Raw genomic sequence first — 127,918 nt, 5'->3', positions numbered from 1 at the left:
AAAGGAAGTTGTATTCTCAAGTTCAGAATGATTCAGTTGTCCTGTTAGGATTAAGGGGAATACATTTGGAGAAAGGATTTTTTTTTTTTTTTTTGGTGGGAGGGCAGACAGTCATCACCTCAAGCACTTATCGTTTCTTTGCATTAGGAACATTCCAATTCTACTCTTTATTTTGAAATATACAATAAATTATTGTTAACTATAGTCACCCTATTGTGCTACCAAACACTAGATCTTATTCCTTCTAATTGTATTTTTATACCCATTAACCACCCCTTCTTTGTCCCACCTCCCCACTACCCTTCCCAGGCTCTGGTAACCATCTTTCCACTATCTCCATAAATCCAATTTTTCTTTCTTAGCCTCCACATATGAATGAGAACATGAAATATTTATCTTTCGGTGCCTGGTTTATTTCAATTAACATGTCCTCTAGTTACATCTGTGTTGTCACATCAGAATTTTATTTTTATGGCTGAATAATATTCCATTCTGTATATGTACCACATTTTCTTTATTCATCTGTTGATGGATGCGTAGGTTGAGTCCATATCTTGGCTTTTATAAATCATGCTGCAATAAACATGGGAGTACACACATCTCTTGGATACACTGATTCCCTTTCTTTTGGACATACACTCAGCAGTGGGATTGCTGGATCATATGGTAGTTCTTTTAGCTTTTTTTTTTTTTACTAACTTCCAAATTGTTCTCCATAGTGGTTGTACTAACTTACATTCCCACCAAGTGTATGAGAGTTCCCCTTTCTCCACATCCTCACCAGCAATGGTTATTGCCTTTTGATAAAAGCAATTTTAATCGGGAAAGGATTCTACTGTGTCTGAGTGATGGCTTCAGGATTCTGTCATCTGAACTAATTGACCACATTCTTATTCCTTAAATTCCATCCCTAAAATGTGCCTTTGCCAAGACAACCCATCCATTATGTAAGCTGTAGCTTATGAAGCACTTTTCAGGTATGAAATGTCTATGAAAAGGATTTTCTTCTGTCTTCACTTGTCAATAAAACTTTGGCAAAAGTCATTCTCCACAGAAAGTTCAAAGGTTAGTTTAGAAAAATATTGTTAGTAGGATGTAGAGGAAGCTAGTGAGAACTATAGTTTCTCCTCCTTTAAGAAGTCATTAGCTTTTATACAGAATGCTTAAAAGCTCTGTTAATCAAAAAAGAATATTTGTCCCAATAGAAGTTGACTAACTTTGGGACAAATAATTGAGCAAGTTCAAAAAATTCAGCTTTTAGACTTCACTACTTCACACCTTGATGTGCAGAAGACGGAATAGCAGATGTTGTCCATTTGGGGGAAGAAGTGTGTAAAGGGGCATCTATGTGTTTATAATAGCATTACTTTTAAAAGTACAAAAACTAAAAGAATTTAAATTTCACCCCAAAAACTTTACAATTTAATCTCTATATAATCTATTAGGGTTAGATGCTGTTAACTTTTTTTTTTTTTAAGAGATAGGGTCTTGCTCTGTTGCCCAGGCTGGGATGCAGTGGCACCATCATAGCTCAATGTAACATTAAACTTCTGGGTTCAAGCAATCCTCCCATCTCAGCCTCCCAAAGTGCTGGGATCACAGGCATGAACCACCATGTACAGCCTAAATACTGTTAATTTCAAATGACTTACTTCCTAGTCAGCAAATACTACATTTGGCTAATTTAAGACTTGACTTAGCTAACAAAAAAAGCATGTGGCCAAAATCTTTTGGTACATACTCCATATTCGTGCCCCTGACAGTGACTGTAGCATGCAGTGTTAATGCTGACATTCAGAAGTACCTTGATGGCTCTCCTACTGGAGAGCAACTTGCTTTGTAAAGCGAGTCAGTTACACCAATGGAAGAGACTCTAGTACCTACACGATCAGGGAAAACAACACTCAAAGCCACAGAAAAACAACCCTATTTGTATTTTTAAAGCAGTCTACCAACCCACTGGGTCCTGTGCTTCCAATCAGACTAGTGTGATATTGGAAACATTATTGACTGTCACAGCAAAAGTCCATCTTAGAAGTTAATAGGTATTTTTAATTAAAAAAGCTAAACTAAACTAGACTGCTGCTCATTGATCACAGCAAAGCTTACTGGAATTTCTTTTCATTCTGTCATCTTTTGCAGAGAGAGGAGTATGTGAGGGGCAATATACTATCTAGATCATTTGAGAGGGAGAGGCATATTTAATAGCTCACTTCCTATTATTCTAACATCCTGATTTCATCAATAGGGACTGAATCACATTAAGCAAAAATGATATTCTTGATTCCTGATCGTTCTTAGAAGACTTTTGTTTATAAACACTTCTTTTAACATTGATTTCATAAACAGTGTAATTTCCCAGGTGGCTGAAAGAGGTGCTGTGGATATCAAAAAAGAGTGTGGATGTCCAGTACAACTGCAGGCACTCCCCCAACCTTTCTATCTAAGGGTGACACACCATTTTTCCCTGTGTTAAGATGGATGGCCTGAAAAATAGAAGCCTGCTTACAACAATGGGGAAAGCATCTGTAATTAGAAAACTCCTCAAAAATATACAACTTAAATTCCCCATATTATAAGATCCCAAGGGAAAAACAGGCTAAATATGGTTGCATCATTCAAATGGCAGTGTATGTACAATAATGTCCAAGTACAGATACTTAGTATCAGGTAATGACATTAGGTACTGATGGAAGCCTTTCAGATTCCAATAATTAAATCTTGTTTCGTGCTCCGAAGTGACACAGAAAGCTTAATTTTCTTCAGAAAGTAAGAAATGAGGAGAAATCTACATATAACAGACTGAGCTGTCATCACTTTTTACTAAAAATGGCGACCGGAACTACAGCAAATATCTTAGAAAATCAAGAAACAAGCTTTTAAAAACTAAGAGAATTGCCCACTTGGCCATAAATCAAAAGATTAACATATGAAATACAGTATATAATGGTAGTGCTCTAACTTCAGAGGGGCTCAAGAAATCACCTAGATGCTTGTTAAAATGCAGATTCCTGATCTGACTTCCAAAGACTGATTCTGTAAGCCTGAAGTAGCACCTGGACATATATCTTAATAATACAGACCAAGGATCTGGAAACAAGCACTCTGAAGATATTTTAATTAATGGGAGCTCAGCACACGAAATCATTAGCGTAAGTTAGACATTGTTACTATTCTCCTGTTAAATAACTTGTAACAATGGTTACCTACATTTGAGGAAAATGAGAACACTTTCAGAAACTATGTGACCTGCCTCCAAAAACATTCAGGTACATCCACAAGACTTTGCATACAGTGAGGTTCCTGGATCCTCTGAAAACCCCACGTAAAGACGCCCAAGTTAAAATGATGTTCTCCTGGTACATATCTGCACGTAACTCAGTTGAAGCTGTAGGTTCTTCAATAAAACATTTAGGGTTACTTTATACAAACTGTCTTTAATAATGGGCATGCTTATGTGAATTTCACATAAGAATTCTTCGGCATCTATAAAATTTCTTGGCAATGTCAAGTTTATAAGAATCACTCATTATCTGTCCCAAAAGGCTGTTTTCTTACTGCTCAAAAAAAAAAATTAGTCTCTAATCACTAAGACTAAAGTTCCTTATAAACAGATGAAGAATCTTAGACCCATGAAATTATTAAAATGGGGAGGTTCTTAAATGCAAAAGTTCCCATAGGTTCATGCCAGAATTGAAAATACATATGCTTTTCAACTTATATTGAAGTTATGTTCCGATAAACACATCATAAATTGAAGACATCATTAATCAAAAATGCTTTTAATACATCTAACTTACCAAACAGAGTTTAGCCTACCCTACCTTAAACGTGCTCAGAACACTACATTAGTTTACATTTGGGCAAAATCATCTAACACAAAGCCTATTTTATAATAAAGTGTTAAATATCTCATGTGATTTATAGAATATTGTAGTAAAAGTGAAAAATGGCTGTATGGGTACTCAAAGTATGGTTTCCATTCAGTGCACTGCTTTAAAGCCATCATAAATTTAGTTGAAAGTTTGTAAGTCAAATCATCATGTTACATTGTCTGTACTTTTAAGTTAATGTTAGAAACTGAATTTTAACAACTTTACCACATAATATAGCACATAATATTTTACATGTTATAAGGATGTGGACAGAGCATCTTATGAAAACAAATAAACCTTTAAAAAACACTAGTAAATTTACCTGAACTGTGTATTTTAGCAATCTTAATAGCACATAGTATTTGCTAACTGGACTCTGTGGACTGATTTAAGACTTCTTCTGGAACTATACTATCACTTCCATATCAAAAATATGCCAGATAGAAATGCAGTTTAGTAAAAATTGTTTTAACAAGTAATTTTGCAATAAAACTTGACAGAAGTTCAACTTACTAAATGTATTGATAAAAAAAAAAATCTGAAGTGGGTATCACATTATGCAGTAGGAAAAAACTCCCAAAAAGTCACTGTCCAGGAAGAACAAGGAGGACATCAAGATGTTCTAAGCAATTTCCTGAATAGCAGGAAATGAAAGGCTGGAGATGCTGGATTTTTGATCAGTTTATGTTCTTTTTCTGAATAGGCTTACTCATTATTAACTGATGAAAGATAACACACATAATATTAAAAACTAAAATCTAATGGTTCTACTGTCGTGATTGTCAGTTAATGCTCAACCAGGAAAAAAGTTCATTTTGTTCCCTAACTTTCTTGGGGGAAAAAAGTCAATCTCTAGGACCATTTTAGAACTGCACAACTTTTTTCTTTATACTATTAGCATCAGTTGTAATAAGCTGCTTTACTGAGTCAAATAACTATCTTTCAAGGCAACACTGTGCCCATTTCCATGCTAATGAAAATTTTTTTTCAGTTATAAAAGGGATGTTTTTCATTTCCATAACTTATTCAGATTATTATTTTAATCATATAAAAATAAGAGATGAATTGAGGTCCATCTTGGATGTTTTTTCTTCTATTAAAGAATTAGCTGGGCACAGTGGCTCACACCTGTAATCTCAGCACTTTGGGAGGCTGAGGCGAGTGGATCACTTGAGGTCAAGAGGTCGAGACTAGCCTGGCCAACATGGTGAAACCATCTCTACTCAAAATACAAAAATTAGTCAGGCGCGATGGCACAAGCCTGTAGTCCCAGCTCCTTGGGAGGCTGAGACAGGAGAATCGCTTGAACCCAGAAGGGGGAGGCTGCAGTGAGCCGGGACTGCGCAACTGCACTCCAGCCTGGGCAACAGAGCAAGACTCTTTCTCAAGAAAAAAAATTTTAAAAAAGCAGACTATTTCTAAGTATAATTTAACTAAAAACACTACTTCAACTTCAGATTTATTTTAATGATATATACAGGAGTTAACAACTTACAATTAAAACAAAATCAGTTATGTTAATTCCACATAACTTAAAATCATGCAATACTGCATGGTAAAAACAACAGCTTTGTTCATATACAAAAATTATTATTTTGAAACTCATGAGAGCATCTAGAAATTTTTCAAATAAACTTTTTGCAAAGAGTATTTTATAAAAATTTAAACACCAATCAGTTAATGCATTATTAGGAAAGATAATAAACGTTATTAGTAAAGTGAGGTTACAAGCAATTAATTTTAAAATTACACCAGGTACAGGGTTGAACATAATCTCATGAAATAAATGTTTAAGAAAATAGTTTTGAAAAAGATCTCATACTGAAAGCCATGTTAAATTTTGATAAGCCAGGTTATAATAAATCAATAATCGCTTATTCAGTTAATGAAAATATGCCTAACCTTTTTTATACTCATAAATAAGTACTCATATATAATCTTTATATACAAGTGAAGAAAAGTTCAATGTAAAAAATACACTGCCAACCCACTTATTACGGTTGAAATAATTATTTATCTACACATCAGACTGCATTGATGAAAATGTCCAATTTAAATCACATTTGACCAGCATAAATATTTAAGCTGAGTATTGTCGTAAACAATAGAGAAAAAAATCCTTTTATTTTTATTTTTTATTTCATTACTGGGTAACAATCTACTTCTCAGCTTAGAATGCTATAGAAAGCCTCCACATTTAATTTAATCAAATCTGAAACCCAACAAGCTTAAACACAGTGAATGTTTTTCAAAGTGCATAATTTCCAACTCATCCACTTGCAATATTTATCCAATTCCAGTTCATCAGCAAGAAAATAAAATGTACTTGGCTATAAAAATACTCAGGAATGTTATCGAAAAGGAAAGGCTATTTGGTAGAAGTAACTACAAAAATAATTAGTTTAAATCTTTGTAAAGCTTTAATGTAAGAACATCAGTACACTTTCTTTACATAAATCTTAAAGCATGATCAATACCAAGATTTTAAATTTTCAACTTTCAAGTACTTGAAAACAAAGAGTTGCAACAAAGTGTCTCTTCCCAAAAAAGCAAGAAGAGTGATCATGCAGGTGTTAATCTGCAGACATCTGAGGACACCGGTATCTGTGTTGGGCTGTCATCTCTGGCTCCACTGGCGGAGAGTGTAGGCAAGGCATTACTTCGAAATGCAGATGTAGGACAAGGAGTCATGACAACATTTTCGTCTTCACCAACGTCTGAATCTGGTGTTGTAACTTCACTGTCTTGAAGCCCAAGGATCTCACAGACTGCTTGTGGCAATTCCTGGATATGAAAAATCAAACTCAAAACCATATTTCACTACAGAGGAAAAATAACCACAAAGTAACACTTCCGGTTAAGACTACAATGATTCCAGAATCTGAGCATTTGTCCTAACAGTGTAAATGTCATGTACCCTTCTCACAACGTTTTTCTCAGCTCCAAATGAAATGCTAACCACCTTTCGCCCTAAGTGGTTCTTGGGTATCTTCCAAATTAGTCACTCTCCATCCCACCTCCACATTCCCACAAACATAGCATGTCCTAATATTTGGCATTTATCTCTTTCTACTTTTTGTAATAATATCCTTCTTAGACCATCTGTCTCTCTCAGTAAACAAAGTTCTTCAAGGCAAGAAGTATCTCACTGACATGCTTTGGAAGAGAACAGGTATCAAATAAATGTTTGTAGAACTGAACCAAGTAACAGTTTGGATCCATGAACAAATGATACAAGGACCAAGCAAGAATTTTCATTAAAATGCAAAGTCATAATGGGTGCAGCAAACCAATGTGGCATATGTATACCTATGTAACAAACCTGCATGTTGTGCACATGTACCCTAGAACTTGAAGTATCAAAAAAAAAAAAAAAATGCAAAGTCATGGCCAGGCATGATGGGTCACGCCTATAATCCCAGCACTTTGTGAGGCCGAGGTGGGTGGATCACCTGAAGTCAGGAATTCTAGACCAACCTGGCCAACATGGTGAAACCTCGTCTCTACTAAAAATACAAAAATTAGCCAGGCATGGTAGCAGGCACCTGTAATACTAGCTACTCGGGAAGCTGAGGCAGGAGAATCGATTGAACTCAGGAGCAGAAGGTTGCAGTGAGCCGAGGTCACACCACTGCATTCCAGCCTGGGCAACAGAATGAGACTCCGTCTCAGAAAAAAAAAGCAAAGTCATGAGGTGGGCACAGTGGTGTGCATGCACCGGTAATCCCAGCTACTCAGGAAACTAAGGCAGGAGGCTCATTTGAGCCCAAGAGTTCAAGGCCAGCTTGGGCAACTTAGCAAGGCCCTTTCTCTTAATAGAAAGAAAAAGCCAAAACACGTCAAAAGTATACTGCTTTGGTTCAAATTCAGATAATACATCAAATTTGCCTTGTTTTAAAATAATTAATAACTTGACTAATATAAGTGAGTGACATAGGCTAAATAATATTGATTTAATTATTTCTGATTAGCATTCATTTTTGTTTAGAGATTCTGCATATTTAATATGACAGCCTATTCTGTATTCATGAGCTTAACTGGGTAATATATCATTGCTGAAATTCTACAGCCTCTTTAATTGTTATAGAAATATTTTCATTACTTTTACCATTTTGCCTTATTATTAGCTGTTTCCTATCTGCCATAGTCAACTGTTTTCACTTAAGTGCTGTAAATCTAGAACAGCAAACAAAAAGCCAGCCAATACTTTGAGTCTGCCCTCAACTTACTAAAGTTGCTATTTTATTTCCAAGAAGAAAAATCTTTCTTGATCTCAACCCACCAAAAACAAACAAATCTTGCAATTACTTGAAACACTGTATACCTTGCATTTTACCATCTGTAGAGAAATTGCTTCTGCCTTGCATAGTATATCTTCCACATCAATTTTCATGGACAATTCATTAATATGCTAAAAAGTATCAACAAAACAAAATGATAATCGAAACTGAATACACCATTATATTCTATTATATAAACAATTTATTACCAGTTATATTTCACTGCAGATAAAATCCTTAAAATAAAAACATTCATATACTACAAATACATAAGAAATTCGATATATCTTTCTTTAGATTATTTCGAGTTTTAAAGCTAAAGACTACCTAATAAGCTTATGGAACATTAAATCCAGCAGCTATTCCAAGTCTGATATCTCAAAGTTATAATCAAAAGACAATTAATTTTTGAAAAACTAAACTACATAAAAGAGCACCTGTTGAATTTCCTTTTCTTCCTAATTAGCCAGGTAAAAATAACTGGCCAGTATGTATTTGAACTGTCATTCTCAGATAGTCATTCCTAGCACTGTTATTGACACAATTTAAGTTATTCAAGAGATTTAATAATGTTCCAAGGAAATGTTCTGTATATCAGGACCACCAAATAGAAAAGCCAGAACACTAAAATCTGAATTAAAGGAATAACTACCTTAAGTATTTCATTGAAGCCATAATGCTTTTCCATTATTTGCTGCTTTTCTGATTCCAGAATAGCACAACAGAGAAGAAGATGGAAATTTTTACATGGTAGTTCGGTCCACATTACCTATAGAAGGCAGAAGAACTATTTTGCAAACTGTATCAATTCTAAAACATTTTCCTCACAGATACAATTCTGAACACTGAATGACTTCTATGCAAAGTAGATGTTGCCCGTTTAGGGTAGCCCAAGGTTTTTCTAGCTAGGAAATGAGGGGAAGGAGAGTCTTACCTTCAGCTACAAAGTAACTACCATCGAGTTTAACATTATATGAATATGATATATTCTAAATGTGGCTCTTTAAGGTAACTATAGTAAGTAAACTACTGAGCCTAACCAGTATGATAAATGTTATTAATGCAGGAGCTACAGTCACAAGGTTAAGGTATAAGGGTTAGATGTATTTTCAATATTTTTCTGAAGTATCAGTTTCTCACTTCGATCTGAGAAAAGACTAAAGCTAAGTCCTGGAAATAAAAAAGGTTCAGTTACACAGTACATGGAATCAGAAACACCCAGAGGTAGCTCTACATTCTAAATACGTAAAACCCTTATATCACATTTTATCCCTGATTGTGACAATAACTGAATTAACTGCCCCAAATTTATAACCAAACATAGAAAACGCTTGATCGACAGCTCAGCTGTTCCTAAATACAGATAATATCCTCAAATTTAGGGTCTTAATTTCCCCCTGCTTCATGTACCTAATAATATCTTTTCCAGAAAGATAAAAACACCCACACAAACCATACCATTAGATCATACCCGAAATGTGTTTACTTCTTTCAAAACGAGTAAATCAAGTTGAATAATTTTCAAACTAAACCCAATTGTTGAAAGTTTAATTACAATGCAATTAACCTCAAAGGTTTCATTAGAAGTTTGAATTTATTTAGTAAACACAGATTGAGGAGTTATTCTAGCTATGTGGTAATAATATTCTTAATTCATCCTTTAAAACCCATTTATGCCTGAGGATGCAATTTTCTGAATTTTTCAATCAGACCTTGGTGATGACCTTGAGCAGTAGGATATAAACAACTCCCACATGCTTAGCATTCCAATAATGAAACACTAGGCATAAATGCATTAACCCATTTTTAACCCCAAAATTAAGATACCAATTTAACAAAACTGATAAACATTCAAGTATGATTCCAGATAGAGAGCATGTGGGTTTTACTTCTAATCTCAGAACAGAGGAAGTGAGCATAAAGCAATCCACTTTTAACTTGTTATCAGCACAATGCCTTGTCTAATGGTAGCACAGCCATCAATAGTATAGGAATCCATTTCCAGCTGTAAAAACCTCAGAGACCACTACAGTTCCACTGTATAAAGTTGTATTTACAATCAAAATGGATTATCTCCCAATTCTTCCCTTGGAAGAATTTCTGTTATCCTAAGGTATGATCAATCATTATACCAGCATTCTATGAAAAAGCACACTGGGCTGGACACAGTGGCATACACCTGTAGACCTGTAGTCCCAGCTACTTATAAAGCTGAGGCAAGAGGATTACTTGAGTCCAGGAGTTCGAGATCAGTCTAGGTAACATAGCAAGACCCCCTCTCTTTTAAAAAAAAAAAAAAAAAAAAAAAAAAAAGCACACTGATTTATTATTAACAAATACTTAAGAAAATGTGAAATGATTTGGTGTTTCATTAAAGGTTGCCCTGGAAAAATAAACACTGGAGATTACACATGGGGGGATGGTGTAAGGGAAACATGAGATGTAAAATTACCTATTGAATACTATGCTCACTACCTGGGTGATGGAATCATTCACACACCAAACCTCAACAACATGCAATTTACCTATGTAACAAACCTGCACATGTACTCCCTGAACCAAAAATAAAAGTTGAAAAAATAAAGAGTTGCCTTGGGTAAAAAATGGAACAAAAGGAGTACACCAAAAACATAAGAATATCCTCTATAACAGATGTGGCAAAGCCTCACATAAAGTCAAGTCTCTCAAAGGAAGAACAAAGGCAGCAAATGGCCTAGAGCACTTGTTCTGGGATACCTCTTAGCCCCAAATCTCACAGAGACTGTGATTTGAAGAACGAAGCTCCAAAAGACCAAATATTCAGTGTGAGACTAATTTTTAAGAAGAGGCTACCAGTTCATCAGAATTTTGAAATATACTTGCCTTAGATATTTCAGTAAGGCTATCATAATCCATTTATACTCTACAGAATAAATTGTTTCTTTTCATAATAAATATCACATTTGCATAATAATTTAAGGACTTACCTCCCATAATCGAAGAATATCTAGAAAACTAAATTCCCTTTTGAATCTGATTAAAAGCCATCTGAAGCAAAAATAAAGGTATCCAGAGTCCTGAGATTCTATGCAGAAGAAAAAAACACACATATGACTTACTCTTATGCTAATTATGTCAGAATACAGTTACTTTTCTCTAACTTTCCTATGCATCTTAGGCAATTCAAGGCCCTATACATTTGTCTTCTACGTTAAGGAATCATTTCAAACTTGAAGGCTGACTTCTTTTTAAAAACTAACAAATAACACATTTTACGAATCAAGTTTAAGGCAGAATTATACAAAGAGAGTTTCGTTCCACACTTTTATGGAACCGAAGAAAGTGCAGCAGAGTATATATGTCTTTAAGTTCTTTTTTATTGAGACAGTGTCTTACTATGTCGCCCAGGTCGGAGTGCAGTGGAGTGATCCCAGTTCACTGTAGCCTCAACCTCCTCGGCTCAAGTAATCCTCCCACCTCAGCCTCTTGAGTGGCTGGGACTACAGGCATGCATCATCACAGCCAGCATTTTTTTTTCCTTGTAGAGATGGGGTCTCACTGTGCTAGCCAGGCTAGTCTCAAACTCCTGGGTGCAAGTAATCCTCCCTCCTTGGCTTCCAAAGTGCTGGGATTATAGGCATGAGCCACTGCACCTGGCTTCTTTAAAGAGTTCTTTACATTTTTTTCTACGCATTACTCTACAATTTGCTGGGTATAGTTCTGATTCACTAAACTTACCTAAGTAACTGCAAAATCCACTGTCTAACAATCGAAGTAAGGTACTCAGCTGAATTAGCTGGGTCTTCATGCCTTGCATTTGTTCTTCAAAATTCTGATGCTTTAAAAGGAAATAATTGTTACTATACAAGTAATATTTAATAAATATTTTATAGTACATAATGACTGATAACTAAAACATGATGTCTAAGGACAAATGTTGAACTTATACCGCACTGGTTATCTTAAAAAATGTGTAACTAACCAAAAATCTAACGTAACACTAAAACGGAGGGTAAAAAGAAAGAATCCTTGCTCTCAAAACTAAGGATTATTTTTTCCTCTATTCATTTGACTTACATAAAGAAGAATGCAGACATAGCAACTGCAGACTGACTGAGATATTTATTTCTTACACAGCATAAAAGACTTGGTGAAAGAAATACACATTTGGGAAATAAATATTTATCAAATTATTTCCATTGTTAAATATTCCTTCAAATTATACATAATAAAATTAATTTTAGTTTTAGTATGTATTTCATTTTAAAGAATTACTTCTTAGGTTTGCTGACATTGGAGACTCTGTAAAGCCAAAACCATTTTCAGGACAATACTAAAACATTATCTGGATTTCGTACTTAAATTCTTTCACAAGTGCAAAGGCTGTATGATGTGTGATACTGCAACAGACTGAACACAGAAGCAAATATGAAAATTCAGCTGTCTTCTATTAAACCAGACATTTTTAAAAATGAAAAATTTAAAATAATCTCTTGTGTCGGTAAATTTTTCATTAGGAAAAGTTACTTTTCATTAAAAAAATGTAATCTATGTTAAGGTAGAATGTGTTGTTATTTAATGAATTAATAAATAAATGAATACAAGTTTCTCAGTATTAATTTTTCACATAAACATCAACAGATATAACCCACATAAACAAAAACTCTTTCAGGTCTTCAATAATATTGGAGAGTGTGAAGGGGCCCTGAGGTCACAAAGTTTGAGAACTGCTGGGGTTCATATGCTTTAAACAAACTTCATAGTTGAGTAGACTCCCTACCAACACCTGAGTCAAGGAGCCAGAAGGCACCAAAACTGATGCTCTGAAAGGCTTCTTAAATGATTTGGATCCCTTTAACTCATATGTCCTGATCCCTCTGTGGTAACCTACTGCCCTAACCCTAGTGAAAGCCTTAGAAAAACATTTCCTCCTTCACACTTACTTTTTCACTTTTACAGTACAATAGTGCTTTATTAGAACTATCAGAAACAATTCATTCTTTAGTTAAAAAAAATTTAAGTCTATTAATTCTCAATAAGCTGTTTCTCTTTAATGAATTTTAAAAACCAGTTTATTAACAGACTAACTCAAGCCTTTAGGATATAGTTCCTCCACATTTACCAGAGAGATCTATAGAGAAGGGGCAGAATCAACTCTGATTAACAGGATCATTTTTGCTGTGACACAGTCAAAGACTAGAGCTGATTTGGGAATACCAACATGGCATAGCCATCTGCTACCCACTCTGCTGTAAAAAAGAAGCACGTCCATAATGACAGACACCATATTCGAAAAAGTGGTTATTCCTGGACAAGGGAGAGTGGGATCAACAATGGATATACAAAGGGCTTCAAATATGTCTGTAAATAAATGTTGTCTGTATGGGGCAGGGGAGGGAGAGATGGAGAGGAGAAAGGAATTAAAACTATATGGCAAAATGGATGATGGGTATAACAAAGTTCATTAGATCACCTGTACTTTGTATTTCCATAATAATAGACAAAGTCTATGCCTAGACCTACATTAGATGTAAGTAAACATCAACAAAAGTAAATTTATGGACATTAGGTTTAGCCGCCACTAAAGTAGTACAAACTTACATGAAGTAAAGCTATAAAACAAAAACAAAGAATCAAGAAACAGCAGCACAGATTTAGGGACATCAAACAAGGGCAATGCAGTGAAAAACAATCATACAGGTTATTTTGATTGCCATGTATTTCCCTCTCATTCAAATATTATGAAAGAAAAGATGTTAGCAGACAATATAATAGGAAGATATCTTTTTAGAATAAAGACTAGAAAAATCCCCAGAACATCCTTAATGGAAAAGGCAAACACAGAGAGCATTTACTGTGAAAATGACAGAACAAAGAAACTGAACCTTCATACACAAAAAATGACGGACTGTAAAGTGTTTATTACACATGTTCAGAAGGTAGTCTTTACATATGAGACCTATATACACACGTATGTATGCATGTATGTATGTGTCATTATATGTCAATATATATTTACATGCCAATATTGGATTAGTTTTATTGAAAACTTATTGCACGATACTAAATGCAGTATGTTCATCTTAGTTGTATTTTTTTTTTTTTTAGAATATCTACTATAGAAATTTAAAGTAATCACTGGGGAAAGATTCACATGTTTATTCTACAAAAACCTGTTGAACAACCTCATGTCAGGCATTAGGAAAATTCTGGTATGCTACCAGTGAAACAAAGATATAATCCCTTTTATCAAGGAACATACTAGCTCTGGTGAAAAGAGTAAAACACAAGGAAGGCAGACAGCAGTTTTTATGTAATTAGTATCAGCTGTACAGATCTTTATAACAAATGCCTCAGGTTTCTAGAGCACTTGGGAGTAAATGGAACTAAGAAGGTAGACAAATCAATCAATCAAAAAAGGAACGAAGACAAACTATGACATTATCAAATTACTGCATTGATAATCCTTCCAAATAATCAACAAAATTAATTTATGGCAAAAAACCAATTTGAATATTAATGAATTTAACAGTAAAAGAACATTTTAAAACTATCAAATCTTACCAAGTATACATTAAGAAAAAAACTGAAAGAAGCGAAAACAAGTTGAATCTATGGACAAGAGATTGGGGGAAATAGGCACAAGCAGGGAAAATTTGAAGGAGAAAGAAAAATAGGCAAGCAAAAGGGGAAGAATAGAAGTAAAGAAAAAAGGAGAAGGGTACCACTTCCAAATTTCACATTTGTATCCCAGAAACTCTGAGTTAAACCCTGTATTACAGGAAAATATTTCAGATGGTTAGATTCAAAACGTTTATCTCCTTGCAAGCAAGCCATTTCAATATCCAACATAAAGGCCCAGCATCTAGTATGTTAGTGTTATTTTGAAAAAACACAGCAATCTCTATGTAGTCAGGTCTTTGGACTTCATCTGCCTTTATCTAGTCTCACCCCTTCTGCTTTTATTTTTCTAAGAGGTTGCTTGAAAAGACTTTTCTTTTATTTCCCTGTCAATATTCTCTGCACTATTATCCTAGAACTCTGCCTCAAAGATTCAACAATGATAACACATAAAATGTTCTTTGTACTAACATGCATATATAGACAGTTCAATTCTAATAATCACATACTTCTGGGAAAATAACAATGAATTCCTAAGAAAGTGTCAGAGTTACAAATAGTTCAAACACATCTGGAGAAAAATCAGTTACTATAATGACAAAATTCAAAATCTTCACAAAAGGTAAGGATATTACTTGGCATGACTAAGCTTTATCTCTGAAACAGATGATATTAAAGTTCAACTATTCCACAAAATTGAATTCATCTATTTTATCAATATTCTATAATGATGCATGGCTCTTTAGTAGAACATAAGCATTTACTGGTATTAAATCCTGATTATTCCTATACTACAGGCACAAACTATTTCCTGTATTAAAAATACCACCAGTATTTCTAAGCCCTTGAAAGGCTACTAAAAAGAAAAAGTAACAAAAGGCATGAGGTAATTTTTTTAAGTTCCATCATAGTTGGCTAAATATAAAAATCAACCTTATACTATAAAATTATACAACTAAAATTTTCAAAAACAGTTTAATGGAAGGAATCTCTGTTCTTACCATTTGGTCCATGTAAGAGGCAAAGCACCAAAAGGCATCCACTTCATTTTCCATCACATATAAAAGAGGGGAAAGTAAATCACTCATTCCCTGAACATATCCTAGAAAGAAAAGAAAAAATTGTCTCTGAAAACCCAAGTTTTATGTATCCTTCTGAAAGTTGTGCATATCACCACCATTTCGCTTAAAATTGTATCTTTCTCCTTTGCATTTAGAAATTGGTAGACACTGATGTTCACCAAGAAAAGAATATAAATGAAGAGGAGGAACTCTAATCATAAGTAAGAAAGATGAGTTGTTTTAGATTGAGATGTCAAGCAATATATAGCTTCCAGTATGTGTCTCAGTGCAGATACACTATCAAGAGTGGGTAATATTTTTAAAAATAATGTGCAAGAGCATCATGAGAAAGAAGGGGGGTGAAGAGATAATCCAGAGGAACGTCAAATGTAAGAGTATACACTCAAAGACAGGTTTAAGAAAGACCAGTCAGAGAAAATAAAAAAATCAAGGGAGAAGAATGTTGCAAAAATCAACAAGAAAGTTGCAAGCCCAGAGTGGTTAGTAATGCCAAACTACCATGAGTAAGCCACATAAAACAAGAACTTTGGGTACAACTGCTTTAACAATCAGACTTTTAGATTCACATAACAGGAGTTACAAAATTAAGAGCCTCTTTTAAATAGTCATATCTATGTCCTTCTTTCTTTTTTTGTTACTCTCTACACCCAACCAATGCCAGCAACTGGGCTTAACCCAATCAATATTTTGTACCTAAAGTGACCACTTACCTACATGTCTCTTGATATTATTATAATTTCTCAATGGTGACAGTAATAGAGCCCTTGATTAAAAGAAAAACTAGAAAATTAAGGAGTCAGATCCCTCACTTAAAAATAAGAAAAAGTGTTAGTTTTACTTTTACACCTGAATATGTCAAACTTCTTGCTTTTTTACTTCCTCTTATAAAACCCTCAATTATCCTTGTTTTACAATTTTCAAGACTTGAAAAATTTTCAGACTTAAGTTCTTGAACCAATTGAAGGGACACGAGCTTATACTAAGCCTTCTTACTTAAACGTTATCATTCAACTTTGGTAACTTTTGTGTATTTATTAAAATCACGTAGAAATTTCTTCATTGGTAGCTTGGGAAGTCTGGAAAATAGTCTTTCATTTGCGAATCCAAAGCTTACATTTTTATTCACCAAAATCTATCTGCACTGAAGCCATGTAAAAGTAAATATTTAATAAAAGAGGGAGGAGATAGTTCTGCTATCATATAAATGATACATAATTACACATTACTCTGTTTTGGAGGAAAACTTTAAAAAATGATCTCAGAAAGCAGGTAAACTAAATCTCTTGAGAAAACTCAGATCAAACACACAACAGACAGAAGCACTCATATCACCTCAGAATCTCCTTACAAATAAAGTTTCAGCTCAATTTGCTGTAAGCCTCTGTCCAATCATCTTACCACATCTTTCCACAGTCCTGTTAACCTCACTCTATCTACACTGCACCCTGTGGGAAAATACAGCTCTACTCAATTTAGCATAAAAGGGCACCTGGGTTCTCATGGAGGACATCCAATTATTACAGTACCAGACAATGAAGTTACCAAGACATTTAGAGAAAAAAGCTAGACAAAAGTGACATACGACAAGGTATCTAAATGTAATCATTTCTACAAATTTACACAGATGGTTTCTAAAATAATGTACACTTTTTAAAAAAGAATAAGATAGATGGAAGACTAAATTGTTATCATCAGAACTTTCCTACCTGACACAGTGAAATCAATGACAAATAATAAAGGCTAGACCAATTAAAGCATGAAGGAAATCTAATCTGAATTCAACAAAGTGCAAGAGTACTACGTTACTGAGTCTGACTGCGTATGCTCTACATCAGAAATATTTCAAAGTGTGCTATTCAAAAGATTTACAAAGCACCCTTCCTCTCTAAAAAAGTGCTTTATTATTAAGTTATTATGAATAAAAATTCCTAAGAAGCCAATTTAATCCTTTAAGTCTTCAGCTTTCATATGGAATCACTACATATTTCTTCTGTTAAGTCTTAGCTGAAGCAAGTTGTCAAATTAATCTTCATGTTCTGGTTGCCTTTAATCTATTTTATTTTATACATTATGTTCTTTGGGGTATGTCATGGGTTGTAGGGGGTGGAATTAATGTACAAATTCCTTTTAATTAAAGAAAGATTAAATATATTTAAATTGGCATTTAGTGATCTCAGAGTCTGCACTACGGCTGAATAATGCACATCTTAATCAGCACCAGTGCAATTTCTGAAGTACTTCCCTAAAATTACTTCCACAGCAAATCTGTTTCAGTGTAGGGGGTGGGGGGCAGGTGAGAAATGAACACCTTAATATCCTAGCGTACACTTGCTTACACCAAGAAGAAAAATTTAAACAACATATAGTTCAATTTTCCAGGTTACTGAAGCTTATCCTTTAGAGTATCAAATTAAAAAACAAAAATCTTGAGGATCAGAAATAGTTCTTAAAAAACATGAGACACTCTAATTTAACCTTTCATTGATTATTCAGTATCATCATTACATACCCTGCAATGATACCACCCACAGAAACTTTCTGTAGTATCTGCACTCACTAACTCGAAATCACCCTTCCTTAAGTTCTTTTGTCTGCTTTTGATAATTTTTGTCTCACTCCTCCCTACTGAGACTGTATTCAATGCAAATACACCTATACCTCACCTATAGGTTAAGAAGCCAAACTCCATATAATGAAATCACCTACAAGACAGAGTAAATTTACAGTCCAGGTTGCTCTGCTATGAGTAAAGAGTAAGAAATGTTGTCTATTGCTTTTATAAAAAGTATCTTGGCTTCCATAAGGCCAGTTATCCGCAGGAAGCTTGACTATTTTTCAGGTAACTGAAATGTCTATATAGAAAGAATGTGACATTAGTATAAACAAATGGAGATGGTAAGTTATCCAGTTGGCTGGTTTGGAACAATGTCCTAAGAAAATTAAGCATTCAGGAACTCCTGTTACAGAATACATATGAATTTCTATCTCAAAATTACCATCAGAGAGAATGGAGCAATGCCTTCTGTTCCCAAGGAGAATGGTCCTATTCCCTACAGTGGTAACAGAAACTAAAATAAACGGCAAGAGTTTGAAGCGCTGACGGTGTAGAGGTAAGAATCCCAGCCTGCAATAAAAACCTGGGTCTCTATTCCCAGACCAATTATTTACTTGTGTGACCATAAGTCACACTCTAAATCAAAATAACCTTACTCATAAAGTGAGATTTCCCCACTTTTTCAAAAGGCTGCTATGAGAATTAAAAATCAAATCAAGTATGAAAGCACTCTGTAACCTGAAAAGCACTCTACTAATATTCTTGCAACAATTCAATTTGAAGCTCATTATAGGTTCTCATAGACAGGACTGACTACATTTTACATTTTAAAGAAAACTCGCAACTTTTGACTTACTGTCACCAAAGAGGCTGATACCTCAAGATCAAAACAGATTATATCTTCCCCTAACTTACATATGGGAAACCAAGAGAAATTTACATAGATATGAACAGTGAAGAAAATGTGCCCATAATTCAAGGTTCATTTAGTTTTAATGTGCTAAGTATCCAACCACCTTCTCTAAAGGATGTCTCAAGCATTACTAATCTAGAAAACATCTATTTCCACTACCCTTTAGCTAGAAGCCACTCACATAGCAGGTAACTCAAACATTTCTAGTATTTATACTTATTTAAAGGTTGATGGTTAGACAAGCTGTTGGTTCTTTAAATAAATATCTTAAGTTCTCTTGCCCCTTAAAAGAATGGTTCCTTAAGTTTTCTACCCCTTAGCGTCCCTTCCCCCAGGTAATTTCACACTTCTACTTCCACCGTCAGTTCTTTTTTTTCCTTGAGACAGAGTCTCACTCTGTCACCCAGGCTGGAGTGTAATGCGGCATGATCTTGTCTCGCTGCAACCGTCACCTCCCAGGTTCAAGCGATTCTCCTGACTCAGCCTCCTGAGTAGCTGTAATTATAGGCGTGTGCCACCCAGCCTAGCTAACTTTCGTATTTTTAGTAGAGACGGGATTTCACCATGTTGGCCAGGCTGGTCTTGAACTCCTGTCCTCAGGTGATCCACCTGCCTTGACCTCCTGAAGTGCTGGGATTACAGGCGTGAGCCTCCGCACCCAGCCCCGGCATCAGTTCTTACAACAAATTTCTGGTAAAGAGATTTACCAAAAAAAGAGTAAGTTCTACATGCCCTACAAAATTTTTGCACTGCTTGTCTAAAATATCAAATCAGTATTTTTCTTCACAATGGGAAAAGCATATCAAACAATGGTTTGCAAACTTTCTCAGTTCATGGTTATCATCCTTAGTATCCCAGCAATTTTTCCCAAGGCACTCCTAAGTCTCAAAGAAATAACAACTCCATTTATTAAGTAGTTAGGTCAAAACAACTGAATAAGTATTCATATCCTATGTGCTTATCACCTACTGAGCACTACAATACTTCTCAAACATTAAAATTCAACTGGCTATCACCATCCTCATTTATTTTCATCATTTATTTTTACACAGTACTTATCACAGCAAGGCCAAAAACCCAGCTTTGCAAAGATATAACTTCATCAAAAAGAATGTAATGATCTAATGTTAAAACCTTTAGCTATTTCAGCTAGTAGTTAGAGTGGTGTCCTATAGATGTCTCTATAATTCCCTTAAAAATTTTAAATATCTCATGGTGCTCCTGTTAGTTTGCTGCAGCAACCCAGGGCTCCTTGGTTGAGAACCATAGCCTTGTAAGTTTCCAGTCCCCTGGAGAACAAATTCTCTTAAAACTAGGCCTACAAAGCTATTACCCATGTCTAACTGGATTAAAAATGTAAATTATAAAGTAAATATATTTACGTCTTTTAAAATTAGAACTTCAGAGAACTTACCTAAATCAAAATCATACATACAGTAGGTCATCAAAATGTCATGAAGCAAAATCAACCCTGGATTATCTTGGCCTTCATAAAACTTGTTTGTTCGATCTGTTCTGTTAACATCTTTTTCTGAAGAGGAAAATCATCACATATTTGAAAAGCTTCCAAAAAACAGACTGTGATAAAGCTCACATCTTACAAGTACAGAGTCACTTTTCTTGCTATTAATTTCACTCACCAAGCTTTACTTAATGAAGAAAAAATTCATCAAATTCTATTTCAAATATGCAATAAAGTAACATTTCAGAATTTTTCAAGAATCAGTCCTCCTCCTCATGGGCAGATTTTAAAATATTTTTCAATTTTTATCTAAACATAGAAACCTTTTAACTGCATAGTGGAAAACATTTTCAGTGAATTAAAAGCAACACTAAGTAATAATTTGCATTAGCAACAAAAATGCCAGTCATTAATGCATGTCACAGATACTAGTACTTGAAAACTAATTAAAAAAAAGCTACCACCTAATCAAGCATAATCAAAGAGATTTGTTTCATTCACAATTACTGCATTTATTATAAGAAGTATCATCAAATTCTTTGTCATGTCTCAATCATCTTTAGGATAAATTATTTCCTTATTTTCATATCTACACCATTTACTTTAGATATCATTATAAGTTGGAAATGACTTCATGAGAAACAGATTTGGAAACATCATCATCAGTGTGTCCAAAGTTGCACTGACAATTCAATTCACAAACACTGATGCCTACTAAGTGCATCACGATGTGAGAGACTTTACCACAAGGCATTCTCCAAACTTGAATCTCTCAGTAAATTAGGAAGAAGTAACATAAACAAACTCTTGATTAATTTACTGTAGAATCAATTGTTTAAAAGTGGATAACTGCCTGCCCCCAATTAAACTGAGTAACCTGAAAACTTTCTCAAAACTCTTTACAAAGAGATGAGGAGGTCAGGTGTGGTGGCTCACACCTGTAATCCCAGCACTTTGGGATGCCGAGACAGGTGGATCACCTGAGGTCAGGAGTTCAAGATCAGCTTGGCCAACATGGCGAAACCCTGTCTCTACCAAAAATACAAAAATTAGCTGGGCATGCTGGTGTGCACCTGTAATCTCAGCTACTCAGAAGGCTGAGGCATGAGAATCGCTTGAACCCAGGAGGCGGAGGTTGCAGTGAGCCAAGATCCCACCACTGCACTCCAGCATGGGTCACAGAGTGAGACTCTGTCTCAAAAATAGTAATAATAAAAAAAAAAAAGATAAGGAAATACAACAGAGTAGAATCTAACAACAGGGTATGATGTGAGCTTAATTAGATTCTGTAAGGGCATTTAAAAAAATTATTCAAATATTTAGCTTTCTGTTAAAATGTACTACATTTGATTTTTACAAAGCAAGCAAATACATACAGAATTGTGGATACAGTTCTCAAATAAGCAAAAGTAATATGAAAACACTCATGCTATTTATATAAAATTGCAATTAAAAATGTCAGAATGGGCCAGGTACAGTGGCTCATGCCTATAATCCCAGCACTTTGGGAGGCCAAAACAGCAGGACTGCTTAAGCCCAAGAATTCAAGACCAGCCTGGGCAACATGGCAAAACCCTGTCTCTACAAAAAATACAAAAATTACCCAGGCATGGTGATGCCTGCCTGTGGTACCAGCTACTCAGGAGGCTGAGGTTGGAGCACCATCTGAGCCCAGGAAGTTGAGGCTGCAGTGAGCCGTGACGGCACCACTGTACTCCAGCCTGGGTGACACAGAGAGACCCTGCCTCAAAAAAAAAAAAAAAAAAAAAAAGTCAAACTGCTTTTGTCTCATTTCACAGTTGATAAAGTTCATAAGTTAATTTTTATTAACGCAAGCATAATTTATATTACCATAATGCCAATACAGAATATCTGCCTTAATACGTATTTTAAACATAGTAAAAAAAAGTTGTTTGTATTCTCATGAACTATCAGTATTTCTTCTTGTAAAAATATTTAATAGTGACAAGTCAGGTGAAAAACAGAAAAGGGATAAAAAATAATATATAAAAATGCATTTTATAATTATTTCTAGAAACCCCATTTCTGAAAAGGAGTACTTCAGTTAAAAACAAAAACCTCTTATTAAATCCAACTCTCCATCTAATCTGATATAGCTAAAAAAAGGCTGAAGAAAAACACAATCACGTTGACACTGACCCCATTTTATATTCACCATCACTAACATCAAGTGGGTCCTGAATGCTGTTTGGCAATCCTGCTCTATTTCCCTTGTCCATTCACTCCTCATTCATACAATTATTTTATACTTCCTTTCTCTTCAAGCCTCCACCTTCTCCCACATCCTAACTCAGATAAGGACACTGCTTCCTATTTCTGAGAAAATGAAACTATGAGAGAACTTCCACATGTTCCCACTATTCTAACCATACAACCATGTTTGAATTTATATAGTCTCCCTGCTCTCCTAACACTATAAATGAGTTTCCATAACCCTGTGGCAAAGACCAACCCCTCTTCCTGTGCATGAGAACCATCCCCTATTGACTACCCAAGGACTCTAGTAATTTCTATCTAGTTACTCTAGTAATTACCTCCCTCTTCAGTTTTACCACTTTTTCCTTTCTACTGGACCATTCCCATAGTATTCAACCTTATATTATTTCTTTCAACATCATTAAAAACCTTTCTTAATCCTACTTTTCTCTCTGCTAGCTCATTTTCTCTACATCTGTTTACAGCAATACTCCTTGAAAGAGCTGTATGTATTGTCTCCAAGTCTTCTTCCATTTTCTCTTCAATTCACTCTAATCAGGTTATCACATGAACCAATCCATCAAAATTCTTCTTTAATCAAAATCTCCAGTGATCTCCTTATTCCTCCATGCAATGGTCAATTTAAATAATCTTACTTGGCATCCCAATTATCCTTTCCTGAAATACTTTCTTCACTTGTCTTTTAGGACATCAAACTTTCATGTTTTCAATCTTTCTCTGTGGCTCTTTATTTAGTCTCTTCTGCTGTCTTCTAATTTTTCCTACTTATAAATTAAAGTGCCCCGGGGCTCAGTTCTTTTTTTATAACCGTACTACTCCCTTGGCAATTTAATCTATTTTTTTTTCCTTCCAAGTTTTATTTTAGGTTCAAGGGGTACATGTGCAAGTTTGTTACATAGGTAAATGGTGTGTCATGGGGGTTTGGTGTACAGATAGCTTTGCCACCCAGGTAATGAGCATAACACCCAATAGGTAGTTTTTCAATCCTCACCCTCCTACCACCCTTCACTCTCAAACAGCCCCAGTGTCTACTGTTTCCTTTTTTGTGTCCATGTGTGCTTAATGTTTATCTCCTACTTGTAGTGAGAACATGTGGTATTTGGTTTTCAGCATAATTCCATAGGATTATGGCCTCCAGTTCCATCTATGTTGCTGCAAAGGCTATGATCTCTTTATTATGGCTGCATAGCGTTCTATGGTGCATATGTACATTTTCTTTATCCAGTCCACCACTGATGGGCATCTAGGCTGATTTCATGTCTTCTCTGTTGTCAAATAGTGCCGCTATGAACATACACGTGCATTTACCTTTGTGGTAGAATGATTTATATCCCTTTGGACATATATCCAGTAATGGGATTGCTGGGTCGAATGGTAGTTCTATTTTAAGCTCTTTGGGAAATTTCTAGACTGCTTTCCACAGTGGCTGAATTAATTTACTTTCTCACCAGCAGTGTATAAGCATTCCCTTTTCTCTAAAACCTCACCAGCATCTGTTATTTTTTGACTTTTTACTAACAGCCATCATGACTAGTAGGAGATGGTATCTCGTTGTTTTGAATTGTATTGCCATAATGACTAGTAATATCGAGCATTTTTTCATAAGTTGGTTGGCTGTGTGTATGTCTTCTTTTAAGACGTGCCTGCAGCCAGGCATGGTAACTCACACCTGTAATCCCAGCACTTTGGGAGGCCAAGACAGGTGGATCACAAGGCCAGGAGTTCAAGACCAGCCTGGCCAAGATGGTAAAACCCTGTCTCTACTGAAAAAAAATTCTAAAATTAGCCCGCCATGGTGGTAGGCGCCTGTAATCCCAGCTACCCGGGAGGCTGAGGCAGAGAATTGCTTGAACCCGGGAGGCAGAGGTTGCAGTGAGCCGAGATTGCACTACTGCACTCCAGCCTGGGCAACAGAGTGAGACTCCGTCTCAAAAAAAAAGTCTGCTCATGTTCTTTGCCCATTTTTTAATGGGGTTGTTTTTGCTTGTTGATTTGAGTTCCTTACAGATTCTGGGTATTAGACCTTTGAAAGATGCATACTTTGCAAATGTTTTCTCCCATTCTGTAGGTTGTCTGTTTACTCTGTTGATTGATAGTTTATTTTGCTGTACAGAAGCTCTTTAGTTTAATTAGGTCCCACTTGTCAATTTCTGTTTTGGTTGTAATTGCTTTTGGAGTCTTCTTCATGAAGTCTTTGCCTGGGTCGATATCCTCAATGGTATTTCCTAGATTTTCTTCTAGGGTCTTTATAGTTTCAGGTTTTACATTTAAGTCTTTAATCCATCTTGACTGATTTTTGTATATGGTGAAAGGTAGGGGTCCAGTTTAATTCCTCTGCATATAGCTAGCCAGTTATCCCAGCAACATTTATTGAACAGGGAGTCATTTCCCTGTGGCTTGTTTTTGTCAGCTTTGTCGAAGATCAGATGGCTGTAGGTGTGTGGCTTTATTTCTGGGTTCTCTAACATGTTTCGTTGCTTTATGTGCCTGTTTTTTGTCCCAGGACTATGCTGTTTTAGTTACTATACCCTTGCAGTATAGTTTGAAGTCATGTAGTACGATGCCTCCAACTTTCTTCATTTTGCGTTGATTGCTTTGGCTATTTGGGCTCTTTTTTGGTTGCATATGAATTTTTTTCTAATTCTGTGAAAAATGTCATTGGTAGTTTGACAGGAATAGCACTGAATCTATAAATAGCTTTGGGCAGTACAGCCATTTTAAACAATATTCTTTCAATCCATGGTATGGAATGTTTTTCTATTTGTTTGTGTTATCTCTGATTCCTTTCAGCAGTGTTTTGTAATTCTCATTGCAGAGTTCTTTCACCTCCCTGGTTAGCTGTATTTCTAGGTATTTTATTCTTTTTGTGCCTACTGTGAATGGGATCACATCCTTCATTTGGCTCTCGGCTTGGACGTTGTTGGTGTATACCAATGCTACTGATTTTTTGCACATCGATTTTGTATACTGAAACTTTGCTGAAGTTGTTTATCAGATCTAGGAGCCTTTGGGCAGAGACTATGGGGTTTTCTAGGTATAGTGTCATATTGCCTGTGAAGAGAGGGTGATTTCCTCTCTTCCTATCTGGATGCCTTTTATTTCTTTCTCTTGCCTGATTCTAGTACCATGCTGAATAGAAGTGTCAGAGTGGGTATCCTTGTCTTTTTCTGGTTCTCAAGGGGAATGCTTCCAGCTTTTGCCTGTTCGGTATGATGTTGGCTGTGGGTCTGTGATAGATGGCTCTTATTATTTTGAGGTTATGTACCTTTGATACCTAGTTTGTTGAGGTAATCTAGTTTCATAATTCATGGTTTTATGTAATCTCATACTATCTATGTTGATGACCCCTAAATTTATCTCCAGTCCCATGAATTCCAGCCCGATATATCCACATTCAATTCAACATATTAACTTATGGACATTCAATATAGGCAAAATTAAAGTCTAAAACGGAATTCTAAATATTCCCTTCCAAACTTTCTTCTCTAACAGTTTTTCCCATCTTAGTAAAAAACAAAAAAACAGCAATATTGGCTGGGCACAGTGGCTCATATCTATAATCCCAATGCTTTGCAACACTGAGATGGGAGAATTGCTTGAGGCCAGGAGTTGGAGACCAGCCTGGGAAACACAGTGAGACCCCTTTTGTACAAAAAAATTTAAAAATTAGCCGGGTGTGATGGTGCGTGCATGTAGCCCCAGCTACTTGGGAGGCTGAGGCTGGAGTATCCTTTGAGCCCAAGCTGCAGTGAATTATGATTGTGCCACTGCACTCCAGCCTGGGTGACAAGCAAGAATCTGTCTCTTGAAAGACAAAAAACCCAGCAATATCCATACGCCATATTCTCTTCCCTTTATATCAAGCAGTTGCTCTTCCTCTCTTCCCATCTGGATGCCCATTATTCCCTTCTCTTGCCTGATTGCTCTGGCAAAGGCTTCCAATACTACACTGAACAGGAGTGGTAAGAGAACCCCCTCCCTTTTTCAAGTTTCTATTCAAATATCACTTTCCCACTAAAAGCTGTCTCTGCTTGCCCAAGTTAAAATGGCAACATTGCACACAAACATCCTAACCCTTTTCCTTGCCTTATTTTTCTATTTGGCATGTATCACTAACATACCACATATGTTACTTACTTGTTTACTGTCTGTTCTTCCAGAGGAATGAAAACTCCTTTAGGGCAAGAATTTTGCCTGTTTTGTGCACTGATGAATCCCCAATGCCTAGAGGAGAGCCTAGTACATAATAGGCACTAAGTAATACTTATTGAAAGAATGAATGAATGTATGAATGCTTGAAATAATCAATTTGGTTTTCAGAAATATCCCTTGGTGATTTAAACCCATTTATGCCAGAGGTTACGAATTTTTGTGTGTGAAAAATCAGACCTTGGAGATGACCTTGAGCAGTAGGATAGAAATAACTCCCACAAGCTTAGTGTTCCAATAATGGAACACTAGGCATAAATGGGTTAATGTGTTGCCAAAGTTAGAAACCACTGCTTTAAAAACTGGGATTCCTAAGCCTTCTTAACTGTCTCTTTTTCCACTAGGTGGCACATCTGTTTCCATGGATATTTATACTGATAATACCCAAACTTCTATCTCCTGCCAGACTAGTCCAGACTATTCAACTACCTATTTGACATTCCATTTGTATGTTTCACCTTAAGGTATATATACCTTAACACTTAATTCAATTTCACCATACCCCATTTCTCATCTCCATAAGGGGTATCACTAACTGCCCGTTCTCTAGTCAGAAACTGAGTCCTATTTTTTATTTCTCTTTCCCCTTCAGACCCCATAGTTAATATATCAGAAAGTCTTATCAACTCTATCACTAAGATATAACTTGAATCCACCTACTTTGTTTTTTTTTTTTTTTTTTTGAGAAGGGGTCTCGCTCTGTCACCCAGGCTGGAGTGTAGTGGCACAATCACAGCTCGCTGTGGCCTCAACCCCATAGGCTCAAGTGATCCTCCCACCTCAGCCTCCCAAATACTGGGATTACAGGTGTGAGCCACCATGGCCGGGCTCACCTACTTCTTTTTACCTCCTCTACTACCATTTCTTGTCTGAACGTCTACTTTCCACTAACTGGTCTCCCTATTCCTACTCTTACTTTGATTGAATTTCCACAAAGCAGTAAAAATGATTTTAAAATATAAATAAAATACTCTTCCTTAAAATGCTCCAATAGATTCTCATCATACTTAAAGTAAAATCCAACTTACTGGCATGTATGCAAGACCTAAAGCTTACTGCATAGTTTTGTTTTTAATAAAAGTAAATTTATACCACCCAAAAAGTTTTTGATGAGCATTCTCAAAATACATTTGGGAGAAAGCATTATAGAAAAAGAATGCTTTAAAACTAACTTATTTTATACACTTCTACTGGCAGAAAGTATGGTATAGCTGAAAGGCCACTTAAAATTAGATCTGAGTATGAATGAGTCTGAGCTATAAAACTAATGAGATAGATGGCTTAAGACAACTGACTAACCTTTCTGGGCTTCAATTTTATCTGCTAAAAATGAACAAAGTAGGCTACAGTATGTCTCAATTCAAATTACATTATGGGGATTTTAAATATCTAAATTTGCCTACCAGTCTCCTGGAAAGGATGAGAAAAGGACATGAAAGGTTGAGAATATCAGAGACATCAACACTGATGCTTGATATAAAGGGAAGAGGATATGGCATGCAGAAAGAAGAGGCTTAAAATACAGGTTTAGTTGACCTCTAACTTCCCTTCCAGTTCAAATATTTTATGCTCAAGCAGGAGTAAAACACCAGAATCCCTTATTGTTTTTCCTACTGAAACTGAAAATAGCAAGAAGCTTCAGTTAGAAACTTTAGATAACTCCAAAACTCAGGACTCCCAACCTTTTGCCTTAATCAGAGAAAGGACAAAGTTTATTCTGGTATAATTTACATTTCAGAAAAATAAATTCTTTTTGGATCAAAAGTATCACTGCCAAAAAGATCTTGTTTCTATGTCCACAAATGGTACCAAATCAGCCTGTTATGTTGGGCTTTCTAAACATAATTTAAAAAATTATTTCTTTCATGGGAGGGTGTTAACAGCAGCAACAAATCCCTCTATCATTCTTTACAAAACCACAGATATACAAATCCAGATACAACATAGGAATTTCAAAACTAAGTTCCAGTACTATCCAATGCTATCCTAAAATTACAGAGACAGTGTAATAAGAACATTAAACTGGCCTCTGCACTTATTTAAACCATGTGACCTTGGACAAGTCATTTATGTTCTCCATGCTTCAGTTTCTCATTTATAAATGGAGATTATGAAATGCAACTAATGCTTTTATGATAAAATTCTATTAAGCATCTCTGTGTTTTAGAGAATAGTTATCCCCAGGTAAACATTCTATTTTCAAATACTAAATTCTATATCTGGAGTCATTTATTTAATTTTAAAAATGAAATACATGTATATTTAAAGAAGTTCTGAAGGGATATAAATCAATACCTATTAACCATAATTATCTCTGGGTGACAGAAACAAAAATAATTTCTATTTACCTCTTTTTGCTCATCTACAGTTAATTTTTCTACAATAAACAGACTTTCATAATAAAAAAAATAAAGTTTTTTAAAAATGAAATTAATTCAACAAGCAAATACAGGTAAACAATCTTTTTTAGAAATTCATACTTTGGAACTGAAAATTAAATATATCAACACTTATAAATAAACTTACTGAATTAATATGTCTATTGGAAGAGTAACAACAAAGAACATTAAACACACACTGCAATGTACTTTCCTATTCTGATTTTTCTTTTGAGCCCTAGTGCTGTTAGCATGTATCTTCACTTCTTTACTCTTATCAAGATTTCAATGTAATCCCCTCTTGCATTTCCAAAGTTGTTAAGAAAAAATTACCGATAAGACTTCTATAATCTCTTAACCTCGAATTTCTTTTCTCTTGTTCCTGGCTGACAGATTTCCATTGCAGTTTCATTCTGAAGTATTCATCACTATAGAAAACAATTTGACACCAAAGAAAGCTATTTGAAAACTTTATTTTTAACACTGTTTAATTGGGTTTTTCTATAAACAGTATATCAAAGCATTTATGATGCTAGTGGAATGTAAGTTTATAAAAACAATAGCAAAACGTTTAAAGTTATGACAAATAAGTGAAAACAAAAGAAAAAATAACTGATACATATCACAAAGTTCATGTGATAAACTTTGTTCAACTACTAGAATAATTTTAGGTATTCTTTTACAAAAACATTTATCTCATCCTTAAAATCGTCTCTAAAAGTATTCTAGTCATGAAATATTTTAACCACTAAAGTTTCCAAATAATTGTAAATACAAATCTAAGTGACTTTTTTTTTTTTTAAATGTGACATTATAGTTCCATTTCCAAGCAGTTTATTGCAGAAACTAGTTAATGTAAAAATGTCTTAGAAGAACTGGTAAACATGCTGAAAAGAGAAGACTGTCAGATAACTTAAATATGCACATAATGACTGAAAATAGCTTTAAATCAAAAGCTAGACTGACAACTGAGAACAAGAAGTTGTACCTGGAAAGTTGGTCTGTGTTTCCTTTCAAGTCTGAGGAATAACTTAAAATAGAAACACTCTTCCAAAAAGAACGAAGGATCCATTATAAGAGTATCAGAAAAGTAACTTAAAGGTAATTACTCTAAATAGGAAATATATTATTTCTTATAAGCCAATTTTATAGTTTCATAATGAATTATAAAAATGAATCAAGATGAATGAGAGATGTTTTTAAGTGTACGTCTACAGAGTTATCTTTCAAGTATGCAAAAGGCTTGTACAAGGCTTATATAAGGGAATATGTTTATCTTCTTTTTACATATTCACAAAAATAAATGCAACGAGGTGCTTCTAATAAGTGTTTCTGATTTAAAATAATTAGAATGCTCATAATTTTTAAGTTAAAACAATAAAAATGAAGCTGTTTTTCCATTCCCCAGTCTATTGCAAATCCTCATCTAGAAACCCTATACTAATTTGTATGAGTGGGTTACTTGAATCTCTTTGATAAATGTACAAAGACCATTACTTACGTTTTTTGCTTTTGTAATTGGGTTCTTTCCTCCTTGGTACTGTCCCAGGGAAAATAACCCAGAAGAAATTTCCATGCTTGCTTTCTCAATGCATGACTAAGTCCCTGAAGAAAGCATGCATATTAAATACATAAATGAAAAAGAATGTAATACTGTAAGTTCATGAAACTTGCATATAAAAAGGAAAACTAATCTTTAAGAGGTAGTTTTATATATGTAAATAGTTCAATTCAGTGAATACCATCTTGTTTTTTACTTCTAGATCCAAAAGATGTAAGCAGTTGCCAGAAAGTTTAAACAGTGCACAGAATACAGTAGACTACAGCAGACAGACAGTATGACTGGTGAGTCTAAGCCCAATCTTACAGAATAAGGCAAATGCCACTGGAATGCAGGCCTCCTTCACAAAACCCACAGAACTTTAAGTATGGAAGAATTCTTCCCCCAGAGTTAAGGCTATCCCTCTACCCAACCCCCAGGAACATCATAAGCGCCTCACTCTGTCCCACTCAATCCAGGAATTTTAAGGCATCATTCATCAAAGAAATAACAGAGTTCATTCCTCCCTACTTCCCCCACCAAAAAAAAAAAACAACAAGAAAAAAACACACCAAAACAGTAACGATAACAACAAAACCCCTAAATACTAGAAGTTTATAAGACAAGCCATATTAGAGTGTTTAAATTACCCCTCTAAATATCATCTGCTTCATATTATCTACGTTTAAAATTCTTCCTTCAGAATCAATGTTCTTAGTCCACTCTTCCAGTGACACCGGTTCTTTCCTTTGAACAACAGGCCGTTCCCCCAAATCAATCTAAAAATAAGATAAGCAGTAACAAGTACATATTTAACCAGTGAAATGAAATAAAGGCACATAGAAATTAAATTTAAAACACTGTTTTTCAGACATGACTTCTAATACTTTTAAGATCGTTCTTTATTTTCCCATGTTTACTTTAACTATAATAGTTAGCATTACATGTATTTCCCTTCTACTAAACACACAACAAACTGGGTTATAAATTCAGAAACAGGAAACCCCACAGACTAAAAATATTTGTTATTAAAAGAAAGTTCTTTACTATTTTGGGTTCAATTACGTAAGTATAGAACATTCAACATGTAAATTCTGTAAGAAACCTTCAAACCAAATGATATGCTGTATTACTTAAAAAGAGAGAATATATAATTATTCCATTAATCATATTCTAAAATTAGCTTTTCTTCCAAAGTCTGTATTTCTCAGAATTGATTCATAACCCACTAGCTTCACTTGGCATTTTCTATAGCGTTTTATTCAATTAACAGATGTTGGTAATTTTAAAATACCAAGATAAACCCTTTAATTAAGCACTAAAATTTAGATATTTATAGTTTTCTAACTATGTACAAGCCTAGAGTTGTAGCAAATTTAAGTCTTACTGAGCACATATAAAGATCTACCACAATTCAGGCCAAAACCCATCTTACTTAAAAAAGGAAGTATTACATGAGAATAAAAGCCCTAAAAGTAGTATCCTGACTAGCTGTCTCTGATGCCTATGAGAAAACATGCAAGTAAGGAACAGAACTAAGAGGTAACAGGAAAGGTTCGCTCTTCACTCTGCTATGCACTCAATGAAACAAACTTCATTATCAAAAGGTAATCAAAGAAGAGAGATCCAACATTAATCAAGAAAGAGTATAAGATAGAGAACAAATGAAGAACTCAGTGGCAGGACAAGCACTCATTGTCAGATATACTAGCAAAAAGTTGTAAGAACAGATTATGGAAAGAAGCAGATATCACCAAAATTAAGTTTCTATTTCTATAGTACATGTTCTCCTGTTAAAATATAAGAGCTATATTAATACTAATCTTTACTCACTCTTGTGATGACTTCAAATCCTGGTTCTTCTTGTTGATTTATCTTTAGACCTGGAATAGCATCACTAAGAAAATCTGCCATTTCTGAAGGTGGTCGTTGATGTGTAGAGGGATCGCTGCCTCTCAAACTGTCAAAAATGTAGTTCGTGACTTTGGAAAATCCTATCATAGTTGCCGTATAAGGGTCCTTTTTAATTTTCTATGCAGTAGGAAGAAAAATATTAGCATTATTAATTCAAATAAAGAAAAACGAATACTCCATCATGGGCAAAAAAGCAAAGCTTTTTAAAAGAAAAGAAATCAGGACTAAAACAGTGTTCTAAGATTATCTTAAATTTGTATTTTCTTTCTTGGAAGAAAAATTTAAATTTTCTAAGCCAATCATTTCATTTGGTTACAAGAGCGTAATAAATGACAAGTTAATGCTACTGATTGAATTGCAGATAAACAAATGATTTGCAGGCTTCACTCAATCTGCATACATCAGAAAACATACGCAGTGCTTACTTTCCAGTGGTGAATGGCCCACAACAGCTTTCTTCTGTCTAGCAGTCCTGCCTTCATACAAAAAAAATATTTCTTGAAGTGTGTACTACCATGCTATTCTGACACAAAATATTTGATGGCTAAATTTAAAAACTCATATTTAAATATTAGGTGACATTTTAATCTAATTATATGAATAGTAAATCATGCCAACAAGAATAATTTATTCTGGGACAGTGCTACCCTGGAAAACAGCAAAACGTTTTTCAACTGTTAAGTGCTAGGGTAACTTCTGAAGCCCAAACTATTTGCTCATTCATATTTAAGAAAAATAGTTATTTATTAAATAATTCTTTTCACAATAAGTAAAATTATCCTTTTATTTTCCATTTTAAACAGTGTTTAGTTCTCTCTCTCATCCTCTTTCCTAAAAAGTTCCCTCTATATCTTATTAATTTTTACATCTTCAAAACCAGGAAAAGAATAGCTGGGACATAGCAAGCACTCACATATTTGTTAAATGAATAAGTGAATAAACAAATGAATAAACCATCTCATTACACAGTCATCTGAGTGATAATTAAATTTACTTCTGCCTATTATTAAGTACACATTTTTAGCTAAATGCAAGAACAGTACTCAAATATTCTTAGAGGAATAAGATTGTCATGACGTCAAAACAACCTACTTAAAATCAAACCAGATTTTTGCCTAAACTGATCATTAATGAATTCAAACTGGCCTACTCTGTGATCCCTGGCCTAATCAATAAAAGTTACGATACAAATCTACTGATGTCTAATTTTAGTATTATAATAAACGGAGAAATTGCCTTATGAGTAACTAAGAACCAAGGAAGCCTCTGAGTCTTGCAAATAACATGAAAACTTATTGTTTCTGTAAAATTAGAGAATAGTTCCAAAAAGATTACACACACACACACATATGTATATATATGTACCTGTCTCATTTTGCATACTTTCTGAGAAGATGAGAAGTACGGGGTATATAAAATAATGCAGTCAGAATAATACAGGATAGATTTAAGAAACATACTTGTATTAAACCATATGCTGGCTCATCAAGAAGATTTTCAAAAGACTGTGAAAGACTCTTATTCTGACAATTCACAAGAAGTGTTCTTTTATCCTGTGGAGATCTATAATAAAAAAGAGGATTTGTAGAAAATACTAATACACTGTATCAATTACTACATGAACAATTACTAACACAAATGTTCCTCACCAAAAAGAAAAAAAAAAACCCAAAACATTTTAACAGTTTTCCATTAATACATTAGCAAATATTTAGTAACTATTTTAAAGGAGCTTCAAAACTACATGAAACATAAAATACAAAATTAACAAATACTAAATACACTGTATATAACATAAATAAAACAAATATAAAGTGTATTTTTATTCCAGGTAAAGCCAAAAGGATTAAACTGGAATGAACCTAAATTCTTCTCTAGAATTATAGTAGAAAACCATTACAAGATATCTGGCTTTATTATCATAAAAATTAAAGAAAGCAGCCAAAACAGACATTAGGAGTCATCAGTATGTAATATTTACATACAGAAAATATGTCCTATTTTGAAATGATTTCCACCTTCATTCACAGCTTAGTAATACTGCAATATAAGATGTTAAAAATGTAAGCTATATTAGTTATTTGATAAAGATCATTAATCATGCTAACCATAATTACAAACACACACATATGAACATATTTTAACAAGATTATTATGTATGGTTGGGTAATACTATGTTTTTAGTTCTTAATTATTAAACTCTAGAAGCAAGTCTCTTCACATTTCTTAGTAATGACAGAATTTAACAAAATGTTTTCAAAACAGACATCTAATTTCTAGTCATCTGACAAATTATCCAGTCTTTTTTCTATTTAGTGAGTTTTATGACACAGTCAGTTGTAATAAATCTACAACTTTTCTATGTTTAAAATAAAAATTAAATGTGTTACTTTGCTGCTATACACCTCCTGTTTATTATAAATGTTTGAGATAAGATCTTTAATAACAGTTATCTCTTCTCAATTCTAACATAACAGGATGTAACAGTAATGCTAGAGTGGATATGAAATCCAAAACAGGATCTTATATTCTTACATAGTCAGAAACAGCACTCGATCTGCATATACAATAGTAGCTAACAAGCCCCTTGGCTTTTCAAAAGGGGCTGAGGTTGAGTCATTTGATATAGGAGGGAAAAAAACATACATTTTAAAACATTTACTTTTCTGAATATTTTGAGGGGTCATAATTAACAGGCAGACTTACCGATTCTCTCATAAGGCATTTTTTAAATGATGGACTTTGAAATGTAGCATCAGAAAAGAAAAGTAGCTAATAAAGAAACAAAATTTTATTCCTAGCACAGTGCTGCTGGCACTGCCATCGTTTTGTTTCTACCAATAAATTAAGTCAAATTATTTCTTTAAAACCCAAATAAAAAATGCTCATGAAAGTCAAACCACTGCCTATACATATAAAAGAGGAACAAATAGGCAACTTTCAGCTATCTGGGCTCAGATAACTCCATGGCTCCATATCTAAAACAGTGGCCACTAAACTGGAGATCAGAAGATGAAATGACTGCCTTACCAACAAGCAACCACAAATATTTTTTAAAAAGAAATTCCTTCTTTTCTTTTCTCATAACTATTGCTGTGTGATGGCGGGTGGAGGAAGCGCTAAGAAGGAGGGAAGTTATGAAGAAATTAACGACCTGACTGCCCCAAAGGAAATCAACAAAACACTTAGAAAGTACATCAGTCAAGGGACAAGTAGTATACTGTTATACTGCTAGGTAATTGCAGAGCTCACCATAAGGAAGACTGGTATTCCAAAATATTACCAGAATGTTTCCACCTGCTGGGTCACCACACTGATTTAATCTATAAATATATATTCTGGGAAGTTGATCTCTCATGCTAACATTATTCAAGACTTTCAAACTCATTGCAGCACTAAGATGAACTTTTAATGATGCTAACCCAGCAATTCTATTACAGCCTGCTAAACAATTTGAAGAAAACTATAGTCTAGTATCACAACTATAGAAGCATATCTCCTGAAAATTCTGAAGTATATCCCAGGCTTTGGTGTGAGCCTCTCCCAAAGACCTCATAATAAACTCAGAAATTATAAACCGAACAATGCTTGTATACCCAAATGTAGCAGTAACTATTTTATATTTCTATTGAGAATGACCAATATGTAAGGCTAAAGAAATAAACAGCATTGCAGAGATTATCAATCAAAACTGAGAATAAAAGATAGAAAGGTACAATAACAAAATTTTACATCTAGAACCTAATCTTTTAAATGGTTGGTGCTGTTTGATGATACAACAAATTTGACTTTTTAAGGGAATATTTTACTGCTTGGATATTTGCATATCAATGTAAAAATGGCCCAATATACAAAATAACTTAATGGAATCAACAGGTCTCATTCATATCTTGGCAACCAACTTGGTTTCAGAAAGGTAAGAAAAACATATTTGTAGCTCATTCTTTTATCCAAGTGAATATCACATTTTAAATGATGATAAATCAAAGAACACTTACAAACATGAACAAATATGACAATTAGTTTTCCTGGTAAATAAGAAAACTATCTGAAAAATACTAAGCGTCAAGAAGATGGCCTATGTTGCACTGACTAGATCGGGTTGTTGAGACTGAAAGAAGGAACTACACATGACTAGCCTAGCAGAACCTCTTCCTGGCGCTTGTGAGCCATCTAGGTTGCCCATTCCTAGATTACTGGCAATCTCTGCTCATCCGTATGGTAAGGCCCTGCTCCTGTAAAAGGAAGGTCAGCTCTTTATGAAGACAAACTTAATTCACTAGGAAGTGGATTGGGAAGACAACCGGGCCACAAATGCAAGCCACATTCCTCAATTTAGCTTAATCAAAAATTTAAAAAAAGTTATCTGGTCTAATTCTCTTGGTTTTGAACTCAAAAGAAGACAGGAGGGGTGACCACTGGCATCCCAACGAGGCTGAAACCAAGATATCCTTGACTACCCTTCTTTGTGGTCTCTAAAACAATCTTTGACCATAGAAATAAGACTCTGGAAACATCGTTTTACTTAGGATAACGGCTCCAGGGACAGGAAATGAGACCCCCCCGGTGCTGACACCTAGTAGAATAAAAATTGGGTATAATATTTAGAAATTTTCATTTATTTGAACTTTAACTTAAAAATTTGGGAATTCCACTTATTTGAATCTTAACAAGAACAAGAGCCTTTAAATTTCTCCTTAAGAATTTTGTAATTCACAATAGCAAAGGCATCAAATAAACCTAAATGCCCATCAATGGTAGGCTGGATAAAGACAATGTGGTATATATACACCATGGAATACTACGCAGCCATAAAAAGAATGAGACCATGTCCCTGGCAGCAACATGGATGGAGCTGGAGGCTATTTTCCTAAAGCAAACTAATGCAGGAACAGAAAGTCAAATACTACATGTTCTCATCTATAAGCGGGAGCTAAACAACACATGGACACAAAGAGAGGAACAACAGACACCAGAGCCTACTTGAGGGTGGAAAGTGGGAGGAGGGAGAGGATCAGAAAAACTACCTATCAGATACTATACTTATTACCTGTGTGACAGAATTATTTGTACACCAAAACCCCGTGACATGCAGTTTACCTACTTAACAAACCTGCACATATATCCCTGAACCTAAAATAAAAGTTAAAACAAAAAAGAATCTGACAGTGGGGGATGGCTTATATAAATTTGGGACTTTTTAAATACTGGTGAATATTTACTTGGAATAGCTTTATTCTACTACTTGGAATAGCTTTATTCTACTACTTGGAGTCTATAAAATCTATGGTGAGCTACATGGCATAATATAATTGGGCATAATTTGTGACAGGAAGGATAATAGGGAGGGAGCACTTATTTTCAGCCTAGGGTATGGAGGGGCCTTGGAGATAAAATATTTGATGCACTGTTTTTACACATTTCAGACCATTCATGGGTCAAAACGTAAATTGCCCTCCCAGTGTCACAGGAGAATACACAAAGCAGTGGCTGATATTAGAAGAACAGCTTTTGAAGTCGTCACTTTAGACACTATCTCTTTCCCCAAGAAGAGCAGCCACATCCTGGTTCACTAAAAACTTAATGATTAAGCCTAATGAGAAGAGAACAAAGTGTACAAAGCTTTTTCTCTTTTACCAGATCATTAAAGGGTGCAATTAATCACTTAGGCTCACATCTCCTCCAACTCTATGCTCCCCTTAGTTGATTTCATTCTCTCTCAGAGTTTCAATCACTCCCACACGTGGAAAACTTACATATTATCCTAATATATTTTGATATTGCCATATGTCTTATTCACGGCACTTATTATATTGCAACTTAAGGCAGGGGCCATGTCTTTTTTGATTACTGCTTTCTTTCCAGAAAATAGCACTACTGCATCTAAGACACAGTAGGCATTCAAAAAAATACTTGAATTAAATGAAAAAAAAAAAACATGTATAAGGAACACCATTCCATGGCTTCACATTTCCAAAAGGAAATAAGCACTTCTAAAGAAACTCTCCTTCCCAGGGACTTTAGTGCTGAGATTGAGAAAGAGTAGGGTGCATGCTTGGCATAATTCCTTCCAAGCTCTCTCTTTCCCTCTCTCTTAGATCTGCCTATCAACAGAGAAGGTGCTTTCATTCTGCTCTCATTCACATCCTCAGTGGCCTGTCCTCATTAGGAAAGCCTGTAGGTATCAAGAAGTAACAACAACCAGTTTAGTTCAAACTAATCTGGGGTGAATTATTATAATGTCATACGTCTAAACCCCTCTAATAACAGTATTTTCATCACCATCTCTGATTCTTTTTTTTTTTTAGGCAAAGTCTCGCTCTGTCGCCTAGGTTGGAGTGCAATGACACGATCTCAGCTGACTGCAACCTCTGCCTCCCAGGTTCAAGCAATATTCCTGCCTCAGCCTCTCGAGTAGCTAGGATTACAGCTGGCTTTTTTGTATCTGTAGTAGAGACGGGGTTTCACCATGTTGGCGAGGCTGGTCTCGAACTCCTGACCTCAAGTGATCCGCCCACCTCAGCCTCCCGAAAGTGCTGGGATTACAGGCATAGGCCAGTGTGCCCATCCCCATCTCTGATTCTCATACTTCTCATTTGTTTACAAATTTAGAAAAGGAAACAAGCTTTCACTCGCTACTCTCATGAAAACACGAACAACACACATTCAAGATATATATACCCCTATTAACTGCTTAAGTGGTTATCAAGACTATCCTTGAACCCATCCAGGATAGAAAACTCTACCTCCTGAGCTAAAACCTGTCTTCTAATTTCTTTTTGGAGTCACATAAAGCAAATCTCCAATCTGTTTCTCACAATAACCTTTGAAAAATTATTTGTCAAATTGATAATTATCATGCCATTTATTCATTCAACTAATATTTATTGCACATTTATTATGTACCAGAAACTGTAGCTAGGAACTAGGAAGAATATGGAAACAAGATAGATACAATCCCTATCCTTCAGAAGTATACATTCTAGAGTAAAACACAAAAGAATAGACCAAATTATTGTATGCTGTTAGATGCCATGAAGGAAGCAAACAAGAAAATTAGATAGCGAGGAGCAGAGATAGGAAAACTACATTAGATGGGGAAAGAGGGCATAAGCCCCTCTGAGGAAGTGACATTAAATGGAGAACTCAGGGATCAGAAAGAGAGGAAAATATTCCAAGTAGAAAAAACAGTATGCATAAAGGACCTTAAGACAAGAAAGAGTTTAGGGGGTTTTAGGAACTGAAAGAAATCTGCATGAGTAGAATGGAAAAGACAATGGCATGAGATGAGTTTTAAGAGATAAACAGAGCTAAGATAGGGCAGGCCCTTGTTGATGACAGTGAAGAAGTTTGGATTTTATTTAATGTTGCATTGAAATTTCTCTTCTTCAAGTTAAACCACATCCTTCAATGAAATATTTTTCATAGGACCATTTTGATCCCCCTCCTTACACTGGTTATCTCTTCAATACAGAATAGGTAGTCTAGCACATTTAAAATGCAGTGTTTACTACTTGCAGTTCAAGCCTACTTCTCCAAAATATAACCAGTAAAAAGGAGAGAGGAGCTACCACCTCCCTCATCCTAGATACTATGCTTTAATCAACAGTCTCAGACCAAATGATCTCATTTGTGAGTTACATCACAACACCGATACTGAGCTTACTATGGTGCTAAAACTCCTAACTCTTTAATGCCTGCTACTCAATAACCATAACCTTCTATTCCAATCATGATACTGTCTCTCCTGAAATCTACTCATCCTCTCAATGGTAACCTATCACAGGTTCTCACTTCGAGATCCAAGATCCACATACCACCAAGCAGGTCTGACTTTCTTATACTTACTGGCACTGAACAGCTTGCCTGTTGCCAGCCAGAGGTGATTAACATAGTAGGGGAGAATCTCATGCCAGAAAATACAGAGTCGAGAATTTTCCAGTTTTTGTATCACTTCTAGCCTTAGGTAATCTAAATTTAGGCAAGGTGTTAAATTCTACTATAAAGTGAGGACATTATAACTGAAGTTAGCAGCCAGGCGCAGTGGCTCATGCCTGTAATCCTAGCACTTCGGGAGGCCAAGGCAGGCAGATAACCTGAGGTCAGGGGTTCGAGAGCAGCCTGGCCAATATGGTGAAACCCTGTCTCTACTAAAAAATACAAAAATTAGCCAAGCGTGGTGGCGCACGCCTGTAATCCCAGCTGCTCAGGAGGCTAAGGTGGGAGAACTGTCTGAACCCACGAGGCAGAGGTTGCAGTGAGCCAAGATCGCACCACTGCATAGAAGGAAGGAAAGGAAGGAAGGAAGGTTAGCAATCATTCCCTGCAGTTCCCCCAAGCCCAAAACCTCAATTTCTCCCTTCTTACCTCCATATATCCAATCCATCACAAAATCTAATTCTAAATACTCCAATACTTCCATCTTTCCTGTCACTATCCCAGTTCAGGCCACTTTAATCTCACCTGGATAACTGGAAGAACCTGCTAACATGACTTAAAAGATGCTTTGTGCTTTGGACTTTACTAAGCTCTTTGGCCTCATCTTTAACTGTATTACCCTCCCCTCCTCATACTTTGCGGACCTGTAATACTGAATTAATTTGTTGTGTGATTACATCATGTTTGTACTCTTCCCTTCATCTAAAACATCCTTCCCTCTAAATGTCTCCTTCCCGTTCCTTATAGCGGTCACTCATTTTTCAGGTCTCTACTTAGATGCTTCTTCCTCCAGGAAGTCTTCCTTGATCCCTACTCCCAGTCTGAATTAAGTGCCCCTCATTCCTTCCCAGGAACTCCCAAAGCAGCCTTACACTTCTTTCATCTTAGTCCTTCCGTTTTAATTGCCATTTTACTTGTTGACATCCTTCACAAGACTAAGAATTCTCTAAGACCCAGGAACACCCCTGTTTTATTCACTACTAAATATCAAGCAACTACCACAGTGTTAGGATGTAATAGATACCCAAAAAATATTTGCTGAGAGTAACAGTGAGGAAGCATGTGTGTGTACAGATGCACACAGGTAACTAAATGAGAGACAAGATTTTTGGAAAGTGGTAAGGCCCTGTCTTCCAACTGAGAAATAACTTTATAAAGGACTTAGGACTTGCCTGACTTAAAGTTGCAACATCACAAGTAAAATTGTATATTTAATAGAAAATACATAATAAAGGGTAAATTAGGTAAATACATAGGCCATAAATTACTAATGCATCATCATTCATTTAAATGTATAAAAAATATTAAACTACTCTTTTCTTTGTAACAGTAATTAGGTGGTAAGTCTCAGATTCAAATTACTAAAATAACACAATATTATTCAGTCATTGTTCCAAAGAAATCAATATCCCAGAAAAAACAAAGCTGTTCATGTCCTCATATGCAAATAAGTCAGTGATGCCCAAGGTCAAGTAAAAATAGTTTGCTTTGGGATTAATACAATGATCCGGTTTCAATAAGTAGAAAATAATATGATACTTACTCACACAATACCACATATTTTTCAAGAGATTCAATCAGTAGTTTGCTATCTCCTTGATGAAAGTGTAGAGCAGGGAGAACGACGTCATCCTTTAGACAGAATACCAAATAGGACCAGCCCATACCCTCTTTGTTTTGCTTGATTGATTTCAGGTCTGTCAAACTGAACAGGAATGACCATTTGCTTTTCCCATTTCTATGACTTGGAGCATCTTAAAAACAAGAAAGTGCGGCAAAATATTTTTGTTCACCTTTTTAAAAGGTACTGACAGTGCTCTCCATGACTGCCTAACATAAATTAGTTGAACCCAGGGAATCAGTATAGCACTTACATTATTATGGCTTCCACCTGTATTAGATATGGCTACTTATATGTTCTTTTAAAAAATGATTTTTAAAATAATTATCCTACCACATATAAATGTTTTAAATGTTATTCCTATGTAAAATATAAGCTTTGCCCAAAAAAGCTGATCATGGCTTTGCAAGCAGGCGGACTGGATTCATATTGCAGCACCACCATCTTACTAACTGAATGACCTGGGACAAATAATTGAACTCCTCTGAGCCTCAGTTACTTCATTTGTAAAATGGAGATAATTATACTTACCTTCCATTGTAATTCTATTAATAAGAATTAGGAGATAATACTTTTCAACTAACTAGTACAAGCCAAGTATACCAAAAATTCTCAGTAAATGTTTATCTGTCCCACTCCCCCCAAAATAATAGCTTAATTCTCTTGAAGAGTCAAAAAACAAAACAAAAACTTTTATTCATTTCCTTTTGTAATTATTTTTAGGACACTACCCTAGTAGTGAAGTAAGCATACTGATATAAAAAATAACACTGGAGTGAATATACAGACATTTTATTTGCAGAAAAACAAAGTACAGCAAGGAATTGAGGATGAAAAGATAAAAAGTTGTGAATGCTTCAAAAATAATGAATACATTCAATTGCTAAATTAACTGTCTACTAAATTAAGACCTCAGTTCAAACCAAATTATAGTTATGTAAAATACAGCATGTTCTCAGTTTGTGGCCTCTTTACAGAAGCAAAAATTCAGGTTTGTGAACATTATCGTAATTGATAAGCAACTCAAACGTCAACTATTTAAATAAAAAACTGAAAGAGAAAAAACTATTTCTTCTCACTAATGATGCTAGTACTTATAATTCACTTCTAATCTAAAACACCATTTTAACAATTTAACTCCAACATAAGCAAGTCGTGTCTCTGAAATTTTAAAAAACCTTTCCTAAAATGTTATTTCTTAAGAAGTGTCATACTATCCTGCTACTCAAGACCTTTATTAATTCTGTCCCACACTACCAATCCCACAAAGATAAACTACTTAGAAGGAAGTTGCTTACAAGACTAGATCAGAAGACATTATCAGTGTTGACCTGCATGGATGTATCACCTTCCTATCTGCAATCATCTCCAATAAGATCTCTTGAACTCACAAAAAGAAATCTACAGCTTACAGAAACCTCTATCTGCAAGGAAACCATGTGCCATCATTATTTCATGGACTCTTAAACTAGTATCATTTGAAGGAAGCTAAAGTAACTTATCTATAAACAATGACCAGCAGCTTTCACACCAGTTTGGACAGTGAACTCACATGTAAGATATACCAGATTAAGTGCCATGTGCCCACTTGACTACTTTACATAATGTTTCACTGGTATTTATATTTTAGAGCTCATAAGACCACTTCAAGCTGATATCTAAGTGAGAACAGTTCTAGAATTTCAACTTATTCATGAATCATTTAAGTGTGAATGTACTTAGACTACCTAGAACATATACATACTGCTGGCTTATCTGCAAAGACCAAAAATATTTCACAGAAAAACAGCAATGAAAAAAAAAGAAAGAAACCCAAAACACTACATATAGACAATTTTTTAAATTAAATTCTTTGTTGCACAGAGTATTTTATCTAAATTAATGCAAGAAAATCATACGAATTATATTAAATACTATATGTATGCTATATGAATTATCAGGAGTTTGTGCATATTCAAGAGTAAAGGTTTTACACAGATTTTTCCCTCATTAACAGAAGAGACATATATTGCATACAAAAGAAAATGCCTCACACATTTCCACATTTAAAGCTCTGACGAAGAAATATTTAAATTTAAAGCCCTGACAAATATTCTAAGCCCTCCACTAGAATAAAAGCTTCATGAGAACAGGAACTTTATCTTGTTCACAGCGATATCCTCAGTGCTAGAAGAGTGGCTAGCATACAGTAAGTAGTCAAAGATGAAAGATCTGTTGAATAAGTGAATTAACAACCTAGTATCAAGTCAACATAAAACTAAACTGCAAAGTAGTCCACTACAAATAGCTAGCCAGAAATAGAAATGGTTACAAAGGAAAACGGGAATCAAGAGTGAATTCAAAATATCTTTCTACTCAAAGCAAAGGTAAAGAAAATTAATTAGTTCTAATGAATTTATTATGTTACCAAATACATGTAAAAACTATCTCGAACACACTAACATGAGAATGCTAAATACAACAGCAGAAGAACTGAACAAACAGCTCTACTCTTCTTGTAAGAGCAGAACAGTTCAGTAAGTCTCTATATGCCTTGAATAGAATTAATATCAAGGACAAATTTTATTTGGATGGATCTCTGGAACAAACATGAGACAGTCTGATGTTCTTGGAAAGAGTATTTCCAAAACATTTAACCTGTCTGGTATACAACAACAAAGGATGTAGCAGTAGAAACTCTTATGAAATATAAAGCAAAATGCTCTTAAGAAATATAAAATTAAATAAGTCTGATAGTCAATTTTTTAAAGGTTTGTCGCAAATTGGCTTTGTGCCTCACACAAGAAAGAAAAAAGTACAAAGTTAAAAATGAGAAGGGTAAAAGGTAAGAAAAACAAAGGCTTTTTCTTTGGGGTAAAAAAAAACTTTTAGAAAATAAGAAAGTTTCATAATGAAATACATTTAAAACCTCTGGAATTTCTAAGCTTGAGGGTTCAAAATAAACCCTCAAGCTTAGAAATGAACCCACGGGCTTAGAAAATGCCTCAACTTTTTTTTTTTTTTGAGACGGAGTCTTGCTGTGTTGCCAGGATGCAGTGCAGTGGCACTATCTCGGCTCACTGCAACCTCTGCCTCCCAGGTTCAAGCGATTCCCCTGCCTCAGCTTCCCCAGTAGCTGGGACTTACAGGCATGCGCCACCACGCCCTGCTAATTTTTTTGTGTTTTAGTAGAGACAGGGTTTCACCATTTCGGCCATGGTGGTCTCGATCTCCTGACCTCGTGATCCGCCTGCCTTGGCCTCCCAAAGTGTTGGGATTACAGAAGTGAGCCACCACGCCCCGCCTTTAACTTTTAATAACTACAAAATAAAGTCTGTTCACACTTTATAAGTCCACTCTGTGGTCAAGCCATAAGCAGGATTACATCTGTCATTTTTTGCTAAGCTACACAGCTACACAGAAGTGCTCAACTCTGACCACGTATTAAAGTCATCTGAAGACCTTTTAAAAAGCACAGATGCCCAGGCTATATCTCCAGAGTCTGATTTTTGGTAGTATTTTTTAAAAATCTACCCAGGTGATTTCAATGTGCAGCCAAGGCTGAGAACCACTAATAAAGTGATCTTTATTGTCAGACTATGCTTTTCTCATCCATGTAATGCTTCTTTCTTTTACGAAATTCTGGGCTACAAACCTATATAGCAATATTACTATACTGAATACTACAGGCAACTGTAACACAATGCTAAGTATTTGTGTATCTAAACACGTCTAAACGTAGAAAAGGTGATGCACTGCGCTGTGACCGTACAAAGACTATGATGTCACTAGGTGACAGGAAATTTTCAGCTCCATTATAATCTTATGGGCTTATGGGACCACTGACATATAGGCGATCAGTGACTGAAATGCAGTTATGTGGCACATGATTGTATATATGTAGAAAGGAGAATAGTCACTGAACACATATTAAGGGAAAACTGCAATGTGCCATGAAGAGTCCAGCAAGATGCTGAAATTAGAATGGTATGGTTTAGTAGTATACTCCACCTCCCCCTGTTACTTTAGGATAAAATAACATGATTATTACCATTCTACTAGATTAAGAAAAATGTGCATGAAGGACAGCCAAAGGAATGTTTTAAAGTGGTTCTATTTTCTGCCATTAATAATTATAAAATAGAGCAAGTATTTTAAAATCTTTTTTGAAGCCACAACCAATAAAACAAAAAGAGAGATGAAAAGGGAATATAACTAAAATATGAGATTTATACCTATTAACCAAAGAAATTAATCATCATTCTCACTGAGGAGCATTCAAGAATCTTCTTTGCATTTTTGTTTATTAGTATATTATATTGTAGCGAATCAGTTTAAGATTTCAAAAGATTTAATTCATACCTCCATTGGTATGTGGTTTCCTTTTAAATGAAACTGTATTAACCATGTCCCATTCTGCTTCGTAACTGTTCAGATGTTCTGATCCTTGATGACCTCTTTCTTTTGGGGCCTGAGTCCATTCTACAACTGAACTGGAGTCCTAAAATAATTATAACATATAAAATATTTAAAGTCTAAAACAAATTTAATTTCAACCCATAACATCATCTCAGCTTCAATGTTTGTAGGCAGGCTGCAGACTACATCACTGGTGGGAAAACTGAGCACCATTTCCTATCCTTTTCTCTCTTGATCATCTTTACCAAAAAAAAAAAAAAAAAGCAAGAGAAGCTTGACTAGACTCCCCTGCAGTCAGAATTGCCAATGAAATATAAGCAGAGGTCAACTCTGAAAATGGCTTTGCTTTCATAATAAAAGTCTCATCCTTTTTTTCCTTTTTCCTGCTTTGAATGTAACCATGCTGCCTAAAAATAAAATAAAAAGCAAGAGAACCACTGCAAAAAGCTCCCAACCTCCAAACTTTTAGTTATTTAAAGAAAAGAGCCCAATGGTGGCTATTTAAGCCATCAATGGTTGTATAATTTCTTATAGGCAATCAAAATTAGCTAAACGCAACATATTCACATGTATAGTTCTATAGAATTTTCCATTTTTAAAGATAATAAAACCAGAAGCCTAAAATGCAATATGGTTTATCAAAAATTTAATTTCTATACAACAAAAGACACCATATATAAGCTAAAGATAGCACAACTAGAACATTTTTCTAAAATATATGACAAAAGAAAACATCCAGATTACAAAACAACTCCTATCAATTTATTTAGAAATAGACAAATATCAAAACAGAAAAACAGGCAAATGGTATGAATAGGCAAGTCAAAGAAGAAGAAATATAATGTAATAAACATAGAAAGATGTCCAACTTCAGTAACAATGAAAAGCAAGTTGACAGATTTCTATTTTTTGCCCCATTCAATTAAAAAAGATAATATCAAATATGGAAGACAACATGAGGAAATGGACCATCTCACACTGCTGATGACAGTGCTCATTACTACTGACACAGGAGGACAAACTAGGTCTTTCTAAACACATACATACATAAAAATAAAATGCGTACAGGTAAAAGTCTGGAAAGATATACGTTAAACAGAGACAGGTAAGGGAGGCCGAGCGAGGTGGCTCACACCTGTAATCCCAACACTTTGGGAGACCGAAGCAGGTGGATCACCTGAGGTCAGGAGTTTCAGACCAGCCTGGCCAACATGGTAAAACTCCGTCTCTACAAAAAATACAAAAAAGTTAGCCAGACATGGTGGTACATTCCTGTAATCCCAGCTACTCGAGAGGCTGAGGCAGGAGAATCGCTTGAACCCAGGAGTCAGAGGTTGCAGTGAGCCAAGATTGCGCCATTGCACTCCAGCCTGTGTGACAAGAACGAAACTGAGTCTCCAGAAAAAAAAAAGAGAGAGAGAGAGAGAGAGGTAAGGGAAAAAACTCTAGTCAAGCAGGGCTTCAACTTTCTATTACTTAAACTTTTGCAACAGGATTGTATTCATGTGTCGATAGCATAATTCTTTTTTAAAATGGAAAAGGAAAATTAGTAAGAATGAAAAGAAACTATAAAGGCACAAGAAAAATTAAGATGTGAGAAATAGAAACAGACTGAAAAACAGTAGGGAAACTGAACAAATGAAATTATAAAATAGATTGTTTTTTCTTCCAGTTCCTTCCTCAAATGTCATTTCTTGTTTGACGAGTTTTTTTTAAATCAACCCTCAGGCCGGGTGCAGTAGCCCATGCCTGTAATCCCAGCACTTTGGGAGGCCAAGGAAGGTGGATCACTTGAGGTCAGGAGTTTGAGACAAGCCTGGACAACATGGCAAAACCCCGTCTCTACTAAAAATACAAAAATTAGCCGGGGGTGGTGGGAGGTGCCTGTAATCCCAGCTACTTAGGAGGCTGGGGCACCAGAATCCCAGAATCGCTTGAACTCGGGAGGCGGAGATTGCAGTAAGCCGAGATCGCACCACTGCACTCCAGCCTGGATGAAAGAGAGAGACTCCTTCTCCAAAAAAAAAAAAAACAACAACAACAACAAAAAAACCCTCACCACCACCATCCCTATTAACCCTCTTGTCAGTAGTGAGGAAAGCTAAGAAGCATCTACAAGAGTACTCCGTTCCCCACCTCTCTCTCTGACTTCTACTTCCCCCTACCAACTCTGCATACAAAAAGGCTCAAATTGGTAGGTCATGCCAATAATCAGGGAAATAAGGATTAAAGGTCAACCTGAAGACAGGACAACTAAGTCCAAAAGGCTGGAGTTTTGGAAAACATCATTTATCTCTAAATTAGGAAAAATCAAGCACAATGAGCAAAGGAATAATATACTGACATCAGGAGAATTAATTGAAAGTCGACCTATACAAAGAAGTTGGCAAGACTCCCAGCCCTTTTTCTCCACTCATTTGCCAGAATACTGCCATCCAAGCTTACCCTTTCCAGGCAGGAATCTGCAGATTCTTCTCAAATCTACTAGCCCAAAAAGACGTGGATTTTGACATTAGGGATTCTCCAAGGAAACAGCTTAGCCATGCACCCCAGGAAGAGTCTCACTATTACCAGGCCTATCCATACCTACAGAGAATATAATCACTGTTGTGCATCTGCTCTTAAATTTGTTAAATATGAGCCCCACACTACATAAGCAACAAACATCAAAGACAGGTTATCTACAGAAAACAGAGTTCAAATGAAATGAGGTGGGGGCGGGGCAAAAGATCACTGAGGGAAATGGACTACATAGGGAGATGAAAAACAACTCAGAAGCTATCCTTAAACTCCTCAGTAATAAGAAAATATATTACAACCACAAAGAACAGAATGCTAATGCTATTCCTTTAAAAGGGGACACAAAGACACTCAGAACAAGAAAGATGTCTTAGTAATGAAATTATAGCAAAAAATGAAAAAGGCAATAGAAAAGTGAATTTCCTAGAAAATAGTACAGACCAATAAATAAATAAGAAAGAAAGAGAGAAAGAGAAAGAAAGAAAGAAAGAAAGAAAGAAAGAAAGAAGAAAGAAAAGATTTTAAAATTACAGGACCAGTCCAGAAATTGTAGAGTTCCAGAAAGAAAGAAAACAGAAAATGGGGAAGAAATCATCACTAAAATAAATCAAAAATATTTCCCAGAATTAAAAAAAAAAGACAGAAGTTTCCATATTAAAAGAGTTCATCAAGTACCCAGCACAATGTATTAAAAAAAACAAATCCACAAAGGCACACAACCAGAACATAAAACTAGAAACAAAAAGACAATAATTAAAAGCTTCTAGAGAGGTTAAAAAAAAAAAAAAACAAAACACACACACATAACATGGGATCAGGAATTAGAATGCATTAGACTTAACATCAATAAAGGAAAGCAGAAAACCTGGGGCAAAACTTCAAAAACAGCCAGGCGCAGTGGCTCACATCTGTAATCCCAGCACTTTGGGAGGCTGAGGTGGGCAGATCACTTGAGGTCAGGGATTCGAGACCAGCCTGGCCAACATGGTGAAACCTTGCCTCTACTAAAAATACAAAAACTAGTCGGATGTGGTGGTGCACACCTGTAGTCCCAGCTACTCCGGAGGCTGAGGCAAGAGAATTACTTGAATCCAGGAGGCAGAGGTTGCAGTGAGTGGAGATCCTGCCACTGCACTCCAGCCTGGGAGACAGAGACAGACTCTGTCTCAAAAAAACAAAACAAAGAAACTTCAAAAAACAAAAAATCCACGGGAAAATTTACTTTCAAACTGTAATTCTTGGCCTGCCAGGCCAATTCAGAATAAAGCCAAGTCTTTTAAAAAAAAAAAAAAAAAAGAAATGTTTTTGTTCCCATGCACTCTTTTTCTCAGGAAGCCCTGGAGCTGCACCAAAACAAGGAATAAATCAAAACAGAGGTTGGCATGGGATACAGAAAACAGAGGGATTAAAATATGGAAAAGAGGCAAAAAAGAACCCCCAGGAAAGCTGCTACACTGCAAACTAAGAGAGCAATCAGTCCAGGATAAGCTTGTGAGAAGGCTCTGGGGTAAGAGTATCTAAGAAAACAAAATTAGAAGACAATCTATGTGTTTAAATATTCTGAGAAGAAATGTAGACAACTGAGCAAGAGTTTCAAGGTGATTCATAGATAAAACAGAGCTAAATCCCTACCTTCCACAGTGAGGAGTCAACACACAATATGTAAATTGGAAAAAAAAATAGTAGTGTTAGAAGAATGTTATTTAGACACAGGGCTGTAACTAATCAAAAAAACAGCTATAAGGTTTATAATTGCTTTGGGAGATGGAAAATTTGGTGGAAAAGTGAGATACCTCTGTTTTCCATAATAAACCTTCTAAAACCCAGAATTTATGTAGGAAAATGTATAATTTGAATTAGAATGAATTTTATAAATAATAAAATCTTTAGGGCTAGGTGTAGTGTCTCACGCCTGTAATCCCTGCACTTTGGGAGGCCGAGGCAGGCAGATCATGAGGTCAGGAGATCGAGACCAGTAATATGGGGAAACCCCATCTCTCCTAAAAATACAAAAAATTAGCCAGGTGTGGAGACGCGCGCCTGTAGTCCCAGCTACTCGAGAGGCTGAGGCAGAAAAATCGCTTGAACCCAGCAGGTGGAGATTGCAGTGAGCCAAGATCATGCCACGGCACTCCAGCCTGGGTGACAGAGTGAGACTGTGCCTCAAAAATAAATAAATAAATAAAAATAAAATCTTTAATAAAAAATTATGAGAAAATATTGAACAGACACATATGAAAAGCACAAAAACATAACAGAATTAGAAGTACAACCATTTAATAAAAAAAATCTGTTCAAATGATTCCTTATCTTACATCATATACAAAAATTAACTCAAAATGGACCATACATGAGAAATTACTTAATGGGTATAACGTCCATTACTCAGGTGATGGAGACTTGATGGGGAAGCGAGGAGAAGGGAGGGAAAGGGAAGAAGAAAGAAAAAAATCAAATCACCAATCTAAATATAAGAGCTAAAACTATAAAACTCAGAAGAACAGTAGTACATCTTCATAATCCTGAGTTAGGCACTGGTTTCCTGAATATGACACACCAAAAGCACAGGCAACAAAAGAAAAAAATAGATAAACTTGACTTCATGAAAATCAAAACCGTTTGTGCTTCAAAGCATACCAAAAAGAAAGTGAAAAAACAGTCCACCATATGGGAAAAAATGTCCGCAAATTACACACCTGATGAGAAATTTATATCCAGAATATATAAAGAATTCTTACAACTCAACAATAAAAAGACAAGTAACTATCCTGTAATGCCAGCACTTTGGGAGGCCAAGGCAGGCAGACTGCTTGAGCTCAGGTGTTTGAGACCAGCCTAGCCAACATGCTGAAACCCTGTCTCTACAAAAAATACAAAAATTAACCGGGCATGGTGGCATGCGCCTGTAGTCCCAGCTATTTGGGAGGCTGAGGTGGGTGGATTGCTTGGGCCAGGAGGCAGAGGTTGCAGTGAGCCGAGATCACACCATGCACTCCAGCCTGGGCAACAGAGCAAGACCTTGTCTCAAAAATAAAAGAAAAGACATATAACTACATGGGCAAGGACAGGCACGGTGGCTCAAGCCTGTAATCTCAGCACTTTGGGAGGCAGAGGTGGGCAGATCACCTCAGGTCAGGAGTTCGAGACCAGCCTGGCCAACATGGTGAAACTCCATCTCTACTAAAAATACAAAACTTAGCTGGGCATGGTGGCAGGAACCTGTAATTCCAGCTACTTGGAAGGCTGAGGCATGAGAACTGCTTGAACCTGGGAGGTAGAGGTTGCAATGAGCTGAGATCGCACCACTGCACTCCAGCCTGGGCAACAGAGCAAGACTCCATCTCAAAAAAAAAAAAAAAATAGTAAATATAAATAAATAAATGGGCAAAAGATTTAGAACAGGCATTTCTCCAAAGAAGGTACAGTTGGCCCTCCATAGCCATGGGTTCTGTATCTGTGGATTCAACAAACCTGGAATCTAAAATATTCAGGAAAAAAAATTCCACAAACTTCCAAAAGGTAAAACTCGAATCTGCTGTGCACCAAGTACTATGCTACATCAAATAGAACCAATACCCCACAGATACCAAAGGACAGTGTATACACCACATGGCCAATAATCCCATGAAAAGATGTTCAACGTCATTAGTCATTAGGAAAACATAAATTAAAACCACAACGACATGCAACTTCAGTTATGGTTTGAATTGTGCTGCCCCCTCCCAAAAAGATAAATTAACATCCTAACTCCCATTACCTCAGAATGCGACCCAATTTGTTAGGCTGGTGCAAAAGTAATTGCAGTCTTTGCCATTAAAGCAATGTCAAAGACCTCAATTACCTTTGCACCAACCTAATGGAAACAGGGTCTTAACACAAGTAATCAAGTTAAAATGAGATTATCAGGATGGGCCCTAATACAATATGACTAATGTCCTTATAAAAAGGGGATTAACAGAGAGATAGACATGAACAGATGGAAGATGATGTGAAAACACACAGAGGACACCATCTACAAACCAAGGAATGTCTGAGGCTACTAGAAATCAGTAGACAGGCAACAAACAGATTCTCCCTAATAGCCCTCAGAAGAAACCAATCCTGCTAACACCTTGATTGCTGACTTCTAGTCTCCAGAACTGAGAGATAATAAATTAAGACTGTTCTAAGCCACCCAGTTTGTGATGATTTGTTTACAGTAGCCCTAGGAAACAAATAGCACTTCATATCCACTAGGTTTACTAAAATTAAAAAGATAATAACAAGTATTGATGAGGATATAGAGAAATTGGAATCCTCATATACTGTTGGATTAGAAAATGATGCAGCTGCTCTGAAAAAGTTTGGCAGTTCCCCCAAATGTTAAACACAGAATTATGAAACCCAGTAATTCTACTCCTAGGTATATACTCAAGAGAAATAAAAACACGTTCACACAAAAACCTGCACATAAATGCTCACAGCAGCATTATATATATTAGCCCCAAAGTGAAAACAACCCAAATGTCCATCAATTGATGAATAAAACTGTGATATATACACTATTACACAATACAATGGTATACACAATATTATTCATCAAAAACAAAAGGACCATACATGCTATATGTAACACGGATGAACCTTGAAAACCTTATGCAAAGTGAAAGAAGCCAGTCACAAAAAAAAAAAACTACATTATTACATGACTCCATTTATATGAAATGTCTAGAATAGGCAAATCCTTAGAGACAGAAAGTAGATTAGTGATTGCCAGTGACTGAAAGTAGGTGAAATGAGGGGTAACTGCTGATAGAGTTCTGGAGGGTGATGAAAATATTCTAAAATTAGATACTGGTGGATGGCTGCACAACTCTGTAAATATACTAAAAACCACTGAATTGTATGCTTTAAAAGGATGCATTTTATGGTATGTGAATTATATATGGATAATACTGTTATTTTTTAAATGGCATTCCCTTAGTAACACATTTTTTTCTTAAATACCTTTCTAGCATAGAGAATACTAGAGGAATCTAATGCATCATCCAATGGTCTCCAGTCCACTATTACTTCGGCATCCTAGAGAAAGAAATTATGAACTATATTTAATATTCAGCAATATGTTATTCTTATTTTATTCCCTGAACCCAAAATAAAATTTCAGCCTCTTAAATATCTACATTTTAAATATGCTAACATCATATGTAAATCAAAAATGTTACATAGATTTTTCAAATTCTGCCTACTTTTCATTATGAAAAATTTATATTGCTACAACTTCTACGTAAGTTTTAGAATATTCCATGTCATTTTATCTAAAGTACAGACGGTCCCTGACTCATGTTGGTTTGACTCAGGATTTTTTTGTAATAGGATGGTGTAAAAGCAATGCACATGCAGTAGAAATCATACTTCAGGTAACCAAAGAAACATTGTTTTTCACTTTCAGCACAGTATTCAATATATTACATGAGATAATCAACACTTGATTATAAAACAGGCTTTATGTTAGATAATTTTGCCCAACTGTAGGCTAATGTAAGTGTTCTGAGCATGTTTAAGGAAATTAAGCTATGATGTCCAGTAAGTTAGGTGCATTAAATGCATTTTTGATAAACAATATCTTCAATTTATGATGGGTTTATCAAGACATAACCCCATCATAAGTCAAGGAGCGTGTGTTTTGACTATTACATCATTTCGGTGTTAAATTTACAATTACTGTTCAATTACATAATTGTACCTTACACATGAAATTCAAGCTTTCTGATAATTCTCCAAAGATGAATCACTACCATAAACTATTATTAAATAAAATCATTTACTAGAAACTTACCTTTTCTAAAACACGTAATATTCCTGAAATCAAGCTGTCTTGGTCATTGGTCTTTCCACAAGATGAGTGAATATATACTCCTTCTTGTTCATATATAATCTAAAACAGCAAAAATAAAGTTAGTCACATAATTTCTATTGAGTACTATTTTAACATGTTAAAATATTAAGATATATTTTCTTATCATACTTGGCCAAGTTTCTGATTATTTCATATATAAATGTATTATTTAAAAAAAAACCTCTCAGAGTTAACAGCACTTCAATCAAGCAAACATAAACTGGAATTAATTCTGCTTTGTTAATGCGTGAAAGTTTATCAGATTCATGATAATCACAATCTTGATCTTAAAGATTTCAGACTAATTGCAACAATCTCAATATTTAAATTCCACTTAAAATTTATATTTTTCACCAGATGCAGTGGCACCTGCCAGTAGTCCCAACTACTTGGGAGGCTAGGCTTGAGCCCAAGAGTTCAAGGTTGTAGGGTGCTATTACTGCACCTGTGAATAGCCACTGCACTCCAGCCTGGACAATACTGCAAGAACTCATCTCTCTAAAAAATCAAAAAAATAAGTATTTTTTTTTTCATGAGCATTAAGGAAAATACTGAGCTCGAATTGAGAATGCACTTGAAAGTATCTAAGAGTAAGAACAAATGAAACACAATGAGGAATCAATCCTTTCTAACTATTCCCATAATAGCACATTTTTACTGTAAGATCATTTTGGCATGTTTTTGAAACACCACGGCATAGAAATTCAGGAAATAATAGAGGAATTTTAAAGAGTAGTGATGAGAACAAAAATAAACAGAGTAGTGATGGAGACTCCTAGAAATGACTAAACTAATTCAATTTCACAATATTAACTGAGTGCTTCTATATGTAAAAAGCACATAAAAGACTAAAAGTACATGAAGATGATAAAGACATAATCCTTGAATAAATTCCCATGGGAATATAGGGGAGACTTAAGTTAACTCCTAAGTTTAAACATTTAAGGTTAAGCCTCATTTTTCATAGACATAATGTTATAAATTGAGATTCCATTCTTGAGACCCATTTCAAACCATTTAAAATTTTTTTTAATTATGAAAATAAGTAAAAAACAGTCACTTCTAGACCTAAGAACTTTTCACATATATAAGTCTGGTCAGTAGAGTATATTATTCTATTTCTGTAGACCTTTTATTAATATTAGTCTTCAGAATATCATGGACCAGCAATGCAAGACAAGCACTATCAGAGTCTATCATTCCTTCATTCATAAATGTAAACAGGTATGTATCTTCCTGTTTTTAGCTAACATTTACAGAACACTTATACACTAGGAACTCCTTATGTTGTAACTCAATCCTTACAACCACCCTAAATCACAGATTATATAACTACATTCTACTACATCATTGGGATGAGAAGCCCATTTGTGTGAATAAGAAAACTGAAAGTGGTGAAATAACTGCCCAAATGAGGCAAATAATAACCGGTGGTGATGAAACCGAAACCCAGGGAGTCTAACAACAGAAAACTGCGTTCTTAGCCACTACAACATAAAGGTTCCACATTACTTTCACTGCCTCTCTTGGATGTGTTATGTTAATCAACTGTGATATGGACTTATGTCAGGAAAGAGTCTTTTAAGTTATTAAGATCACCAAGGAAGTTTTGATTTCAAAAACCTAAATAAGATGGCCTTTACTGAAATAGCTGTTAAGCATCAGATCAGCATGTAAACAGAAGCTTACATGGGGATAGGATGAGCTGAGAAAGGGTGGGAGACAATTCTATACTGTTTGTACAGAGATGAAAAATTTTAAAGCCTACAGATACATGCACAAAAATATGCATAAGAATATTCACAGCAGTATTATTTATAATTTTAGAGGAAGGAGAAGGAGGAGAAGGAGAAGGGGAGGAGGAAAGGGAGGGTATGCATCTAAATATCCACAAATAGGAAAATTATCAAATATATCCTGAGATATCCATTCTTTGGGGGATACTATTCTGGAGTTAAAGGATGAGGCAGATTAAATGGATGGGGAAACAGACAATGCACACAGAAAAATCATCATGTATATATAGTATGCTGACATTTACACTTTTATAAAGTTTCTATCTGTGTGAAATATACAGAACAAATTCTGGGAGGATACTTTAAGCTATTAACAAAGACTACTTCGGGAGAGTAGGATGAGAAAAGGTTGAAACGGGAACTGTTAACTTTCTATGTTAATGCCTCTGACTTATTTGAATATTTCAAAGTGAAAATATATTCACATATTTAAAAATAATTTTAAAGAGTAACATGAAAAAAGGAAAGTCCAGAAGTATAAGCTAAATTTTCTAGACTTCAGTTTATCAATTTATAAAACAGGAGGGTGAACCAGATGATCATACCTAGGAACACAAAAAAAATATGAAAAGGTTACGGAAAAGAAATCCTTAAAATCTCCACCTTTTGCAATATAATTTTATTAACTTTAGTCTGCACGTTGTACATCAGATCTCTAGACTTGTTCATCATATGCATCTATTTTCTATCCTTTGACCTACATCTCTCCATTTCCTAGCAACCCTGACTAGTGGTAACTACTGTTTAATTCTCTGTACTTGAGGTTTGTTTTTTTTTTTTTTTTTTGGGACAGAGTTTTGCTCTGTCGCCCAGGCTGGAGTGCAGTGGCATGATCTCAGCTCCCTGCAACCTCTGCCTCCCAGGTTCAAGTGATTCTCCTGCCTCAGCCTCCCGAGTAGCTGGGATTACAAGCACGCACCACCATGCCCGACTAATTTTTGTGTTTTTAGTAGAGATGGGGTTTCACCATGTTGGCCACGCTGGTCTCAAACTCCTGACCTCAGGTGATCTGCCCACCTTGGCCTCCCAAAGTGCTGGGATTACAGGCATGAGCCACAGCACCCAGCCCTGAGTTGTTTTTTTTATTATACATATTCCACATATAAGTGAAATCCCACAATTATTTTTCCTTCCGTATTTGCTTATTTCACGTAGCATAATGCTATCCTCCAGTTAAATAAGTAGATTTTAGCTGCTGTTATCACAAAAAAGTAATTATGTGAGATGACAAATATGTTAATCTAACTCACTATAGTAACCATTTTACTCTCTGTATGTATCCCATAATATGTTGTAAACCTCAAATGTACATAATAAAATTTATTTTAAAAAAGATATTGAGAAAAAATATTCTCAAGTTTTTGTGACAAATGGATCAGAGACATATTCAGAAATAACACTTCAGCATACTTTCACATAAGACTTAGCTAGTAGAATAGTCGAGAACTTCCTAATTCTCATAGTGGAAAAAGAGATACTCATTTAGCAAGAAAAGCTTGCTATCATTAACAATGCAATCTAAGGTTCTATGATACCATTAACACTAAAGAGATTCTAGAACCTTAATGAGGTGAACCCTATACAATCAAATAAAACACTTTACTTTATTTAGGCACATTGAGCAACTCTTCCTCTTACATTTGTTGGTTAAGTGTTGCCTATTTTTTTTCACTTAAGAAAAAGCTGAAAGAGTTTCCTAAGTAGTTTAGCTGGGAAAATAGTAAGAATTAAAGTGACAGACACCTTACAAAAAAGTTAAAGCTGGCCGGGCATGGTGGCTCACGCCTGTAATCCCAGCACTTTGGGAGGCCGAGGTGGGTGGATCACAAGGTCAGGAGATCGAGACCGTCCTGGCTCACACGGTGAAACCTCGTCTCTACTAAAAAATAGAAAAAATTAGCCAGGCGTGCTGGCGGGTGCCTGTAGTCCCAGCTACTCGGGAGGCTGAGGCAGAATGGCGTGAACCTGGGAGGCGGAGCTTGCAGTGAGCCCAGATCGTGCTACTGCACTCCAGCCTGGGAGACAGAGCGAGACTCCGTCTCAAGAAAAAAAAAAAAAAAAGTCAAAGCTGCACTCATTCTGTATTGTGTTCCTCAACTCTTCAGCCCTTTTTGAGGAACAAATTATACATCCCAAAACTCCTAATTCCAAACCACATTTATACTGTCTTCAGAAAGCAGTCATGTTTAGCTTTCTAATTTTGAAGGGTATGACGTTAACTGATACAAAGTAATAGTTCTGCCAGAAATGGCAAATAAAATTAATAAATTTATTAATTTGTAATAGCTACTAAATCTTACAAAGTTTTATATTTTATAAGACTTAAGGGCACAGGAAAAAAATAGTTGCATTGGTACATAATTTACTTCCAATATAAAATCACTTAGTGATAATTGTTTTAACTTAAATACAGGTTGAGCATCCCTAATCCAAAAATCTTAAATCTGAAATGCTCCAAAATTTGTGCACCAGCTTCAAGCTCAAAGGAAATGGACCTTTGAACACTTCCTCGGCTGGGTACGGTGGCTCACGCCTGTAATCCCAGCACTTTGGAAGGCCAAAATGAGAGGACTGTTTGAGCCCAGGAGTTCAAGACCAGCCTGGGCAACAAAGTAAGATCCTGTCTCTAAAGAATAAACAAATAATTTTTTTTTTAATGAACACTTTGTGGATTTCAGGTATTTGGAGTGGGGATCCTCCACCAGTATACTGCAAATATTCCAAAATCCAAAAAATCCAAAATTCAAAACACTTTTGGGTCCCCAGTTTTGAATAAGGGATTATCAACCTGTAGCACCTTGTTTCCAAAGTACCCTGATCTCACTTAAATCCTCACAGCCACCCTGAATAAGTCAAAACCAGTATTGTTATCTATATCTCTATTTTATGAAAAGAATAAATTGAGGAAAGAACCGTCAGGAAATCTGTAATCCAGTCTTTCCTTGGATAAATACATGGTCTTCAGTAAAGTCACCAATCACAGATTTCCTGACACATTCATCCATTAAATCATAACTGTTATTGCCTAAAGAAACTACCAGAAAATTTCCACATGGCTTCCCTAGAGGACAAAGTTCCTGAAATGGCTTAAATGCAGAAAACAATGCTGCTTCAGAACTAAAAACTAATTTTTAAATGTCTAAATTTATAAACCAATGCAGGAGCATTTGGCCTTTAAACAAAAACCCTTACTCTCATCTGAACTCCTAAATATTCTACACAAGAAGCTTAACCCTTTTCATATCATCTTGGTTTAGATCATTCATTGAATATTGTAGTCCTTCAATCTATTTTTTAAGGGTGTGATCTGATTTTTTATTCATATAACATATCTGTTCATCACCCTAATCTCTAAGCACATGTGTTTATTAAAATACAAAAAGCACAACTCTCAAATACCAACTATTTTAAATAGCCCAAAATACAAAAACAGAAGTCCAGAGACTGATGTCAGCAAGATGGTCATCTAGAAGGCCCTAGGGCTCATCTCTCCCCAACCCCCAACAAGCAACCAAAACAATGAACAAACAACTACATTTTAACAAAAATAACTGAGGAGACAGGCCAGGCACAGTGGCTCATGCCTGTAATCCCAGAACTTTGAGAGGTTGAGGCAGGAGGATTGGTTGAGCCTAGGAGTTCATAACTAGCCTGGGCAACATAACCAAGACTGTCTCCAAAAATAAAAATAATAACTGAGGGAGAGCACTAGAGTGCATCATAGGAGTAACAGAAACCCCTGTGAGCACACAGAAACTCAGGATGGCCACACAGAGAAACAAGGAAATATTGGGATCCCATCACTCCATCCCAGAGCTGAGATCATCTGGGAACCAGGAGGAACTTCTTCCTAAAGCAAGGATGTAAACAAGAGAATACCAGCAGCCTCCATCAACAATTTAGACACCTACAGACTTCACCAGTCCCTGCAGTCCTCACCGGCACTAACCCCAGCTGAGGGAGCTGCCTGGAGTCTAAACAGCTGTGCTCCCCCAAGAGAGGAGAAGATACTGTGTCTGCCCTTGTGGCCCAAAAGACTACTGCACTATGCCATCTTGGAACTGGAACTGTGGCAGAATGTGTATTGCTCTAGGGGCAAGTAGCCACAGATTCCCTTCATCACTGAGACTAAGCAACCAACAAACCACCCCAGCCCACTGGCCCATCCCCAAGCCAGCTGTGAAAAGTTGGTACACCCTTCCCTGTGGGGCCAAGTGGAAACAGAGTCAGTCCACCTAGACTTGCCCTCACCCCCTCAGGCCAGAGCTAAAAGTGGTATCTTGCCTTCTGGGAAAACAGGACTTTGACCACTCAGAGCAGTCCCATATCCCCATTTGCCAAGTTGAAACAGTGCCTTGGCCATCCAGAGCAGTAACACACCCCGGTACCCAAGCTGAAGTGGCACCTTCCGTCCCAGGGAAATGTGCCTGAGCTGCACAGAACAGTCAAGCCCCACCAGGCCAAAGCTGAAAGGGCATATCACTCCCTGGGAAACTGGTGCCCTGCCTGAGCTGAGCAGCTACACATCCCCAGGCTGAGCTGACACAGTACCCCATATCCGAGAGAAACACAGCCATGCTGAGCTAGATAGCCCACCCTGCAGGCCAAACAACTCTAGTACCTTGCTTCCCTGGAGCTGGATTAGCACTCCAGAGTCTAAGCTGCTGAGATACTCCTCTCCCTGAGGAATAAAGTCATCACTGTGCTATTCCCTACCCCCTCTCCTGGGGCCCAAACCACAGCTGTGTTCTGCCATTCTGAGGTACTTGCTGCTACTGCATCTCGACTCAGAGAGTCTGGATACTGCCAAGCCCCACCATCCCAAGGTCTTGAGTCACTACTACCCAGGACCTCATCCCCTGAGATCCAAGTTACCAATGAACCCTACTGGCTCAGATTCCTGAATTGTAGCCACACCCTGCTCCCCAGGCCCAAACCTTCAAAGTATCCCTTCTTCCCAGGAGTCAGGCCAGTGTTGTGCCCTGCCCTCCAGTTAAGAGAATCACGGCTACAACCCAGCCCCGTGGGCCCAAGCTGCTAGAGGCTGCCTCAGTGTCATACATCCTGGCTCTGTGGGCAACCTACATCCAACACAGCCAGAGCAAGCAAACCTGCACCCCAAGACCCAGATGACAAAATAGGTTTATGAGATGCTGAGCCTGGACATGGAAACCCACAGCTGCTCCAAGAACCTACACATAGAATACAGTGCCACTGCAGCTGCTTATGGGCCACGACAAATCTGACACCAAAAAGGACTTAGACACCCTCGGCTAAGTCTCCTGTTGTGAGGAAAATGAGACTAGGAGAACCCCAAAAGCCCTTGACACCAAGGATATTACCACTGCTGCCACAAACTTCTACAACCTACGCCACTGAGGTGCCCACAATTATTGCTGATACTGAAAGCAGATAAAGAAGCTACATGGATACTATACCACTGCACCTATTCGGAAACAATCACTACAACCCTTCTCAACCAACAAATTAAAACCCAACTGCAGGTGGGCCGGGCACGGTGGCTCATGCCTGTAATCCCAGCAGTTTGGGAGGCCAAGGCAGGTGGATCACAAGGTCAGGAGTTCAAGACCAGCCTGGCCAAGATAGTGAAACCCCATCTCTACTAAAAATACAAAAATTAGGCGAGCATGGTGGCAGGCGCCTGTAATCCCAGCTACTCGGGAGGCTGAGGCAGAGAACTGCTTGAACCCGGGAGGCAGAGATTACAGTCAGCCAAGATCATGCCACTGCACTCCAGCCTGGGCAACAGAGTGAGACTCCGTCTCAAACAAAACAAAACAAAACAAACAAACAAACAAAAAAAACACTCAACTGCAGATGAAAGTCATTCTCTATAAAAGCCACTCTACAGAGTTTAGAAAGGGAATTGTTCCACTAGATGCAAGGACATCAACGGAGGCACACATGAAACGAAAACAAAAAGCAGCTGGGTGCACTAGCTCACACCTGTAATCCCAGCACTTTGGGAGGCTGAGGTGAGCAGATCATGAGGTCAGGAGATCAAGACCATCCTGGCCAACATGGTGAAACCCCATCTCTACTAAAAATGCAAAAATTAGCTAGGCATGGTGGCACGTGCCTGTAGTCCCAGCTACTCAGGAGGCTGAGACAGGAAAATCGCTTGAACCCGGGAGGCAGAGGTTGCAGTGAGCCGAAATGGTGCCATTGCACTTTGGCCTGGGCAACAAGAGCGAAACTCCGTTTCAAAAAAAAAAAAAGCAAGGAAATAGGACACCACCAAGGGAACATACAATTCTCTAGTAGCAGACCCCAGTGAAAAAGAAATCAACAAAAGGAATTCAAAATAATAACCTTAAGGAAACACAATGAAATACAAAAAAAAAAATACAGATAATTCAATAAAATCAGGAAAATAGTTCATGACATGAATGAGAAATTCCATAAAGAAATAGAAATAATAAAAAAAGAGCCAAGCAGAAATTCTGCAGCTGAAGAATTCAATGATAAAATAAAAAAATAAAATAGAGAGCTTCAACAGCAGACCTGATCAGCAAAATAATCTCTGAATTTAAAAATAAGTAGTCTAACATTACCTATTCAGTGAGGGAACAAAAAAGAGTGACAAAAGCCTATATGCCTTATGGGACACCATTAAGCAAGCATATATTCCTATTTTGGCACTTCCAAAGGGATAAGAGACAAGAAAAGGTATAGAAAACCTATTTAATACAGTAACTGAAAACTTCCCAAGTCTGGAGAGAGACATAAAAAACATCCAGATCCAAAAAGCTCACAAGTCCCCAAATAGATTCAACCTAAAAAGGTCTTCCTTAAGGTACATTATAGTCCAACTGTCAAAAGAGAATTCTAAAAACAGCAGGAAGAAAACGTCAAGTCACATATAAGGACGTCCCTGTTAGATTAAAAGCAGATTTCTTTTTTTTTTTTTTTTTTTTTGAGACGGAGTCTCACTCTGTCGCCCAGGCTGGAGTGCAGTGGCACAATCTCGGCTCACTGCAAGCTCCGTCCCCTGGGTTCATGCCATTCTCCTGCCTCAGCCTCCTGAGTAGCTGGGACTACAGGCACCCGCCACCACACCTGGCTAATTTTTTGTATTTTTAGTAGAAACGGGGTTTCACCATGTTAGGATGGTCTCGATCTCCTGACCTCGTGATCTGCCTGCCTCAGCCTCCCAAAGTGCCAGGATTATAGGTGTGAGCCACCACGCCCGGCCTAAAAGCAGATTTTTCCTTAGAAACCTTATAGGCCAGGACAGTATGAGATGATATACTCAATGTAATGAAAGAAAAATACTTCCAGCCAAGAATACTATATCCAGCAAAGCTATCTTTCAGAAATCAGGGAGAAATAAAAATCTTTTCCAGACATGTGAAAACTGAGGGAATTTATCACTACTAGACTGGCCTTGTAAGAACTGCTCAAAGGAGTCCTATATCTGGAAGGAAAAAAAGATGAAAATTACTATCATGAAAACATACAAAAGTATAAAACTCATTGCTAGAGCAGATACACAAAGGATAAAGCAAACAGAATCAAAACCTTACCATTACAGAAAACCACCAAACTTCAATGATAAACTATGAGAGCAAAAAAGGAACAAAGGATATACAAAACAACCAGAAACAATTAACAAAATGAGAGGAATAAATCCTCACCTATCGATAACAACCTTGAATGTAAACAAATTAAATTGCCCACATAAAAGATACAGACTGGATAAATGGAAGTTTTTAAATGACCCAACTATTTGCTGCCAATGGGAAACTCACTTCATCTGTAAAGACACATACAGACTGAAACCAAGAGAGCAGTAGTAGCTTTACATGTATCAGATAAAACAGACTTAAAAATCAAAAACTGTAAAAAGAGACAAAGAAGGTTATTATATAATGAAAAAGGGATCAATTCAGCAAGAGGATATAACAACTGTAAATATATATGCACTCAACACCAAAGCACCCAGATACATAAACAAAAATACTAGCTCTAAAGGGATAGCTATACTCCAATACAGTAACAGCTGGGGACTTCAACACCCCACTTTCAGCATTGGACAGATCATTTAGGCAGAAAATCAACAAGAAAAAAAATGGATTTAAGCTGCACTTTAGACCAAATGAATCTAACAGACATTTACAAAACATTTTATCCAACAGCTGCATAATACACATTCTTTTCGTCAACACATGGCCAATACCCTAGGACAGAACATGTTAGACCACTAAACAAACAAATCTAAACAAGTTTAAAAGAACTGAAATTATAAGAAGTATCTTTTCTGACCCTAATGGAATAAAACTAGAAATGAGAAACAAGAACTTGCAAATTTGTACAAATACATGAAAATTAAACGTTTCTGAATGACCAATGGGCCAAAGAAGAAATTAAGAAGTAAATTTTTTTAGATTTCTTGAAACAAACAAAAATAGAAACACAACATACCAAAACCCATGGGATACAGCAGAAGTAGTATTAAGAAGGAAGTTTATAGCAATAAATACCTACATTAAAAAAACAGGAAGAGTTCAAATAAACAACCTAACAATGCATGTCAAGGAACTAGAAAAACAATAACAAACCAAATACAAATGAATAGAAAAGAAGAAACAATAAAGATCAGAAAAGAAATAAAATTGAGACCAAAAAAAAAAATTTACAGAATAAAGTTGACTTATTTGTAAAGGCAGCCAAAATTGACAAACCATTAGTTAGACAAACCAAGATAAAAAGTAAAAAGACCCAAATAAAATCAGAAATTTAAAAACTATACATTAAAACATAACACAGAAATACAAAGGATCATTCATTAGAGAGACTAGTACAACCTACCATACTCCAACAAACTGGAGTATGGATAAAGTCCTGGACACATTACTTATCAAGACTGAATCAAGAAGAAACCAAAAACCTGAAAAAAACAATTACAGTACAGTAAGTTTGAATCAGTCATGAAAAGTCTCCCATTAAAAAAAGCCCAAAACCCAATGGCTTCACTGTGGAATTCTACCAAACATTTAGAGAAGAACAAATGTCAATTCTGAAGAGGAAAGAATTTTTCCAAACTCATTGTATAAGGGCAGCATTACCCTAATACCAAAACTAGACAAAGACACAACAAAAAAAGAACACCATAGGCCAATATCCCTGATGAATATAGATGCAAAAATTCTCAACAAAATACTAATAAGTGGAATCCAGCAGCACATTAAAAAGATCACTGACCATGATCAAACGTAATTTATCCCAGGATGCGTGGATGGTTCAACATATGCAAATCAATAAATGTGATATATCACATCATTAGAATGAAGGATAAAAATCATATGATCATCTCAATAGACAGGAAAAAAAGCATTTTATAATATTAAACATCCCTCATGATAAAAACTCTCAGCAAGTTAGCAGAAGAAACACACTTGAACACAATGAACTCTACAGCCAACATCATACTTAACAGGGAAAAGTTCAAAGTTTTTCTCTAAGATCTGGTACAAGACAAGGATGGCCACTTTCACCACTTTTAGTCAACACAGTACTGGAAGTCCTAGCCAGAGCAATTAGGCAAGAGAAAGAAAGAAAAGACATCCAAATTGTAAAGAATCCTTGTTTGCAGATACAATCTTACACATAGAAAACCCTAAAAGCTCTACCAAAAAACTCCTCACACTGATAAATTACATAAAGTTGCAGGACACAAAATCAATGAACAAAAATTAGTAGTATTTCTATACACCAATAATGAACTAGCAGAAAAACAAATCAAGAAAGCAATTCCATTTATAATAGCTACAAACAAAAAAGGAAATAATGTAGGAATAAATTTAACCAAGATGTAAGATCTGTACAAGAATAACTACAAACACTGATGAAAACTTAAGGAGGACATAAAATAAAGGCATCCATGTTCATAGATTGGAAGAATTAATATTGTGAAAATGACCACAATACCAAAAGCAATCTACACATTCAATGCAATCTCTATCAAAACACCAATCTTTCCAGAAATTGAAAAGCAATCCTAAAATTCACATGGAAGCATAAAAGATCCCAAATAGCCAAAGCAATCCTGAGCAAAAAGAACAAAGCTGGACGCCTCACACTACCAGACTTCAAAATGTACTACAAACCTACAGTAACCAAAACAGCATGGGACTGACATAAAACATACACAGACCAATTAAAGAGAATAAGGAACCCAGAAATAAATTTAGAGCCAACTGGTTTTTGACAAAGTCACCAAGAACATTCATTGAGGAAGAAACAGTCTCTTCTACAAATGGTGCTGGGAAAACTAGGTATGTATATGCAGAAAAAACGAAACTAGAACCCTATCTCTCACCATATACAAAAATCAACTCAAAATGGATTGAAAGGCTAGGCATGGTGGCTCATGCTTGTAATCCCAGCACTTTGGGAGGCCGAGTCAGGCACATCACCTGAGGTTGGGAGTTCAAGACCAGCCTGGCCAACATGGTGAAACCCCGTCTCTACTAAAAATACAAAAAAAATCAGCTGGGCATGGTGGTGGGTGCCTGTAATCCCAACTACTTGGGAGGCTGAGGCAGAAGAATTGCTTGAAGCTGGGAAGCAGAGGGTGCAGTGAGTTGAGATCACGCCACTACACTCCAGCCCAGGCGACACAGCGAGACTCCATCTCAAAAAAAAAAAGGATTGAAGCTTAAATGTAAGATCCAAAACTATGAAACTACTACAAGAAAATGCTTCAAAAACTACTAGAGGAAATTATTCAGGGCACTGGTCAGGACAAAGATTTTACAGAGAAGAATGCAAAAGCACTGGCAACAAAAGCAAAAACAGACAAACAGGATTACATCAAAATAACTTCTGCATAGCATAGGAAACAATCAACAAAATGAAGATACAACCTGTAGAATGGGAGAAAATACCTACAAACTATACATCCAACAAGGGTTTAATATCCAGAAGATACAAGAAAGTCAAAAACCTCAACAGAAAAAAAAAATACTCCAATTTCAAAATGGGCAAATAAGCTAAACAGGTATCTCTCAAAAGAAGACATACAGGAAGTTTATATTCAGAACAACTTGAATCTATGCTACTGGATTGCAATCCTCAATCTTGGCCCAAATAAACTCTATATCTACATTTAAAAATGACAACGACAAAAAAACATACAAATGGCTAACAGGTACATGAAAAAAAATGTTCAACATCACTAATTAGCAAGAAAATACAAATCAAAACCTCAATGAGATACCACCTCATCCCAGAAAGGCTAATTAACTGATGACTAATTTTTTGTCATCAAAACTACAAAAAAAAAAAAATGCTGGTGAGGATATGGAGAAAAGATAAGTCTTATACACTGCTGGTGGGAATGTAAATTGGTACAAGCACTACTGAAAACAGTATGAAAGTTCCTCAAAAAACTAAAAACAGCGGCCAGGCATGATGGCTCACGCCTGTAATCCCAACACTTTGGGAGACCAAGGCAGGCAGATGGCTTGAGCTCAGGAGTTCAAGACCAGCCTGGGCAACATGGTGAAACCCTGTCTCTACAAAAATATAAAAATAATTAGCCAGGCATGGTGGCATGTGCTTGTAGTCCCAGCTATTCAGGAGGCTGAGGTAGAACTGCCTGAACCCAGAAATTGGGAGGTTGCAGTGAGGCAAGATTGCATTACTGCACTTCAGCCTGAGCAACAAAGAGATTCTATCTCAAAAAAAAAAAAGAAAAAAAAATTACCATATGATCCAGTAATCCCACTTTTGACTATATTTCAATAAAAAAAAAAAAATCAGTATGTAAAAGAAGCACTCCCAAGTTTACTGCAGCACTATTCACAATAGCCAAGATATGGAGTCAATCTAAGAGTCCATCAACAGATGACTGGATAAAGAAAATGTGGTGGCCGGGCATGGTGGCTCACACCTGTAATCCCACCACTTTGGGAGGCCAAGGTGGGCAGATCACTTGAGGTCGGGAGTTCCAGACTAGCCTGATCAACATGGAGAAACCCCATCTCTACTAAAAATACAAAATTAGCCAGGCGTGGTGGTACATGCCAGTAATTCCAGCTACTCAGGAGGCTGAGGCAGGAGGATCGCTTGAACCCAGGAGGTGGAGGCTGCGGTGAGCCGAGGTCGCACCATTGCACTCCAGCCTGGGCAAGAAGAACGAAACTCCATCTCAAAAAAAAAAAAGAAAGAAAGAAAATGTTGCATATATGCACAATGGTATACTATTAAGCCATAAAAATGAAAAAAATCCCGTCATTTGCAGTAACATGGATGAGCATTGAGGATATATGTTAAGTAAAATACACCAGCCACAGAAAGATAAACACCACATGTTCTAACTCTTACGTGGAAGCTAAAACAGCTGGCTTCATCGAAGTAGAAAGCAGAACAGCAGTTACCACAGGCAGAGAAGGGTTGTGGAAAGGGGAATAGACAAAGGTTGGTTAATGAATACTAAAGTACAGCTAGACAGCAAGAATAAATTCTAATGTTCTACAGCACTATCCCATGATATAATTAACTATTGTATATTTTCAAATAGAAGAGCAGATCGTGAATGCTTCTAACACAAAGAATAAATGTTCTAAGTGATAGATATACTAAGATTTGATTACACATTATATACATATATCAGATTATCACACTGTACCCCATAAATATGTACAATTATTATCTGCCAATTAAAAATAAAAGCAAAATCTAGATTTTTTAAAGTCCAATTAAAACTTCAATAATACATAATGAAGATATTTAATTACTCTATCATGAATTGATTCCTGAGTAGTATCATCTTGCCACAGAACATTCTGCTTCTTATGTTTATCAATTGTAATAATTGATATTTGAAAAGCTATCTCCACGCATATTTGTCACAAAAAAATTATTTTGCTACAGGGAACAATTATGATGTGAATAATTTCATCTCAGATAACATTTGTTAATAGAATAAGCTTTCAATTTCTTCACTCTGGTTTTACTCATGATCTCTAACGCAAAAATTAAAAGGTTCTGGGCAGCTGCAGTGTCTCACACCTGTAATCCCAGGACACTAGGAGGCCAAGGCAGGAGGATCACTTGAGGCCAGGAGTTCAAGACCATCCTGGGCAGTAAAGCAAGACACCTCCCCACCCCCATCTCTTAAGAAAAAATAAATACATTAAAAAAAATTAAATTAAAAAAATTTTAAAAGAAAGCTTCAAATGCTTTTATCTGCTATGTAATATTTTTATTACGCATTACTTTACAAAAACATTTCTACATATCTGACCCTCAAAATTCAGTTAGATAGACATTATCATTCCCATCTTATAACTGAAAAAACTGCAAGAAAATCAAGTAATTTGCTCAAGGTTCTTCCACTGCCCTGGGGCTGAGACTCAAAGGTCTACAAGTTTTAGTTGCCCAAAGAGTACATAATGAAAAAGGCTATCAACTTAAGGCTCAGCATATATGGACACTGACAAAATTGTTCCAATATCCTACGTGCTGTTTGCATCCCAATCTGCAGTATTCACCAACTACCAGTGCTGTGAACATGAGTAGGTCCTCTGCACTACAGGAAGCAAAGAAAGAGCATCAACAGTCCCTTTCTTCCTTTCTACTACCTAAGATTTGAGAGAAAATGAAGAGCTCACAGGAACAGTAGAAAAAAAAATAAGTCAGGAAAAAAAAGAAAAAAATATATATCCCAAGAAGGTAAAGGTCAACGGAAATTACAATCAGGAATCTGGCAAATTGAAGGCTAAAAGAAGAAAAAGACTTAAACAAAAGTCTACACTATCAGAGATACGCAACATGTTGGAGACTCCTCCCATAAGAAGCCAAATTCTACAAAGAATCAGCACCATGCATCTCAAACAGCAAAAGAATGTATAGGCAATACATTCTCACGACTGTTACCTTAGGGATACAGAGGCATCAATATGTAAAAACAGAATAGCCTAATCAGTTTCCCAGACCATATCTGAGATATTACTAAAAGTCTATATAAGATCCCCAAGCCTAGCAACTTACTAATTTGAGATATTTTACAAGGGAACAAATTATATGGCAAAAATTTATCTAAAATACATCTCTAATGGGGATGTAAATGATATTTTCATTTCATCTTCCAGTTCATCTGGCAAAGAACAATGAATATGAAAACTGCTCAAAGGATACATAGTGTCAAAATCAAGATTTGGGTGGTTTGGCAGTATGGGGGCAGGGTGAACCATAATTTCTGTATGGTCCAATCTTTTAAAATTGAGAAATAATGTATTTGATTAAATGAATTTAAACTGAAATTTGAATAACAAGATACCCCCCCCAAAAAAATCACATGCAATAACAAGACAAAAGGTGCAACTGATTAAGAAAAACAAAACTCTTAAGTACCCAGTAATACTAAGTAGAAGATATGGAAGAACCATTTTTTAAAAAAGACACAATAGCTATGTTTTAATACTACTATTAATAAAGAAACGCAAGAAAGTGATTATGATAAAAGTTAGGATAACGGTTTCTTAGGAGACAAGGGGTGGTACATGGAAGGTCATCTGCAGTTATTGGCAAATGTCTTTTTTTTTTTTTTTTTTTTTTGAGATGGAGTCTTGCTCTGTCTCCCAGGCTGGAGTGCAGTGGTGCAATCTTGGCTCACTGCAAGCTCCGCCTCCCAGGCTCACGCCATTCTCCTGCCTCAGCCTCCCGAGTAGCTGGGACTACAGGCACCCACCACCACGCCTGGCTAATTTTTTGTATTTTTAGTAGAGACAGGGTTTCACTGTGTTAGCCAGGATGGTCTCAATCTCCTGGCAAAGGTCTATTTTTCAACCTAAGCTGTGATTACAACAAAGTTTGCCTTATGACTCGTTCAGCTATATGGTAAGTATGATTTTCACTATATGAATTTTTACAATAAAAATGCTAAAAATTACTGGTGATAAACACAAAATGATATAGTCTGACTGTATCCCCACCCAAATCTCATCTCAAATTGTAATCCCCACGTCGAGGGAGGAACCCAGTGGGAGGTGACTGGATCATAGGACAGTTTCCCCCATGCTGTTCTCATGATAGTGAGGGAGTTCTCACAAGGTCTTATGGTTTAAAAGTGGCAGTTTCCCCTGAGCACTCTCTCTCTCCTGCCACCATGTAAGACATGCCTTGCTTCTGCTTCCCCTTCACTTTCTGCCGTGAAGTTTCCTGAGGCCTCCCCAGCCATGCGAAACTGTGAGTCAATTAAACCTCTTTCCTTTAAAAAATACCTAGTCTCAGGTATTTCTTTATAGCAGTGTGAAAACGAACTAATACACAAAATGTAAAGTCTTAAATAGGATCTAAATCAAATCTCAAAGGTACTGAAGGAATATTGTCTCATGGAAAACATGACACAAATTCAACAATGAAAAAATATACCTTGAGAAAAAGAAAGGGAAGAACAGATCAAGCAAAGATTTGAGGAAGTAGCACCACCTGTCACCAAGTGAATCTGCAAAAGAAGGTGGGGGGGAGAGGAATGCTATTGTTTTGGAAGATTATACAGACTATCAATGAGAAGAAAGAAAAAAGACACTTTAATACAAATTACAAACTGGTATAAAACCACTCTATGTATATGATGATGACCTTCAGCTACCCAAACATCTACTGGCACATTCTCTAAATACATACCATCCGTTAAAATTCTTGAATATCTTGCTGATAATGTCGCCTGTCAGAAGGTACAGAACAGAAAAGAGAATTAATGCAGACCAACAAGAAGGAAATGGTAAAATCTTGGGAGAAAAAAACCATCTTAAGAGTTCATAACAACAAAGAGAACAAATTTGGAACACAAACATTCAGCCTACGATTGAAGGGGAAAAAAGATGTACAGAAGAGATAGGTATTAATTCCACCAAAAACAGAAAGGAAAAAGAAACCCTATATAAAAACTTCCACTTCTGGCCAAGATGGAATGACAGGCTGGATTTAACCTCCCACCAGAAAAATAATAATAATAATAAACTAAACTAAAAATACTGATCAACCTATGAGACAATGGTTTTCACGATACTCCCCATCAAACAATGAAGGATAGTGACTACTGAGAGAAAGGAACCAAATGAAGTGAGCAATACAATTGTCTAGCTTTATGTTGTGAGTTCCCAGCTATGGGAAAGGGAGAGAAAACTCAGAAGGTGTCCAGTGAGGAGAGGGATGTGGGAAATAGGGGATGCCAATACAGCTAGAGTTCACAGGAGAAAGTACCAGAGAAAAGAGAAGAACACACAGGGAACTCAAGAAATCTGCAGTCTTCCTCGAGTATTCAGCAGAGTATGGAACAGTGCATGTTTGTCAGTAAACTCCTCAAGGTGAGAGGGAAACTATTAGAAGAAACTATCTGCAGGCTCACATAACTGTTTGCACCAGTCAGAGTGGGAAATCTCATAATTCACAAAGCACTCCCTTGCCTCATCAGTGAGTTCTATACTAAATGCAGTGCTGATACCATTTAGCAAAGTGTAAAAGCAAGACCCAAAAGTACCCAACTGACTCCAAGCAACTTAAGTGCCTTCTAACACAAAATTCAATAGTATTTTACAGAACACAAAAATATCCAGCATCCAAAAAGAGAATTCAACATATCTGACATCCAGTAAAAAATTTACCACTAAGGCATGCTAAGAGCCAGGAAAATATGACCTATAACAAAAAAAGTAATCAATTACAATTGACCACAAAACAATACAAATAATCACTAGTGAAGGATATTAAAGTATTATTTTAAGTCTATCCCATATGTTCAAGACACTAAAGTCACAACCCGGCCAGGTGCAGTGGCTCACGCCTGTAATCCCAGCACTCTGGGAGGGTGGTATGGTTTGGATCTGTGTCCCTGCCCAAATTTCATGTTAAATTGTAATCCCCAATGTTGGAGGCAGGGCCTGGTGGGAGGTAATGGAATTATGGGGGCAGTTTCTCACGGTTTAGCACCATCCCCCTTGGTGCTGTCATGTCAATAGTGAGTTCTCCTGAGATCTGATTTTGTTTAAAAGTATGTGGCACCTCCCCTCTCTCTATTCCTCCCGCTCTATGTGAAGTGTTGGCTCGCTCTTTGCCTTCCGCCATGATTGTAAGTTTCCTGAGGCCTCCCTAGAACCTGAGCAGATGCCAGCACCACACTTCCTTTACAACTTGAAGAACTGTGAGCCAATTAAACCTCTTTTCTCTATAAATTGCCCAGTCTCAGGTATTTCTTTATAGCAGTGAGAATTGACTAATTCAGAAAATTGGTACCAGGAATGGGCATTGCTATAAAGACACCTTAAAATGTGGATGCAGCTTTGGATGTGGGTAACAGACAGAGGTCAGAAAAGTGTGGAGGGTTCAGAAGATAGGAAGATGAGGGAAAGTTTGGAATTTCCCAGAGACTGGTTGAACGGTTGTGACCAAAATACCGGCAGTGATACGGAGAGTGAAGGCCAGGCTGAGGACGTCTCAGATGGAAATGAAGAACTACTGGGAACTGGAGTAAAAGTCACTTTTGCTATGTCTTAGCAAACAGCCTGGCTGCACTGTGCCCCTGCTCTAGGGATCTGTGGAACTTGGAACTTGAGATGGATGATTTAGGGTATCCAGTGGAAGAAATTTCTAAGCAGCAAAGTCTTCAAGATGTGGCCTGGCTGTTTCTAACAACCTATGCTCATATGCGTACGCAAAGAAATTACCTGAAACTGGAACTTATATTTAAAAGGTAAGCAGGACATAAAAGTTTAGAAAATTTGCAGCCTGGCCATGTGGCAATAAAGAAAAGCCCATTTTCAGGAGAGGAATTCAAGCCCACCACAGAAATTTGCATAACTACCAGAAAGGCAAGTGCTGATAGCCAAGACAATGGGGAAAAGGCCTTGAAGGCATTTCAGAGACCTTTGCATCAGCCATTCCCATCACAGGACCAAGGCATAGGAGGGAAAAATGGTTTCCTTGGCCAGGCCCAGGGCCCTGCTGCCCTGCACAACCTCAAGACACTGCTCCCTGCATCCCAGACACTCCAGCTCCAGCTGTGACTCAAAAGGGCCCAGGTAAAGCTCAGGCTGCTGCTTCACAAGGTGCAAGCTATAAGCCCTAGCAGTTTCCACATGATGTTAAGCCTGCAGGTGCACAGAATGCAACAGTTGAAGCTTGAGAGTCTCTGCCTAGAATTCAGAGGATGTATGGGAAAAGCCTGGTAGTCAAAGCAGAACCCTGCTGCAGGGGCAGAGTCCTCATTAAGAACCTCTAGTAGGGCAGTGAGGAGGAGAAATGTAGGAATGGTGCCTCCACAAGGGCATTGCCTAGTGGAGCTATGAGAAGAGGGCCACTGTCCTTCAGGCCCCAGAATGATAAATCCACCAACAGCCTGCACTCACAGCCTGGAAAAGCCACAGGCACACAATGCCAGCCCTTGAGAGCAGCCACAGGGGCTGAGCCCTGCAACGCCACAGGGCAGAGCTGTCCAAGGGGTGCCCACACCTTGCATCAGTGTGCCCTGGGTGTGGGATATGAAGTCAAAAGAGATTATTTTAGAGCTTTAAGATTTAATGACTGCCCTGCTGGGTTTCAGGCTTGCATGTGCCTGTAGCCCCTTTCTTTTGGCCGATTTTTCCCTTTTGGAATGGGAGTATTTACCCAATGCCTATAACCCCATTGAATCTTGGGAGTAACTAACTTGTTTTTCATTTTACAGCCTCACAGGTGGAAAGGACTAGCCCTGTCTCAGATGAGACTTTGGACTTCTGAGTTAATGCTAGAAATGAGTTAAGATTTTGAGGGACTACTGGGAAAGTATGATTCTATTTTGAAATGTGATAAGGACATGGAGATTTGGGAGGGGCCAGAAGAGGAATGATATGGTTTGGATCTGTGTCCCCACCTAAATCTCATGTTGAATTATAATACCCAACGTTGGAGGTGGGGCCTGGGGGGAGGTAATAGTGGGGGTGGTTTCTCATGGTTTAACACCATCCACTCTTGATGCTGTCATCACAATAGTGAGTTCTCATGAGATCTGGTTGTTTAAAAGTGTGTAGCACCTCCCCCTCCCCCTTCCTCCTGCTCTATGTGACGTGTTGGCTTGTTCTTTGCCTTCCACCATGACTGCAAGTTTCCTGAGGCCTCCCAAAAGCTGAGCAGATGCCAGCATCATGCTTCCTGTACAGCCTGTAGAACTATGAGCCAATTAAACCTCTTTTCTCTATAAATTACCGAGTCTCAGGTATTTTTTTTTTTTTTTTTTTTTTGAGACAGAGTGTTGCTCTGTCACCAGGCTGAGTGCAGTGGCACAATCTTGGCTCACTGCAAGCTCTGCCTCCCGGGTTCAAGCGATTCTCCTGCCTTAGCCTCCCAAGTAGCTGGGACTACAGGCGCGCCACAACACCTGGCTAATTTTTGTATTTTTAGTAGAGACGGGGTTTCACCATGTTGCCGAGGATGGTCTCGATCTCCTGACCTCATGATCCGCCCACCTCGGTCTCCCAAAGTGCTAGGATTACAGGCGTGAGCCACTGCGCCCGGCCTCATGTATTTCTTTATAGCAGTGTGAAAACTGACTAATACAGAGGCCCAGGTAGGAGGATCGCCTTGAGGGTAGGAGTTCAAGACCAGCCTCGGCAACACAGCTAGACCCCATGTCTACAAAACAAAAAAAATAGCCACACATGGTGGCACATGCCTGTAGTCCTAGCTACCTGGGAGGCTGAGGCGGAAGGATCACTTGAGCCCAGGAATTCAAGGCTGTAGTGAGCTATGATCGTATCACTGCACTTCAGCCTGGGCAACAGAACAAAAACTCTGCGGCTGCCTGTGGCTCTGCAGCCAACCTGCTCAGAAGGAGCTGGGTCACCCACTGTGCAAACCCCGCTGGCTCCGCATGGCAGGTGAAATGCACTGGTTTAGAACTTCTGATGTCTTTCAAACCACTCTAGCCAGTGTAGCCCCAGTATTTACCATGACAAAATTTGACAGAGAAATGTTACTTCTTTTGAAAGGAAGAAAACTGAGTTATACCAAGAGTTAGGTCTTCAAGCCAGAGATTTGAGATTTCACTATGTAATGAGTATCACAGCCAGAAATCATAGGATTATCATGAGAATGGAGTATTTGAAAGCTGAGATAACTCCAGAGTGTCTTCTGATATTAGATTATCATAATTTAAACTCACAGCAATGGCTGTTCTGGGAACTCTCTTCACAATTGTCTGGAGAGGGTCAACTTGTTAGAAACCCTTTAATTTTTTGAGTTTAGAGCTATAGAAGCACTCCTGCAATACTGGATCAACACCCTTCGGGGAAACTTAGCATTTTCCAACCACTGATCCTCGAGACGTTGGAAGCTTGGGTGGACCCCAAACATTCTTCCGTAGACAGAAGCAAACTCCACATTTTACTACAGAATGGCAAAAGTCTATTAGAGTTAGAAACAGATAGTAAAATTTTCAGAGTCAATTTTGGAGATCTTGGATGAGGAAGAGTTGCTAGAAGAGCTCTATCAAAATGGAGTGACCCACGAGTCTTTGAAAAGAGCAGTATTGGGACTGACCATGCAGAGGAGATGGAGTTGCTGATGGAAAACTACTACCAACTAGTTGACGATGTCTCCAATGCAGCTTAGGAGCTTCGGGTACTGACTGATGATTCACAAAGTATTACTTTCATCAATCTGGACAGCCACTGTAATGTGGTAATGAAGTCGAATCTACAGCTGACCATAAGAACCTTCTCTCTTTCGCTCTTTGGAGTAATGGGAGTTGCTTTTGGAATGAGTTTGGAATCTTCCCTTGAAGAGGCCCATGGAGTGTTTTGACTGATTACAGGAATTATGTTCATGGGAACTGGCTCAGCTGGAGGCACCTGCTTTCATTCCTTGGATGACAGCTAGAAGCTCCATTGCCTCCTAAGATGGCCTCCTTACCTAAAAAGATTCTTCTGGCAGACAGAAGCGTGGAATGAAAAACAGCCTCAGACCTGATGCACTTGGATCAGGCAGGAGTATCCTAACAAACCATGAGAAACAACCTTATGGACACTGAAGGTTTTCGTTTTTTTTTGTTTTTTTTGTTTTTTTTTTGATAATCACAGGTAACTTCTGATATTTTTATTATTTTCTTGTATGGAGTCAGACACTTGAAAAAAATTAATATCTGATGACAAAATATTTTGGCAGTCACAATACTAGAACTTGATTGCATTTCCAGAATTCTGAGTTAAAAAAACAAAGTGTTTGCTTTGTAACAGGCCAAAATTCTATTTCCTGCAAATTTTAAATGCTGTTTTTATAGACATGATGTGAGGCAACAGAAGAACAGACAGTTGTATAGATTTTATTTAATTTATACATAACAAGAAAAGTATAATTTCAGGCTGAATGAAGCCTAGGAGCTTGACAAACCCATAGGAAGCCATAGTTCTTTGTCACCACAGGGAATTATGTCTATGTGAATTTCCTGATTCTCAGGTGACTAAAAAGCTAGCACTCTATGTATTAACCTTAAAACAAACTATGAAAGTTTGTGCTTTAAAAACCAAACTTTGACATAACATTATTTTCTTAGATTTGGCCTCCCTTTTATATAAGATGAATAAAAAGAAATAATTTTTTTAAAAAGACCCAACTGAACTTGTATTAAAAGGATTTGTATCCAGAATATAAAATCCAGGACATAAAAAGAACACTAAAAACTCAGTAACAAAAAAAACACAGTTTGAAAAAAAATAAGCAGAAGATTTAAACAGACACTTCATCAAAGAAGATACAAGGACAGCAAATAAGCACATGGAAAAATACTCAACACCATTAGTCATTACAAAAATGTAAACTGAAACCATAATGAAACACTATTACACACCTATTAGAATGGCTATAATTAAAATGACCGACATTAAATATGGGCAAAAATATGAAGCAACTGGAACTTTCATACACTGCCAGTGGAAATATAAAACACTACACTTACTTTGGAAAATAATTTGGCAGTGTGTTAAAATGCTACACACACAACTAATATATATGATCCAGCCACTCCATTCCCAGGTATCCAATCAAGAAAAATGAAAGCATATTTTCATAAAAGACATATACCAATGCTCAGAGCAGCTTTATTTTATTTTATTTATTTGTTTGTTTTATTATTTTTTTTCGAGACAGAGTTTCGCTCTTGTTGCCCAGGCTGGCGTGCAGTGGCAAGATCTTGGCTCACCGCAACCTCCGCCTCCCGGATTCAAGCGATTCTCCTGCCTCAGCCTCCCAAGTAGCTGGGATTACAGGCATGCACCACCATGCCCAGCTAGTTTTGTATTTTTAGTAGAGACAGGGTTTCTCCATGTTGGTCAGGCTGGTCTTGAACTCCTGGCCTCAGGTGATCCACCCACCTCGGCCTCCCAAAGTGCTGGAATTACAGGTGTGAGCCATGGCACCTGGCCTAAGAGCAGCTTTATTTTTAACAGTCAAAGTGGAAATAACCCAAATGTCTATCAAACACATGACTAGATAAACAAAATGTGGTATACCCACACAATGAATATTATTTGTGGGGGTTTTTTTTTTTGAGACAATCTCACTCTGTCACCCAGGCTGGAGTGCAGTGGCACAATCTCAGCTCACTGCAACCTCTGCCTCCCATGTTCAAGCAATTCTCCTGCCTCAGCCTCCCAAGCAGCTGGAATTACAGGCACATACCACCACACCCAGCTAATTTTTGTATTTTTAGTAGAGACAAGGTTTCACTATGTTGGTCAGGCTGGTCTCGAACTCCTTACCTCGTGATCCACCAGCCTCAGCCTCTCAAAGTGCTGGGATTACAGGCGTGAGCCACCATGCCTGGCCCAATGGATATTATTTGGAAATAAAAAAAAAAAAACCTAATGATACATACAACAACATGAATTTCAAAATAATTATCCTGAATAAAGAAGGCCATACAAAACCAGAGTATATACTATATAATTCCATTTATATAAAGTTCTAGAAAATTAAAACTAATTTATAGGGACCAAAAAACGCTCAGTGGTTGCCTGAGGACACATGGAGTGATGGAGTACAGGGAGTCACGAGAAAACTAACAGAGCTGGTGAAAACATCATTATCTTAATTGTGTTCATGGGTTCATGGTGTACACAAATGTCAAAGTTGTATACTCTAAATACATGTGGCCTATCGTATCAATTGTATCTCAAAAATAGCTGTATAGGCCAGGTACGGTGCCTCACCTGTAATCCCAGCACTTTAGGAGGCCAAGGTGAGCAGATCACTTGAGGCCAAGAGTTCTAACCAGACGGAGCAATATGGCAACACTCCATCTCTACAAAAAATACAAAAACTAGCTGGGTGTGATGGTGCATGCCTTTAGTCCCAGCTACTCAGGAGGCTGAAGTGGGAGGATCACTAGAGCCCAGGAGGCAGAGGCTGCAGTAAGCCGAGATCACACCCTGCACTCCAGCCTGGGCCACGGACCAAGGCCATGTCTTGGGGCAAAAAAAAAAAAAAAAAAAGGCTGTATAAAAAATAATTTACATAGAAAGTCTATTGTTGTAAACGGTAAAAACCTAATTAAAAATAAATACATACATACATGAGAACATTCTCACTAAAAAGAAAGAAATTAGTCCTGCCTCAAAAAAAAATTAACAATCATACCCGCACTTAATTGGGAATCAGGTGTCCATAGGAAGCAAAATATATCAAGAGCATTCAAAGACTTGCCACTTGGTGGTGCTAAACTGACTGTATAAAACTCAATTCAACAAACTTTTATGAAGCAATTATGTGCCAGACATCATAAAGAACAGAGAGATTAAAAGGTATTAGAGTTCCTTGCTTGTCTGTGCCTGGCAAAATTATTAAAAAGGTAACGAAGGAATATTCTAAGTGTAAAAATACTACAAAAAAAAGGAGGAAAGTTTTCCTTTTGGGATAAAAATGTCTCATGCCCTCCAGGCTCTTATTTATTCTTAAATATTTGCTAAGATGCCCAAGCAGATAAATACATTTATAAAACTTCCAATGATGGCCTGCTGAAAGCAACAGAAACTGTATTTTGTTTTTCTCCTCTAGCAAAGGAGCTATGTCAGATATAACTTATTAAAAGAGTTCTGGTGACCACAGCAAACATTTTAGAATAAATTTTCTCACCTCTAATTTAGCAAAAGTTTTAATTAAAAAGCAAAAATGAGGCAGAAAAACAGATAAATTCAACTTTTAGACAGAATGAACTTTTGCACAATCCAACTCAAGAACATCCTTCCTGACACAAACAGCTGGAAAAAATAACGAAGTTTCACAATACAGTAGTAATTTTTTATACTGTCCCTACACTTAAGACTGAACTTTTACTTACATTATGATTATTATGATTTTTATTTATTTCCAAAAATGGAAGATAAAGGAAAAATTCAACCCAAATATTTTAAATGTAGCAGTAAGTTTAGGGTAAAATTATTGCCCTAAATCATTCTCCAAACTTGGAAACCCGTCACCTATCATACACAACATACATTCTTAACTTTAGCAATTATGTGAACTTATGGGCTAATATAACAACCAAAAAAGTTTCAAAAGTTCAGTTTCTTTCAAAACTATTTGGCATACAGATGATAATTTGGGCATATGGTTCCAGAAAGCATCCCCAGGAAATGCGAGACTGAGCATCCTAACGGGCTCCACACCCAAATATCTAAGCACCTACTTGGTATCTCCATTTCAATAAGGCATCTTAAACTCATGTGTTCTATCTAAACCTGCTCTTCTTCGATATTCCCAATTCTGTCAAAGATATCTCATCCACCCAGTCATCCTAAATGCTTCTTTCACCATCCAGACCCTATATCCTAAGTCCCTCAAACCTTCTCCTCTGACACTGGCCCCTTATCATTTCTAGCCTAAGTCACTAAAATAACATTCTGATCTCTCTTCTTCTGATCTAGTCACCTTCCAATAATCTGTCTGAGGTGCATAATGTATAACCACTGCCCAAACTAACCTTTACAGAATGTCCATCTGGTTATACCACACAGGGGCTTAAAAATCTTCTGACTTCACCCTTTACCTCTACAGTGAGGCCATACTTCCTGATACTCCCCAACACATAAAACATTTCTGCCTTGGGCCATTGTGAACTCTGTTACCCGAAAGCTTTGTGCCTTTTTTCAGGTGTATTCTGTTCCATCTACCTGGAACACCCTTTTATCCTTTCTCTCTGCAAATAACTTCTACTAAATCCTTCAGAAAAGAACATAAACAATAGCCTGCCCAAATTCTTTGAACTACTCCCCATTCCACTTAATCTGATTTAGAAGTTTCTTTACTCACGCACTCAGCATATTTATGAGCACCAACCACATGCTGGAAATAAAAGGTGTCAGTGGAAAAAACACACACAAGGAAAAGTGTCTGACTAAACTAGCAGTATTATGTAAGCCAGTAAATCAATGTATATAGTAGAGTGTAACAGAGGAATGCAGAGAATCCTGAATGAGATACCATTTTCAGTTACTCTTCAATAAATATACAGTAAACATCTACCATGTGCCAGGTACAGAGCAAGCTACTAGGTGTAAATAAGTAAGATTCAGTCACTGCCTCCACAGCAGTTACAATCTAACAGGATGACAAGAAAACAGACAATTAACAACATGTAATTGTACCAACAGGCTGCCACAGCAAGCCCTAATAAATGCTATCTTACCTAGATTTAGGAGGCTCAGGCAGAGTGAGAATCAGGAAAACTTACTTAGAGCGACACATAAACTGAGATCTAAATAATGGCAATTTTAATTAGTAGAGGGTATAGGGAAGCAGAGGATATATGTTCTTAGCAGAGGGTATGTTTCATACAGAGCAGTAGTTCACTGCATGATTGAAACCCAAATACCAGAGAGTAGAGTCTAAATAGTTTAGAAACAAAAACAGAGACCAGATCAGATCATAAAGGGCTGCATAAGCCATGCTAAAGAACTTAGGAGTTTGAAATTTATCCTGAGGACAGACAAAAGCAACTAGAAATTTGCCTTTTCTAAGCCAATAAAGTGGCTGCAGGGCCAAGAACGAACAGCTGCAGTAATCCAGGGAGGGAGAGACTCATGGTTGCTTGAACTAAAACAATGGTAGTGGGCATGAGGAAAGGCAGATGGCTTAGAAAGATATTTAGAAGATCAAAATGACAAGACTTCATGACTGATTAGATGTGAGAGGTGAAGCGGAGAACAGTCAAGGACAAAACTGTGTAGATGAGGTTATTTACTGAGAGGGAGAACAGAAAGAAGAAAGCAAACTGAGTTTTATTTGGGATGCGTTAATAAGTAATGACTATGGAACTAAAAAAAAATGCACAATACAGGTGGTTGTAAGGGCAATACATCACGGATAGTCTGAAGTGAAGGATGCTTTGAGATACAGAGAATGGTACAACTCTCAAGGAAGAGCAACTGGCAGAACTATTATTGCTTCTCAAGGATATTGGCGTGCCAAGCGAAGTCAGATAGGAGACGTGAATAATTTAGGAGTTGGAGGAGATACACAGTCAAGGCTGCAATGAACCATGATCACACCACTGCACTCCAGCCTGGGTGACAGAGCAAGACTGTCCCAAAAATAAATTAACAATAATAATAACAATACAAGTCTGTGTTTAACCACCCTTGTATCCAAAGAACTCAGCACATAGGAGGTAGTAAAACGTTTGTTGAACTAAAGAATGCCAGAAAAATTTAAAAATAAGACACACTCCTATTATACCCTAGTTAACTACCATGTTAAAAGATCCAGTTTAGGAAAACAAAGTCTCCAGGAAAATCTAGATACTAAGAATATTCATCTTTCTAAAGCACAAAAATTTTATAGGACTATGAGCATATTTAAAAAGAATTGGTTAGGGCCAATTTTAAGCTACAAAATAAATTCTTACTAAAAATGACATCACAAATTCTAATTAAGAAAAAAAAACAGCTGATTTCCCTATTGTTTCAAGTAATTTTCTTTTTCATTTTTTGAAACAGAGTCTGCCCGTCGCCCAGTGTGAACAAGTGGCACAATCTCAGCTCACTGCACTGGTTTCAAGCGATTCTCCTGCCTTAGCCTCCTGAGTACCTGGGACTACAGGCGTGTACCACCATGCCCGGCTTTTGTATTTTTAGTAAAGATAGAGTTTCACCATGCTGGCCAGGCTGGTCTCAAACTCCTGACCTCAAGTAATCCACCCACCTCAGCCTCCCAAAGTGATGAGGATTACAAGCGTGAGCCACCGTGCCCGGCCAGTAATTTTCAATAGAAAGAAATTCTAATACGCTAACAGAAAAACCTAGAGTGAATGAAGTGTACTACAATAGGATTTTACAACTCTGAAACAAAAGAGCTATTAATGGACCCATTTCTCCCACTCTAATCCCTCCTCATTTTCTTTTCCTTTTCTTTTTTTTTTTTTTTTTTTTTTGTGAGACAGGGTCTTGGTCTGTCACCCAAGCTGGAGTGCAGTAGCACCATCATAGCTCACTGCAGCCTTCAAGTCCCAGGCTCAGGCAATCCTCCCACCTCAGCCTCCCAAGTAGCTGGGACAACAGGCACATGTCACCACAACTAGCTAATTTTTTTATTTTTCATAGAGACAGGGTCTAGTTATGTTGCCTAAGCTGGTCTTGAACTCCTGAGCTCAAGTGATCCTCCCACCTCAGCCTCCCAAAGTGCTGGGATTACAGGCCTGAGCCACGGCACCTGGTTCCTCATTTTCTCATATCTTCTTGCTTCTTCCTCTTCACTGAATACCTATTATGTGCCAGAATCTATGTTAGGTGCAGATGAAACATTTCAGGATCTGACCTCATGAAGATTAGTTCAGTCTACAGTTTCTAATATATTTACTCATTAATCCTCATACCAAGCATAAAGTAGGTACTGTTATCATATCACAGATGAGGATACTGAAGCACAGAGAGGTTAAGTAATTTTACTGAAGTCGCTTGTAAATGTGTGAAGATAATTTCTGAAACTAGCTTGCCTTCAGAGACCAAGCTGTTAACCATTACCTTTTGCTGCTTCCATACAAGACAGAGATTAACTTCCTCCATCACTTTCCGAAACTCCAAGTTCAAAGCAAAGTAGAGTTGTAAGAAAAGTTACATCCTAGGTGGAGACACTGAGAGATTCTAATTCAACAGAGCTGGTAGCCCACCATCTGTACTTTTATTAAAAAGTATCACAAGTGATTTTTGTGAGCTTTGGTTAACATTCACTCCCCTGGATTTCTAAACTAGAACTCTTAGCTAAAACTTGAAGGGAGAGGGGAGATGAATAAATAAACATACACACACATTTTCTCCCCATCCCCTTTCCTAAAGAAAAAAGATTAGGAAGTAGGGAAGCATAAAGGTAACATGTCTTTTTATGTTACATTAACCAGCTTTCATTATTATTATGCTGACGATAAAAAAGTGAAGAGTTTTCATTTGCTTCTTAAATCAAGAGATTATCAGGTTTGCGCATTAGAAAAATAACTCCAGTGGTAGTGTAGAGAAGATTAAGGGCAGAGACTGTAGAAAAGGAGTAAAATCAGCCAAGAAATCAAGAATACAAGCAGACTAAAAGCCTGAACTATGCATTGATAGTAAAGAAGAGGCAGGAAATTTAAGAAACCTCTTAAGGTAAAACTGGTAGGACATGGTTATTGATTAGAGAGTGTTATAGGAATGAATGCCTCCAAGTATATTTAACATACTTGGTGCAACCGGGTGAAAGATGATGCCATTAAACCAGATCTGAACTTACTGAGAGAAGAACAAGTGGGTTTTGTTGGTCATGATAGTATTACTTGGGAGAGGAGCAGCTTTTGGCAAGAAAACTAGTTTCAGTGGAGTGATGGCAATAGGTGTGAATTTGCAGTGAATGAGAATAAATGAGGTTATGAAGCAGAATTACTAAATATAAGTCTCATTTTAAGAAGTCAGACTATGAAAGGTAGTGGTTGCAAAGAGTGAAAAATGTTTTTCATTTCACAACTCTGCTTCATTGCCTCAAGGATTCTTTCAAAATCAATGCAAACCTGAAAGAGGGAGATGTTTAAACGGAAGGGATCCCCTCTTGAAAAGTCCCAGCCTGGATCAGTTTAGATGGAAAATCAAACAGGATAACCTTCAAATATGCAGTAAGTCAAGCAGTATATCAGCATCCACCCTGAATATAAAAAGAAAAAAACTGACAAGACAATCAAAGAGCACAAATAATCCAAAAAAGGATGCCCACCTATCCTTTAAAAGAGCCAGTACGTACAAGTATGTAATTTTATGTTTTTTTAAAAAAAATTCATATAACCCTAACAACTCCAATACAAGAAATGATTGGCATCTCCTCCATTCTGCAGATAAAGAACGTGAAAGACAAAAGTCACAATTGTCCAATTTTCCAAGGTCATACTTCAGATTAACAGCAAAACCAAGCCCATATTTGTCATTCAGCCGCCTAGTCTAATACTCCAAACACCAAACCACAAACGCTGTCAAACAATTCAAAATGGGGTAGGGAAGGCAATAGGGAGACATGAGTGAAACTCAAGGAACAGAGGACGCTATCTGCAATGAGTAAACAATCATTAGTGTTCGATGAGTCACTTCAGTTGATTCCAGCTGTTTATGAAATACTCCTGCACTGGGAAATACTATCGGTGGCATATCATAAAGCTGATAGCCCTAACTATACATAAGATGTGCCCTCGGAACGCGAATAGGCACTATTCGACGAAATCTCCGCACGTAATCCTAGTTTCCAACGAAATTAGGAGTATCACTGACCACCTCCGCAAACCAGCATGACTAATACTCCTACTGAAATGCCTAGGAAATAAATATTTGAATGGACGCCTTCCTAGACAAGCACAGGATGGTGTAAATCTCCATTTCTCTCAGGAAACACGTCCTGCTGCTCACAACCACCAACCAACTCAGCAGCTTGGTAAAAACAGACCCAATACACTCGTTTCTTCTAACCGCACAGCTAGCTGCCTAGTACCTACTCAGCTCCTCCCGAAGGAAGCATAAACATCTTCACCAAAGTGTAGCAAAGAAGACAGAGGCAAGTCGGGTTAACGCTTCAAAGACAGAAAAGACGTTGGAGTCAGAAGAGTAGACATAAAGAACTAGAGTCAACAAAGAGTGAATCGGAGGAAAAAAGGAACTAGAGAGCCACCTGTCCCTTAGTAAAGATAATACGAATAAAAGCCTCTATGCTGTGGGGCAGAAGAGCGCCGAGGCCTAGCTGCCCTTGGAGCAGGAGCCGGCTCTATAACTCCGCGGCTAAACTGGCATTCTCGGGAAACCAGCTGGTACCACCCAGTCTTCTCCTACAGACGCCACAGGTTGTCCGGACACAGAAAGTCCCTCGTGTCCCTCCCCCAACCAGCTGCCAAGGAGCAAAACATCCTCGTCCCAGAGAAAAGCCGAGGTCTTCCTGGAGTCCGTTACCTACCTTCCCGCTCACAACACCCGCCGCCGCCATGTTTTCTGCGCGTGCCTGGTAATGACGTAGCAGAACCTCACGTGTCTCTCGGACATAAAACAACATCCGGCAAAACTAGAATAACATCCGGGCGGGAAAGGGGCGGGGAGTGGCGGGAAGGGAGTGGAGGAAAGGGGCCGGGCGGAAAAAAGCCGCCTGACGCCTGCGTGCTGAACTGGGCTCAGAGACGGCTGGGGTGGAGTCTCAGGCTTAACGCTACGCTTGTGCTTGCCCCACGTCCCCCCAAGGAAGACTGCTAAAATAATGTGTACCTTACTTGTATTGGAGTTTGTCGAGACTCTGAAGCTAGCGCAGGCCACGCCAGTTTGGTGAGATGAAACGAATACCATACTGGAAGCCAGCAAGATTTGTCCTGGTTTTTTGTTATTGTTGTAGAAAAGAAGTCTCGCTCTGTCGCTCAGGCTGGAGTGCAGTGGCGCGATCTCGGCTCATTGCAGTCTCCGCCACTCGGTTCAAGCGATTCTCGAGCCTCAGCCTCCCGGGTAGCTGGGATTACAGGCGCGCGTCAAACGCCCAGCTAATTTTTAAATTTTTATTAGGGGATTTCGCCAATGTTGCCCAGGCTGGTCTCGAACTCCTGACTTCAGGTGATCCGCCCGCTTCAGCCTTTGCCCAGAGTGCTGGGATTACAGGCTTGAGCCACCGCGCCCAGCCCATTAGCCTGGTTTTGTGGCAGTAGGCAAATCGCCAGTGCTCTCAAAACCTCAGTTTCTTATAGTAAAATCGAGATAGTGGCGTTGCGGTGAAGATCCAAGAAAGCCCAGCACTAACATGGAGATATCCCAGGCACTATACATGGAGACTTTTCCCCTCTGTATATGAGGTTTCTCTATTTGTCTGGTCACTGCCACTCACACATGACCTCCAGCAAGGTATTTCGATAGGAACTGTGATAATACCACGCCCTCATAGCTGCAGAGTCCAAGGCACATAGTTTATAGCACCTACACATTACTTATTAGCTCTGTGACTTAAAGCAGGTTTCTAAATTTATCAAAGCTTCAGGATGTAAACTGGAAATTACTCCTGCATGGAGTGGTTGTAGGGATTTCATATGACAATACATGTGTGGTAAAATGATTTGTAAAGATACTAAGGTAAGAATTTTACTTGTTCTCAGTGCTGTAAAAGAATGCAGAGAATGATTGTATACTACCCCCTTGATAACTCTGGCACAGATCTGGGATTTCCCTGGCTCCAGGGCAGAATAAAAAGTCCGTTTCACCAAAAACACTTGTGCCCATTGAAGTACTTCCGTCTTCACACGGTGGAGAGAGGTTAGAGGCTTTTGAGTTTGGTTGAGGTAGGTGGCAACTAGCTGAACCACAGAAAAGGAGAGTTGCCGGTTATGTGACTATCAGAAACCTAATAGGTGAGGGAAGTGGTGGAACCTTAGGTGGGAATGAATGTGTAGCATATTAGGGAGATTGCGTGCTAGGTATCTGAGATTCCAACCATGACCAAGACCCTTATGCCCAAGCTCGGCAGTGAATCAAGAAAGCAGCTCACCTACAAGGGATGAATGAGGTGGGAAAATGAGAATATTAGCAGTAATCAGCATTGAGTGAAGACTAGAGGGCCTTTTTCAAATGTGCTGGACTGAGACTAAGACCCCTAGAACCTTCATATAATCTTGGGTGTAGACAGGAAAATCTTAATAATGACCCAAATTACATTTTCCACCAGCTCAGAGCATTGGGATGTGGTTAGAGAAAAATTTTAATGTGACATCACATATCTTACACTCTGTGTTTTAGAGAAAATTTGAAACCCTTAGCACAGTGCCAGAAATAAAAGGCTCAATAAATGGTAGTTATTACTTATATTTTAATATAATAAGTTTGAGAACTACAAGCTTCTCATTGGAAAGCCTCATTGGCATCTCAGGTTCATCTGCTACTTCTTGACCTTCTTACATTTCATCCTACAAGTGCGCCTTAAATAATGGCGCTACCCATGGGCTAGCCTTGGGCCTCTCTTCCTTTTTCTCCAAACACTATTCCTGGGCCATTATTCTCATATTCTGGCATCAAAATCTCCTATGTGCTGATGACTCCCAAATATTCCCAGCCCAAGTCTCTCCTGAACTCTAGTCCCTGTGTCCACTGCCACTGGACTTCTGACTTGAATGAGCTAATCATACGTCAAAAAAGTATAAGCCTTTACTACTCAAAGTGTACGTGTACAGACCAGCAGCACCAGCATCAGCTGAAAGCTTGTTAGAAATGCAGAATCTAACTGGGTGCAGTGGCTCATGCCTGTAATCCCAGCACTTTGGGAGGCCAAGGCAAGCGGATTACTCGAGGCCAGCAGTTCAAGACCAGCCTGGCCAACATGGTAAAACCCTGTCTCTTCTAAAAATACAAAAATTAGCCTGGTGTGTTGGTGCATGCTGGTAGTCCCAGCTGCTCAGGAGGCTGAGCCAGGAGAATCGCTTGAACCTGGGAGGCAGAGGTGGAGGTTACTGTGAGCCAGATCATGCCAGTGCACTCCAGCCTGGGCAACAGAGCTAGACTCTGTCTAAAAAAGAAGAAAAGCAGAATCTCAGATCCCACCCCAGAACTACAGAAAAATCTGCATTTTAACAAGAGCCGTGGTTTGTATGTACATTAAACTTTGAGATGCATAGTCTTAAGTGAAACTTTATTTTGCTTTTGTTCTCTGAAAATTAGTACACTTTGCTGAACAAGAGATGTAACTAGAACACAATTTCTCAAGGAAGTGTTGCTATCATGTGTTACAAATTAATTTGAATCAATTCTCCCATTTAGGAACGGCACAGTTATACATTAATAGAGGAAACAGACCTATTTTCCTTCTTCAATGATATCCTCTGTCTATATGCAAAGGGAAGAAATAAGGTCAGGATTTCAGAAGGGGTTAGTTTCAGGTTTTAATTTTTTACTTTATTAGAGGGAATAATCAGAGTACACTTACATATAGCAAGTGGACAGATTGTTTTAAAGCAGTATGAGATATGAGATTTAAAGCATATGAGATTTAATGTAAAGTCCTTAAGTTCCCTATAAATTAATGTTTTCATGACAGTAATTTCAAAGCTCCTAGATTCACTCCTATAAACTATATAGTCACTCACTAATTATAATTTATTACTGGAAAAGTCACATAATGCAAAAGAATCTTAATAGTAAATGCCATAAAGAAACCTTAGGCCTAGGGAGGACTATGAAGATAATCTCTCCAAGTTTTTCAAGTGAAGAAATTGAGTGTCTTAGAGTAATACCTTGCAGAAGTCACAAGCTGCTTCATGGCTGAATAGAGACTTCATTCCATATACATGTCTTATTTAGCTGTGCTACATTATCAGCTAAAAGTGATTATTCCTATTTCTGAACTACAGCATTTAATTACTGTTCACTTTGATTCTCTCTCACCTCAGTTTCTGGCTGGCCTATTTGTCTTTTGAGCTTATCCCATGGCCCACTTCATCTATTAAGTTTTCCCCAGTGTTTCCACTAATTGATCTCTACCTCTCCTGAATTCTTATAACAGTTAGACTACAGACTTTTAGTGCTTAATTAATCAAGATAGTACCATGGAGAGAACATGGATTTTGATGACAGCCAAGTGATTACAAGATTCATTTCTGGAGAAATTGACCAGCTGAGGAAATCAGACCTTTAGTTACTAACAGTTGGGTGTCCTCATTGAAATGACACAACTGGCCAGCCGCGGGGCACACACCTGTAATCCCAGCACTTTGGGAGGCTGAGGTGGGCGAATCATGAGGTCAGGAGTTCAAGACCCACCTGACCAACCTGATGAAACCCCATCTCTACTAAAAATAAAAAATTAGCCAGACGTGGTGGCATGTGCCTGTAATCCCAGCTACTCAGGAGGCTGAGGCAGGAGAATTGCTTGAACCTGGGAGGCAGAGGTTGCAGTGAGCTGAGATCACACCACTGTACTCCAGCCTGGATGACAGAGCAAGACTGTCTCAAAAAAAAAAAAAAAAAAAAGAGAGAGAGAAATGACACAACCACATCATCCTACAGTAAAGATCAAAGTTCCCACCTTTGTATCCAAAACTTCCAATCAGCCTCTAGTACCCAACTTTTTTTTTCAGAGCAGAAGAAGTTGAGGTGCCCAACTATTAAACATGAACATCTAACCATAGATCATTCCACATTTAAGAAAATCTTTAATTTGAAAATCAGGGACCAAAACAAACAAAAAAGGTGATTCAAAGCAAATTAACAATGCAGAGAACAGAAGAAAACTTTTTAACTACAATAAATGTCTTTAGAGAGATAAGAGGAGATTTTGCTTCCATGAAACAAGAATATTCAGAGAATGAAAGTAAGCTGTTAGAAATTAAAAATATGATGCTAAGTCTTATGAAGATTACAGAAGTCCAGGCCACCATGCAGGAGCTGTCCAAAGAAATGTTGAAGGCTGGGATCATAGAGGAGATGTTAGAGGGCACTTTTGAAAGCATAGACGATCAGTAAGAAATAGAGGAAGAAGCAGAAATGGAAATTGACAAAATGCTGTTTGAAATTACATCAGGGGTCTATGGCCATACCACCATGAATGCACCTGATCTCGTCTGAAATTACAGCAGGGGCCTTGGGCAAAGCAAAGTGACTGATGTCCTTCTAGAGCCAGAATCTTCAAGAGCGATGGCCGCCTCAGAGGACAAGGAGGAAGAAGAGGCTCTGGAGCCCATGCAGTCCTGGCTGGTTACACTCTGCAGCTAGGGGCTGCCCAGTGGCCTACCTGCTGGGTGCCCATACACTCCCCTGAAGAGCTGCCATTTTATAAATCTCTTGCATTACACCTCTGTCATGAGGACTTGCATTTTAGAAAAGGTTCTGTTTGTCTTTTTTTACTCTCTGTAGAGATTTTGGGATCACAAAGGGATTGTTCTTATGCAGGTGGTGTAATTAAATGCATCATTTTTAGGAGTATAAACAGAAATATCTTACTGTGGGGAAGGCAAAGAAATTCATCTTCTCATGAAGTGCTTCTGAAAATAGAGGTCATTACCTGAATGTTGAAGACGACTTTTTTCTGTAAAACACTATATAAATGAATTTTAATAAACTTCTGCTTTGACTCTTGAAAAAAAAATGATAATAGGCTGGGTGCAGTGGTTCATGCCTGTAATTCTAGCACTTTCAGAGGCCAAGGTGGGCAGATCACTTGAGGTCAGGAGTTCAAGACTAGCCTGGCCAACATGGTGAAACCCCAACTCTACTAAAACTACAAAAATTAGCCAGGTGTGGTGGCATGCACCTGTAATCCCAGCTACTCGAGTGACTGAGGCAAGAGAATCACTTGAACTGAGAAGGTGGAGGTTGCAGTGAGCTGTGATTGCTCCACTGCACTCCAGCCGGGGCAACAGAGCAAGACTCTGCCTCAAAAAACAAACAAACAAACAAAAAACATAATATATATGAAAAATTCCTAAATGGATTGGAAGGTAAACAGAAAATTTTCCATAAATTAGAGCAAGAAGACAAAGTTACAGACGTAAGGGAAAAAAGTTAAGAAAATTGGTGAATTAAATTTTAACTTTTCTCTGCACCAAAGACAATAGCAGAGGGAAATCCCTGGGTGATAGCTGTGCAGCAGGCATAGAAAGAAGCTAGTTCAAATTGGATCAGGAATATGGGGTTCCAAGAAGGATGTCACCAAGGGGGAAAATAGAGATAGATTACTTAATTAATTTGAGTATACTGAGATATTTACACTATTGGTGGAGTCTATAGATGAATTGGTGATATGTACACCAAAAACTAAGCAAAAAAAAACCAAGACAACTTTAACTACAGGGAAAACAAAAAAGAAAAGAATGTTTTTGTAATATGCACCAAGTCTCAGCTGTGAACAATATTACCATAGTTATAATGACATAAACACCAAATATTCGTCTAATAAAAATGTGTAGCAAATACACTGAAAGGAGAGAATGCATCTATATAGTAGGGTTGTGAAAATAAAAGACCTAAATAATCTTCCACTGTCAATGGATAATTGAGAAATCAAGAAATAACAAGTATGGTGATGTCATTTGGAAGTCTGGAGATAAGTAGGACTAGCAGCAAAAACAACTTATAAGTGGTTGCCCCGATGAACAGAAACCCGAGTGGAAAGGGAAAAGCTTGCGACTGATCTTTTTCATGATAAGCTTCATATAGCTGTTGTATTTATCAAATCTAAGATGCCACAGTTGAAAGGTATATTATTATTTTATTATACAATTATTTTAATGATATTCTAAGAAATAAAATTCTGCCAATTAAATGAAGACATATTTTCTTTCACTTCAATTGTAAAACAATCCAGACTTCAAAGATTATAACATGAAAAAGTATGTCTTAGAATCTATGAAATACACACAGCCAAACATACACAACTCTTGATAAAAATCAAAATTCAAGGCAGGGCATGGTGGCTCACGCCTGTAATCCCAGCACTTTGGGAGGCCGAGGCGGGCGGATCACAAGGTCGAGAGATGCAGACCATTCTGGCTAACATGGTGAAACCCTGTCTCTACTAAAAATACAAAAAATTAGCCGGGCGTGGTGGCAGGCGCCTGTAGTCCCAGCTAATCAGGAGGCTGAGGCAGGAGAATGGCGTGAACCTGGAGGCGGAGGTTGCAGTGAGCCGAGACCACGCCACTGCACTCCAGCCTGGGCGACAGAGTGAGACTCCGTCTCAAAAAAAATAAAAATAATAAAAAATAAAAATAAAAAATAAAATCAAAATTCAATTTAAAGATAAGCCATTCCAACAACTTAACTTTGCACCTAAGGAACTAGAAAAAGAAGAGCAAACTAAACCCAAAGCTAGCAGAAGAAAAGAAATAATAAAGATCAGAAGAGAGGTAGAAAATAGAAAAACAATACAGAAAATCAGTGAAACAAAGGGTTGGTTCTTTAATAACATTGACAAAACTTTAATTGACTAAGAAAAAAATAGAGAAGGCTCAGATTACTAAAATCAGACATAAAAATATGGACATTACTACTGATTTTACAGAAATGGAAAGGATAAGAGAGTACTATAAACAATTGTATGCCAACAAACTGGATAACCTGGATGAAATGGACAAATTCCTAGAAACACACAAGCTACTAATACTGAATCATGAAGAACTGGAAAATCTGAATAGACCTATAACTAGTAAGGAGATTGAACCAGTAATCAAAACCTTCCCAACAAAGAAAAGCCCAGGACCAGATGAAGAACGCTACCAAACATTTAAGGAAGTGCTAATATCGATTCCTTTCAAACTCTTCCAAAAAATAAGAAAGGAGGGAACACCTCAAAACTCATTCTATGAAGGTAGCATTACCCTAATACACATAGCCAAAAATACTACAAGAAAACTGTGGATCAATATCACTTATGAATATTGATGCAAACATCCTAGTATTTGCAAAAAAATACTAGCAAACCAAATTCAGCAGCATATTAAAAGGATTATACACCATGACCAAGTGGGATTTATTCTTGGAAAAATGCAAAAATGTTTCAACCTACAAAAATCAATCAACGTTAAGACACCACTTTAACAGAATGAATGAATAAACCACATTATCATTTTAATTGATAAAGAAAAAGCATTTGACAAATTTAAACATCCTTTTATGACTTAAAGAAGCACTGAACAAACCAGGACTAGATGAAAACTACCTCAACATGATAAGGACCACGTATGAAAAAACCCATAGCTAATATCATACTCGATAGTAAAAGTCTGAGAGCTTTTCCCCCGTATCAAGAACAAAACAAGGATGCCCTCTTTTGCCACTTCTATTCAACATAGTATTGGGAGTTCTAGTCAGAGGAATTAGGCAAGAAAATGAAATAAAGGGTATCCAAATTTAAATGGAAGAAGTAAAATTATCTCTGTTTTAACATTATATGATTTTATATTTAGAAAATCCTAACTGTACACACATACACACACACACACACACACACACACACACACAACTACTGTTAGAAAGAATAAACAAATTTGGCAAGTTTGAGGATACAAAATCAACATTCAAACATCAATTGCATTTCTATACACTATCAATGAACAATCTGAAAAGGGAATTAAGAAAACAATTCAATTTACAATAGCATCAAAAAATAAAACACTTGCCTGGGTGTGGTGGCTCACTCCTGTAATCCCAGCACTTTGGGAGGCTGAGGTGGGTGGATCACGAGGTCAGGAGTTCAAGACCAGCCTGGCCAACATGATGAAACCCCATCTCTACTAAAAATACAAAAATTAGCCAGGTGTGGTGGCATATGCCTGTAATCCCAGCTACTTGGGAGGCTGAGGCAGGAGAATCACTTGAACCCAGGAGGCAGAGGTTGCGGTGAGCCGAGACCGTGTCACTGCACTCCAGCCTGGCAACAGAGCGAGACACCGTCACAAAAAATAAAATAAAATAAAAACTTAAAAGTAGACTTAAAAGAGTTGTATGCTGGAAATTATGAAATGTTGCTGAAAGAAATTAAAGATGTAAATAAATGGAAAGATATCCTGTGTTCATGGGTTGGAAGACTTAATATTTTTTAAGATATCAATACCATCCAAAACAAGCTACAGATTGAATGCAATCCATATCCATATCAAAATTTCAATGATGTTTTTGCCAGAAATAGAAAAACCCATTCTACAATTCATATGACATCTCAAAGGACCCCAGATAACCAATACAATCTTGAAAAAGAAGAACAAAGTTGGAAGACTCACATTTTCTGATTTCAAAACACAGTACAAATCTACGGTAATCAAACCAGCATAGAACTGGCATAAAGACAGATATATAGACCAATGGAATACGGTAGATAGCCTAGAAATAGACCTTTGCATATATGATCAAGTGATTTTTGACAAGGGTGCCAATACCATTCAGTGGGGGAAAGAGCAATCTTTTCAACAAATAATGCTGGAAAAACTGGCTATCCACATGCAAAGAATGAAATTGGGCCCTTAACTTATATCATATAAAAATTAACTCAAAATGGGCCGGGCGTGGTGGCTCACACCTGTAATCCCAGCACTTTGGAAGGACGAGGCAGGTGGATCACGAGGTCAGGAGTTTGAGACCAGCCTGGCCAACATAGTGAAACCCCATCTCTACTGAAAACGCAAACGTTAGCTGGGCATGGTGGCGCGTGCCTGTAATCCCAGCTACTCAGGAGGCTGAGGCAGGAGAATCGCTTGAACCCAGGAAGCAGAGGTTGTGGTGAGCCGAGATCGCGCCACTGCACTCCAGCCTGGCAACAGAGGGAGACCCCATCTCAAAACAAATAAATAAATAAATAAAATAAAATAAAATAAAATAAACTCAAAATGGATCAAAGATCTAAACATAGGAGCTAAAATTATAAAGTTCTTAGAAGAAAACATATGGCAAAACTTCACAACATTGAATTTTGCAATGATTTCTTAGCTATAGCACCAAAGGCACAGACAACAAAAGCAAAAATACACAAATTGGATATCATAAAAATTTAAAATTTTTGTGCATCAAAAGACACTATCAACGGAGTTAAAAGGCAGCCTACAGAATGAGAGAAAATATTTGCAATCATATATTTGGTAAGGAATTAATATCTAGGGTATATAAAGAACTCCTAAAACTCAACAACAACAACAAGCCAACATTCAAAAATGGGCAAAGGATTTGAATATATGTTTCTCCAAAGAAAATATACAAGTGGCCAAAAGCATATAAAAGATAGTCAGCATTACTAATCATTAAGGAAATGTAAATTAAAACCTCAACAAAATATTATCTCATTAGAGATATTATCACCCATTAGAATTGCTACTACCAAAAAAAAAAAAAGAAAGAAAATATCAGGTGTTGGTGAGGATGTGAAGAAATGGGAACCCTTGGGCAGTGTTGTTGGGAATGTAAACTAGTGGTATGGCCACTGTGGAAAGCAGTATGGTGATTCCTCAAAAATTAAAGCTAGAATTACCATATAATTCAGCAATTCCACTTCTGAATATATACCCAAAATAATTGAAAGCAGGATTATTCGTATACCCATGTTCATAGCACTATTCCCAGTAGCTAAAATGTGCAAGCAAGCTAAGTGACCATTGACAGATGGATAAGCAAAATGTAGTATGCACATACAACAGAATATTATTTAGCTTTTAAAAGGAATGAAATTTTTATATAATCTACAACATGAATTAACCTTAAAAACATTATGCTGGCCGGGTGCAGTGGCTCGTGCCTGTAATCCCAACACTTTGGGAGGCTGAGGTGGGCGGATCACGAGGTCAGGAGTTGGAGACCAGCCTGGCCAACGTGGTGAAACCCCGTCTCTACAAAAGATACACAAAATTTTAGCCAGGCATGGTGGTGCGTGCCTGTAATACCAGCAACTCAGGAGGCTGAGGCAGGAGAATCGCTTGAACCCAGGAGGCGGAGGTTGCAGTGAGCCAAAATCGCACCACTGCCCTCTAGCCTGGGAGACAGGGTGAGACTCTGTCTCAAAAAAAAAAAAAAAAAAAAAAAAAATTATGCTAGTGAAGCCAATCATGAAAGTAAAAATATTGTATGATTCCTTATCTGAGGTGCATAGAAAAGTCAAATTCATAGAGACAGAAAGAATAGTGGTTACCAGGGCCTGTGCATGGAGAGCTGTTGTTTAACTCTGTCATTTCAGTTTGAGATAATGAAAAAGTTCTAGAAATTGATAATAGTTCCAGAGATAATTTAAAAGTTCTGGAGATGGTTACACAGCAATGTGATTGCACTTAATGACACTGAATTGTACACTATCAGAATGTCTAAAATCAAGAATAGCAATAATAACCCCAAATGCTGGCAAGGATATAAGAAACTGAATCAATAATACATTGTGGTGAGAATGAAACATGGTACAGCCACTCTGGAAAATAGTTTGGCAGCGTCTTGCTGAACTAAACATTAACATGAACCAACAATTGTACCCTTGGGCATTTATTCAGAGAAATGAAAACTATGTTCACACACAAACTAATCATGAATACTTACGGAAACCTTACTTATAGTAGCCACAACTTGAAACAACCCAAACATCCTCTAACAGACGAATGATGAAATAAACTGTGGTATATTCATACCACAGAATATCACATAGCAATAAAAAGGAATGAACTGTTGCTACATGCAACAACTTGGACAGATCTCAAGCGAAAGATCCTGAGTGAAAAAAAAAATCCCAAAGGTTACATGCTATATGATTCTATTTGTATAATATTCTCAAAATAGCAAAATTATGGACATAGAGAACAGATTTGTGGTTCCAAGAGTTAGGGATTGGGGATCAAGGAAAAGAGGGTGAGTGTGGCCATAAAGGGAGAGCACAAAGGAGCTTTGTGGTGATGGGACAGTTCTGTATCTTAATTGTAACTACGGTTACATGAATCTACGTATGTGATAAAATTACATACTCTACACACTACACACACAAACACAAGTAAGTGCATATAAAACTTTTAAAATCTGAGTAAATTCTTTGGGTTGTACGAATGTTAATTTCTTGGTTTTGATATTGTACTATCATTATCTAAGATGCTATCACTGGGAAAAACTGGTTGAAGCTACATGGGATCTCCCTGTACATTTTTTTTTTTTTTTTTTTTTTTTTTTTGCAGCTTTCCAGTGCTTACTTATACGTTGGATATGTTTGAAATTCAGCTACATCTTTTCACATTTGTATCAGTTCGGATGCCTTTGGCTAAAGGTTGCAGACAATCCAAATAAAATGAATTAAATAATAAGTGGATGTTTCTGTGTCACATAACAATTCAAAAGATAGGGCAGTTTTAGGGTTGAATAATTCACCACTTCAACATAGTAATCAAAGACCCAGCTTCACACTGTATTTCCACTCTTTCATTTCCAGAATGTTGACTTTTGTCCTAAAATTGTCCACTCTTGCCAAAATGGTTGCAGCATCCCCATTCACCACATCTACAAAACTGTTCAAAATCCAGAAAAGGCAGTTCCTTTTCAAGACTAATGAAAAGCCCTCAGGAGTCTTTTCCTCAAGTCTTTATTGGCCAGAATTGCATCTCATTCTCATACTCAAATTTAGTACACCTCTGGGCATGGAAATTCATTATTTGCTTCAATTAATCAAGATTTACCCCTGCCCCCCTGTGGCTGGAGAGGATGTCCAGTATCTCCTGAAGCAGATGGTCACTTAATACCAGGGAATAATTAGCAAAAAAATAAAAAATAACAAAAAAAAGGAGTGCAAAGTGATTATTGGGTAAACAATCTATATGTCTTCAACACCATATAAACAGCTGGGATTCAAAAGTTTGTTTAACCCTTAATGCAACTGAAAAATAATAGCTCTACAGTTATCCATCATATTTCAGGCCACTATCATGTCTCCCATGAGCAACAGCAGCAGCTTCCTTGTAATTCCTGGCTAAAATATTGTTCCTTTCTAATTCTTTCTCCACAATGAAGCACAGTGGTCTTTTTACACTTTTTAAAAAAATTATCTAAATCACAAATCTGACCATGTCATTAACTATTAACCCCTTAAGATCATTTCCTACTTGTCTGTCAACACTGACTCATGAAGTCCAGGCTCCTTCAGCCTAACTCTTCAGTCTATTTTCCACCATCCTCAGCAGGACTTCATACGCTAATGACCCTAAACTGTTCATGGTTCTAGGAATTCTATGCTCTTTGTTTCTTTGCTTATGAGGTTCCTTCAGCCTAGCATGCCCTTGCTTTCCACTCCCAAACCTATCCTTTTCAACTAGGAAATGGTTCCTCATTCTTTAAGAATCAGCCCAGACATTCAATCTTTCTCCTGGAAGGCTTCTGGCGACATAGTACCCAGAAAGTATCAGGTGCTCCTCCTCACAACCACCACCGTGCCTGTGCCTATTTCTTTTAGGGTTGTCAGGTGTCCAGTAAGGAAGTGAATACACCCAATATTTGTGGTCTCTCCAGTAAAACAAACATTGTAGAGGGCAAATATTCGAGTTTCTCAATATTCCAAAAAACCTCTGAAATAAAATCACTGTCCCTTAAAAAGTTATAAAACATTCAAATTGAAAAATAAATACAAATTATTGTAGAATTAAATATATAACTGCAAATGTCCACATTTCTAACTAGGGCTGGATGTTTTCAATTAATTTGAAAATCTGTCTCTATATCTCTGCTATATAGACATTGATGTCCTTCAGGGTGGTGATTTCTGATCCTAATGTCAACCACACAGTAAGTATTCAATAGCTATTTAAAAAATAAGTGGAAGACTGGAATAAGATGTAAAAACTAGAAATGTGATTTTTATTTATTTATTTATTTATTTATTTATTTATTTATTTATATTTTTTGAGATGGAGTCCCACTCTGTCGCCCAGGCTGGAGTGCAGTGGCATGATCTTGGCTCACTGCAACCTCTGCTGCCTGGGTTCAAGCGATTCTCCTGCCTCAGCCTCTCAAGTAGCTGGGATTACAGGCATCTGCCACCTCCCCCAGCTAATTTTTGTATTTTTGGTAGAGACAGGGTTTCACCATCTTGACCAGGCTGGTCTTGAACTCCTGACCTCATGATCCACCCCCCTCAGCCTCCCAAAGTGCTGGGATTACAGGCGTGAGCCACCGTGCGCGGCCTGGAAATGTGATTTTAAAGAAAAAAAAATCCCTTCATTATCTTCACTCTCCTTTTCAAAAGAAGAAAGAAATTCCATCCTACACAATTATTTCATTACAGTAGTAACTAGCAAAAGAATCTCCACTGATAGAATGGTAGGAGTTAGCTATGGAAGCAATAAAGATTTATTGAAAAGGTAACAAAAACTTCAAACCCAAGGCATGATTATAAGTAGCGAATTTTTGAATGTCAATTGTTTGTATCTCAGTGACAGCCTATACATACCATGTTTTTTTGTCTGATGCTATGCTGTTTTGGAAATGAAAGACCTATTAGACAAATAGTTTTTAAAAAATAGCTTCCAAAACCGCTGATTATATATGAACTGTTTTGCTTCACTATCTCTGAATCATACCATAGCTAACTATTGAGAAATGGAATTATTCTTCAAGCCTGAGAAGGTATTCTTGTTTTCTTTATCAAGCACATATTCTCCAGTATCAAATTTTTCCTTTCCAACTGTATTGCTTACCCACTCACATCTTTCTCTCCTTTAGTATGTCATGAAGCCTTATGTTAAAAGCTTCTTTTAAACTTTGTATAAAATGAAGAAAGAAAAAAAGGAAAAGGGAAACTTAAAAGCTATTTTAGGATAAAACAGAATTTCAATGTAATCATTTAAATTTATATTGGCATGAATCTACAGCATTTTGTCCTCTAATAATGCTAAGAGGAGACAAAACTAGCAAATTCAAATATTTGCATAAGCTGAACCCTTGAAAATAATAGCTGTTACAGTCTAATTACTCCATACAAAGTTTAAGGGGTTATATTTCCTGAAAAAGGCTATTTAAGCATTGTATGAATGTTCCCTACATAACAGCATGTGCATGCATAATTTGTGTAGTTTCCCCATTCCACATCCCCAACGTTGAGTTAATATTAAACATTAAGAGAAGATATACAGTAAACAAGGAACCTGATTCAATTAGCTGATAAGATTTGAGAATTACGCCTTCTAAACCTGTTATTGGAATTTAAGAATGCATGGAAGCAATGACTTAAGTAAACTATTTTTATTTCCTTACAAGTTAGTGGCATAATATGATAAAAGAGAAAAAATAAAAAGCCCTAAGTATTTGCAGTGTAGTAGATTCTATACCAAACACCAAGCTCCTAGGACTGAGGAATTCCACTCTGTTGGCAATTTATATTGTGTGAAACTTTAACCATCAGTCTATATTGCTTTTCTATTGTGAGACAATTTTTCATTGTATTATACTGAAGTCAGATTCCTTCTTGGTTGTGGAGGGTGGTATCTGGAGACAATCTTGTATGAATCCTTACCAGCAATATTGAAACCACCTTTGCAGAATTATAAATAATGAGAAAAATCTAACATAACGGACTCCATCTTGCTTCTAACTTTAAAGGCTAAATGTCTTTTTTTTCTTAGTCTAGGGCAGAGGCCAAGATAACTATGAGAAGAATTTAGTTTATAAACTTTGAGACAAGTAAAACTTAACCCTCTCCTTGTTCAGAGACTGAAGCTGCATTCATAAGACAGGATTAGAATTATGGTAGGGGCTGGAACTTTGCTAAAGAATAGGCATAGCTAAACAATGACCTGCCATTGCTTAATTTATTTTTCTCTAAGTCGCTTACTGCCCCAGAATCACATAACCGGGGGTCTCAAGATTTGTAACTTCCCCAACTACTCACATACATAACATTACTATTGTGAAACCTAAGAAACTGGTCTTTGCAATATTTTTCAGACTTAGCATTTCAGCAGACCAAGAGACACCACCTGGTTCTGAGTTCCCCCCCCAGGAACTGACTCAGCTAGACAAAGACAGTTTTAGACAACCCTGTGATTTCATACCCAGCCAATCAATTGTTTCAGTTCCCCATCCCCCTGCCCACCAAAGTAGTTAGAAAAAAAAAAATCCTAGCCTCTGAATTCTTGGAGATACCGGTTTGAGAAGTTTCCCTTGTTTTCCTCACTTGGCTGGCCCTGCGATTACCAAACTCTTTCTTTGCTGCAACACCTGCTGTTCTTATTGGCTTTTTTCAGGGCAGCAGGCAGCAAGAACCCATTGGGCTGTGATAATATGATGCTGGGCAAGAAACTTGATCTTCTGACATTTGTTTCCTCAGTCTATCAGAAGCTTCGTCTTCAAATGTGATGGTTTATATGCTCCTGAACTTATATTCTTATGAGTCAGGAGGCCAGCATCTTAACAGGGGCACAGCCACCAGGAAGTTCAAACCAGAAATCTTGATGAATTCCTGGAGGCCAACCAGAGGCCAGCTCCAGAATGTGAAGCTGCTGGAGGGTCCCATAAAGGGAGGTCTCCCCCTACCTGCTCCACCCTGGGCTTTTCCTCCAGGAAACCCACGAGGCTCCCATACGGTCAAAGGTTAAGAAGAATCTGGAGAGGCGGGGCACAGTGGTTCACACCTGTAATCCCAGCACTTTGGGAGGCCGAGGCGGGCAGATCACGAGGTCAGGAGATGGAGACCTTCCTGGCTAACACGGTGAAACCCTGTCTCTACTAAAAATACAAAAAATTAACCGGGCGTGGTGGCCAGGGCCTGTAGTCCCAGCTACTAAGGAGGCTGAGGCAGGAGAATGGTGTGAACCCGGGAGGCCAAGATCATGCCACTGCACTTCAGCCTGGGTGACAGAGCAAGACTCCGTCTCAAAAAAAAAAAAAAAAAGGAAGAACAATCTGGAGAGAAAGACTCCTATGGCACTGACTCTGTATTACTTTCAAATCATAAAATAATCAGAATATTTTAAAGACATTATACTTGGTGATTCTTTCTGTATCTTCTTTTATGAGGAGAATCAAGGGATTCAAGCCCCCAAACCCTCACACCATTTATTCTATACAAATAAATCTGAATATTTCACTTGAAGAGTGGAATATCAGAGTAAAATATTCTAAATAATTGGTTTAGCTCTTCCCTTTAAAATGTAGATATCCATTAATGCTGTATTTGCTAAATATCTACTATATCAATATACTGCACTACAAACTGTGAGAATCAGAAACACCTTAGAGAGGCCCTGAAGAAGAACATCTAGAAACAGGTTCAAGGGAAGTGCTACCACTTGACTGTTGTGTAACCGTTGGCAAATCAACTAATCTCTAACCTAGGTATATTGGTTTCCTCACCACTGAAAGCCAGGGATTGAGTTAGATGATTTTCTCATCCCTGTAGTAGACTGCAGAAATACCCACGCTTCTTCATGCCTTCCAACATGCATTCCTCTTTGCAAACTGATTTTACGGCTTCCTGAATCGAGAGGTGACGTTTATTAATATTTCCTTACTCCTTGAACCAGGCAGTCCTTGTGACTTGCTTTGCCATATAGAATGTATCAGAAAGAATGAAGAGCACTAGAGAAGGTAAATATGTGGGGAAATTTGAAAGCCTTTAGGATCTTTATTTTTTATATCAACAGTTTCACAAAAAGAGGAAATATATCCTTTTGAACTCCCCAAACATCACCAAACCTATTACTAAAGAGCAAAGCTGGGCCGGGCATGGTGGCTTACGCCTGTAATCCCAGCACTTTGGGAGGCCAAGGCGGGTGGATTACTTGAGGTCAGGAGTTCGAGACCAGCCATGGCCAATATGGTGAAACCCAATCTCTACTAAAGATACAAAAATTAACTAGGCGTGGTGGCAGGTGCCTGTAGTCTCAGCTACTTGGGAGGCTGTAGCAGGAGAATTACTTGAACCTGAGAGGCAGAGGTTGCAGTGAGCTGAGATCACGCCATTGCACTGCAGTCTATGCAAAAAGAGCAAAACTCCATTAAAAAAAAAATATATATATATATATATATACATATATGAGCAAAGCTGTTGCTAGAACTTACTGCAATAAAAGAGAACACTACCTTGACAGAATTTCAGCACTGTCTCAGAAGAGGAAGTCAGAAGTGGAATATTGATACAGTTTTTGAGTCAAAGTCTTTCAAGGCAGGGAACTGATTGGGATTGGGCAAATTTGAGATATAATCATTTAGGATTGGTGGACACAGAGAAGAGAGGGTCTTGGAGTGACTCTTAATAAGTAAACTGTTGATGATACTGGCAAGCCAGTTGCCAAAGTGAGCAGTCTATTGTCTCAGAAAAATTGATCTGTGGGAATTTTCTGAAGCAGTGAAGTTATTTATTGTTTACAACATAGTGCTTTCCAGGTAAAATTTTCTTGAACAAACAGCTAAGTCAAGTTGATGTAGGTAATCTACAGTCTTATTGAAGATACTCTCAGTTCTTAATCTATTTCAACTGTATGGGCATATAGTTGTTGAAAATTTGTTTTAATTATCTTTTTCATTTCTAAGGGTAACTATAGTTGTGTTTTCTTTCCATTTGTTATATTGCTTATTTGTGCTTTTTTCCCCTTGAAAAAATTTTTTAAATTTATTTTGCTAATATTTTTATAGGACCAATCTCTGAATTTACTTTTCTCTATTGTTTCTTAAGATTTTCTCTTTTATTGATTTCTGCTTTTGTTTTCACTATCTCCTTCCTTGTACTTTTTTGGGGGTTTATTCTGGTGTTCTTTTTCTAATTTTTTTAAGTTAAACTCATTAATAGTCTTCCTTTCTTCTTTTCTAATACAAACTTTAAATCTATAAATTCCCAAAAAGTCCACTTTCGCTGCATCTCACAAGTTTTGGTATCATAGTGTTTTCATTTATTATCCAGTTCTAAGTATTTTTTAGTTTAGTATGATTTCTTCTTTGACCCATGAGTTATTTTGTGTGTTTTTAAATTTTTCATATTTTGAAACATTTTTAAATATTACCTTTGCTAATAACATCTAATTTAATTGAATTGTGTTATAGTAAAAAATATGATGTCTTTGAAACATATTCTTTGAAATTGGTTGACTAGTACATAATTAATTTTTGCAAATGTTCTTTGTATGCTTGAGGTAAATGTGCATTATCTAATTATGCAGAATTCTATATAATTTCATTAGATTGAGTATATTAATTGTGTAATCTTTGTTTATATTTTTATGTCTGCTTGACATATCAATAATTTAAGTATCATCTTGTGGTAGTAAGTTTGTCAATTTACCTTTATACCTCTAATAATGTTTTTATTTATATATCTTGAGATTATCTTAAAAGGTATGCACCTATGTTTAAAAGTGTTAATTTTATTATTATTATTATTATTATTTGAGACAGAGTCTCACTTTGTTGCACAGGCTGGAGTGCAGTGGCGCAATCATGGCTCACTGCAGCCTCAACCTCCCAGGTTCAAGTGGTTCTCCCACTTCAGCCTTCCGAGTAGTAGAGACTACAAGCACTACCACACCCAGCTAATTTTTAAATTTTTTGTAGAGATGGGGTTTCCCTGTGTTGCCCAGGCTGGTCTCAAACTCCTGAGCTCAAGTGATCCTCCTGCCTCAGCCTCCCAAAGTGCTGGGATTACAGGCATGAGCCACCATGCCCAGCCTATATATTCTTGATTAATTATTTTACCAATATGTAATGATCTTCTGTATAATGTGCTTCATATTAAAATTTATTTGTTATAATAATAGCATACTGATACCGGTTTTATTTTGGTCAGTGTTTGCTAGATATATATTTTCCCATCCTTTTACTTTTGACTTTTTTGTATTATGCTTTAGATGTGTATCTTGTCATTGAAATACAGCTTTTTAAGAAAAAATTAATTTGGCAATCTTTGTCTTTTAACTGGCAAGGTTTGTCTATTTTCCTACTGCTTTACTTTCTTAATTCTATTTGTTCTGCATTTCTTTCTCTCTCTCTTTTTTGCCTTTCTTTCTTGCTTTTCTCTCCCTACTGGTTTGAGATTTACATTTTACTTTTTTATTGATTATCCATAAAATTGTACCATGCAAACTTAATTTAACAGAATAAACAATTAAACATTACAGTAATTTCAGAAAAATTTCACTTCAGCCTCCCCACACTGAATTTACATATTTTTCACCAATATTTCAGTTCTCTTTCTTTTTTAATCCATAGGACATTATTTTAACCCTAAGACATCATTATCATCATCTTATAATTTATATTGTAGTTACCATTATTTATCATTATTTATTCAGCCAGTCTTCTATTGATGTATATTTGACTTGATTTTAGTCTTTTGCTATTATATATAGCTTTGCAATAAATAGGCTTGTGCTCATATATTTTTACATTTTCTTCAGCATGTTTTTGATATATAACCTTAGAAGTGGGAACATTAGATTGAAGGGTAAATGTTGTGTAATTTTGCTAGATGTAGCCAAATTCCCCTTCATAAGGATATTAGCATTTTGTGTTTCTACCAATAATATATGAGAGTGTCTGTTTTCCCATAACTTTGCCAACAGAGTGTATTGTGATGGCTTGTTTTTTGTGTCAATTTGGCAAGGCTATAGTACTCAATTATGCAATCAAATATCAATCTAGATGTTGCTTCAAAGATATTTTGTAGATACGATTAATATCTACAATCACTTGACTTTAATGTAAATAACATCAACCCGGATAATCTGGGTGGGCCTGATCTAACCACTTGAAAGATCTTAAGACCAGAATTGACGTTTTCGCTAGAAAGAAGATATTCTACCTGTAAACTGCAGTGTCAGCTCCTGCCCCAAAGTCTCCAGCTTGCTTTTCCTGATGACCTGCCAAAATAGATTTTGAATTTTCCCAGCTAGACCCCACAATCACATAAACCTATTCCTTGCAATAAATCTATCTCTGTATGTCTGTGGAATGTGTGTATTGTTTCTATTTCTGTTTATGTTTATACCCTACTTGTCTCTTTTTCTAGTAGAACCCTATCTAATATACGTGTCAACCTTGGGTTTTTGCCAGTCCGACATATAAGAACTAGTACTTCAGTTCATTACAATTTGTACTTCTTCTGTTATGAATGAGATTTAACATCTTTTAATATGTTTAAGAGGCATTTGTATTTCTTTTTCTGTGATCTTCCTATTCAACCTTTCTGTCAACTTTTTAAAGTAGGGTTCGCCTTTGTCATTAGAATTTTTACAACAGCATATACATATTAAATCTTAGTCTGTGATAACAGTTGCAAGCATTTTTCTAATCTGTTCTTTTATTTTGCTTGTAATTTCTTTGTTTTTATTTGGGGGTTTTATGGCTTGATTTGGCATTTTGGTTTCATTCTTGCATAGCATTTTTGTAGAGTATATAAGTCTCTATTAAAAGTTTGTTTTCTTTCAATACTTAAAAAACAAAATCTAATTTTTAAAAAAATCCATATACTAAAACCATTAAATTGTACATTTTAAGTAGATGAATTGTATGGCATGTAAATTATGCTTCGATAATGCTGTTATTTAAAAAAACAGAAGAGCAAAATAAAACAACAACATTCAAAAATATTTGTCCAGAAATAAATATCTTCTTATTTATCCTATTTGGGATATTTCATGCCTCAGGGATTTGTGAATTCGTATTGTTCTTCAGTTCTGGAAAATTTATGACCATTGTCTATATTACACCTCATTTTAATCTTCATGTCTCCAAGTCACTTATCCGTATTTTTCATTTCTCTCTTTCTTTTGGCTTCTATGTGGCTCTACTTATGGCTTACTAAGCTTGTCTTCAATGTGTCTCACCTACTTTTAAAAAAAGTCATACATTGTAATTTTTATTTCAACAATTATGTATTTTTCATATACATATCATTTGTTTGTAATGGTATATATATTAATTTAAAAATTTTTAAATTTTTTATAAGATAATTTCTTATGGACATTCATCATTGTCACTGCATTCTATATTTTTTAAACATTTGTTAACTAATAATCAACAATCTGTATCTGACAGTTCCAACATCAAAAATCTGAGTCTAAATCTGTTATTTCTCTATCTCAAGATGGATTGACTTTTAGTGTATTTGGTATTTTCTGTCTGTGAACCTATTGTTAAATGTTGTCTTAGTCTATTCTGGCCGCTAAAACAAAAATACCATAACCTGGGGGAATATAAACAGAAAACATTTATTTCTCACAGCTCTGGGACCTGGAAAACCCAATATCAAGGTGGTGGGCAGATTCAGTGTCCAGTGAGGGACTGTTTCTCATAAATGGTGCCTTTTCACTGCATCTCACATGGCAGAAGGTGCAAACAAGTTCCCTCACACCTATTTTATAAGAACATTAATCCCGAATTCATGAGGGCTCCATCCTTATGATATAATCACCTCCCAAAGGCAACACCTCCTAACACTGTCACCTTGGGGGTTAGTATTCCAACATATTGGGATGGGCACGGTGACTCATGCCTGTAATCTCAACACTTTGTGAGGCCAAGGCGGGCAGATCACAAAGTCAGGAGTTGGAGACCAGCCTAACCAACAGGGTGAAACCCTTTCTCTACTAAAAATACAAAAAAAATAGCCAGGCATGGTGGTGCGCAACTGTAATCCCAGCTACTCAGGAGGTTGAGGCAGGACAATTGTTTGAACCCAGGAGGCAGAGGTTGCAGTGAGCCGAGATCATGCCATTGCACTCTAGCCTGGGCAACAGAGCAAGACTCTGTCTCAGAAAAAAAAATGTACATATATGTGTGTGTGTATATATATGTGTGTGTATATATATGTGTGTATATATGTGTGTGTATATGTGTGTGTGTGTGTATATATATACACATATATGTATATACGTATATACACATATATATACACATATATGTATATACGTATATACACATATATACACATATATGTATATACGTATATACATATACACACACATATATACACATATATACACACATATACACATATATACACACATATATACACATATATACACACATATGTATATACATATATACACACATATGTATATACATATATACACACATATGTATATGCATAGATACACATATACGTATATACACACATATATACACATATATATGTGTGTGTATATGTGTATATATGTGTGTATATATGTATACATATATGTGTATATATGTGTGTATATATGTGTGTGTATATATGTGTGTGTGTGTGTGTGTGTGTATATATATATATATATAATTCCAATATATTAATTTCAGAGGGCACAGTCAGACCATAGCAAATACCTTGTAATCTCACAAGAAACTTTAGAAAGCTTCCTTCCAGGAAGTTAATTTTGCCTATAGTTAGAGTGCACCAGTCAGGACCCCTACAGGCTGCTCTTGACATTTTGGGCTGGTGCTAGAGTCTGTGGTTCAGCATTCCCAGATTCAGTATTCCACAGCAATGTTGGTATATGGACACAGCAACCATGGCCCTTAACTTTTTGCTCTTTTAGATAGATTACCTGCTGGTCAGACTTGCTGCTGCTGCATCTTGATTTCCTTTTCTGCAGTCCTGATTCCCCAGACCCAGCCTGTCTTAGCTACTGTAAACACAACTCAGGTGTGTTTGTTAGTCTGTGAATGTGGATGCTCCTGGAGAACTCACGTACCTTCTATGTGATCGGCAATGCCTCAAATTGTATGGTTTAGTCAGTGTCTAGTTGTGAAGTGCAAGGATCCCTAATCTTTCTTGATACGATGAGTGAAATTTCCCAGTTATTTCTAAAAAATAACCAATGAAGTACAAATAAATCTGGAAGTTAGTCCATTTTAGGAGCTTGAGAGAAATAGGACTAAGTCCAAAGAAATAACACATAATTTTTGTAAAATGTTTATAAAAATATTTCAAATTTTATTTTAAAGTGTAAGTATAATGAAATTTCTAATATTTATTCGTGTCCTAAAAGTGCCTTGCTATTCATTGCTTGAGGATAACTGTGTAAGGTCTAGGAAAACCTGATGATAAGTAAAACTATTTATAGTCTTAGTTATTTTTTTAGAAATAAATCTGAATGGCCATTTATTGCACCTGGTAATTCCAGGCCTGATTCTAGCCCTTCTGAATCCTTAATTTTTCCCTTCAATATCCATACTTGTAATGATGGCCAAGATTGAATAAGCTCAACTAGCAGAAACAGTTATTGTATGAACAGGATTATGTTGAGCATTAAGTGTTAGGTACAAGGCACTTTACCTAAAAATTGAGTCTTTATCTGGAGAAAACACATATTCTCATAACGTATTTCACTAACACTAATGTTTGGTAGTCAAATAAATTTGGGAAATTCTTATTATACTATTACTCTCCCAGAGATTTACTATGAAAATTAGCACATTATTGTCCTGAGAAATCCTACTCAGGATTTCTCCTGAGTAGCTTCATGGACTAGCCTTTAGATCTCTCGGTGTCCCATAGGACAAGAGTCCCATAAATGCATTTTGACAAATGCCAGTGTAAAAGAATAATGGAAAATACGTATTATGTTGCTGATAAAATGTGTTACCCCCAGTCTGATGTGTGAGGAAGTTCATATTTCTTGACAACTCTTCTACATAGGGTAAATACCACTAATAGGACAAATGAGGAAAAAGCATCATGAGGATGCTGCCTTTAAAGGACCCTAAAGATCTTTTAACTATCTGGTTCTTTTTTTTCTTCTAGACAGAGTCTCACTCTGCCACCCAAGCTGGAGTGCAGTGGCCCAATCTTGGCTCACTGCAACCTCTGCCTCCACCTCCCAGGTTCAAGCAATTCTCCTGCCTCAGCCTCCTGAGTAACTGAGATTACAGGCCTGCCTCACCACACCTGGCTAATTTTTGTATTTTTAGTAGAGATGGGGTTTCACCATGCTGGCTGGGCTAGTCTCAAACTCTTGACCTCAAGTGATCCATCCACCTTGGCCTTCCAAAGTGCTGGCATGAGCCACTGCACCTGGCCCAAGAACACTTAAAAATCTCACAAGGTATGTTACCTTCCATTTGTAGAATACAGATAAAAACCAAATATTTAAAAACATTGCAAGTGCCGGGCACAGTGGCTCAGGCCTGTAATCCCAGCACTTTGGGAGGCCGAGGCAGGTGGATCACCCTGAGGTCAGGAGTTCGAGACCAGCCTGGCCAACATGGTGAAACCCCATCTCTACTAAAAATACAAAAAAATAGCCAGGCGTGGTGGCAGGTGCCTGTAATCCCAGCTACTTGGGAAGCTGAGGCAGGAGAATCACTTGAACCTGGGAGGTGGAGATTGCAGTGAGCTGAGATCATGCCACTGCACTCCAGCCTGGGTGGCAGAGCAAGACTCTGTTTAAAAATAAATAAATAAATAAATAAACAAAATAAAATATGAATTTTGTGATGTAGGATAAAAATATGAAAGTTTTGTGGCAAGAACGCAGGTGAGTGGACACATGGGTGGAGATAGTTGTTAGATGTGGAAACAGATCCTACAGAATTGCCAAAGACAAAGGGCCTTACATTGCCTAAAAAGTGTCCTGTGAAGTGTGCTATTTTGTTGAGATCCTGGCTTGTGGATGAGTAAAAGTCTCTCATTGCTGTACCCAGAGCCTAGAGAAGTTAGTCTTCAGTCTGAGCCTTGTAGAGAAATATGCTCCACATAGAGCAGCACTGGCTGATTGCCGAGTCAGATGATTCGATTTTGTCCCACTCTTAGTCCATCCCATACGAGGACCTCCCTTATGACCCAGATACCTAACAAGGTCATGAGGAGTATAGGGGGCTTTGAACTGAGCAAATTCAAGACCCCAGGCTAGGCAGTGGCTCATGAACATGCCTATTACACACACATATAGGAAAAAAACCTCCTTGACCTACTCACCAAAATTCAAGAATCTATCTGACAGGCATGGGGTCTGGAGGATTGAACACAGGAGCCTGGAAGAAAGACTAAGACAATAAAGAAAAGTGAAAAGGTGTCTATTTTATGTCCAAGTGCCTAGGGCAGTGACTTGAAGGAGGTGAGATATACAGTAACATGGATATTTAGAAGAAGAGTATACCCTCACACCTATTAGGATGGCTATGACAAAAAAGACCCCAGAGATAACAAGTGTTGGCAAGGGTATGAAAAAATGGAAAAGAACCATTGTACACTGTTGGTGGGAATGTAAATTGGCACAGCCATTATGGAAAACACTATGGGTTCCTCAAAAAATTAAAAATAGAACTACCATATAATTTGTAGTCCCTCTTCTGGGAATATAATCAAAGAAAATGAAATCAGTATCTCAAAGAGATATCTGCTCTCCTATGTCCATTGCAGCATTATTCACAATAACCAGAGATGAAAGTAACCTAAGAGTTCTGTCAACAGATGAATGAATAATGAAAATGTTATATCTATCCATCTACACAGATGATAGGTAGGTAGATAGACAGATAGATAGATAGACAGATAGATAGATAGATAGATAGATAGATAGATAGATAGATAGATAGATAGATACACACACACACATACACACACTGAAATGTTATTCAGCCATAAAAAAAGAAGGAAATCCTGCCATTTGCAACAACATGAATGGACCTGCAGGACATTATGCTAAGTGAAATAAGACAGACACAGAAAGACAAATACTACATGGTTTACATACATGTGGAATCTAAAAATGTCAACCTCATAGAAGCCAAGAGTAGAATGGTGACTTCTAGGGGCTAGGGGTGGGGGGTAGGGGTGGAGAGATATTGGCCAAAGGGTACACGCTTACAGTTATAAGAGGAATAAGTTCTAGGGATCTAATGTACAGCATGGTGACTATAGTCAATAGTACTCCATTGTATACTTGAAATTTGCCGAGTAGATACGAAGTGTCCTCACCACACACATACATACACACACACAGAGATAGTAACTATGTCAGGTGAAAGGTATGTTAATTAACTTGATTGTGGCAATCATTTCTCAATGTATACATGTATCAAATCATTACCTTGCACACCTTGATTATATACTATTTTTATTTGTCAAGTACACCTTAATAAACCTTTGGTGTGTGTCGGGGGTGGGGGGGGGGGGCGGCGGCGTGCAAAATCAAAAGCCTTCCCAGGACACCTGGTAAGAAAGCATTAGATCTACCTTGTCCTAGTGGATGTTTTCTGATCTTTTATGCATGTGGAAATTCTTTATTTCCAGGATAAAATGTTTCCTTGAATTAAAAAAAAAGGAATATGCCACACAGAGGGAAGTCAGTGCAAAGGCCTAAAGTGGAGTTGTGTGTGGTGTGTCCAAGTGATAGCAACGGATCAAATGTGACTGAGTAGAATGAGCAAGGGGTGAACAGAAGGAGGTTTGTTCAGAGAATATTGGGGACCAGACTCTGTAGGACTTTGTAGGCCACTATAGGAATTTCAGCTTTCATTCTCAGGAAGATAAGAAGGTATTATTGGAAGATTTTGAATAGAGGAATGACATGTCGTAACCAATTTTGCCCAATCAGAGACAAAATTGGGACTTGATGTAACAGAAACCAGGAAAATCCATTACCTTCTCTGCTGGATTTGAGTCTGTTGGAATATTGGGTCAGAACTGCTAACCACTACCTCGTTACTGAGTCCAAGAATAAAGTCAAATGGTGGGTAGACTTGGCAGATAGAGCAAGGTCCTTGGGACACTGGACTTCTCAGTTATGTAAACCTATAAATTATATATATTTTAAATGAGTTTGAGATTTTTTTCCAACTGGAATCAAGGAATCCTATGCAATACAGTAAGAAAATTATAAAACAACTCAAATTACATTTGCTTCAGCCATGTTATTTCTTGGCCGTGGAATTTGTCTACTCATTTATGAGTGTAACACAGCAGGAGAGTCTACAGATTTCATTATTGATGTGTAGTTCTTTACTTTTAGGGTATGGGAGCTTTAACAGCCAGAGTGGTTTTCTATGAAGTTATACAAAGAGTCTTACTCTTGGACAAGGAAATCTGAATCCTAGTTCCAGTTCTGCCACCTCCTAGAAGGGTGGCTATTCATAGGTTTTTGTGTATTACTTCAAAAAAGGTTTCAATAGGGAATCAAAACCAAGAAGGCTTGACCAAAGAGCTTAATTTCTCTAGGCCTTTGTTTTTTATTTTGTAAAATAAGAACACTGAACTACATTGTTCTGTGATTTTCTTCATAGATTCCTTTTATTTTCTTTTTTTTCTAGATGGAGTCTCGCTCTGTTGCCAGGCTGGAGTGCAGTGGCGTGATCTCAGCTCACTGCAGCCTCCGACTCCCTGGTTCGAGTGATTCTCCTGCCTCAGCCTCCCGAATAGCTGGAATTACAGACACCTGCCACCACGACCGGCTAATTTTTTGCATTTTTAGTAGAGATGGGGTTTCACCATGTTGGCCAGGAAGTTCTCTATCTCCTGACCTCATGATCTGCCCACCTTGGCCTCCCAAAGTGCTGGGATTACAGGCATGAGCCACTGCACCCAGCTCATGGATTTCTTTTCGTGATCATCTTTTGTGATGTCCAGAGTTTGGTGACAACTGAACAGAAATAAAGGGACAGTTATTCACTTGCCAAGTGCTCTAAAAGTTTTGCTACTTGGAACACTTAGCATCATTAAGATTTTCTCATAAAATTCATAGCGAAATCTAATTTTATAGAATGACATTTGAACTAAAATGCCAGTTTTATAGAACAGAAATGATTGCGGCAATCTTACGTTTGGATCTGTCGGATGCCCAGAGGTGACAGTAATGTATACCTTAGCCACTTTATGGCAGTTTGTGCATCCTTTACACACCAGTGTACCTTGTAAACTTTCAAGTCCCTATTTAACAGCCTTGCTGGTTTAATAGTGCTCTACTAGCTTTCCCTGATATGAAAAGTTGCTGAGAAATGTAGTCAATCTTTTTCCTTCTAACAGTTTTCTTGTCCTCCTTAGGCTTGCAGGCAATTAGAACACTCACTCTCTCTGATCTCTGAAAGTCAAGACGATATCAAGGAAAGTAAGATAGGACATGGGCGAACTAAGGGAGTAAGAATACAAGCTTTTTAAAAAATTATTTAGGAAATTGGTTTATTTTTTAATTGAGAAACAAAAAGTTGTATATATTCATGGTGTACAACATGATGTTTTGAAATATGTGTACATTGTGGAATGGTTCAATTGAGTTAATTAACATATGTATTATCTCACATACTTATTCTTTTGTGGTAAGAACACTTAAAATCTACTCTCAGGGATTTTCAAAATACCTTACATTATTAATTATAGTCACGATGTTGTTCAATAGATCACTTGAACTTATTCCTCCTAACTGGAATTTTGTACCCTTTGGCCAATATCTCCACAGTACCCTTTCCCCCAACCCTAGTAACTACCATTCTTCTCTCTACTTGTATGAGTTCAATTTTTTTAGATTCTACATGTGAGTGAGATCAGACAGTATTTGTTTTTCCCTTTTTTTTTTTTTTTTTGAGACAGAGTCTTGCTCTTGTCGTCCAGGCTGGAGTACAGTGGCATGATCTTAGCTCACTGCAACCTCCACCTCCCGGGTTCAGGCAATTCTGCCTCAGCCTCCCAAGTAGCTGGGATTACAGGTGCCCGCCACCACGCCTGACTAATTTTTGTATTTTTAGTAGAGACGGGGTTTCACCATTTGATCAGGCTGGTCTTGAACTCCTGGCCTCATGATCCTGACCTATGTAATACAACAAGGCCCGCCTCAGCCTCCGGAATTACAGGCGTGAGCCACCGCGCCTGGCCTTTTCCTTTTTTTTTTTCTTTTTTTTTTTTGAGACATGGTCACTCTCATTCAGGCTGGAATGCAGGGACACAATCAATTTCAACTCACTGCAACCTCTGCCTCCCGGGCTCAGGTGATCCTCCTGCCTCAGCCTCCTCAGTAGCTGAGACATCAGGGCACCCACCACCATACCCAGCAAATTTTTGTATTTTTAGTAGAGACGAAGTTTTGCCATGTTGGCCAGGCTGATCTTGAACTCCTGACTTCAGGTGATGCACCCACCTCGGCCTCCCAAACTGTGGGGATTACAGGCGTGAGCCACCGTGCCCAGCCGATTTTTCTGTGCCTGGCTTATTACACTTAACATAATGTCCTCCAAGTTCATCCATATAGAATGCAAGGGTTTTTTAAAAAAAAAAAAAAAAAAAAAAGATTTTGCCTCACAAGAGTGCAAAGCTTTCTCTTCTAAGAAGTGTGTTCTGGGTTTCTTGAAGGAATACTGCAGGTTTTGTCAACAGCTTTGAGAATGATTATTGTGAAACATCTGCAGCGAATGTCAAACATGAAGTGGTGAGAGGAAAAGGGCAGATGAGGAGCAGGGATAGGTTCTTTCCCTTTTATCTTCATAATTCATTTTGCCTTTATTGGAAGGAGTTTCAGTATCCTGGAGCTTCTTTGTAGCACTTGCTACATGTTGGTAGGGTAAATCAACTTTAGGATAAGTCAAATTTATCATTAAAATAAAATTTCCTTTTTATGAAATAACCTTTACAACAACATGTTCTGTAAACACAAACTTAAAGTACTATGAAGGCCTAAGTTACAAAATTCCGTCTACAGGGATATTGCTGTGCATCAACTTAATAAAGTCTAGAAGTTCTCTAGGAAATAGAGGACCCTTTTCCCTCCCCTTCCCCAATCAAATCCATTATCAAGTCACATCTATCTCTATTATATGTCTTGATTCTATTTACTTCTCCCTATCTACACTGCTACCATCCCAGTTGAAGCCATTCACATCTCTTGCCTGACAGCCTGCAATTGTTTCCTGTCTCCAAAATGTATTTTTGCTCCCATCCAATCCATTCTGTACACAACTGCCAAGCTGGTCTTTTAAAAATATAAACAAGATTATTATCTTCCCCTACTTAAAACCCTCCAGTGGCTATGTATTGCACTTAGAATAAATTAAAAATTTCCTACCATTGCTATGCTATTCTTTCAGTTATTTGTTCCCACCTTGAAGTCTTTGTACTTGATGTTTGTACTACCTGGAGTTTTCCTTCTTTGGCTCATCTCATGACAGGCTCTCTCTCATTATTAAAACTTCAGCTTAAATGCTAATACCCTCAGAGAAATCTTTCTTGACCACTCTATTTAAAAAACAACTGCCCCCCACCACAAATTTTGCACTTGCTAACACTTTCTTGCTATACTTCCTAGCATTTATCATACTCTCAGATTACCTTGTTTGTTGATTTGTTCATTTCTGCCTTTCCACATTAGAATTGTATGCTTTCAAAGGGCAGAAACTTTGTCTTTCTCACAACTGAATCTGCAATGTCTAAACCAATAAAGGCACTCAGTAAATATTTACAGAATGATTGAATGAATAAAAGTGGCTAAATTTACCTAGAAATATCATAAAAAATGATGAATAGGTCAGGCATGGTGGCTCACACCTATAATCCCAGCACTTTGAGGGGCTGAGGTGGGAGGATCACTTGAGGCCAGGAGATGAAGACCAGTCTGGGCTCTTCACACACAAATAGCCCAGCGTGGAGGCTTGTTCCTGTACTCCCAGCTACTGGGGAGGCTGAGGTGGGAGGATCAGTTGAGCCCAGGAGGTCAAGGCTGCAGTGAGCTATGATTGTGCCTCTGCACTTCAGCCTGAGTGACAGAAACAAAACAAAACAAAACAAAAAATGATGAGTGGAAACCAATATGAGAAGCAGAGAGAGAATCCAAAAGACAATTGTATTTTGAAAACTGGAATTGCCACTGAAGCATGACAGTGGAAGAATGGTACCAGAAATACCACAGCAAATCAGTGATCAAGGATCACGTACCAGAGTAACATACATCATGGAAAAGAGGAGAATTTGAGATGGACAGGCATTACATGAAATTCATGTTATTCTATTCCAAGGTGATGCTTCAGTCTGAGGTTCTTCTTGTTTGTACAAGTTGAACTATAAAAATTGTCTCTGCCAGGGGCCGGGCACGGTAGCACACGTCTGTAATCCCAGCATTTTGGGAGGCAAGGTGGGTGGATCACCTGAGGTCAGGAGTTCGAGACCAGCTTGGCCAACATGGTGAAACCCCATCTCTACTGAAAATACAAAAATTAGCTGAGTGTGGTAGCAGGCGCCTGTAATCCCAGCTACTCGGGAGGCTGAGGCACAAGAATTGCTTGAACTCGGGAGGCAGAGGTTGCAGTGAGAGGAGATCGCACTACTGCGCTCCAGCCTTGAGGCAACAGAGCAAGACTCTGCCTCAAAAAAAAAAAAAAAAAAAAAAAAAAAAAAAAAAAAATTGTCTCTGCATAACTATACAGTGAGCAAATGTAGCCAACATATTAGTGATACTTATTATTTGTGACTTTGAATACTAATGGTGAATTTTACATTATTGTGAAATTTGCACATGTACTGCCTGCTGCACATTGCACAGCTTTAATTTATAACTACCACTTTGATCAGACCCAAAAATGGGATGCCGTTTCTTCTATGACCCATTAATTACTAGAATTTTATTGTTGTTGTTGTTCTTTGAGCAACACAAAACATTTAAGAATTATTGTATTAACATAACTACAATGTTATTATCATACCTAAACAATAATAAATCGTTCATAATAATATCCAGTCAACTTTCAAATTCCCCATGTTCATCATTTGGTCCATGTTTTGCATGTGTTTTTGTCTCTTAAATCTCTTTTAATCTATAGGTTCCTCCTCCCTCTTTATTTTTTTTTCTTACTATTTATTTATTGAAGTAACCAAGACATTTACCTGGTAGAGTCTTCCACATCTGCATTTTACTACTTGCATACTTATAATGTGTTATCTATCCCCTAAATGTAGTGTAACTGGTGAATACATAGAGAGGCTTGTTCAGATTCAGGTTTGAATTTTTGGCAAGGATACGCCATATCTAGTTTTTCTGTATATCTATCAAGAAGCATATATGTCTACTTGTCTCTTTTTGTGCGAAATTAAGATTGACTGCTGATTTCAGTTGTTGTTACCCTTATCTATTTATTATAACGTTCTCCATCACCTTTCATTTAACAGTTCTGGCAGCCATTGATGATAACCGTCTGAAGCTATTATTTCATTAGCAGTTGCAAATTGGTGCTACTCTGTCATTCCTTCACTATTACATAGCTGAAATTATTCAATAAAAACACTTTCCCTCACGTGCTTGTAGTCCCAGCTACTCAGGAAGCTGAGGCAGGAGAATCACTTGCACCTGGGAGGCAGAGGTTGCAGTGAGCCAAAAACTTTCTCCCTCACCAACTGTTTAGATCCTTTGAAGTATAGCTTGCTCAAGAAAGGCTTGACTCTTTTACTCTATTAACCAATCTTCAGAATGATGAGTTATTTCCCTGCTATCTTAAAAAGATGACAGTGAGGGCTTTTTGTCCCCTGTTTTCTGTTATTATTAACTCACAAACTTTAACAGATTAGATGCATTCAAATCCATTGCAGTTATTCTTTCTTTTTTATTATTATTATACTTTAAGTTTTAGGGTACATGTGCACAATGTGCAGGTTAGTTACATATGTATACATGTGCCATGCTGGTGTGCTGCACCCATTAACTCATCATTTAGCATTAGATATATCTCCTAATGCTATCCTTCCCCCCTCCCCCCACCCCACAACAGTCCCCAGAGTGTCATGTTCCCCTTCCTGTGTCCATGTGTTCTCATTGTTCAATTCCCATCTATGAGTGAGAACATGCGGTGTTTGGTTTTTTGTCCTTGTGATAGTTTACTGAGAATGATGATTTCCAATTTCATCCATGTCCCTACAAAGGACATGAACTCATCATTTTTTATGGCTGCATAGTATTCCATGGTGTATATATGCCACATTTTCTTAATCCAGTCTATCATTGTTGGACATTTGGGTTGGTTCCAAGTCTTTGCTATTGTGAATAGTGCCGCAATAAACATACGCGTGCATGTGTCCTTATAGCAGCATGATTTATAGTCCTTTGGGTATATACCCAGTAATGAGATGGCTGGGTCAAATGGTATTTCTAGTTCTAGATCCCTGAGGAATTGCCACACTGACTTCCACAATGGTTGAACTAGTTTACAGTCCCACCAACAGTGTAAAAGTGTTCCTATTTCTCCACATCCTCTCCAGCACCTGTTGTTTCCTGACTTTTTAATGATTGCCATTCTAACTGGTGTGAGATGGTATCTTATTGCGGTTTTGATTTGCATTTCTCTGATGGCCAGTGATGATGAGCATTTTTTCATGTGTCTTTTGGTTGCATAAATGTCTTCTTTTGAGAAGTGTCTGTTCATATCCTTTGCCCACTTTTTGATGGGGTTGTTTGTTTTTTTCTTGTAAATTTGTTTGAGTTCATTGTAGATTCTGGATACTAGCCCTTTGTCAGATGAGTAGGTTGTGAAAATTTTCTCCCATTTTGTAGGTTGCCTGTTCACTCTGATGGTAGTTTCTTTTGGTGTGCAGAAGCTCTTTAGTTTAATTAGATCCCATTTGTCAATTAGGCAGGAGAAGGAAATAAAGAGTATTCAATTAGGAAAAGAGGAAATCAAATTGTCCTTGTTTGCAGACGACATGATTGTATATCTAGAAAACCCCATTGTCTCAGCCCAAAATCTCCTTAAGCTGATAAGCAACTTCAGCAAAGTCTCAAGATACAAAATCAATGTACAAAAATCACAAGCATTCTTATACACCAATAACAGACAAACAGAGAGCCAAATCATGAGTGAACTCCCATTCACAATTGCTTCAAAGAGAATCAAATACCTAGGAATCCAACTTACAAGGGACGTGAAGGACCTCTTCAAGGAGAACTATAAACCACTGCTCAGTGAAATAAAAGAGGATACAAACAAATGGAAGAACATTCCATGCTCATGGGTAGGAAGAATCAATATCATGAAAATGGCCATACTGCCCAAGGTAATTTATAGATTCAATGCCATCCCCATCAAGCTACCAATGACTTTCTTCACAGAATTGGAAAAAACTACTTTAAAGTTCATATGGAACCAAAAAAGAGCCTGCATCGCCAAGTCAATCCTAAGCCAAAAGAACAAAGCTGGAGGCATCATGCTACCTGACTTCAAACTATACTACAAGGCTACAGTAACCAAAACAGCATGGTACTGGTACCAAAACAGAGATATAGATCAATGGAACAGAACAGAGCCCTCAGAAATAACGCCGCATATCTACAACTATCTGATCTTTGACAAACCTGAGAAAAACAAGCAATGGGGAAACGATTCCCTATTTAATAAATGGTGCTGGGAAAACTGGCTAGCCATATGTAGAAAGCTGAAACTGGATCCCTTCCTTACACCTTATACAAAAATCAATTCAAGATGGATTAAAGACTTAAACGTTAGACCTAAAACCATAAAAACCCTAGAAGAAAACCTAGGCATTACCATTCAGGACATAGGCATGGGCAAGGACTTCATGTCTAAAACACCAAATGCAGTTATTCTTTCAAAGCTCGGATTGCCCCATCTTGGCCAACGAGTCCCTTCAAGTTGGTCTCTGCCTTCTGACATAACCTTAACTAGTTATTGGTAGCTTCCTTGCTTTCTGGATGTCAGGATGTTCAAGGCTCACCCCTAACCTAAACCTGGAATCAGCTTTTTTTCCAAGGACCCTGGGTTCATTTCAGAGTAGAACAATATTTAAAGACTGTAAGCTGGGTGCTATAAGTATGCATTGCTATTTAGTTGGTGAAGATAATTTCTAGGCCTCTTAAACAGACAGAGGTAGGAATTTTTTTTTTGGACAGAATCTCGCTCTGTCACCCAGCCTGGAGTGCAGTGGTGCGATCTCGGCTCAGGGCAACCTCCACCTCTCTGGTTCAAGCAATTCTTCTGCCTTAGCCTCCCGAGTAACTAGGACTACAGGCACGTGCCACCATGCCTAGCTAATTTTTGAAAAGAACGTATGAGTTCACACTGACATTTCCCATTTAAATTTAGGATTACAAAGTTTCTACTGAACTTACTGGATTTTATATTTATGTCTTTCTCCTATAATAAAAATCTTGGCTCCTAACATCATTACCATAATTACTTATATTCTTATATGTCCTCTAAAATACATACTAGTTTAAGAGAATAGTGTCACCACCTCTAAAAACGGTAAGTCTTTTTTGAATTGTTCCACTAGGGAAGTAAAATCAAATTACCATGTTTATGTCTTCTCTTCATTTGTTTCATTTTCCTTTCAATGTTGGTATTATTTCATCTGTATTTTTGTTTAATAATTGTGTAAATGATTTATATAATCTTAAATTGCTATTTACAAATCAGGACATACTAAAAAAATTCTAACTTCCATTTCTGTTCTCTTATTTCTTTTATAGATAAACATTTTTAAATGTTTGATTTTGGCCCCTTTTTTTTAAATGAGAAAATAGGCTGGGCATAGTGGCTCATGCCTGTAATCCCAGTACTTTGGGAGGCCAAGGCAGGCAGACCACTTGAGATCAGGAGTTAGAAACCAACCTGGCCAACATGGTGAAACCTCGTCTCCACTAAAAATAAAAAAATTAGCCGGGAGTGGTGGGTGAGCCTGTAATCCCACCTACTCAGGAGGCTGAGGCAGGAGAATCACTTAAACCCGGGAGGCCAAGGCTGCAGTGAGCCATGATCATGCCATTACACCCCAGCCCGGGCAAGAGAGCAAAACTCTGTCTTAAAAAAATAATAATAAAATAGGTTGGGCGTGGTGGCTCACGCCTGTAATCCCAGCACTTTGGGAGGCTGAGGCGGGCAGATCACTTGAGGTCAGGAGTTCCAAACCATTCTGGTCGATATGGTGAAACCCATCTCTACTAAAAATACAAAAATTAGCCAGGTGTGATAGCGAGCGCCTGTAATCCCAGCTACTTGGGAGGCTGAGGCAGGAGAATCACTTGAACCCAGTGGGTGGAGGTTGCCGTGAGCTGAGGTGGTGCCATTGCACTCCAGCCTGGGCAGCAAGAGCGAAACTCTGTCTCAAACATAAATAAATAAATAAATAAATAAATAAATAATATGATACTAAAATGAGAAAATAAAACATGCTATATGTACAATTCTAAAACTTGCTCTTTTTCACTTAATAATATATCCTGGAGATCACTCCATAGCAGTAGGTAAAGACTGTTCTCATACAAATTCTATTGAATATTATCATTTCTTATAGATTGATGTGGAAATGTTTTTTTCCTGTTAGTGGACATGAGCAATCTTGTTAGGTTGCTGTTTCAGTATCATAAGGAGAGCAACAATATCACCTCTCATAAGTTGGTTTCAAAGCTCATAAATACTTTGATCACTAAGTAGAAAAAGATAGAACCACCTCTTTCAAACTTTGAGTTTTATTGCACTTGCCAAACGAGACACATGTCTAAAATCTTTAAATTTTATTCAGTTTGTAAACCATTCAATAGTAGAATTTTTTTTTTTTTCTAAGACAGAGTCTTGCTCTGTTGCCTAGGTTAGAACAGAGTGGCAAGATCTCGGCTCACTGCAACCTTCACCTCCTTGGTTCAAGCAATTCTCCTGCCTCATCCTTCCAAGTAGCTGGGATTACAGGCGTGCCCAACATGCCAGGCTAATTTTTGTAATTTTAGTAGAGATGGGGTTTCATCATGTTGCCCAGGCTGGTCTCCAACTCCTGGCCTCAAGCGATCCACCCGCCTCGGCCTCCCAAAGTGCTGAGATTACAGGCGTGAGCCACCACATCCGGCTGATAGTAGAAAAATGTTTAATACCACTAATGTCTGGCATTGTGTTTACATAGCATTCAATTAATGTTGATCATAAAATTATAAATACTTCTTTCACTGGGGCCTTCAGTAAACTGAATATATTTTTATTAATTTATTTTTGTTTATTACAACTCTAATAAATAATGAAGTTTTCTAAACTTGTCTTCTTATAATGAAATCTAAATAACAAAATTTTGTTGCTGTTGTTATTATTTTACTAATTGACCTGTTGTTACTCACAAAAAGGAGTTTTCTGCAAACATTATCTGTCTTGTGTTAGGTTTTGAATAAATGATACTAATGTTAAAACACATAATCTATCAATCTTCAACCATTTTTCTTGTTTCTGTAGTCACAGTCACATTTTTCATAGGACTGATTAAAAAATTGGTTAAGTAAAACATGATCTGAATGTTTTCATAATTCTAGTCATAATGATGAATCAGGAAATTGGAGCCTTTGCACACGGAATTAGAGGGTAGTAACCTTCATGTGATGTCGTTTTTATATATCATTTATCTACCAAAAGGAAGCTCTGTAATTCAGCACATATGCTATTTGAATAATTATATCCTTTCATTTCCTTCTGTACCTTGCCTAGATCCTAGGCATAATATTCTAGCACCATGGTCTAGCTTGATAAACCTGTCTTGATGAAAGTGACTCATTGGGACAATCTCTAAGATACTATAACATGATTATGAAGACTCAAAATGCTAAAACCTCTTTACCTATATTTTTGGCTATTTTAAGAAGAGGAAAAGACTTGCCATGGCTTTTGAAAGATTATCCTCAGTTTTATGCAGAGCAACATGCTCCTCTGTTTTCACCCCTACATCTTATGTATTCCAAATACGAAGAAGAACAAGGCTCTTTTAGGTACAGTGTTTCATTTACTTGGTGTTTCCTTTTATTTACTAATAATATCCTTGAATGTGCCCTAAATATTAAAATTAATTAAGCAGGAAATAGTTTTCAGATTGTCCAGATTAATAGTATGAATATCTTATTTCCAGAAAAGCTCTACTAAATAGCCATTGTAACAGAACATGAGCAGCAGTGGACCCAGGAAAACTCTGGAGTGGTTAGATTCAGAGCAAATCAAAGATTCCAGACTAATTCAGATATAGAATATTAATGGTTATGATCTCTGGGGCCTATTTCGACTCTGAGAGATCTTGATTAGTAAAATTTAAAAGTGGTAAGTCCAGAAGATCTGGTTTCTCAGATACAGAAACCTTGAATTTGCCATGCTCTCTCCCAACCCAGCCTTTGTTTCACTTTTGTCAAATTCATCAATAACTTCCATATTGCCAAATTAAGTGGCCAGTTCTCAATCCTCATGTTACTCAACCTATCAATAACATTTGGTTCAACTGATTATTCCTTTCTCCTTGAAACACTGTCTTCTTTTGGCTTCCCAGAGCACCCCACTCTCCCATTTTTCTTCCCACCCAACTACCCATTCCTTTAGTATCTTCAGCAGATGCACTCCTTTTCCAAATGTCCAAATGCTGGAGTTTCCCAGTGAATCTCTAGTGCTCTTTTCTAACTACATTTCTTTCTAAGGGAATCTCATCTAGTCCTATGACTTGACTATCTGTACATTCTGAAATTTCCTAAGTGTACTGCATCTTATCAAATGTAAGAAGTCATTAGTTGTTAAAGCTCACCATTACTTTACTCAAAACTAGAAAAGGAAAAAATGCTGCCAATTAATAACTTAATGCCTTAATGATAATTCTGCATGATGAGTAAATCAATTACACCACCTTTATGTTATTTTGACATTTCCCTCATCTGCCCCAGGCAATTTGTTAATTTCTCCCACCTTCAGTTGTATGACTTGGCATGTGATAGGCAATTGGGCACGTATCTCAGTGCACATATTTCAGCACATAGCTTCATCCACTTGTGGGTATCTTGATCTCTGAGATCACTGTAAAGTCCCTGGTTGTTGCTTTGTGGAAAAATATGGAATTATGATTGATCCTCTAAGAGTAAATATCTGTTCAATGATGTTGATTTTTTGCTTCATTGATTTGTTTGAGCCTTTCTAAACAGCAAGTGAATTTTACTTTCACTGATAAATCATAGTGTAGTTTTAAAAATCTACTTAGTGGCAATTAAAATCAACATGTGTAATACCAATAATATACACAATTCAGTTGAAATGATGACAATATAGCAACTGTGACCAATTTATAAATAGTCAATGAAATTACATTACTATCTCAACGATAGTGATTTATAATCAGAAGGTGCCTCCTAACTTCTAAGAACATATGTATGTCTTCGAATTGATGAAATAAGGTTTATTTCCAGAGCTAACATTCACTCCATTGCTCAGGCCAAAAACCTTGTAGTCATCCTAAATTTCTGTTTCTCTCATGTCCTAATCCTAATCCTCTAATCAGAAAATCTCATCTCTACTACCAAATAGATTCGGAATCACCGCTTCTATCACCACCATCCTAATCCAAGGCACCGTAATCTCTCACCTGTACTACAGCTGTTGCTGCTTTGTTTTCAGGTTTGCCTACCTAAAGTCTATTTTCCACATATGGCCAGAGTGGTCCTTTTAAAATGTTTGACAAATATTGTAATGCCTTTGCTCAAAAATCTCCAAAGACTTCCCATTCTACTTAAATAAAGCCCTAGATTCTTACTATGGCCTTAAATGATCTCTGTCTCCAAATTCATCTCCTATCACTCTTCCTCTTGTTTTCTGGTTGAAAACCACATAGTTCCTCAAATATGTCAGGTATGGTCCCAACTCTTGCCTTGAAACTTGCTGTTCCTTCTGCCTACAAGCCTCTTCCCTCAGATAGAGTAGCTAATTCTCTTACTGTATTCAGGGGAAACTTTACCACTTGGAATTGCCTTTAATCTGGTTGATTTTTCTTCATACCACTTATCTGACATATTGTATTTCTATTTGCTTACAGTTTGTCACTTCATTGAGATTAAAGATTGCATACAGGCAGAGATTTTGTCTGTTCGTTTGTTTTCTGTAATTGCTGTGTCCCCAGCAT

At 37.2% G+C, this 127,918-nt stretch overlaps 1 protein-coding gene across 1 annotated transcript; it reads right to left on the bottom strand.

The window, feature by feature from the left end:
- Window positions 1-6,272: 6,272 nt before the first annotated feature.
- Window positions 6,273-87,762, bottom strand: TBC1D15 (TBC1 domain family member 15). Its single transcript, XM_054442884.2, has 17 exons — window positions 87,644-87,762; window positions 55,341-55,439; window positions 54,509-54,583; window positions 46,946-47,084; window positions 42,527-42,737; window positions 34,506-34,608; window positions 32,965-33,162; window positions 31,782-31,910; window positions 31,093-31,196; window positions 29,925-30,019; window positions 20,719-20,835; window positions 15,757-15,857; window positions 11,873-11,972; window positions 11,122-11,219; window positions 8,808-8,924; window positions 8,200-8,286; window positions 6,273-6,659 (listed from the first exon to the last, which is right to left on the bottom strand). The coding sequence occupies exons 1-17, from the start codon at window positions 87,737-87,739 to the stop codon at window positions 6,438-6,440; spliced, it is 2,091 nt and encodes a 696-aa protein (XP_054298859.2). The 5' UTR covers window positions 87,740-87,762; the 3' UTR covers window positions 6,273-6,437.
- Window positions 87,763-127,918: the final 40,156 nt, after the last annotated feature.

Source organism: Pongo pygmaeus, chromosome 10, assembly GCF_028885625.2.
Source record: "Pongo pygmaeus isolate AG05252 chromosome 10, NHGRI_mPonPyg2-v2.0_pri, whole genome shotgun sequence".
NCBI classification, from domain to species: domain Eukaryota; kingdom Metazoa; phylum Chordata; class Mammalia; order Primates; family Hominidae; genus Pongo; species Pongo pygmaeus.
This window is presented reverse-complemented; position numbering and strand designations above follow the sequence as displayed.

What these genes read in the sequence shown, in the direction of transcription:
- TBC1D15 (XM_054442884.2), bottom strand. Translation starts at nt 87,739, where the DNA reads ATGTTGTTTTATGTCCGAGAGACACGTGAGGTTCTGCTACGTCATTAC. An exon ending in CGGGTGTTGTGAGCGGGAAG is followed by an intron (nt 55,440 to 87,643) that starts GTAGGTAACGGA and finishes TTGCTGTTTTAG; the next exon opens with ATTATATATGAACAAGAAGG. An exon ending in GATTTGAAGTCATCACAAGA is followed by an intron (nt 31,911 to 32,964) that starts GTGAGTAAAGAT and finishes TCTTATTTTTAG; the next exon opens with ATTGATTTGGGGGAACGGCC.